Source organism: Typopeltis vanoorti, chromosome 10 (genome assembly GCF_054136105.1).
Source record: "Typopeltis vanoorti isolate ZY-2024b chromosome 10, IOZ_Tvanoo_1.0, whole genome shotgun sequence".
Lineage (NCBI taxonomy): Eukaryota > Metazoa > Arthropoda > Arachnida > Uropygi > Thelyphonidae > Typopeltis > Typopeltis vanoorti.
Genome location: NC_143558.1, coordinates 1,805,744 through 1,949,922, shown reverse-complemented (window position 1 = coordinate 1,949,922; position 144,179 = coordinate 1,805,744). Strand labels below are relative to the sequence as shown.

Below are 144,179 nucleotides of genomic sequence, written 5' to 3'. Positions count from 1 at the left end.
CCCCCCTCCACGTGAGAACATAAACCCTCTTCCTTGGTTGTTTATCAAAGTCCCTTCCACACTGTTTTTCTTCATTCTTCCGCTCTTTTCCCATCTTTTGTTCTTTGACCAAAAACGCTTACAAAAAGAAAAAGAAAAAACTTTACGTTAGCGCCATCTGGTTGCCAAAACAGAACACGACGGTTCACTACAATTGATGGATGACCCGGTGACGATGGGTGGCTGACATTGACCTTTCTTGTGAACACTTGTTATCCCTTTGATGTGCGGCCAAGCAGCATCGCTACAAATAAATTTGTCTCCGCGAAGCAGGCGATGCCTGCTGAGATGTTTTTACCTCCGCGTTCCAAAATAGTCCGCCCCACTTTTCAATCTCTGAATAATTTTCTCATTTCTTTCCGCTGCATTGCAGGTGCGAGGCTCCGCAAAGGACGTGTGTGAACACGGGCGGAGGGTCGTTAGGGAAATGAAGCGAACGCCGATATCTGCTAATTAACAGCTTCCGTCTGGAACGTCACCGGACTAATTGACGAGGACCAAGCCAGTCCACAGAGGTTAAGGGACGGAAAGATCCCCGCATTTACTGACAACCCACTAATGAGAAGAACCGCAAGATGTCGCTGACAGCTCCACATCAGCGATGTGGCGACGTGTGATATTGCACAAAGGAAATCACGTCAGGATGAAATGAGGCCATTAAGGTTTAATAGCTTACAGCAAAAGGATTGAAAGAATGCGAAGAGCGAATTCGGGTCGAACTTGAACCCACCTTTACTGAAGGTTAATGCAAAGGGAAGTCCTTCGAGCAGTTCGTGTTTTAATAATACGAAAAATGTCTCAGAGTCAGTAAAAAAAAAAAAAAAAGATTTTCCTCTACAAATTTAATTTATATTTATTTAGTCATTTAATTACAAATTTAATTAATAAGAGCGAGACAATTAATCCTTTACGAGTGCAGCGTGATTAACATTTTTGTTTTTTTAATCTTCTTTCTATTAAACACATCTTCGACTGATATTCGCATCGAAATAGAATTTCTTTTATAACTTAAGGCTAACTCGATTCCAGAAATTTCTTTAACCTTTGCACTAAAGCGGAAATCACTCGATCCAGCTCCGCATGCAACTAGCAGGAAGAACGCAGCGATCTCATTGGCTTTGTTGGCTCGGAGAGGTATTTAAAAACAAGAAGACACTGCAAATCACTGGTCCACACAATTTCAGCTTTTAAAATTAAAAATAAATAAAAATACTGTTTGCAGATTATTTCTTTACCCGATTTCGAACTGTGTTGCTAAATCGGGCCATGAAAAGGGTTTGGGAGCTTTCATCATTAGAGGAAGGTCTAACATTTAAACAAATACACGATGAAGAATCCTCTACTGATAATCAACACCATCAATTCATCAATGATCCAGTCCGTGGTAACTTCATCCAAAGATGAGCCGATCTCCTTCCGTCGTTCTTCTCCTGCACTGATGACCATCTTAAATACAAAATGCATTCGGAAAGATCTCGGGAGATTTGAACGAAAACAGTCTTCCAGTTCCCATGAAATCGCAAATTATCCTCCACATGTTGAGCCAGAAATAAAAACCCATCCTCCGTAGTCTTCAGAATCTTTCACGTTCGCTTGCTTTGTGCTCCAGGGGATGGGAGCAAGTCCGCATTCCGCCAATTTCAAAGAAAATGCCGCAGAGCGTATCATCCAACTGTGTTCCAATTTTCTTCTTCTTCTTCTCTCAGTTCTCCCGAAAAGGAGAGAAACAATCGCTCATACGACATCACTCAATAACAACAGGGATTCTACCACTCTCTCTCTCTCTCTCTCTCTCTCTCTCTCTCTCTCTCTCTCTCTCTCTCTCTCCCCGATCCCTCATCACCCGCGTTCAGAGGTGAGCCATAAAACAGTTTCCAGGAAATCTTGTGATTGCTCCTGAAATTACGCGATAATTCATCGGGTGTGGCGCTGAGGTTTATTAACGAAGATACCAATTTACCCTCCGGTATCCACCCTTCGAACTCATTCGGATGTTTGCAATCCCGAATGCCGGGGATTCCTTTCTTTATTCCATTAAGGATTCAGTTCCTCGGGGCTCCATGCTTTCAGCCACGCAATTCCTTCTGCACACAAACAACAGGACTTCTCCCGTAGTATAATGACACTACCGCAGTTATGCTGTTGACAACCCCTCCTCCATTCGTCATCTCCATTTCACAAACTTGTAGACCCATTCGAAAAATCCAGGCTCCAAAATCTTTAAGACAACGAGTCTGTTCATCTCCTTTCCATTCTGTCCTCTTACGAGTTCTTTCTTTCACCTCGTATGTTACCCCCCCCCCCCAAAAAAAAAAGGATACGAAGATCTCGTTTCCTCTCCCTTTCCATTTCGTTACACTCAAGCCATAAGGGAAGATTCCATCGCACTTCTTAAGATGATTTAGCATGTTCATCAATACCCATGCCAAGGATTATCTAGGAAAAAATACAACACTCCTGAGCCTCCTCCTGCCCTACAAAAAGTTGATATCCTCTGCCACTGAAGACATGTGGATGAATTCTAACATTTCTTCACGTATATTATTATTATTATTATTTTCGTGACACCTCCAAGGAGTCCGAAGACTCTTCACGAGAGGACACCTACTGCAAAACTCTCTGTCTCCACCTCTACACCGAACCTCATGTAATGATCTATCAGCGCCATCTACTGCCCATCACCACCACCACCACAGCTAGTATTTTTTTTTTTTTTGTCTGTAAATTGCGTGTGTTCTGAAAGGCCGATTTGTCTGTACGCGGAATGAAAAACACGAGTTTCCGGGAGAAAAACCTTGCTACCACTGTATGAGATCGGCTAACTCATTCGATGGAAAAGTCCATATAAAGATTCCTCCCGTCATGACGAGACTTGAACTTAGGCCTTTTCCAACCGAAGGGCGCAACGTACCGTCGTTCTTCCAGTTGCGCTACGGAGGCGCTTTATATGAACCAATGGACGAAATAGCTCCTAAAATTGATTGATTGGCACTGTCCACAGGACATAACCTCTTTAATACATGTCCTGTGTGTGTGTGTGTGTGTGTGTGTGTGTGTGTGTGTGTGTGTGTGTGTGTGTGTGTGTGTGTGTGTGTGTGTGTGTGTGTGTGTGTGTGTGTGTGTGTGTGTGTGTGTGTGTGTGTGTGTGTTTGCGCGCGTGTGTGCGTGTCTCACAGAGTATCTACAATCACTTTTCCAACTTCCTCTTTCTGTCTTTTGCCTTTTCTTTCGATGTTTTCGCGACTGTTCTTCGGATTTTATTATTCTTTCCTTCCTGTTTCTCCTCTGAGCGTAAAAAAACACGAGCACTTGTTGATCAGAATCAACACACACACACACACACACACACACACACACACACACACACACACACACACACACACACACACACACACACACACACACACACACACACACACACACACACACACACACACACAGTTCCGTTTCAAGCTTACCCAAAACATCAAATTCTCATCTTTCTCTTTCATTCCATGCTACAGAAGAGATCCAAATTTATTTCTCAATCCACTTCGGACATTCAGTAAGAAGCGTGAAGCTCAATCCCAGGAATTCAAACGAACGCTGTCTTTCACCCAAAGACTTTTACAAGCATCCATGACTACGGTGGGAATAAATCGACGACATGTGAGTTTGAGAAATTTGTCCGCTTCGTTAAACTCTTCGTGAAATTAGTTAAAATGGACGCATTTTCGGTAATAATGTTTCAAAATGTTACCAGTTGCCGTAAGCCGTCTTGCTGAAGCAGAAATGTAAGCGGATTGAAATGTTAAGTGAATGCCTGAAATGAAGCGTAACGAAAATGAGCCCATCCAGTCAACGCCAAGTGTTCAGGCATTCTGCGAATTAGTTTAAAGCGCTGCCACCAGGGGACACACCTTCAGAACATAACAGAAACGAGAGCGCTTTTTTTTTCTTTCCTAAAAGTAAAATTTCGTGGCTCATTTTGTGTGCAAACCATCTAATTGCCAAATTTAATCTGTTTTCTATCTTTCTTTAGTGCGTGTTTCTTTTTTTAGTGAAATTTCAGTAAATTAATCTTTTTAAAACACGTGATAAGCCTCAGCTGATTAACAAGATATTTTGTGTTTGCCTTCCTTCCTGCAATTTAGCCCCCGGAAACAATTAATTTTTTCCTCGCCGCTGATTGGCTAAAACCATCGAATAATTCTTCACGATGCTCGCGCAAACTGAACGCCTTCGTGCATCAAATTTGACGCAGAAAACAAAATCTTTTTCTTTCTTTTTTTCCCCGCAACTTGAGTATGATAATGTTTAAAATGATTTATAGATGGGGTGGGGCGGGGGATGAAACAGAGTTAGTACTTGAGAAGTATCCTTCTTCATTCTCTTCATTCCAAATCTCCGTAAATGTTTTTTAAGGCGAAATATTTTGCACGAAAATGAAACAAAAAAATTCTTGTGGATGAATTAGAAGATGATATTGCATTGAAATCAAGAATTAAGGGTTTAAAGCGAAGCGGTGTACACACCAAAATATTTCCAAGTTTACGAATTTAGATCAGTTTTACAATTGAAATAATAATGTAAGATATATTTTGAATAATATGATTTCGTTACCTTTACTAGAAAGTTTTAAAATATTATTCAATATATAATTGGTATAAAATATTTTAGGTATTTTATAAATTATTTCCAAGAATTCTAAAATCTGAAATAGACCTTTAATAGCTTCCTATCCATACCCTACTATTGCATTGTAACAACAGCTAATGGATGGCAATGTTGTAGCCAATGAAGTTCTAACTGAGGCTCGGCTATTGCTGTTACCCTCCTGCCATGATCAGAGCTTTAATAGCTCAACAATAGCCCTACACTGTCCACAGATAACGGGGAAGATAAAAAGCATTCTTGCTTCGCCCTTTTAAGCCAGTCCTTATAAGGATAAGGCCTACAACCGAATACAAGCATACAAATGTTTCGTAAAATCATCCCTTGGCGCAATTCTACCAAATATCTGTATGCCTGTATTCGGTTGTAGGCCTTGTGGATAAACAGCTTTCTAAGCTGTTCATCCACAAGGCCTACAACATAAGCATAAGCAACAAAATCCTCCTTTTCAAATCGGTAATCAGACCGCAACTAACTTACGCCTCTCCAACCTGGGGTCACACGACTAAAAGCAACATCAACAGACTTCAGATAATACAGAATAAATGCCTAAGAATGGCATTTAATGCCCCATGGTTCATCACAAACATCCACTTACATCAAGAAGCCAATCTTCCAGATATTAAGACCTGCATGACAAGCATTTCGGAGAAATTCTTCACAATCACGGATAATCACCCAAATCAGCTAGTTCGACAAGCAGCGGACTACAAGCCCTCAGGTCGTTTCAAGTATAAAAAACCGAAATCCTCCATGGCAAGAGAAAGCTGATACAGGCTCAATGCTCATCTTCATCGATTCTGAGAAGGCACGTATGGCATCAAGGCCTTCTTTATAAATTCATTAAATTTAACTTGCCAATCAAGTTAACAAAAATAATCCACTCATACCTGAAAGACAGATATATGAAAATCAAATCAACGAAACAGTATCACCCAGACGCAAGGTCTTGGCAGGCGTACCTCAGGGCTCTCTTCTGGCCCATTTTCTGTTCTCAATCTACTTAGCAGACATCCCTCTGAATCCGAGAACAATATTCACTGCATTATATGCAGATAATACTGCATTAACGCGAGATCTCTGAGCCCAAAACTGCCAACTAGAAGACTTCAAAGCAGTATACATATACTAGAAAAATGGCTAGTAGACTGAAGGATCCAAGTAAACCCTCAAAAGAGCTCAGCCATACTGTTTTCTAGAAAGAAAATCCATAGCATGGAAGACATTCATGTTTTGGGAGTTAAGATTCCGTGGCAGGCTGAAGTCAAATATCTTAGAGTGACACTTGATAAAAAAAAAAACTTCAATTCAGCAATCATGTAAGACACATAGCTCAGAAGACGTTCAAAGTAATTGCACAGCTCTATCCTGTGATCAACAGAAAAAGCAAACTAGATACACAAACAAAGTTAATAATTTGCAAGATGGTAATAAGACCGGTCATCACTTACGCATCCCCCGCATGGAGCCACACCGCGAATACAAACATTCAAAAACTACAGAGATTACAGAACACGTGTCTGAGGATGATTCTGTTCCCCTTGGTTTATTAAAAACTCCCAGATCCATAGAGAACTCAACATTCCTTATCTCCTCTCTTCTCCTAGATCTTGTTGAAAAGTTCTTTACCAAGACAAGTAACCAGCCAAACACGTTGATCAAGGAAGCTTGGGAATTAATAAAGCGGAAAGCTAAAAATATAAAAGGCCCAAATCAATCTTATGTGCAGCTAAACACAGCTAATTTCACTGTCCTCACTGGCCGAACTTATAGCTCATAAACCCTCCATTCAAAGTTCTTCCTTTACAGTCAAAAGGGAATATGAAAAGCATTTTTGATTCACCCAACTCGCCAGAAACGTTATTCGTTCGTTATTCGTATGCTTGGTGATTGAGGAGATGAGTTTCGCATGGACTTTTCACGAGATCAGACTTGTTCTTTTAGATTGAGCCTGATTAGATTTCATTCAAGGTTTTTCGGGAATCTCACGTTGCACTGGCGCTAACACAGTTTGATTCCTACTGTCTCCCCCTCTGCATGAAAAATGCATGAGGTCTGACGGCTGTGTTGGCCCCACCCGAAATGAGGACCAGGGGTGGATTTATGGTTTTTAGGGAGATAAACTTTCATCCTGTGGCCAAGTGAATTCTCGACACTCCCTTCCCCTTTAATTAGGGTATTTTAACCATGACAATTGACAATTGACATTTATGTCTTTAGGGGGTGAAGCAAAATGCTTTTCATATTCCCCGCTATCTGTTGTGGTTACAGTGAGGGTAAACTTTATGAGCAGTTTGCTCGCCCTGAAAGGGCATGGAGATTATGCATCACTAAAGGAGGCTAATATAGTTTTTGGTCTTCTAGATTTGAATATGTCCGCTGCCTCATATGCTGCAGCTTGCTGAACCAAATCGTTGGGGTGTGCGGACGTCTTTAGGAAAAACGTGGATGCTAAGGATTGTAGAAAAGAGAAAATATAGGGAATATTTGTATCTCTATGAAGTTGATTGTTTCTAACATACCACGGGGAGTTCAGAATCATTCTCAAGCACTTGTTCTGCACTCGCTGTATTTTGATAATGTTAGCATTAGAGGTGTGGCTCCAGGCTGGAGAGGCATGCTACTGGCCAGAACGTATATATCCGCCCAAGTTACTATGGATGCGAAGTGCATATTAAAATTAATATCCGTGATATTACATTGAAATATGTGATGGATACGAAGCGTATAAGGATGCGCATAATGGCTGGTAAGGTGGTTACACTGAAGTATTGATTTGCTGGTAGACAAATGTGTCTACCAGCAAAACTTCCGAAGATCTTACGATCTTCAAGAGTTTTGTCAGTAGAACCTCTAAAATCTACAGGATTATCTGCAGACAATGGAATATTCTCCAACAATATACAGTGAACAAAAATGGAAAACTTAAAAACATCAAGGACACCATTCAAAATCTAAACAGAAATCTGACACTTGATGTTCTTAAATTTACCTTGAAGAAATTTGAGGCAAAATATCCCGGCTTCCTGAATATCTACACTCAAATCAATGACACAGAAGAAGGGGTTGTGGACACTGAGGAGGACTTCACACCTGCCCCACCACCACCAAAGACTCCCCGACAATTGTTCTCAAGAGGAACAATCAAACAAAAAGAGAAGAACATGTGAAGATCATATGGAAGAGGATGTAGCAGCACATGATACCCAAGACAGAAAAGAAAAGGTCCCTCCAGTTATCCTCCGAGACAAAGAGAAGTGGACCTCAGTCTCAAGGTCCCTGGGAGAACAAACCATCAACTTCACCAGGGCAAGAAATACTGTTGAGGGTGTAAAGATTCATCCTGCTACTGTTTCAGATTATCGTAAGATGACGAAAATTGCCCTTCAATACCTTCTCACCAGCAAGCGTGAAAAATCTTAAAGTGGTGTTTAGATGGATTGCTGATGGGTTCACGGACAATTCATCAAGGGGACAATTTATAACGAAGAAAATTCATCACAGAGAAAATTCATCGCGAGAACTATTGATCGCTGAAAAAATTCGCTGAAAATGTTATGCGCTAGAAAACTGAAACGAACTGCATTGATACCGACATATAAAAAGTAAATGCAGTGCAAGATAAATCTGTATCTTATGTCTGTAGAAGCGTTATGTTCTCAAGGTCGGTTTGCCTGCTTGCGAGAGGAAAAATCCCATATAAACTGGGGAGAAAAACCCTGCAGTCCTCGCCCAAGACCGTCTAACTCGGCTATATCTGAGAAAGATCCTCAGCTCCGCATGTCAGCGACGAGAATCGAACCCAGGACACTCCTTTCCCCAGGCATATTAGTCCGCGCGGTTAGCCGAGTGAAGCAACCAACCACTCGGCTAACCGCGTGGACTAATTACATAAACACATAATAAAATTATATTTTGTGAAATTTATCTTGCACTGCATTTACTATTCATATATCAGTATCAATGCAATAGCATTTCAATTTTCTAGCGAATTACATTTCCAGCGAACTTTTTCAGATATCAATAGTTCGCGCGATGAATTTTTCTATGATGCTTTTTCCCCACGATGAATTTCCCCCCTTATTCGCTCCAGAGTAGAACAATTATTTATACCCATCTCCCAGTTCCTTTGCCTTTTCCCCCTTTCCACCTTGTCTCCAGCACACATAAAATGTCCAACTTCCTCTTCATGTCTGCCACCTCTCTTCCCCTTCCAGTCATGCTTCCAACATTCAACGTTCCCACTCGCAACATTCTCTCCACTTGCTGGGCTCGCTTCTTTAACCGCAACCGCCCTTGATGCGGTAGCCTTCGTCCACTTCTCGCATCTATAGGGCGATGTGGCTGCGCGTCGCTTAAGGGGTACGCCCTAGCCCTTGTATCACTTTCTTTTCGACTCATTTAATCATATCTAGAGCTGGCAGTGAAGTTTTATGACCGGATGCCCTTCCTGACGTCAACCCTCGCCATTTATCCAGACTTGGAACCGGCACCTATTGGGGCTAGCTTGCCCCCTTCAGTGGCTGCAATAGGCGAAATGACATAGCAAGATGGGAAAGATTCACCCCTCGAATACTCTAATAGCATTGGCGGTAAGGAGCAAGAAGGGAAGAAAGAAGCAAGGAAGGAAGAGGGGAACCCCGTCTACAGATAATATAACAGATGTTTATTACATGAAGTAAGGCATGATCCAGCATCGGGTACCTCGGGTTTGCCATGCCCGTAATATATGCATGGGGTGAAATGAATATGTGATATTCCTTAATGAAATAATAATTAATGAAATGGTATTTATAAATGAACGAAACATTAAAGTTTTGAATATCATCAGAGAGTTTATGAGAGGAAAAAAAAACTCACGGCATAGGAATTCTTCTGCTTGCATTAATAAAAGACCTGCCCAGGAACTAGGCCTTAAGAAGATGGCGGATGTATTACTAATTCGGCGGTGTTAAAAAAAAATCATGCATGCGATTTAGGGGCTTAAACCTTCAACTCTAAAATCCAGTTTTAAAGGTTCCTCGTGTGTGTGTGTGTGTGTGTGTGTGTGTGTGTGTGTGTGTGTGTGTGTGTGTGTGTGTGTGTGTGTGTGTGTGTGTGTGTGTGTGTGTGTGTTCTTTAGGTTTAAGTTTTTTAGTGGACAAACAAACCTGGATGTTATATTTTTATCATAATTACAAAACGTAATTCAGTTGTTGCTCTTGTTTTCGTTCACTCAAGTATTTTAGGCGCTCTTAGAGGGGACCGCACTCCAAATGCGAGAACAGTATTCAATGCGTGTCCAAATTTGCATAAAGTGGATTGATGTTAAGAGGTAAAGTGCAGAAAACCGAATTTTTCGGATGTTGAGGAGTCGATATTCGGAACATAATTAGCGGAGAAAAACTGAATGTTAGCGTTGTCCCATGAAGAAAAATCTTGTCTTGAGCTTTGTAAGCAAATGAGACTCGAAGAAAATAGTTCTCGTTTATTTGTTATTTATTTATTATATCGCGATAAATAAGACAAAATTTAGTTTTACCAGTTTTACATGAAGTTAGTTAACTATGACGTCAGGAACACGTTAGCGATCAGAATTAATGGTGGTTGGACTTTATATCAGAAAGGTTGGTGATTTGCGCATGCAAGCCGAGTTAACTAAAAAACAGGAGTGTAATGCGTCGTCCTCAGCGTAGATGGGATAAGCAAACACCTCAAATCTTTGTTATATAAAGTGTAAGCAGAGAGCCTTGTAAATCTCCAATGTCAGTTAAAAAGTTAGAAGATAAAGATTCATCCATCCAGGATCAGAAGCGGCAACAGTTGCAAACTTCAGAAGACAGACCATATGATGGGCACTCACTTAATTATATTTTCTGCCCAACACAATTAAATGCCTGAAAGATATCAAAAGATATCTTTTGTTCCCAACTTTTGATGACGCAACCATTTCCGTGGCATTTGTCCAAGGCGGATGACATAGTCAAGAAGAACTCTGTTCATCGAAGCCGACTGAATCCATATTCGCAACTCTTTGTTACTTCGGAATCTTTCAGATAGCAAAAATAAAATGTTTAGAACGAAGTCTTCTTCATTCGGAATCATGTTGGTATTCAGTTTGGAGAAATTCTTCCGATCTCTTCCTGGAGAACAATTCAAGAAGATCCTGAATTCTTGTTGGGAATGATGGAACAATTCAACGAGTTTGTCGATGCAAAAATTTGAACACAACTAATAAACTTCCAGAAAATTAGGTTTTTGTGTGGACGATGCAACAGCACCATTTGAATGCCAAAGAGGAGGAAGGAATGTCGGACAAAAGTTACGGAGAATGATTTGGAGGTGGATGACTAAAGATAGATGAGCTTCAGAGTAAAATATAAAAAGAGATCGATTTTATAAATAGGAGAATCATAAAAGATATAAAGTAATGTTTATGCACGTTTAGTTAAATGCTTTTTTTAGATAAACAAACACATTTATGTTAGTACAGACCACAACATCCACCATATTTTCTTGAGTATCACAGGACTTTCTCCTTTTCTGCCCACTCTTTGCCTATACATTAATAACCTTTTCTCTATTCTCAAATTCCATTCACAAATTAGCTGACGATAGCACACTCCATTCCTGTTTTTCATTCGACACACTTGCAATGCTCGAATCAATCAAATCCCTAAACATTTTTCACAGCTAACATCTCAAATACCAATTTTCATGCCCCTTTTCTATTGGATGTTCTTTCTAATGTTCTTCTGACGTGTGCGAAAAGCCCTCCTAGAAATGCTTCCTGAGAAAAGAGGGAAGAGTCTGCTTCAAGGATGATCCTTCTCTCACAGACGTTCTCTTTCTTGGTGAATCCTTTTCTACGGAGTATCACTGAACCACCATTCCCTCTCCAGATTACAAGAAACCACACCAGACGTTGCCAATAGCCATTCTTACCCAGTTCAGCTTCCATCTTAAGGAACTAACTTCTCATCGTCCCCTCTTTTTTTTTTATTCCGTCTCCCTCGGATGTTTGGAACAGCCATCCTCACCCGTGTTCCCAAGAAAATATAAACTTCCGCTCTTCAGAAGCACGTCAGTGAATGACTTGGAAAAAATCATTCGTTGACTTTTTTCAAGAAAAAAAAATCGATAAATCTAAAATTATATGAAATAATATCTAAATCTAAACCTCACTACGAAATCAATCAATAGTTTTTTTCTAAAATGACCGATTTTTATTTGCAGTTTTTTAACTTGGTTTCCGAATTTAATTTCATTTGAAGTTTATCTGATCCAATTATTATTATTATTATTATTAAATAAATAAATCCTCAGTTTATTCCAAAAGAGAGTGAGTGAAACACTTTTTGAAAGGAAGGGGGGGGGGGGGGAGGAAATGAATCTCCCTTCAGCTGTCACCAAAAGATGAGCTCATCGTGGCTTGCGATCCTTTTAAAAACAATGGGTAACCATTGACTGTCACTACTCTAAGATGTCTCGGGTTGAAATCATGCATGAAACGTCGCTAATTTAAGACAAACATTTCTGCGATGTACAAAAAACTCGTTAACCTGCATGGCAGGTCTAATCTACAGTACGGAAGACCTTCCGCACTACAGATTAGATTTTTAAATTTGTTTTTAAATTTTAGATTGATTTTTAAATTTATTTAATCCATCGTCGTGCACTCGTTTAATATGGTTGGACTTTTTTAAAATACCTCGAAAGTAGTAAGTGTAACTTTCATAAGAGGCTTAATTGCATTTCTTTTGTTTCTTTTTTTTTTCTATTTAAAGAATGTCGCGATAATCTTCGAAGCTTAGCGATCGAATGGGTTCTTTTCGGGCTTACAGAATTGTCCCCTGAAATCAGCATCGCGCACCTTTATTCGGGAGTGAATCCCGCAAAGTAGACAGCAATGCACAGTTCTGCATGTTTTCCATTCAGCTTGACTAACCAGCTTAGGAGTTGTTTGGGGATTAATTTATTGCGTAAAGAAAAAGATGATTTACGCCTGAAAATATCTTCAGGACTGAGGCAAGGTGGTGCGTCTGTTGGCAACTCGTAACAAAGGTGGACCAAGCTCTCATCACTCCTTGTCTCAGTATCTCCCATAATGCAAAGCACATCTCCTTGCGGACATGTATAATGCTATGCATTAAGAGAAGGGCCACTACCCAGACCAGTTTCTACCTTTATTGAGGTGTCGTCAGTGGGAGCCAGGCCCATAAGTGGAGTTACCAGGCAGAAGCAATAGGAGAGGTCATATTTACCTATAGGAGTTGCCATCCGGTGTACCACCTTATGATTAAATTATTCTGGATTTAGAGAAAGATGTTGGAAGTTTATTTTGCACTTGGTAAATTTATTATAGTCTAAGCAAGTGACTACTGACGAGACCTCAATGAAGGTCGAAACCGGTCTGGGTAGTGGCCCTTCCTTTAATGCGTAGTATTACACATTTCCGCAAGGAGATGTGCTTTGCATTATGGGAGATACTGAGATAGGAGTGATGTGAAGTTAATCGACTTTTGCCACGAGTTGCCTCAGTCCTGAAGATATTTTCAGGCGCAAACTTTGTTTGCTTCCACTTGGATAAAGGACTAAACTAAATTTATTATAGTCTAACCAAGTGAAAAATAAACGTCCAAGAAAAAGATGAAGCACCCTGCTAGTGATGATCGACGTGCCTATTTTTAGAGGAAGAGCTATAAAATAATCGGAAATCTTTTAGAAGGATTCTGTTTGCTATCAGTGGTCCTACAGACACTTAAGCGCCCACGACCTTTCCAAATATTCTTGGACTTCGCAAACGTAACTCGAGGATAAGGTGGTTAGCCCTGTCCCTCCCAGTGTGTCCCATGTCTGTAGATGCGTGTGTGTTCACGAGGCCGGTTTGCCTGCTTGCCGGATGAAAAACCGCAGATAAACGGGCGGAACAAACCCTGCTGTCCACGCCCAAGACCGGCTAACTTGGCTATGGCTGAGGAAAATCCTTAAGCTCCTCACGTCTCCGACAAGAATCGAACCAGGACACTCCTTTCTCAGGTATATGGTTGCGAACGCAGCCACTCGGCTAACCGCGCGGACTTTTAGAAGGATGCGGCATCTAAATAAAAAAAAATCCATAATATTAACTTGGTGAGGCGTCTTGGAAAGAATGAAAGATGATTTTCTCTGGAAACAGTTGTATAAATACTGAAACAATTATGTTGTTCTATCTATCTTCTCTACTTCTTATCTCTCTCTCTCTCTCTCTCTCATCTTCAAGTCCGTCGCAACTTCTTCGATTTATAACTTGCTTTTCTTTAGTACCTTTTGAGAAAGTTAACACTGCATGCATCCCAAAGGTGAGTGAACCACACAGAAACCGAAGCTCCCGCATCTCACAATCCATCCGAAGCCCCTTCGGTGAGCAGAATATTCTGCTTTTAAACTATTTTGTATTTAGTCCAGCGCCAGAGATCACGAGTGGAGTTTTGTTTTTCAATTTTTATATTATAATTTGGCCAATACATTTAACAGAAGTGATGTGACGCTTGTTGAATTCATATGAGCATGGATGTCTGGTTAATTGAGTTCCCCAGCTTTCGATAAGTGTGGGTTTGGTTTCCCACTCTTGGCCGAGGGATGATTCAGTTTTGAGACTTCTTTCTTCCATGCGAAGAGCGAACACTACCTTAGTTTATCAGCACGTTCTTCTTGTGTCTGAATGTTGGATTCATTGAGAAGCTTTTATTTGTGAACCCACTGAAACATCTAAAGATCTTTACCGCAAAGAAAGCAGTGCACAGAAGTAGGTAGGAAAGCTGTGTGGGCAGAAGAAAGACGTCTCCGTAGCTAAGGCGGCGTAGACGTACATTGGCCTCTTAGTCTGAAATGCGGTAATTCAATGCAACAAGTTAATGACTTGTGTTCTGAAGACTGGATCTTATCGGGATCTTAAGGAGAAAAGCATATTATCACCTTGTCCTTCGTAATAATCGAAAGTGGCATAAAATGTCCATCTGTTCTCTTCAGAACATCGCTACCAACCAGTAAAGAACTGATTCCCTAAATTCTTAGTGGAGACGGTGGGCATTAAAGTTAGTGAAATATGAAATTCCAAACCTGGAAGGACAAGGCTTTGCAGAAGGTGTTTCGTGTTCAAGATTTGCTTTACTCTAATCTTTTATCTTAACAATGTTGCGTGAGTAATCTTTATAATCTTCGCTTATTTATAATGTAATGAACTCCATTTATAGTTTAACTCGCGTTTCTTCCTCTTTTTTTTTATTTTTTTAAATATATCAGGTTCGTTATGTAAGCTCTTCTACACAGTTACGAAGATCTTAGTTTGAATAACGTTTAGGGCACGAATACGTCTTATCTCTTTTCATCTGAAGGCAAATTAGCCGGTCTCGTGCAAATGTGGCAGAAATTTTCATCCTGGAACAAGCGAACCCGTCAAGCAGTTTAAGTGACGTGCATTTACGGTGATGACCTCATTTCTTCGGTTGTTTCCGCCGTAATTGATTCCAGGTAACTCAATCCGAACTATTAAATATGCGAACAAAGAACATATTCAATATTTGAAACTCAAATCCATGACAGTTTATTCTTTTTTTTTTTTTTTATCTAAATCGAATAGAAGTAATTAACCTATTTTCTTACCATTAGCGACAAAATAATTCTGCATGTCAAGCTTCGGCAGTTGATATCATTAGCATTTTGCAAGCAACCTTCCCTGCACATGCATTATCATAAAAATTCTTTCTTTCTCTTATTTTGCTTTCGTTGTTCTCATTCTTCGTACACGTTTGTATTCCTGATCCACACATGAATCTACTTCTTAAATCCTTCCCATCCTTCCTGTTGTCTTCGTGCACGACTTCGTGCACGACTTCGTGCACTCTCTTCTTACCTCCAGCGTGTTCTCCGCATGTTACGATCTGCAGTCTCTCCGTGGGATCTTCTCTTCCATCTTCTTACGTTAATGTTCCTCCTAAGCTTCCTCTGAGTTGCTGGATGGCCCGAGGCTAAGCGAATCGCATGGGGGGTGAAGACAGACCTCTTGCTGTGTTATTTGCTTTCCTCGGTCGAAAACATTGTGTCGTGTTCGTGACGTTCCAAGTAAAACGGTCACGTACGATGGCAGACGAATATCAGAGGATTGTCCACCTCGGTGATTGTCCGAAGGAATGTGTAAGAAGTGGTCGAAAGGAAGAGTTTGCAGTAACATCACATCGACATTTTACAGTACGTCAATCTTATCCCCTTTTCATCAGCCATCTCGCTGAAGTTTTAGTTGTCACACAAAAGAAAGTAAACTTGGAATAATCTCAATAAAGAAATACTTCAATATTCTCTAAGGTTTCTCCTAATGCAGCCTAGTTTGCCACGTTGTTGTTGTTTTTATAAGTGGTTTCTGTGTGAAATTGAATGTGCGATATCCGAACACGATTAATTAGGATGTGCAGTTGGCTTTCCGTGTTTATTGAAGGCTTTCACGTTCTTACAACATTTTTAATGTCGGTTCTTTATCTTCCTTTTTATTTTCAATCTTTCAGTCCCATTAGAAGGGAATGCGTTCTTGTCAGTTTGTTCTTAGATAAATAGGAAGTTAATTTCAGTAATATTAACTTATTAGATTTACTCGTCTTTTGCGGATTGGTTACGCAATGGCAGCCTCCATTTCCACCACGCTTTGCGGTTGTTTCGTATCGATACAAGTAGGGATTCAGAGAATTTCCAATCACGCTTTTCCTTTAAGTAGAATGTTGACCACCAATTCGGAAGCAAATATGCTCTCTTCATACCCAAAATGACTAGCAAAGTACAAGCAATTTTACAGTTTTTATAGACCGAACTTTTCTTGTTGAATATCCCACTGTATTTGTTGTCGACTGCCTTTTACTCCTCCCGCCCCCCAACACACACACACACACTGAGTCTGTGACATCCATAACATGGACGTGCTACCAAAACCCACATTCTTCCCATTAGTTCCGCCAACATTCGGTAAGCAAGTACTGTAGCGAGTCCGGACAGTTCATCGCGAAGAAAATTCATTGCTGGAAATTTAATTGTGGGGAAAATTCATCGCGGAAATATGTGAAAAAAAAAAATTTTTTTTTTAATGTACGTATAAAGTTATTCTTTCTTACTACAGGCTCTGTAGATGGAATATTAATTGTTACAGAACTGGGATAGGATGGTGAGGGAGAAAGAGCACCACATTTAAGAATATTTAGGGAGAATAATTATATCCAACTAATATCGCGGCAATCTTAAGATGCAGCTTTTAGCCTAGTGCAGTGCTTTCCAAACTTTTCATGTTGGTGACACACTTTTTAACAAACATAATTTCGCGGCACAGTAATTCAGTCTGATGCGCCTCTCATGGGTCACATGGCCAGATCAGATGCTTTTACAATTATATTTTGCATAACTTTTAGAAGATTTATTTAAAAATCTCTTCCTGTACATCCGATACCGGGTTAATAAAAATTCACTATTTATAGTAAGTGATTAATCACTTACTCCTTTTAAAACAGATCCCATCATTACTATAACAAGCAACTCCTTTTGATATTTGATAAGATCAAATATCATATAACTCCTTTAAAGGTTGCGTGATATAGTTAGACTATACCCTTGTCTTGAGGGCACGACACTCTATTAGCAAACCAGAGGTTAAACTTGTTTCACAACACACCCTATCTCATGAAAACCTTTCATTTTTATTAAAAATATATAATGCAGTGTGATCGAATAAAAAACACATCAAGTGAGCTGAAATGATTCTCTCTACTTAATTTTTCAATGTATTTAATATAGGGAAGACAGACTTTCGTAGCTCGGTTGTTGAGTTTTTTTCGATCATACTGTGTTTTTATATATAATAAAATATACAAAATAAAAATATATAATCTATTTATATTTATTTCGAAGATTAATGGCATTGTTATAAGAAATAGAAAGAAAAGAAAGAAATATATAATAATAGAATTTTAATGAGATATATGAGCTTCATGCGATGAACACAACTTTTCAATATTTGGTGGAATAGTAGAAAAAGACACTCGCATTTCGTCATCAAGCATTCTTAAGCTTCCACGTTTCAATGTCTTCAAGTTTGCCATCGTTGAAAAGGATACTTCACACATGTGTGTAGTGGAAAACTGCAAAAGAATTTTTAATGCTTTTCTACCTGTGTTTGGATGCATTTTTGAAACACGAATTCAAAAGTTGTCTAAATCACCCTCTTCGTAAATCATTAACAGACTTCGATCGTGTTTTATTTCCGCTAAGTCTTCTTCTTCAATAAGTGACAAGTTAATCGTTGCAGTTGAAAAAAAAAATGGATTTCTGATCCAATCATAGGCTTGTATTTCAATATTTGGGAAGTAGTGATGAATTTTCTCTCCGAGCATTGTTAAATGGTCAACAGTTAGCGAGCTGACATCACATTTTAGTTCGCAGTCTGCAGTTTTGGAAAACATTTCCAAATTTCCTTCTTTCACTTTCCTTTTCCAAATTTCTATCTTGTCTCTCATAGCACAAATTTTATCCACCCCTGTTAAGATATTTTCCCCTTTTCCTTGCATACTGGTGTTTATTTTATCCAAATATGTCAGCAAGATATGCCAATTTTGTGCACCATAATTTGTTTTGAATTCGATCACAGAATTCATTTTGTTGATTTTCCTCAAAACGTTTAAGCATCGTTTCCCTCAATTCATATACACGACAAAGCACTCGACTCTTGACAGCCAACGAACTTCTGAGTGTAGTATAAGTTTTTTAAATTTTGCCCCCATATCTTCACAAATAATCTTGATTTAGAGGTCTACTTTTAATGTAATTGACCATTTGAACAACTTCGTCCACAACCTTTTTTAATTCATTACCAGTGGACCATTTACCAGTCATCGCGACTAGTGCTTCGCGATGTATAAAGCAATGAGTAATTATACTACTTTCATTCTTTCTTTGCTAAAGCTGTGAAACCTTTTGTTGAACCAACCATTGAAGGAGCGCCATCTGTGCATATTCCGACACAATTAAACCATACCAAATTATTTTCCTTCATGAAGCAATCTACTGTTTTAAATATTGTATATCTTCGCCTCTAGTTTTCATTGGAAGTTCTAGACAACGCAAGAATTGCCCACTAATTCTGTTAGATCATTCATGTTATGTTAGTTACTCAATAATTATGAATGAAACGTATAAAAACGAGTAATTTCGTTAACCCACTGATATCTGTTGATTCATCTAACTGTAATGTAAAAATCATATTATCGTCTTGAAAAATATCTTTTATTTGCAGCTTAATGTCAACAGACATGTCTTGAATATGTCTTTCAATCGTGTAATCCGCCAAAGGGATTTTATTAACTTCTATCTCAAATTCGCGCCCAAACATTGTTCGAACAATAGCGCAGCAAGATTCCTTTATAGTGATTTCGGCAATAGTGTGTTGCTCGCTCCTTGTTTTTGGCAATTATTTGAGCAACCAAGTAACTTGCCTTTTGAGCTTTCTCTGATGTCTTCATTCTCTTGGTGAACGATGTAGACCGCTTCTTCTACTGGCTTTTCTGACAAATGACTGAGGTAAAATGGCGCTTTAATTTGTTTGGTGCCATAGTTTCATTTGCAAGTATCACCCCACAAACTAAACACTGGTGACAAGGATGGTTTTCATTACCAGAAAATGTGAACCCCAATTTCATATAATCTTTATTGTATAAACGAGGAGTGGAAAATTTCCCTTTACTCATCTTCCGTATTAATGCAGACCGTTCAACAGTTGATTCTTGCGTAGTTTCCTCTATAATCGATGCATTTTGATCATCACAAACGTCACCTTCAGCTTTTCTTTTATTAATTAGAAACTAATCCATTTTACGGGTAATTCAACACCAATTGGATAAATAAAACTGTGCGAATTTATTGTAAAGCTTTAACAGTAACTAAACATAAAATAAAAGCACCAGCGCTTCGTTTATTCACGTTGCAGCTAGAATAAACATCAATAATAACATTTGTATGAATAAGTGGGGCGCTTTATTTTTATTGGTCGAACGATCATAAAACCGAGCGACTACTACGTGATTAAACCACAGGGGTGAATTCGGCTGCAGTTTTTCTCCGTTATTTATAGAACTATTCTTAAAGGTTAAAAATAATTAAAAGATAGCTTGTATGTATAATTTTGAAAGTGAAATTTAAATTCTAGAACGTAGAACATCTTGCTATTACATTCTAATTAAAGTAAAGTATTTTGGGGACTCCTTAGTGCGGCTCTGCACAATTTAGCTTCTGTTTACATTTACTGTAAACACTCATACTTGAATGAACTATAGAAAACCCCAGCGAAAACGAAACCGATGGTGATGGTTGCATTCAAGTCGGTATAGACTCAAGGAGGAGGTTCCGAGCAGTCGACCAAATATCTTCTTTAACGGCGCTAACTAAAAGTCGTGCCGGTGCTTTACGAAATGGATTCCGCTGTGGAAATTTTCAGCGGTTATTCTGTTTAACGCTTTATGTTCGCGCGACACACCTTCGCACTGCAGCCGACACACTAACGTGTCGCGACACACAGTTTGGAAAGCTCTGGCCAAATGATTACTGTCTAGTAACCACAAAGGATTATTAAAGATCTCCGATTTCTGACAACAATCAGCAGTTGTAATAATCGAGACTTACCTTTTAGGGGGCAAAAGAGCACCGTAAACGATGTTTACATGAAAAGATAAAATGAAATCCACTAGTGAAAATTAAGATGATTTGAACTGTTTGTTATCCGCTGAAACACTTTAAGACGTGTTGTGCACCTCGAAGGCATGAATGTCGTGATGTTCTGTTTTTATTTTATTCCTTCAAAATTGTACCATTAGCCACTTGGAAGGAGCAAGTATTATTCTGTTGTTATTAAAGCAACTTAAAAATTCCAGTTCCTCTTAAAGAGGAACTGGAATCACTACAATCAGGCATCTCTCAATCTATCAATATTTGTAGTCCTGAAAAGGACTGTTTTGATGATCATGAAAATGAACACTTTTTCTTTCATGTTATTCAAAACTGAGCAGTACGCGAACAAAAAAATCATGTGGACCCCTGAAACAAAAAGGTGAATGCACAGGCACAAAGTTATCGAAATAAAAACTTATGGGCAGGTCCTCTTAAGTGATCAAGAGTTTCGCTGTTATAGTTTGGAAGGGGGGGGGGGCATCAAAGACGAAATACAGTTTTAATTCTATTATGAAAATTTTCACGCATGCACTCATACATGTTTCGAATGATAAACTGTAGGGAAAGTATCGCTACTTCAAAATTGCCAAATAATATCGAAATTAGCAGACAATATGTACATAACAGTTAACTTCATAACTGCCGTTTATTTCGATTTGTAGGGAGTGTTTGGGGGAAACCAAGAAAGTTGAAGTGCAAAGAACTACAGATTACGTGTATGATTATCTATAAGGTAATATCGTTAAAGAGCGAACCTTCACGCAATCTGTGAACTCATTTTCTAAGATTATGAATAAAAAATAAAGAAAACAATTTGTAACAGATGGAGGTTGTTTATTTTAAGATTCGGATTTTTATGAATTTATAAAATGATTGTTTGACAGAAATAATTATCTTGCATCAAGTTCTGGGAGAATAAAATGTGTTGACGACTTGATTAGCAAAAAAAAAAAAAGATAGTGCCATTGTTCTCCAGAGGGATACGATCTTAAGTGAAGATATATGAAAGGATCTCTTATTTGCACTGGCATTAAAATCTATAATTATACGATAAGACAAGTAGCAAAAATAAATGTAACTTGTAGGTGATTAATTTAGATTCCAGTTAATGAGCGAACGGTAATCAACTGCGTTTTTCTGGCAATAGGTAACTGAACGTAGCTACGTACGCGAGGTAATCTGGTTAAGTGTTCTCGTGAGCGTGAAGGATTATCGCACCTTCTAATGGATATGACAGTCGCTTGATATCCATGTTTTTTCAACAGGTGGTCTGACTCGTATCCAGGATTTGCTGGACGTATATAGACGTCCTGGCTGGTTGGGATTTTTTCGCGGTCGAAAAAATTGCAGCTTTGGTCGCGTGTGTATCCGAGAGATAATATTCATTACTAGTATGCAGAAATGCGATAAAACTTAAAGAAAAACACCTTTACATAACAACGTCTTAAACCAAACTGACTTCAGTTTTCTACCGAATAACGCTTTCAGCGAATTTTTTCTGCGATGATTTTTACTGCAATGAATTTTACCCCGCGATGATTTTTCCTCTCGATGAGTTTTCCTACGGTGAATTTTCCTGTGAATGAATTTTCCCCGCGATCAATTTTCCCCCGATAAATTGTCCGTGAACCGTACTATAGTACTCTTACAAGAATTTCTTAGAGGTGTTCATTTATGCTTCAAGTCTGAACCCGATTAGAAATCCAACCTGAAATATGAAGGTCAGAAATAATCAAAGAATTTACTTTTCAACAATTCTATTTAAAAATTACTTGGGGAATATTTAAAAATGCTACAAATTTCAAATATACTTCGAATTTTAGCTTAATTTTTCTTCTGATTGGTCTTTCTTTCTTTCTTTCTTTTTTCTTTTTTTTTTTTTTGTGATCGCAGAAGATTGTCAATATTATTATCCTGTACAACTAAGTATACGAGTGTGTCAATACTAATATTTGTGTCATTTATTTTAGTTATATTTGACTTAATTTGTGAATATATATGTAAATCTGTAATTTTATTATAAGCATAATTATTATTATTATTATTATTATTCCTGATACCTCCAAGGAGTCCGAAGACTCATCGCGGGAGGACATCTTCAACTGTCTCTACACCTTACCTCTACTACGAATCAACGCCATCTACCGCCCACCTCCAACACCACCGCAACTAGTAATTTTTGTCTGTAAATTGCGTGTGTTCTGAAGGGCCGATTTGTATGTATGCGGGATGAAAAACCCGAGTTTCCGGGAGAAAAAACCCTGCTACCTCCGTATGAGATCGGCTAACTCACCATCGATTGAAATCGACCAGATAAAGATTCCTCCCGTCGCGACGAGAATCGAACTTAGACCTATTCCAATCGAAGGGCGCAATGTACCGTCGTTCTTCCAATTGCGCTACGGAGGCGCTTAAAATTATAATAAAACAATCTGCGATTTTCTCTTATTTATTTTTAAAGTTAATTTTACGGGGTTTTTACTCGCCGCTAGAGAGCACTACTGTCATCCGAACTGTATGGAATTCTGCAAATCGTTTAGTAATATTGACATTTCAAGCAATGAAAAAACACAAAACATGTTTGGCCACGAAGCAGATGGAATTGGAGATCGATTTCATGTCTGAATGCAGTTTTTCCGATCGAATTGAAACAATTTTTTTCAAGCTTGAAAAGTCAGGGCATCAATAGCAAACAAGAAGATGAAACTGGAGAACATATCGAAAATCCAGCGTTTTATGTACGGTTCATTTTGTCTTCAGTGACTGAATGAAGTTGATATACTTGAGCAAAATGGGAAAGAATCGTATTCGAAGCAGTAGTTTTTCACTGTTTTGTCACTCTTTTGGAACGGAAGTACTTCTTTACAAGAAAAGCTAATCGCTGCAATAAATTCCTGGAGAAAAGAGGCAATTAGTGGGGGTCCGCTAAAACTGATTTCTTGCATTTCGGGAAAAAGGCTTTTTAACTTTGAGCAAAGAATTAATCGCGACTTCTCTGTCTTCTGCTAAAATCTTTCAGTAATTTTAAGTGAAGTCGCTTAGCGCTGCTGTTACTATGGAAACGCATGGTTCGGCGCCGTGAATAGTCGTTTAGTTTGGCTTTTACCCTGAGAAAATAAAAGAAAATCCAGCAAAGCGAAAAGATCACCCAATCAGGTGAAAATAATAAAATAAAATAAATAAAATAAGAAGGTATTTTTAGAGAAATAACAGCAGCAAAAAAAGTCAGCGCTACTAACGGAATAAACGAGCAACTGAATTATGCTACTTAAAAGAGATGAATGCGTATAACTAGAAAATCCTTCGCACTTCTTAAAATTCCGTTTTAATAGAGAATAAATTAATTCGAAGAAAACCTGGAAATGGAGTATTTATTCATCTTAACTGAAATTTTATCAAGGATAAAGAAAAAAAAGGAAATAAAAATTTCTTTCCGGCAGGGGAAAACTTAGGAACAGTCTAGACTAGTGGTTCCCAAAGTGGGCGGTACCCCTCCCTGGTGGGCAGTTTGATTACTTAAGAGGGCGCTAAGAGGAAAGCAGGCAGCAGGGAGGCGCTGAAGGTGTGCTGCAAAATGCTGAAATGTGCAATAATTAATTGCAGCTGTTTTTTTATTATTATTATTATTATTATTATTATTATTATTTCCAAGACATTTTTCGTTGTTTTCCAAGACATGTACTGTTTCCAAGACATTTTTCGAGTTTTTGTTGGTAATTTCTGAAGTGGTCCTTTTTTACCTTAATAGTATTGAGTGCGTTATAATGTATTTTCCCATATTCTTATTTATTGAACAAAAATGTGAAGCGTTTAGCTATGTAAGTGTTGCGTCACAGCTTGGCAAATTATAGGTTCTGTTATATTGTGAGGATATAAAGATAAAGATTATTATTTATAAAAACTGCTTTCAAATATGTATGTACACTTATTTCTGCATGTTCCAGAATAGAAATGGCAGATGCGTCAAAGAAGAAATGTAGGCAGTATAGCTTTGAATACCTACAATATGGATGCATACCAGCACCAACAAATTATTATTATTATATATATATATATATATTTGTGTGTATGTGTGTGTGTCATTACGCACTAATTTCCGTAAAAATAAATATCGCGTCCCCTTATACGAAAAGCTGGATTTGTCTAGACCAGTGGTTCCCAAACTTTTTCGGGCCACCGCCCCCTCGAATCCATAAACCCAGCAGCTGCCAATGTGCCAATTTGTGAAAGGGTCTTCTCTAATGAGACCATGAAGCCTTCCAGAATAATTGAACATTTGAAGAAGGTACAGCCTGTCAAGACAAGTAGATCAAGGATTTACTTTCGTTGGAAGTTCCAGATTAGATAATAAATCCATTTTCCGATACTGAGGTAGTGGGAGCCATGGAGGAAGAACTAATTGAGCTGCAAAATGACTTTGAGCTGATGCCAAAATTTAAGAAATTTTATGAAGAGTTTTGGTTGTAGAAAGAGATCTCTGCTCTTTCTGCAAAGGGATTTCAGAATAGAGAAACTACAAGAGTTTCAGTGAAATTACAAAAGTTTCATTCCGAATATAGAAACTATAAAAGTTTCGGCGGATCCAAGGGTAAGCAAACCTTTCCATGACAGGAGCAACTCGTAGTAAAGATGGAGAAAGCTCTGATCACTATTCTTAGTATTTCCCATAATATAAAACACATCTCCTAGTGGACATGTATGATGTTATGCATGTCCACTAGGAGATGTCTTTTACATTGTGGGAAATACTAAGGATAGTGATCAGAGCTTACTCCTCTTTTACTACGAGTTGCCCCTGTCATGAAAGGTTTGCTTACCCTTGGATCCGCCGAAACTTTTATAGTTTCTATATTCGGCACGAAACTCTTGTAGTTTCTCTATTCGGCTTTGAAATAATGTTGGATTCAATATCCACTTAATTTGAATAAGACTCCAGATAACTCAACGTGGAGATTTAAGACTACTGCTAAGTTATATTAAACCAGGCATGGGAAAACTATGTTTCCATGAAGCCCATCCATCGCATTAAGGATTTTCAAAACATTTAAGTCAATTGCTGCTACTGAATAGCCTTATAATACAATATTTTATTAGATTTTAATGTAAAGTTGCTATTAAAGTTAAATGTTGTTGTTTTTTTGGATTTAAAACAAATTTAAATTATAAATTAATATTTGTTTTTAAAATGTTATTACCGTTCCTTGTGGGTTGTGTGAATCGCTTTTCTGAATGTAGGGTGGGTTCAGGTAAGACACGGTGGCACTGACGATGAGTTTATGGATTCGAGGGGGCGGTGGCCCGAAAACGTTTGGGAACCACTGGTCTAGACAAATCCAGCTTTGCGTATAAGAGGACGTGATATTTATTTTTACGGAAATTAGTGCGTTATGACACACACGCGCGCACACACACACACATACACACAAATATATATATATATATATATATATATATATATATATATTATATATATATATATATATATATATATATATATATATATATATATATATATATATATATATATATATATATATATATATATATATATATATATATATATATATATATATATATATATATATATATATATAGAGAGAGAGAGAGAGAGAGAGAGAGAGAGAGAGAGAGAGAGATTTGGAACCGACAACTAGAAAAAACAATTAACTTTATTCAAAACGCAACATCTAGCGCTGTTATATGCTTTTCTGGAGTCATCCATCCATCTCATTGATGGTCTATCCTTTCCTCTTTTTCAATGAACTTCATGTTTATTACTGTTGTGAGAAGTCCTCCATTCATCCTTTCTATGTGTCCAAAGTATTTCAACTTTCCTCTGTCAATATCCTTAAGGAGCCTTAAACTTCTACTGATCTTTTCTAACGCCAATTCATTTGTGTGCCTTTCAGTATATGATATCCTCAACAGCCTTCTGTAGCACCACATCTCAAAAGCAGCTATTCTTTTCTTGTCTGACTTCTTTAGGTTCCAAGTCGCACATCCATAAGCCGCTGTTGGAAAACCAACTGCATTCAAAATCCTCAACTTCGTTCCCATGGAGATAGATCCATATTTTCCAGATTTCAGACAAGTCTTGGACTGTTGTTTTAGCCATTCCTAATCTTCTTCTTCTTCTGACGTCTTCTGAACAGCAATTCTTCACATTAGTAATGGATCCCAGGTACTCAAACTTGCTGACTTCCTCAATTCTTTCTCCATTAAGGTACACTTGTTTCTCAAGAGTTCTTCTTTGTATTTCCTTCGAGAACCATAATCTTTGTCCGCTTTTCAACGCTTTTCATAACGTTTATTCCGATATATATTTAAATAAATGAGGCAATTCCAGTTCTTAAAGCATAAATATATGCTACGTTACTCCGGAAACCAACATGTTGCATTGCATGGAAACCAAACTTTTCAGCCAATGATGAAATGCACCGTCTGAAATTATGCGATAAGAAACACAAACTTCAAATCGCTCAAGTCTGTTCTCATTTCGTAGCATAATCCTAACGAGGTTCGTCTCTTTAGCATTTTGATGGGAATGCTTGTAGTACCTTCCCCCTGGATTCGAACAAAAGATGAAAGGGGAATGTAACGGATGCCAGGCGAAGGGATTGTAACAAGATGGATGGCCTACATTTGAATGGATTTGGTGTGCGGAGACTGGAAAAAGTGTTGCTGAATGAAGTGAAATCGGATGTGCAGAACCAAGAAAACTAGAACTACCAAAAGGGGGGAGGGGGAGTGGATATGCGGACATCAGTGAGACAGTTGAGTGTAAGAATGTATATAATGTATCCGAGCCAGTACTAAGGACAAGTAATCGGAATGGGATAGTTAGAATAACGCATCAAAATAGGGGTGGGACAAAGGGACCCCTGCATTTCATGTATACTAATGCCAGGAGTATTAGGAACAAGAAGGAAGAATTTTTAGCCTTAGTTGGCTCTTTCAGGCCACAGATTATTGGCGTTAGTGAAACATGGCTGACGGAAGATGATATAGTTAGTGGGATAGAATGTGTAGGTTATAATGTGTTTAGGAGGGACAGAGAGAATAAAAGGGGGGGGGGGGTTATTGATGATAGCCGATGAACTGCAGCCAAACAGAATTGAAGTTATATTGCAGGATAGTGAAAAGAGCTCATTTGAGGCTATTTGGTGTGAGAGACTGGCGGAACAAAATATACAGTTGAGTGCTGCTATAGACCAGGAGAGGGAATAGATGGTGGAGATAGCATGCATAAACAAATTAATGAAATGAGTGGAAGGAGGGTAATTATTATGGGGGATTTCAACTATGGTAACATTGATTGGAAGGAGGAGAGGACACATGTGAGGAAGGAACTAGATTTTATTCAATTATTAAGGGATAACTATCTGAGACAGCATGCAATAGAAAATACTAGGGGTTTGAGAGAGTGCTTGACTTGGTAATAGCATCTGAGAATTTGACTGTAATGAATATGACCATATTGCCACCTATTGGTGAGAGTGATCATAAGGTCTTGACATGGGAGGTGGCTAAAGGTGTGGAATTTTCGATTAAGACAGGGTACATGCGGAATTACCGTGCTGGCAAGTATGACAAGCTTAGGAGATTGCTTGGTTCAGTGCCATGGCATGTAAAACTGCAAGGGCTGGATGTCGATAGAGCATGGGAAGTGGTCAAGGAGCATTTACAGGAGGTTATGGCTGATTGTATACTTAGGGTCCGAATAGTAAAACAATTAGGGGTTAAATGGATGAATAACGCCATTAAGCTTGAGCTGCAAAAAAAAGAAACAACTGTGGAGGGAATTTAAGGAAAGGGGTGACCTGCAGGCACACGAACGGTATAAAGCGCAGACCAGAAGGGAAACGAGTGTGGTAAAAAAAAAAAAAAGTAAAAGCTGATTACGAAAGAAAATTGGCCATGCAAGCTAAAGAGAATCCCAAACAGTTCTTTCACTATGCTGCAAGCAAAACAAAAACTGTACACGGCAGATTGATTTTAAGGAATGCCGATGGTAAGGAGGTCACTGAATCAGTCGATATAGTGGAGTTACTGAGCGAGCACTTTGCAAGAATATATCATCCAGGTGGTGACACTGAAAGAATGAAGGAACCATTAGTTTATATGGGAATTGTGATGAATGAAGTGGAGGTGAATAGTCTATTACAGAACCTTAATGTGAATACATCTGTGGGATTGGATGGTATATCGGCACGGGTCTTACGTGAAGCGGCTAAAGAATTATCAGTGCCCTTGACCATGTTGTTTAATCTGAGTCTCGGGTCTGGTTTAGTCCCAAAGGTGTGGAAAGAGGGGGAAATAGTTCCACTGCATAAAGGAAGTTCCAAGACTGCTGTTGCAAATTACTGACCGATCAGCATATCAGGAGTCGTTGTCAAGGTCTCGGAGAAAGTAGTCAAGGGACAAATACAGGAATAGATTGATGAAAATGAGATACTGTATGGGGGACAACATGGCTTTGTGAAGGGTAGATCATGCCTCAGTAAATTGCTCAAGTTTTATAACACAGTGACGACTGAACTGGATAAGGGTGATGGGTTTACAGTGATACTACTGGACCTTGCCAAGGCCTTTGACAGGATACCACATGGAATTGTAATCCGTAAACTGCAACATATGGGAATGGATATAGGGTTGGTGAGATGGATAGGAGGGTGGTTGATGGAGAGATATCAGAGAGTAGTTTATTCAAGAGTAGAGTCCAAAGGACGGCCTGTGACTAGTGGTGTGCCGCAGAGTTCTGTTCTTGGACCACTGCTGTTTAATTTGTACATTAACGATATAGGGAAGGATCTAAGGGAAACAGTTCATTTGTTCGCTGATGATGCAAAGTTGGGTAGGGCAATAGTGAATGCAGAAGATGTCAAAATCTTGCAGGATGATTTGGATAGATTGGAGTTCTGGGCTAAGGAGAATGGATGTCAATTTAATGTGACAAAATGTAAGGTTATGCATTTTGGGGTGAAAAGATTAGCAGCAGTATACCACATTGGCGGAACTGTACTCCAAGAGATTGATGAGGCCAGGGACTTGGGAGTGTTGTGGATAGGGATATGAAGTTTAGGGGGCGCATTGCAAACGTGGCTAAATCAGCTCATCAACTCACTTGATTGTTGAAAAATACCTTAACGAGCAGAGACAAGCAAGTTATTGTACCTCTGTACCGAGCCTTGATAAGACCTCATCTCGACTGCTGTGCCCAGATTTGGTCACCTAGGTCTCTTCTTGATGGGGAGCAGGTGGAGGGGATCCAGAGGCGAGTGACCAAGATGATAGCAGGTCTATGGTATGAACATTATGAGAGCAGGTTGAAGAATTGTGGGTTGCAGAAATTAGTTGATAGGCAGAAAGGGGAGATATGATTGAGACATTCAAATTGCTAAAGGTTTTCTATAGGATTTCAGAGGATATTTTTGAGATCAGGACTGGTGGTGGGAGAACTAAGGGACATCTATGGAAGCTGGGCAAGAGTGTGGTTAGCAAGGGTGTTCGAGCTGGGTTCTTTACTTTTAGAGTGGTGATTGAGTGGAATTAGCTGCCAGTGTCTGTTGTGGGTGCCATGCCTGTGAATGAGTTCAAGGCAAGGTATGATGGATACTGTGTGAATGTCGAATAGTTGTGTGGACATGATGTTAAGAGCCTCCCTCCATGAGTCTAAAGACTCCCTGGAGTCGCCCGTAATAATAATAATAATAATAATAATAATAATAATAATAATAATAATAATAATAATAATTCCTTATCCCACTGAGTACTTGTTAAAGTCGTACAACACTTGAAACGTTAAAATTGAGCACCCATTAAAGGTTATTCTTGGTTTTTCGTACGTTATTATACTGTGGGCCCCCGTTTGACAGGCCCTTCACTTTCAGACAAGACTCGGCAGATGCTGCTGTATGACTCAGAGGAAGACCAATCTGAAGCAGCAACTATCATTCGTGGAGCTCACTTTTGTTTACTCGGCCAATGCCGTAATTCATCAAGCAATACAACACGAATGCACTTTTTTTTTTTACTGTTGTGTTGATGATGGATTCACTGCAATTTCAGTGATTTCTTCATCAACAAGAAGCAACTACATGGAACTTCTTGCGTCAACTGCTAAAGAAAATTAAGCAGATTGCCATATTTTATGGTGTATCTGAACATTTGCGAAGATAACTTTCTCATTAAGATTTTTTTTCCCGGTTCTACGAAGTAGAGCCTCCCCACCACGCATTGGCCTCTCCTAGTTTATGTTAAACTAGGAAAGCTACTGGACCTCTGGCTTATTCTATGTTTGGCCACTGCTGAAAATCTTTAGCTTTTTTTTGTCGCCATAGTCATAAAAATGGCACCACGTACTATTTTCATTGATGTTTTACTTCAAATACATTTTCTTATTTTTTTTTTGGTTCAAGATATGTTGATTAAAAATATCAGCTAACATTCCAAAAAAAATTCACGTCTCTCGCTTATGCATCACAATATTTAAAATTGCGAAGTATAACGAAGATGCTTTGTTACTCGTGTGCTCACCAATCGAACCCAAGTAACTTTGTGAACATTAATGTGCAACGAAATGCGGTAAGTAGCATATTCTGGTACTTTGGGAAATTCTACAACTGGGTGTCGTAACACTATGAAAAAAAAAGTTTTTGCTCACATGTATTCATTGAATGCGACAATGATTAAAAAATAATACCCCGAAAATGAAAATAAAAGCTAATGATGTTTGCGAAATTTCAAACTCCATAAGCTCGATTATAATGGTTGATGGTTTAGATCATATAAAGCGCGGCCTTGATTGACTTCTCTTCATAAGATGAAGAGAATTCAATTTCTGATTTCTTATACGAAGTATGATTTCGGAACTTCTTTCGCTTTATTCTTTAATTGGAACGAGTTTTGTTTCACATAAAAATCCACACGTTGAAATTTATGTCGTATTTTTGCACCACCTTTGAATATTATTGCAACGGCAGACGATAAATGCATTTGCTTCTACTATAAATTTGTATGTACAGAGGTTTTTATCAATAATTTATTCAGTAATGTTATTGTTAAAATTAATATAATTTATATTACAGTTTATTAAAGAATAGTCATGTGAAAAAAAAATATGAAAAACACGTGTCACGGAGAGGAATTAAAACAAACAAACATAAAAAAATTCAGGCAGCTCATTGCAAAATCTTCAGGGAATTCTCTTTAGCATATGGCATACGACTTTCACAGCAAAGCTCTCCTACAGCTTGCTCCTACTTGATGCAAATAGGCCACTTTTCCCTTTTATGTCACTCCGAGTATGTGATGAACAGTTTTTGTGAATAGGTGAAAGAGAAAAGATCAATTTTCTTTCACCTATTTTCGCTTCTTTACTTACAATGACCTCACTTCGAATCCCGTCTAGGAGGCGAAACTTAGTCGATCTCTGACATTGACAAGCGGGTTTTTGGTCCCATAAACTCCCGAAAATCGACCGTATGACCCACACTATTTTCAGACAGCAAAAACATCGTGTTAGGATTCGGGACCACGAGATGGCAGCACTTCTCAGCTGCCTCTCTTCACCAGAGACTATTTAAAATGTGTGTGATAGTCTTGGGCAGCTATCTCTGATTGGCTACCGATGCAGATTGAACTACCCCTTCAGTCTCCAAAAGTTAGATAGGGCTAAAATGGCCTGGCCTACCCCCCCCCATACGGGAATAAAAGGCGTTAGCTGATTTTTCTTTTTTTTTTCAGTCATGTGAAGACTTAAAAATATAGAGGATAACTTATGAGGTGACAAAATGCACACAGTTGAAGCTTAGAAATGGAAGGGCGAAAACTTAAAACTGAATCCGATATGATAAAGGTGACAGAAAACTGAAGATAAAGATATTTTCGAGAGAGAGAGAGAGAGAGACAATCATTTCGATTTAAATTCGGTCGGTGTAAAATAGCTTTATCCCACTGGATACTATGGGTAGTGTTAATACTGTGTTATTTTGGACAAACAGGCCGTTCTGTGGAAAAAAGAATTAAAGAACATCAATATTATATTGATTACAACAAACCTCAGAAGTCTGGTCTAGCACAACACAGTGTTAACACTACCCATAATATCCAGTGGGATAAAGCCATTCTCCTCCATAGATGCAAGTTCAAATGTGAACGCCTCTTTAAAGAAAGTTGTGAAGCTTTTTTTACACCGACCGAATTTAAATCGAAATGATTGTCTCTCTCTCTCTCTCTCTCTCTCTCAAAGATCTGGGAGACTTTTATTTTATACAATCATTAAAAAAAACAATTATCTTAAATATTAATTATTTATTAATTTCTTTCATTTTCTAGCTCGCGACAACACTGCATTTTAATAGGTGATCCACCGAATGTTTGTTACTTGTATTGCATTCCTATCTGTTTGTAACACTGAAGATGTACTATTGGTTTTAGTGTGAAATATCTGTACCGTATTTATTAATTAAGAGTTATTACGGTGGACCTACGCGTTCTATAATAATTATGCATATGACAAAGGTGCCAAGAGAAAAGCATTCGAACCGCTGCAGTTCTGCAGTGTGGATGAGGTATTATATCGTGCAAGGTATTTCAGTTTCAAGTCAGCAGTTAGAATTGAGGGTGGTACAGAAAGATGGTGAAATGTAAATTCAGTATTACGACAAGGGCACCCCGACTTTTATGTATAATGTAGATAGATCGCATTATGAAGGATGGCGTGCCGTTAAACTGATATCGAAATTGGAGACGCGAAGCTCTTTACTTCATGCAGGTTACTCTTAAATAAGTCCAGTTCAAGTTTTTAGGATTCCTTAACTTAATTGAATTAATTACGCGACAAATAATTGGAACAAAAATCAGCAAATCTTGAAAACTATGAAAACATCATCCGCTCCCTGAGCGGAGAACATAAAAATAAATAAATAAATAAATAAATAAATAAATGTATATGGATTATGAAAAATTACTCAAATAGAGGGAAACAAGAGACCGCTGAAACCAATATCACTTATGGATCTAAGGGTTGGGTTAGAAATAAAACACTTGACCAAAAAATACGAATTTGTGAGTTCTTGGGGGGGGGGGGGTTAGAAAGTGAACAAATGGCATCAATGGGAGTAACATCATGAAAATGAAGATATTAGGAAAGAACATGTCATGTTAACATGCAGAAATATGTGAGCAGCGCTAATCTAATCTAATAAAAGTTTTTTTTTTTGTCGTTTCCTAATTTGGCCTGCACCACGTGCAACTGACAGCAAAACACACCATCCAATCCTATTGGGACAGGCCAAATTAGGAAACGACAAAAAAAAACTTTTATTTTGTGGATAGTGAAGAAGTGATAGTAATTACTTCTTTTCAGTTGCGATCGAATAGGCCATGTGTCAAAGGGCTAAATAGTTTCTGGACAATAATCGCCCTAAATTGTTAATAAATATTTTATTTATTTTTTATTTGGTATACTCAACTATACCTGACCTGTTTTCTTGGAACTTTAACAGTGATTCCTCCGCTCGGCTGCGACCGAGACATGTGGAAATATGCTATGCACGTGCTCTTTTCACCCATTCTTGCGTTCATATTTTGAATATTGTAACCAATTCTTTTGCTCTCCCTGAATGGTGCTCATGCTGTACTGTGTGAAATATATGAGTTGTAAATAAATTGTAATTGTCTTTACATGTGGTAAACCGTATTTTAAATGCTTTTTCTTTCTTTCTTGAGGTCCTTCAAACTAAATACAATATGTTGCTATATATTGCCACCAATTACTCTTTTTGACGTTACTTAAGCCAGAAGGAATCTGGATTTGGCTTCAGAATTAATCAGATTACATATCAGGATGACTTTACTGTACAGATACAATTATCTGCATCTCAGTGCAGTTTTGATTTCAGCAAAGCAGGTTATTTTATTTTGAAAGTTCATCTGCTGCAAGGCCTCTCACTACCTATGATTAGTATGTAGATAAGTTCTGGCCTGTCTTGTGGCAAACATTTTCATCAAGTGAATTAATGAAAATGTTTGCAATGACTTCACAGGAAAATATCAGAGGAAAAGAGAAAGAAGTTCTTCAGTATGCAAAAAGTATTAGAGTGCCTGCTTTGATATAGCAAGTAGGTTTAATGTTCAAACTCTGGCAAAGTGGATGAAGAAATATCTGTTGTTCATCACCATAGAATGATTCTAAAATTATGGATATTGTTCTGAATCATAAAAAAATGGTTTACCATTTATCTGTTTTGGTGTGCAGTAAAAGGAAAATATGATGTAATAATAATACACTAATGCCTTTTATTCCCCTTATAGAGAACATACAACACGAGACCTTTTAACCCTATCTAGCTTTTGAATACTGAGTGGGCAGTTCAATCGCCACCGGTAGCCAATCAGAGATAACTGGCCTATGTCTATCACTAATTATAGGCGGTTACTGATGAAGAGACGGGCAAGCAAATGCTGCTATCTCTTGGTTCCTAACCCCAATAGAATATGTTACTGTCTGAATTTATGTGGGGTCTACGGTCTATTTTCGTAACAGATCTTTATTATTATTATTGTTAGATAAAAGATGTTTACTTTTATTCTAACCACATCCAAGAATACCATTTCTAGATGTTTTCTTCAACTGCCTTCATTCTAATTTTGAAATAGAAATTACATTGATCTTTATTATTCTCATTAGGTCAGCTACCCAAATAAATGTCTATCGCAGGAATATGCCATTCTTCAATATTTTATTATTTGGTCTACACGAAGCAATGAAAGAATTGCGTTGTATCATTTGTACAATTATTTCCTTGAATTGCTAAATCACATTTAATGTACATTCAAATTTAAGAGCTTTTTCGAGGTCCGTGGTGCTTTAGAGACATCGTCTCTAAAGCTCGTCTCTATTACATACCTGTAATAGAAATAAGAATTCAAATAAATAGTATTGAATTTAACTCGTTACAATTTGCAGATGACGTGGCAGTTATTGCTAATGTAAAAACAAACTGAAATCCACCCTGATAAAGATGGCAGAAATTTTCACACAGTGAAAACCTTTATTATTATTATTACATATGGACAACTCCACAGAGTGCGTAGCCCCATTGAGAGAGGCCTTAAACATTATATCAAGCACCGTTCAATATTCTCGCGATATCTACCATACTTCGCTTTGAAATCATTCACAGTCATGGCATCCACAACAGACTCTGGCGACTATACACTTCATTCACCAATCTTTAAAGAAAAAATTTAGTCCTCATACCCTTGCTAATCACTCTCTTGCTCAATTTCCAAGGATTTCCCTTTGTTCTCCCACCAGCACTATTCTGAAAAATTTCCTCTGTATTAATCCTGTAAAACACTTCAATAATTTATATGTGAGATCATGTCACCTCTTTTCTGCCTTCAAATTTCTGAAACCTAAAAATCTTCAACATATCCTCATAAGGTACATTCCATAAACCTACTACCATTTTACTCACTTGCCTCTGGATCGTCTCCATCTCCTCCTTGTCCAGAAGAAACCTAGGTGACCTTCGCACAGTAGTCAAGATGGGGTTTATTAAGGCCCCATAAAGAGGTATAATATCCTGCTTATTTCTGCTAGTCAAGTGTTCCTCAATAACCAAAGAATTCAATGAGATGTTGTGCCCAGTTTTGCGATATACCTTCTTAACTTCAACAATTTCCTGCAGTACCGCCATCATTATAGTACATAGCTAATATTTTCGCATTAAACTCCATCACCTTAGACGTTACCACAAAATAAATCTGATATCCATTCTTTTTGGCCAGCACATGCTAGTCTATTTAAATCGTCCTACCAAATTTTAACACCATCTGCACTGACTATTGTTCTACCAAACTTTGCATTATCCGCAAACAACAATAGTTTCTCTTGATTTTCTATATCTTGACGTACAAATTAAACACAGTACCCCAAGAACAGAGTCCTAAAGCTCGACACTGGTCAAAAGCCGTCAAATGGGCTCCATTCCTGAATAAACCACTGTCTGATGCCTCTCCATCAACCATGCTCTTATCCACTTCACCAACTTTATATCCATCCCATTCTTCTTCAGCTTCATTCCCATTCAAGTGGGGTCGCTGCAGCTTATCAACCTCCTCCATTCAGTTCTGTTCAAGGCCATTTTCTCCTCTATTCCTAGGTCCTGGAGGTCCCTCCCTCTCAAGCTGTCCAGCCAGTGTTGTCTTGGTTTCTCCTTACTTCTTTTGCCTGGAGGCTTCATATACAATTCTCTCCTTCCCACATAACGTTTGTCTCGCTGCATAACATGAACAAACCACCTAAACTTTGTTTCTCAAATCTTCCCAAATACTTGGGTTACTTTCGTTGTTCCCGTGATGAAAGAGTTTTTGATTTTGTCCGATATGGTTACACGAGTTTCAAGTTTCGGCATTCTCAATTCAGCTATGTAATTTCTCTTCTCCCATTTTCTGGTCATCTGCCAGGTCTCACTGCTATACATTAGTGCAAGTCTTACTACAGTATTACAGAACTTTCCTTTCAACTTGATAGACACTTTTGTATCACACAAGATACCTGAAAGCTTTTTACAGTTTATCCACCCTGATTTGATCCACCTATTTCATGTTGAGTCCAGGTATCCATTACTTTGAACACATGAACCTGGACAATTGTGCCTTGCAATGTTATAATCTCTGCTGCTTCACTGCAACACATACTCTGTCTTATTTCTACTGATCCTCAAACCACTGTCTTCCAAAGCTTTCCTCCATTGTGCAGGTCTTTCTTCTGCTTTCTTCGCAGACTGTGCAAATCACCACATCGTAAGCAGATATCGTCCAGGGTGATTACATTCTTACTGTCTCCGTCAACACATCTAAGAGCATGACAAATAAGAAGGGGTTTAAAACTGACTCTTGAAGAACCCCGACTTCTTTACTGGGAATGCCTCAGTGGTTCCTGCTCCACATCTCACCCTTGTTTTAATACTGTCATACATGTCTTGTACAAGATGTACATACTTTTCTGGAGTCATTTTATTCCTTATGCTTCCCCATTTATCTTTCTTGGGACTCTATCAAAGGCCTTTTCCAAATCAATGCAGACAAAAGAGGTTCTCGTTACTCTCCCGGTACCTTTTCATGAGCTGTCTTAGAACAAAGATAGCATCAATTGTTCCCTGACTGGACATAAACCCAAATTGCTCTTTGCTAATTAACACCAAGTCTTGCAATATCTTCTGAACTACACTTTCCCATACCTTTCCCATACTATCAGTGTGACTCATAAGATTATTTCCTCGGTAGTTGCTACAGGACTAGATATCTCCTTTGTTCTCATATACTAGAAGCAGTATACTGAGAAGATGCCAGTATACCCTGGCATCTTCTCAGTTTCAAAAATTCTGTTAATGGCATCCATGAATAGAGTTATGGCCAATTCACATAGACATTTCCATATTTCTATGGAGATGTTTTCTGGTCCAACTGCATTCCTGTTTTTCATCTTTCTCAGTGCTTCTTCCACTTCCATTCTTGTTATGTCCAGAATTGGCCCCAAGACCAGTTCCTCCATCCTTTTGTATATCCCTATTTATTTCATTCATTAATTTCTCAAAATACTCTTTACACTTATCTGACACATCCATTTCTTCACTTCGCTGATCATCCTGGCTTTGTGTGTGTGTGTATATAAAGATACAAAGAAATTTTATACTTGGTTTTAATCCTTTTCCAAAGTAAGCAAAACAAAGTTTTGCCCGAGAAATATATGCACGTCTAAGTTATTTGTATATAGAGGCTAATGACTTCATATCACTTGCCTTAGTATGTATCCCATAGTGCAAAACTCCCACTGAAGAGACCTCAATAAAGTTCGAAACCGTTTTGGGTAGTGGCCCTTCCCATTATGCATTGGATTACACATGCCTGAAAGGGGAGTGTGCTTTGCATTATGGGATACATACTAAGGATATGAAGTCATTATTCTCTATATAGAAGAAGCTCAGACTTGGATATATTTCATGTGCAAAACTTTGTTTTGCTTACTTGGGAAAAGGATTAGGACCAATTATATAACATTTTTGGTAACTTTAATGTATATTACACCAGTAGAATGAGATGCACTAGTGACCAGATCAAGATCAAGATAAGATAAGGAATCGTGACGTGATTGGTTGATGACGTCATGGGTATGTAATGTTTGGAATTTCCCTGTGGGCATATGTGTCAATGGCTTCAGTTTTTGGTTCGCGTATGGAATTATGGGTGATGGTAGATAAGGATTCGTGTTGTGATTGGTGGGACACTCTGAACCAGATGAAGATCAAGATAAGATAAGGGATCGTGTGGTGGGTGGGTGTTGTTATCAGATGTAGATAAGTGATGTCATTTGTTATTTGTAAATAAATGACGTCATTTGTTAGTTGTAAATAAGCGACGTTATTGTTTTGAATGGAAAAGGGAGTATATTAGTGGATAAGGAATTGTGTTCTAATTGGTGGGACACTTCTGACCAGATCAAGATCAAGATAAGATAAGGATCGTGACGTGAATGTTTGTTATTATGAGATGAAGATCAGTGACGTCATTTATTAGTTGTAAATAAGTGACGTTATTGTTTTGAATGGAAAGGGAGATATATTAGTGTATAAGGAATCGTGTCGTGATTGGTGGGACACTTCTGACCAGATCAAGAACAAGATAAGATAAGGAATCGTGATGATAATGTTTGTTGTTATAGAGTATAGAATGTTTGGAATTTCGCTGGGGCCCTCGTCTGTCGGGGACATCACATGGTGTGTTTGGTGATATTTAGAGATAAGAATCGTGACGTTATGTGTTTGGAAATTTCTGGGGAACACATATCTCTCTGTGACATGGTATTTTGGTTTGGCTATGGAATTGTGGGCAATTGTTTTGAGATAAGATATCTTGGAATTTCCCAGGGTGACAGACATATGTCATTGTCGTCATGTACTAATCTCCAATACATTATGGGTATTTCTTTCTTTCCTTTTAAAGGTGGGAATTCTTAGAGTAGAGTAGAGTTGTGATGGCGTCCGTGTTTAGATTTTCTGAATAATTTAATTATATATACTAATGTCACTCAAACATACATATTATTAACAGACTGACATGGGGGCAACGGCATTTTGATCTGGCGATAAGTCAAATCCATAGAGAACGTTTCCCTTTACGTATTCTTCATAAGAAATATCATTACCACAGTCTCTATTCCATTTACCTAGTGATGTGAACAGTGATATGTAACATCTGCTGTAATGCCTTTCTTTGAAGTTCGGAGTCAAAGGTTGTGAGGGATACTGAATACTGTCAGCTGTCACCACAAGAAAATTCAGATTGAAATGATGAAAATTAAATGGATTTCTGTTGAAAGTGCCATTAAATCCATCACTAGCGACCAGTCCAATAATTAATCTAGATGGTATTTCACCTACATACAGATTGTCTCGTGTGGCATCTGACATACCCTTGGGAATCGAAAAATAAGACACTTGCACACGATTGATGGGATATATCATGTTTGACTTGTCTAACACAGACAGGTAAGCCAGTTGAATCTTTGAATTTATTTTGACTTTGTGGACAAAACGTGTAGCCTCTTCAATTTGCACTTTAGCCTTAGAATCAGCATTTGCCGTCAGTAAACAAAATTTGGGAGAACTTCGAACCATACAAACACGAACAGTAACGTTGTTGATCGAGTACCTGTCTTGATGCATGATATCAGCATGTAGTCGCCCAAGCATCTCGACACCTTTCGATTGGTTAATTCGATGTTGTCGTCTACGCATCCCACATTCACTTTTGGTAAACGTATCACTAACATTAGCCACATCATCTTTAACAAATAGTTCATTTGTCAGTTGACTGTTTTTAGCATCTCTGTCATAATTTAGTAGGTTTTCAATATAAGCCCTATAAGGATACGTGTCTGATGCCACATTCACTAGTTTATCTTGGAGAAAAAAGTCAATTTGACTGAACAGGGAATGGAAAAAATTATTCACAACACCAACTCAAGAATCTTCGATAGGTTTATTATCATTGTCAGTGATGTGCACACGAACACGTAGGTATGATTTCCCCAAATCCAAGTATTCTTCAGATGTAGCTGGTATGCAAAATTCCACAGGACCTCCACTGTCAGTACTGGATATTGGTTGGTAGGTGACATAAGAAGTTCTTTCCACACACATGTTGACACGAGGGTGGGAAAAAAGATCTAACTCTGACATCATATCCCCAGCAAAAGATGTCATCTCGCTTGCATTTTTTAGTATTCGTTTTTTTCTTCTTGCTTCCTTGACCTCTCTGAAGTAATCAACTCTGAGCTTTTCAGCAATGGTTTTCCCAGCTTCTGATGCTCTGTTTATAAAGGCTCGACATACAGGTATTCCTTCCAATACATCTCCTATCATATGCTGACCGGCTTTTAAGGCTTGACGACCGACAAATTGAGCTGCAGGTTTTAAAAGTTGACTTAGAAAGGAGAAGGCACTTCTGAAAATGCTACCTAATCCGTACCCACGCTGTATTGGGGGGCCCGTAAACATTTGAGCCCCACCTGCCTGCAATGTGTAATATCTGAGATAATCAGTCATCCTTCACTTGTCGGAACTGTAATTTAACTATTGTCTTGCCACCACGAAAGTGGAACAACTCGCTGCTGTCAGAACGAATTTCAATGCTAATTGACTGAAATGTTTGTTTTCGTAACGGATAATAATCAGGTTGAGCAAAAACGAAGGAACACTTAGTGCTGCACTGAACAACTCGTAACAATGGTGCACATGTATCACCAACTATCTGTTCTTGGATTAAATCAGAATAAACAAATATGCGGCTACACCCCTCTTTATATCAATTGGATATTTCCCTGTGATTGTATCTTTCAGTTTAACACCAATCTGATTAAAACCCAGTAGAAGGCCAAAACCCGAGGGCTCCTTGGGAAACAATAGATTGTAATCTTTTGGGACTGTCAGAGAAATAGTGTTGTTTGGGTTCTTTTTTCCAGTAATCACAGAACTCGCATCAAACACTGCTTGAAGAAGTTCAGAGGGTGAATTATAACTGCCATGGGGAATCTTGTACACTTTGTAAAATCCTTCTTTAGACTTTTCGAAAACTTTATTTCCTGTGATGTTGTTGATGTCGATATTGTTGACTCCTCCTCCAATTGCACGTATCATATGAAACTCATCGTACAGGACTCGATGTTATTAAATTCTCCCGGAAGATGAATTTCGGCAAGAGCAACTTCCCATTTACCTTTAATTCTGATCTCGTGTGGTAATTTCACTTGAAATTTCGTTTGCGTGTTTGTAGGAAACATTTTCATACTGGCATTACTGGGAAGGGTAAGTAAAACATCTTCGCTACGAACCCAAGAATTATACGATGAGGGATAACCGAGCCACTTAACAAAATACTGAAGCTTTCCTTTCTGTTTGCAGTGCTTAAGTACTTGTTCGATTAGATATACGTCTTCCGGAAGTTCATTGGGTATATTAGCCTTTTGCAGTTGAGGTTCATAGAAAGTTCCCTCCACTATCTCTCCGTCCTGACTGCGAACTCTATATACTACAGGGTTTCTATTAATAACCTGAGCAATAGTGAACAATTCTCGTGTCCAGTTACCCCAATACCCTTTTCTAAATTTGTGGGTATCATCACTTAAAACCACACTATCACCTACTTGAAATTTTGGTTTGGTAGTCTCCTCTTGGGTTCCGTACAAATATTTCCAAACACGATCCTCGTTTTGAAGGTTAACTTGCGAAGGAGCCATAACGATAATACGGTGTGGTGTGAGGTTATAAGTATGTACAAGGGTCGGCAAAACTTTCGTATAAATTTTACTTTTAGTATACATCATCCATTTGTAGATCTTTGTTTTCAATGTTCTGATAAATCTTTCTGCAATGGGTGCTTTCATTTCACTCCTGGTCGTGTAGAAATGAATATTATGTTTTTTAAAGATTGTACGAACTTTCTTGTTGCAAACTATCTGCCAAATCACACTGAAAAGTGTATAAAAGTGTCAGGACTTTGATTTGATTGTGTTTAAACTTTCTTCTAATGGGTTTATGTCTCACATAAGTAGGTTGTGTTGCTAACCAACGTTTCACGGTTTCATGTGACAAATTTGTATGTATCTGTAAACCTTTGATACTTCCAAAACTAACTACTGTTAAAATTATAGTAATCTGCTAACTTTTCCATTACATTCAATGATTTTTTTCTTTGCAGGTGAAAATCAAGAACTATTGCAAAAGTGCCAGATACTTGCTTTTATAGCAGTACTGGTAATATTAGTGACAGCTGAAATTGCCATAATCATCTGGGAAGCAGTATCAAAATCAGGCAATCAAACTTGCCTCATCAAAGAAATGTTACGCCAAGAAAAACACTATTTGCATTGGTGATATATGTAAATTCCTATTTCTGCATATTGCAATGTAAATAATATCTGAGAAATAAATATGTAAACTTAAAAGAACAAACAGTGTCTTTGATGTGTTATGTATGTTTAAGTAAGAATACTTTTGAAATCACCGTGAAATCACACACGATTTGTTTATTAATTAATTTATTTATTGAACTTTAAGATATTAATTTTAGACAAATCAAAATATTCGGATGTGGCGTTTGCCAACCACGGCGCTTGGCCGCACGAAGGAAGGCTGGGTTTCGAGTCTAGTCGGCGACTAGAGGAAATTTTTCTAAGCCTTTTTTCGACCGGTTCCCGAGTTAGTCGATCTCTGGCACGGGCAAGCAGGTTTTTTTTCCTCCCGGAAACTAGGGTTTTTCGTCCTGTAAACTCAAGAAAATCGACCGTAGAACCCGCATTATTTCAGACATTAAATATATTGTGTTAGGGTTAGGGACCACGAGATGGCGGCACATTTGAGCCGTCTCTCTTCACTGAGTACCGCTTAATTAGTGATAGCCTTGGGCCATCTATCTCTGATTGGTACCAGTGGAGATTGAATTGCCCACTCAGTCTCCAAAAGTTAGATAGGGCTAAATGGCCTCGCCTACTCCCCGTATACGGGAATAAAAAGGCGTTAGCTGAGCTGATTAGCAAAATATTCGGATGAATTATGAATAAAATATGAACTTGATTAGAATATGAATATAGAGGAAAATACAGATGAGGTATGGAAAAAAAAATTATGTGTGTTTGAGTGACACCAGTATAATTAAATTATTCAGAAAAACTCGAAACACGACCGCCACCACGACTTTCTCTAAGAATTCCCACCCATTAACAGGAAAGAAATATCCCAAAAATGTATTGGAAAATTAGTACAGTCACTCTATAGAAGAAGAAAAAACATGACGAAAATGACATATGTCTGTCACCCTGGGAAATTCCAAGATATCTTATCTCAAAAACATTGCCCACAATTCCATATCCATACCAAAATACCATGTCACAGAGAGACATATGTTCCCCAGAAATTTCCAAACACATAACGTCACGATTCTTATCTCTAAATATCACCAAACACACCACGTGATGTCCCCGACAAACGTGGGCCCCAGCGAAATTCCAAACATTCTAAACCTTATAACAACAAACATTAACGTCACGATTCCTTATCTTATCTTGATCTTGATCTGGTCAGAAGTGTCCCACCAATTACAACACGATTCCTTATACACTAATATATCTCCCTTTCCATTGAAAACAATAATGTCACTTATTTATAACTAACAAATGACGTCACTGATCTTCATCTCATAACAACAAACATTCACGTCACGATTCCTTATCTTATCTTGATCTTGATCTGGTCAGTAGTGTCCCACCAATCACGACACGATTCTTTATACACTAATATATCTCCCTTTTCCATTCAAAACAATAACATCACTTATTTACAACTAACAAATGACGTCACTTATCTACATCTCAACAACAAACATTCACGTCACGATTTCGTATCTTATCTTGATCTTAATCTGGTCAGAAGTGTCCACCAATCACGACACGATTCCTTATCTCTAATATAACTTTTCCATTCAAAACAATAACGTCGCTTATTTACAACTAACAAATGACGTCATTTATTTACAAATAACAAATGACGTCACATATCTACATCTGATAACAACACCCACCCACCACACGATGCCTTATCTTATCTTGATCTTCATCTGGTTCAGAGTGTCCCACCAATCACAACACGAATCCTTATCTACCATCACCCATAATTCCATACGCGAACCAAAATACAAGAACTGAAGCCATTGACACATATGCCCACAGGGAAATTCCAAACATTACATACCCATGACGTCACACACAATGACGTCATCAACCAATCACATCACGATTCCTTATCTTCTCTGATCTGGGCACTAGTGCATCTCATTCTACTTACACCCAAGGTAAGAAACTTTATATATATATATATATATGAAAAAATGAATTTGAGTGACTATAATACCGAGAATAAAAAGAATAAACTTTAATGCTAAGATATTAGTTTCGTTGAACAAAATTCAACTTCTTTAGGTATCAAAGACAAATAATTATGTGAAATAATAGAGACATAATAAAATGACATCAACAGAACTAATATAAAAGACCAAAGTACAGTTTAAAACAGGAATGCGTGCTGGAATTCCAATTAAAGTTGACTACATCAGAGAGTTGTCACGAGAGCGCCAGTATTGGACAGTGGCAATGTGTGCGTCAGAAAGATTGTAGCTAAGGCTGTTGTTTATATGGGATATAAACAACATATAAACAACAGCCTTAGCTACAATCTTTTTGACGCACACATTGCCACTGTCCAATACTGGCGCTCTCGTGACAACTCTCTGATGTAGTCAACTTTAATTGGAATTCCAGCACGCATTCCTGTTTTAAACTGTACTTTGGTCTTTTATATTAGTTCTGTTGATGTCATTATATTAGTTCTGTTGATGTTGATGATGTTGATATTATGTCTCTGTTATTTTTTACATAATTCTTTGTCTTTAATACCTGAAGAAGTTGAATTTTGTTCAACGAAACTAGTAGTATCTCAGCATTAAACTTTCTTCTTTTTATTCTAGGTATTATATTCATTCAAACTAATATTTTCATAGCATTACCTACCGAGTAGATATGTACGCCAATATATATAATTATATATATATATATATATATATGTGTGTGTGTGTATATATATATATACACACACACACATATATATATATACATATATATATATATGTTAAAGATACCAAGTGATTTTAAACCTGGTTTTTACTCCATTTCCCAAGTAAGCAAACAGACAAATAAATCAAGTTTGCGCCTGCATGTAATGCAAGTCTAACTGACCAGTAAAGTAGTACAAGTCTAGGCAATTCGTGTAAAGTTGGAATAAGCTCTGATCACTATTCTTAATATTTACTCTTAATGCAAAGCCCATCTCCTTGAGGAGATGTATGATGCTATGTATTAAGGGTAAATATTAAGATTAGTGATCAGAGCTTATTCCAACTTTACCACGAGTTGCCCAGACTTGTACTACTTTACTGGTCAGTTAGACTTGCAATACTTGCAGGCGCAAACTTGACTTATTTGTCTCTATTTGCTTACTTGGGAAATGGAGTAAAAACTAGGTTTAAAATAACTTGGTGTCTTTAACATATATTATACCCAAGGTAAAAAACTTTCTTTCATATATATATATATATATATATATATATATATATATATATATATATATATATATATATATATATATATATATATATATATATATATATATATATATATATATATATATATACAGGGTGTTCGGGATAAATTTGACAGTTTCGTAAGGAAAAAGAAAATCTTCTTTGTATCTATTAAATTTAATGAATTGACAAAAAAACATTACAGGCAGAGTTAATTACAATACTATCAACAAGATTTACTCAAAATAACCACCATTAGCATCGATCACAGCTTCAATTCTGCTTCGGAACCTCGAACAAGCTGATGCTACAGTCTCCCTGGGAAGGGCCGCAAAAACTGTTTTAATTTTATCCATTAACTGGGCTTTTGTATTACTGGAAGTGCGATTGGTGTCTTTTTCAACTGCGCCGCATACAAAATAATCCATGGGGTTAAGGTCTGGGGAGTTTGGAGGCCAAACATTTGGACTGGTGAAGTCGTAGAAATTTTCAGACAACCATTTTTGACTTTTCCCAGAGGTGTGGCAAGGGGCCGAATCCTGCTGCCATACATACGGCCTACCGTTGGCTACCCTTGTTATCCAGGGCTTGACTACAGTTAGCAACTCCACGAACAAAGCCCGAATTCCAATGCCAGGGTTCTTCAACACCTGTTCCTGCAGATTTGCGAGGAATTCTGCTGTACGAACGCAATCAGATCGTCTGCTAGGGATCTTTCTTCTTGCTACATCCTCGTAGTCACCATTGCAAGTCTCTAGTTCATGCCTGATTGTTTTTACTGTATTCAGGGAGCATTGGGCAGCAGTCGTAATATCCTTATTTTGATGGCGGGCACGAATCATCATGATACAAGTTATTCTCTTCCATGATTCAGGTGGGTTCCAGCTATCCATCCTTTCTGACATCTTGTATATGAATGAAGAAGGGTCCAAACTTTTAAATGAAGAGAAGTGTGTGTTAATACATGTAACTTACGGAAAAATATAATTAATTATAAATATGTCAAATTTATCCCGAACACCCTGTATATATATATTTTTTTTTAGAATTAATTTTTACTCGGTTGTAATATTATTCAAAAAACTTTCATCATGACTGTTACCGAGAGATAAAAAGATGACATGGTTTATTTAAAAAGATACTACTAGTTAACAAGTTTTGTTGAATAGATCAACATCTTCAGGTATCACAATCAAAGAAATATATACAGGGTGTTCGGGATAAATTTGACATATTTATAATTAATTATATTTTTCCGTAAGTTACATGTATTAACACACACTTCTCTTCATTTAAAAGTTTGGACCCTTCTTCATTCATATACAAGATGTCAGAAAGGATGGATAGCTGGAACCCACCTGAATCATGGAAGAGAATAACTTGTATCATGATGATTCGTGCCCGCCATCAAAATAAGGATATTACGACTGCTGCCCAATGCTCCCTGAATACAGTAAAAACAATCAGGAATGAACTAGAGACTTGCAATGGTGACTACGAGGATGTAGCAAGAAGAAAGATCCCTAGCAGACGATCTGATTGCGTTCGTACAGCAGAATTCCTCGCAAATCTGCAGGAACAGGTGTTGAAGAACCCTGGCATTGGAATTCGGGCTTTGTTCGTGGAGTTGCTAACTGTAGTCAAGCCCTGGATAACAAGGGTAGCCAATGGTAGGCCGTATGTATGGCAGCAGGATTCGGCCCCTTGCCACACCTCTGGGAAAAGTCAAAAATGGTTGTCTGAAAATTTCTACGACTTCACCAGTCCAAATGTTTGGCCTCCAAACTCCCCAGACCTTAACCCCATGGATTATTTTGTATGGGGCGCAGTTGAAAAAGACACCAATCGCACTTCCAGTAATACAAAAGCCCAGTTAATGGATAAAATTAAAACAGTTTTTGCGGCCCTTCCCAGGGAGACTGTAGCATCAGCTTGTTCGAGGTTCCGAAGCAGAATTGAAGCTGTGATCGATGCTAATGGTGGTTATTTTGAGTAAATCTTGTTGATAGTATTGTAATTAACTCTGCCTGTAATGTTTTTTTGTCAATTCATTAAATTTAATAGATACAAAGAAGATTTTCTTTTTCCTTACGAAACTGTCAAATTTATCCCGAACACCCTGTAAAGAATTACAGAGACTTAAAATTGTAATAACGGAACAAGCACAAAAAGATAGTAGCGTGTTTGAAAACAAAATTCGAGCTTGATTTCCAAACAAATGTATACTACGCGCTGTCGCGAGTGCGCTAATACTGAACAGAAGCAACGTGTGCGTCAGAGAGAAAGTTCAATACTTAGTAAACCTAAAGAGAAACATCTTCATACTCAGTTTCCGAGTATACAAGATTTTATGTGATTGTGGAAAGCTATACTATGGCCAGACTGCTAAATTCATCCTCCTAAGTTTGGAAGAACACCGTAGAGATATCTCCTATAACAGGACTGGAGCCAGCGCTCTCTCTAGCCACGCTCTCTTTTCAGTTAACTCAGACGAAGGACGCCAACACATTGTGAACTGGACTCAAACTTCTAACATCCATGTGTGCTATGATGAGCTCGAAAGAAAGATGGTGGAATCTACAGAAATTTCTCTAGATTCTTCTCATATCAACAACAGGCTAAGTTTCAATCTCTCTGACGCACACGTTGCCTCTGTTCAGTATTGGAGCACTCGCGACAGCGCGTAGTATATGTTTGTTTAGAACTCAAGCTCGCATTTTGTTTTCAAACACGCTACTGTCTTTTTGTGCTTGTTCTGTTATTACAATTTTAAGTCTCTCTAATTCTTTATATATTTCTTTGATTGTGATACCTGAAGATGTTGATCTATTCAACGAAACTTGTTAACTAGAGATAAAAAGATGACTATGTCATCTTTTTATCTCTATGTCTCTATATCTCTCTATGTCTCTATGTCTCGATATCTCTATATCTCTATACATTTGTTTGGAAATCAAATAAAAATATAAAAAGATGACTATGTCATCTTTTTATATCTCGGTAACAGTCATTAAAGTTTTTTGAATATATATATTGAATATATATATATATATATAGAAAGTTTTTTAACTTGGGTATACTATGTTAAAGATACCAAGCAATTTTATACGTTAGGTTTTAGTCCTTTTTCCCAAGTAAGCAAACAGACAAGTAAGTCAAGTTTGCGCCTGAACATAGTTCAAGTCTGAAGAAAATCGTGGTAACGGTGGAGGAATCTCTGATCACTTCAACCTTGGCATTTTTTGGGTGTGGCTATCACTGACGAGATATCAATAAAGGTCGAAACCGGTCTGGGTAGTGGCCCTTGCCTTTAATGCATAGCATCATACATCTCCTCAAGGAGATGTGCTTTGCATTAGGGGTAAATACTAAGAATAGTGATCAGAACTTACTCCATCTTTACCACGAGTTGCCTCAGACTTGAAATATGTTCAGGCGCAAACTTGACTTACTTGTCAGGTTTGTTTACTTGGGTAAAGGATTAAAACCTAGCTTATAAAATTGCTTTATATCATTAACATATATATATCTTTATTTTTCCACTCTATTGTCTTGCTCCTGAGGGCCCTTTGGCACCTTATTCAATATCGAGACTTTCATACAGGTTAGGCTTCAGCTTTAGATCTTGCTACCGCTCTCTTAGCCTTTTTCTTTGCTTCTCTATATTTTATTCTGCTATTCTCTCTTATCACCTACTCCGTCCCACTTCTGCTTGGCCATATCGTTTTCACTAATACACTTTTTGTACCTCATCATTCCACTACCAGGTTTCCTTGCCCAACTTAATATTTCCTGTTGTCTGGCCCAACACCTCTTTCTCAATATTATGGATGTTTTCCATTTTGTTTTCCCATTTTCTAACTCACATTGGTTCATTGTTAGCAGTCAATGCTTTTACGTTCTTGATGAACTCTTCCTTAAGATAATTTTCTCCTCGCTTTCACCATTTTGTTTTGATGGTCCCTTTCACTTGCTTCCGTTTTACTCCTTTCATTTCCTTTGGCAGTATAGACGCCTGTGATCCTCTGTCACTGCCTCCATTTATATTACTTTACAATCATTTACTGTCACATATTCTCTTCTGCAAAGCATACAGTCCACCTGGAAGTGCCTTCCCCACTGCTGTATGCATACTCGCGGTTTGGCGGTTTGCAATAGAAGGTGTTTAATACAGCAAGATTCCCTGCCATTGCAAAACCAGCAGTCATATCATCTTCACTCTTCCTTTAGCCGCCTGTATATCTTCCTTGTATTGTCTTTCTACATTCGTTACTTTCACCAACATGGCCATTCAGGTCACCTCAGACAAAGATCTCTTCCTTACTGTGTAATGTGCTTAATATACATTCTAGATCTCTCCAGAAATTTTATTTTTCATCTTCACAACGAGCTTGAGGTGCATATAAGTTCACTGAAGTCAGAATTTCACCACCAAGGTCTATATGCTCTGCAATTATTCTATCTGATATTCTATTCACTTCTAAAACATCTCTAAGTTCCTCATTGAGCACAATTTCCTTTCCGTTCGTTGTCTGTAAAATAAAATAACTTGGATCGTTCTCCAATCTCTCATGCTGTTTCTCCTTTCCATTGTGTTTCTTGCAAGCACAATATCGCCAGACTTCCACACTTCATCAAATCTAGAACCTCTCGGATCCTTCCATTGAGGGAACCCACATTCAGGGTTCTTATTCTGATATGCAAAGTCCTTTTAACATTGGCTTTTCTGTTCTTCTCTGAGCTACCTTCTTTATCACAATCACTACGGATATGGTAGCCCTTTCCCCATTCTTGGTGAGGACCAGACGAAACTCAGATGCATCACTTATGGGGCACATCCTAGTTCTATCCACTTCCTTGAGGTTTGTCTGCATTCAAATGATCTGGCAGTTAGTGACATGACTTTGCTGACGCTAACCTTACAGAAATTCAACCTACTGGTTGAGGCAAATACCTGGGAGAGACTCCCCTACATGAGGCGAAAAGAAATAGTAAATAGGAAAGATTCATCCCTAACCCTCGAATACTTTAATAGCATGGGGAAGGAGCATGAATAAAAGGGGAAAAGGAGGAAAGAAGGGTAGGGACCCTCTACAAATAGTCTACAGTATTAGAATACCAGTATACAATATCTATTTTGATTACAATTCGTGCAGTATCCTGTCAAGCCCTCTCCAAAATTCAGAGATATCATGGAAAACCCATTACCTTGATCCACCTCAGCTGTCACTGCATTATAAAGGGTGAATGATTTACTGAAGAATAACTTGTCCTGCACAAAATCATGTTTACCACCCCACATATAGTATCCCATTTCTCTCTACCCATTCCTGTAATTGTTCAAATGGTTGGTAATTTGCTACCTCAGTCTCGGCGCCTCCTTTATAGAAAGGAGCTATGAGTATTTTCTCCCCTTCCTGCTCTTGAGACCAATCCAGAGCCGAGACTTAAACAATGTGGTCAAAAACAGTGCCGATTCCCTAGCACATTCTCATAAAACTCAGGCTGGTACAACCATACATTCCCATAGCTGCATTCACATTAAGCTTCCGTAACATCTCATGCATTTACAGTTAATCTACTTATATTTCCATATAAGTTTGTTATTGCAAGATCTCCACCTAGATAATATATTCTTGCAAAGTGTTCACTTAGCAATTCAATTATTTGTCAACTGCAGTTACCTCTCTACCATTAGCATTAATTGAAATTATTCTTCCGCAATAATTCTTCCTTTTATAATAAACTTTACTAATTACATACGAAGCATATCCCATGAAAATGAACTTGGTAATAAATAAAGAGCTGATATAACAGATAACTAACTTCCTTTAAATATCTTTGCAGTTATCAGGGAAAATGGAAGAAGCTAATCAGAAATAAAAACAAAAATAAGTTTGACCAAAAAGCAATTCTACAATAGAAGAAACGTTATTACTAATAAAGGGCTCACCATTCATCTAAAAGTAAAAGGACTGGAGAAAATTTACATCTGTGGAGCACATCATTACGTGGTTATTAGGCTTGGACTTTAACAAAACAAGAAACCAAAAAGTTAGAGTCGTTTGAACTTTGATGTTTGAGAAGAATTATGAGAATTAGTTGGATAGAAAGAAAGACTAGTAAAGTTTTAAACCCAATGTGGGTTAGAAGAACAGTTAGGGATAAACAACATCAGTAAGAGAAGAGCAAAAGCCTAACTAGACACCACCTGAAGTATGGACACTGCTTACAGAAAAAATGGGAGGGACTGTGGAACGAAATAGACCAAGAGGCAAAACAAGAATTTCCTATATAAATAATAATAATAATAATTTGAGCTAAGAAGAATGAAGATATAAATATTACGACACAGGAAAGGCTGTTATGGCGTACTGCTAGCACTAACCAATCTTCTGATTGACGATCCCGAGAAGAAAGCATGTATTAAATATGGTTGGCCTGGTTGGCCGAGTGATTAGCATATCCGCTCTCCACCCAAACGGCTGCCGGTTCGAATCCCACCGTTTGTGATTGTCTGTGAAAATACTAGTGCTGGTGGGATAGATGACGTTGGCGTAGATGATGATGGTAGTTGCTGTTCGTTGTAGTTGGTGGATTGAGTGGTGGAGAAAGAGAGCTGTAGAGTAAGTGCCCTTCCTCTATGAGTCCCTAGACTCCTTGGAGGTGTCCCCTAATAATAATAATAATAATAATAATAATAATAATAATAATAATAATAATAATAATAATAATAATAATAATAATAATAATAATAATAAATATATCGTTATTATTATTTAGGACCTCTATGGAGACATGAGAATAATTGTCGGAATCCTAACTTAAACAACACAAGGTATAACATTTCTTAAACCCATTCACTGTTTATGTTCTCACCACCCTATCAGGCACTGTATTCAGTGGTCCAACCACCCTCCATGCAAAAAAAGCTACTCATCACCCTTTTACTCACCAGTTCTATTCATAACTTCCTGAGATCTTACCTTGTCCTTGTTCCTTTCTCCTGTTCTATCCTATGAAAGAATTCCCAAGTGTCAACTCTGTAACTACTTCTCAACAGTTTAAATGTCTCAATCATGTCATCTCTCCTTCTCTCTACCAAACTGTGTCCAAATGCTCTCAGCCTATCCTCATATTTAACATTGTACAGTCCTGATATCGTTTTTGTTATCTGCCTTTGTACCCTCTCCAAGGTGAATTTATCCCCTTCATATCCCAGCGACCAAATCTGAGTGCAGTAATCGAGATATAACGTAACGTATAACTTTACTGGCAGGATGGGTGAAGCAAAATTGCGTTTCTTGTTCCCCTTTATCTGTGTAGTGATTCAATGGATGAGATATTATTGAGCTTTCTGCTCGCCCTCTTGGGGTTTGAAGTTAGCTATGTTCAGTTTGTAGTAGAATTGATTTTGGTCTTTTATATTTGCAGTGTATTGCTTCACTGTAGTTGTTAGCTTGCTTAATCAGTGTATTTGAGTGCAGGGTTGCTTTAGAAAAGAATTTTTCAGCTAAATCATGGTGATAAGAAGGGATATAAGGGATGCTTACTTCTCGATGGATCTGGGAATTTCTTATGTACCATGGAGCATCCAGGATCATTCTTATCCACTTATTCTGGATTCTTTGTAGTTTCTGTATGTTCGTTTTTGAGGTATGACTCCATGCTGGAGAAGCGTAGGTGATAACTGGGCGAATTACAGTTTTGTATAGTGTTAGCTTGTTTGGTAGATCTAATTTGCTTTTGCGGTTGATCAGGGGGTAGAGTTGTGCAATTACTTTGGATGTATTCACTCCTGTTAATTTGATGTGGTTGCTAAATAGTTTGTTATCTAGTTTCACTGCGAGATATGTGACTTCTTTCTCTCATGGGATATCTTTCTCCCTTGACTCCGTTGAGCTGAATTTCATGCTGGTGACTTTTCGTCTGGAGAATAGTATAGCCGAGCTTTTTAGGGAATTTACCGGATCCTACAGTCTGTTAGAAGTTTCTAGTGCGCTGATACTGCCTTGCAGCCTTCTAATTGCCATTTAAGGGCTGAGAGATCGTGATACTATCGCAGTGTCATCCGCATATAGTGCTGTGACGATGTTTCTCGGGTTTGGGGAGATATCAGCTGCATAGATCGAGAACAGTAGAGGTGCTAAGAGAGAGCCCTGTGGCACACTTGCACGGACCTTGTGTCTAGTTGATATTGTTCCGTTTAGTTTGATTTGCATGTGTCTGTCACTTAGGTATGCTTTAATTAGTTTAACTATTTTTATTGGAAACTTTAATTTTATCAATTTGTAGAGAAGACCCTGATGCCATACCTTATCAAAGGTCTTTGCTATATCCATGAAGACCGCAGCTGTGTGGGGATTCCATTTAAAGCCTCCTGCTATCTATTCCACCAATCGGTGTATTTATTGTACTGTGGAGTGTTCTTTGCGGAATCCGAATTGCTCGTCTGTGATAATTCCGAGCTTATCAGTGATCGCTTGTAGCCTGGTGAGGATAACCTTTTCGATGACTTTTCCAAGACTTGATAGGAGCCTGATGGGTCTGTAGCTTTCTGAAAGTTGAGGGTTCTTGCCTGGCTTTTTTATAGGTATGATATCTGCTGTTTTCCAAGTTGTCGGGAAGTGCTGAAATCTGATGATTGCATTTGTGTTGTTAACAATGTGTATTATTGCTTTTCTTGCTAGCAACTTCAATATTCTGTTAGTGATGTCATCTTGCCTGAAGCCTTTTTGTTGTTTAATTGTGAAATGATTTTAGTTATTTCCCCTGGGGTAGTGGGAGAGATGGGTTCTGAGTTATCATTGAGATGACTTCATGCTCTCCTGACCTAGTGATGAATTTTGTAGATGAAGTTAATGCTTAGGTTTTTGTACGACGGGCTGCACTGCTCCTCCAGGTTGTCTATAAAAGGGCTTCTGCCTTTTCCTGGTTTGTGTGTACTATTCCCTTTTTTGGTTTGTATAGGAGATAAGGGTTGACGTTTGGTGCATAGGTTTTTTAGGAGTTTCCATATGGAGTGATCTTCTGAGTTGATTGTGGCTAATTTGGTTTCCCATTTTTGGTTTCTGTGGTTTTGTAGAGCTTCTCTGACTTTTCTGTTGTGATTGTTTAGTGTTCTTTTGTCCTGTGGGGCTCTAGTGTTGTGATATCTCTTTCTTGCTTTGTTCTTAGTTCTAATCAGTAATCGCGATATGGTCTGATCAGCGCTTTATATAGTGTCATTTTTGCTGCAATCCTCTGGGTTATCTTCACCACTTTTGCGATATTTCTCCTAAGTTTCCATCAGTCATCACCTCTGAAATCTATAAAATTACCTCTAGAACATCATGTATGTTAATTATTCTATTCTTGAGAGTTTATAATTCTTATGTTAATTATTGCACACTGCTGATTATTATCATCGGTACCTTTTCTTAGATTTTAGGGCACAATAATTAGAATACTACCTATCTGAAGGATTTATTTATTAATTAATTTATTATTATTATTATTCTTTTATTTTATTTTATTTTATTTTATTTTATTTTATTTTTTATGTGGAAATTAAAATCTTTATTTGGTTAGTTGGCGCTGCAAAAAATGTACGAAGATTGTAAACAAACATCGCATTTCGCTGCTGAAATTTGCATGCCTTTATTCGGTTATGTTAGTTTGCATTTTTTTTTTTTTTTGTGTATATGGATAAACTTGTGGTTGTTTATAATATAATATAATTATATTTTGCAATTTCTGCTGAAATTTCGCAAGTATTACGAAATATGGTATATTCGTCGTAACATATTCTTTGTGGATGTAGGAGTGGTGCTTTATTACTGTTTTGCAGCATTTATTTTCGTCCTTTCAAGTCCTTAAATTCATGGATTACCGTGAATTATAAATGAGAAATATGAAAAAATAATTCATTTCTTTGTATATGTAGCGTTTCAGTTTAGACATCGATTTCACAAAATGAGGCCATTAAAATGATTTTATCACCACGTTTGTTGTACAACAAGAGTGAACCATGTGTTTTGGCTTTATCTCTTTATCTTTTTTTTTTTTTCGTAATCACTTGAATTTCGTAAACTCATCACATTGTTATGTAAGTGTATCGGCGATATATGTTTATCATCAGCGATGTTTCAAACTTTTATTACGTGCGTGTACTTTGGCAAATCATTAGGATTTTGAACTTTGCAATAGGTCTTCAGTTGAATACTATGGTTAGAGTTACGGTTATTGGAGGAGGAGCTTTGGGTGTTAAAATTATAGGTAAGCACTGATCTGTGTTATTTTTATTTAACTTCAACCTAACTTGCTAGCGAATGATTCATCGCAATCATATTTTGTAACTGTATAATTGTTTTATGTTGTCTTGTTACCTTTATTTATTTGGAATTGTGATTTAATTAGTTGAAACTAGGAAGCCAGTATATTGTGACCTTTTAATGGTGTCTTCTCTGTCTGGTTTGTTTTGCAAGGTGAAAAAAAAAACATCCCTGTATGAGACAAACTAACTCATCTTCAGTTGAAAAGCCTCTATAATAATAATCTCATATCCTGGATGAAATTTGAACCCAGGCCAATTTCAATCGACCTACTTGTATTACAAACTAACAGACTTTTAAGATTTTTTTATTCATCCATGAGCTATAGATACTAACTGGATTTCTCCTCCTCTCCTAAATATTTATCGGGGTGCTTAAGGGTCAAAGCTGTATAACTGAGAGGAGACCTCCACATAGCCTTTAAAGGAATGCGGAGAACTGACCAGGGCTCCTCACCTTCTCGTGGTGCACCCTGTTGGGTATCTACCTGGATACTGAACGAACGAGGATGGGCTGGCAATTTGGGATTTAGCCGACCAAATTGTATTCTTATTGGCTTAAACCAATATAGAAAAAGATGGGTTAAACAAGGCCCCCGTTGTTTTCGCCAGGGAACCAGGGCGAACAGAGAAAAGTCAGCTACTGGAACAAATCTGAAAGCACACCCCAACTCAACATCACCAGAGTTAAAGATCGGTACTATCAACATAAGAAACCTGAATGGCAAAGAAATGGAGCTAGCTGAAGAATTAGATAAGTACCAGATCAACATAATATGGGTGACTGAAACAAAAAAGACAAAAACTGGAGAGATCTTTCTGAGCAATAAATACAAAATGTTATACTCAGGAAATGACAATCAAGGAAAAGAAGGAGTAGCCATAGTATTCAACACAAAATATGTGGCGAATCTTCTTGAATGGCAGGCAGTCTCAAGTAGAGTGATGTGGGCAAATATCAGAATGGAGAATTGGACAATGAGACTTATTTGTGCCTATGGTCCAACAGAAGGTTCTAAGGTAGAAGCGGAGGAATTTTTTGATGCTTTCGAAAAAGCAACTGACACAATGAAAAAGGAAAAGTTGGTCCTTGTTGGGGATCTAAATAGCAGAGTAGAAAATGATTGTCTGACATACAAAAATATTTTGGGAAAATTTGGAGAAAAGAGCAAAGCTAATAATAATGGCAAATATCTGTTGGATTTCTGCTCAGGACATAGACTGGTTATTACTAACACAATGTTCCAACATAAAAATATGCATAAATTCATATGTAGAGAAGAGGTAAGGAATAAGAAAAGTGTCACTGACTATGTTATTGTTGATAGTGATGTTTTCTCCCTGGTGCAGGACACCAGAGTGTACAGAGGATTTGAAATTGGAAGTGATCACTATTTAGTCTTGAGCAGGATAAAATTGAATTTCATATTGAAAATAATAACATGTAAGAAAGTTTTAAGGTGAATAAAAGTTGAGCTCCCAGATGTGAACTGTAGACTAAAATACACAAAGATTATTGAAGAAAAAATGAAAGAGTTTGAGAACAGGAACCAAACCTTGGAGATTCAATGGCAAGCCTTGAAGAAAACCCTGATTGATTCAGCCAGAGAGGTATGTGGTGAGGTTGTCTGCAAGGAGAGAAAAATAAGAACTCCATGGTGGACACAGGAAGTTAAAGAGGCAGTGAAGGAAAAGAAGAAAGCATATCAAAAGTTCCTGGCAAATAAGTGAGCTTTTGCTCTTAGAGAATACAGAGAAAAATGTAAGAAAGTAAAACTAGCTAAACAGAAGTCATGGGAGGACTTTGGCCAAAACATAGAAATTAAATATCAAGAAGGTGATAAGATATTCTGGAGGTTGTTGAAGAAGCTTAGGAAAGAGTGCTGTAAAAGGAGTTAGAGATGATATAAGTGACATGAAAACAAGAGAAAAAGATATCCTTGAAGTATGGAGTAATTACTTCGAAAAATTGCTAAATGAAACAAGCAGTGATAGCACAGTGGTAAAAAACACTCGACAGGCATACAGTCAGGAATACATATCCATACTTGAAGCCATCAAAGGCTTGAAATGTGGAAAAAAGCAGCAGGAGTTGATAATATTCGACCAGAAATGCTGAAATATGGTGGTATAAAAGTCTTACAGTGGCTGCACTGCATAGTTCAGAAATCTTGGACAGAGGGATGAATTCCCGATGATTGGAGTAGAGCTCTAATAGTACCCATATATAAAAAGGGAAATAAAGCTGAATGTGAAAATTACAGAGGTATTTCCCTACTGAGTGTTCCTGGTAAGATCTATGCAAGCATACTTGAGAAACTTTTGAGAAGAACTGTTGAAGAAAAGCTTGGTGAAGAACGAGCTGGATTCAGGCCAAATAGAGGCTGTCAGGATCAGATTTTCACTTTACAACAAATAGTTGAGAAAGCATGGGAATATAACAAAGATCTGTATTTAAGTTTTGTCGATTTGGAAAAGGCATATGACAAGGTGCCAAGAGAGAAGCTATTCAATATGCTACTGTTATATTTATATGGTGTCAATGGGGCATTATATCAAGCAATACTTAGTCTTTATTTGAGTTGTAAGTCATCAGTTAGAATTGAAGGAAGTAGAGGAAGATGGTTTAATGTTAAATCCGGCGTGAGACAAGGATGTACATTATTCCCTCTATTATTCATTATCTATATTGATCACATTATGAAGGAAAGTTGTTGGGCTTTTTATCTTTACTAAGGAAAGTTGTATTAAACATATTACCAGAATTGGAGATATTAATGTCAGCTCTTTGTGCAGGCGATGTTATAATTCTAAATAAATCCACTACAAGTTTGCAAGATTCCCTGACTAAATTGAATAACTGTTGTAATAGATATGGTATGAAGGTCAGCAATAAAAAGACAAAGACAATGAAAATAAGTAGAATTGTTGAAAATGTCAACTGCATTGTGAACGGGGAACCTGTGGAACAAGTAAAACATTTCGACTACTTAGGCACGATTTTTAGTGAAGATGGTAAATTAAATATGGAAGTAGACAACAGAATCAACAAAGCTGGTATGGTAGGCAGTCAGTTGAATAAATTCATATGGAATAAGAGAGAAATTAGTCCGAACACTAAATTAGCTGTATATAAGACAGTGTTCAAACCAATTTTAATTTATGGTTCTGAGAGCTGGGTCAGAAGTAAAACAGTTGACCAAAGACTAGAGACCGCAGATATGAGAGTCCTGAGAAAGATTAGAGCTGTGAACAGATGGCATCAATGGCAATATCATATTAAAAGTGATGATATTTGGAAAGAACTTGACATTGTCAGCATCCAGGAATGCGTTAGCAGAGCTAATCTCAGGTGGTATGGGCATTTAAACAGAATGGGCAAGGAAGGATTAGCAAAACCAGTGTTCTCTGCTAGGTTGGCAGGAAAACGACCCAGAGGAAGACCAAGATATAGGTGGATTGATACGGTACAAAATGCCTTAGACAATAGAAATATAAGATCTGATAATGTTGGAGTCTTGACAAGTAATGGACTGATTTGGAGAAAAATTGTAGATAGGAAGTTAGTAATGATGTAAATTTTATTATTATCATTATTATTTTGACACCTCCAGGGAGTCCACAGACTCATCGAGGGAGAGTGTGCCGACAGCATCGAACGATTGGCCCCCTTCCAACTACTAACCGCGCTCAAACTTACTTAACTGAGCCATTAGTAGCAGAGGCTCTACCAAGTACTATCATATCCTGTACACCCCTTGAGGGTACATGTCAGGAATTTGATAATGATGATCTTGTTTTGAAATATAACATTGACTGCATAAGGAATTATAAATAAGGAAAACTGAAGATTTTATGATTATAGTTTCTTCAAAATTCCTCATCACTTTTTTTTTAAAGATTTTTGACATTTCTATTTGTATAATCATGTTTTCAGTTTTTATATATATGCATAAAGCTTCCCATAAAATTATTCAGAAGAACCTCAAAAGCTGATGTTCTACAAAGATAATCAATTTTGAAAACCAGCAGAAAACATATGGGACAAGGCATTGGGAGTTATTTCTAAGACAGAGCATATATTGAATTATAAGGCTGGTGGTTATAATAAACTGAGAAGGCAGTGTGATGAAGGAATTATCAGTGCATTGGAAGTAGTCAAGGGAAGTTTAAAGGAAACGGTATCTGACTGCATTCCCAGAGTTATGCACTTTAAAGCTGGAGTGGCATATAAAAAAAATATTGTGGATCTGATATTGTGAAGTGATGATGGTGTTCAGGATCATTTGAAAGTGTGAAAAACCATGTTGATAAAACCAAATCGAATTAAGAAATGATGTTAGTTGAACAGGCCATAGGAAACCAGGGAATTTTATCATTGTGGATTAAGAAAAAGAAAGTAAGGAAGATATGCTGAAAAATATCCTTGGTGAATGCAGATGGAAGGAAAGTTATGGATCCATAGAAATAATTGAGTTTTTAAGTATACACTATGTAGAAGGGGAAAGTGGATGAAATTATACAGTGTATGAACTGGAGGTGTTAAAAGTGTTACACAAGCTTGATTTGAATACATTCAGTGGTGAACTGTATACCTTTGTGTTGTTTATTCAGGTGGCTAAGGAATGTGTCTAAAGTTTGGTGGCCATAGGACCAGATAAATAATCAGTGGGCATAAACCAGACATTTTTGGTTTTAAAATAATCTAGAACATGTTGCTCAAAACCAAAACGAGGGGATAGTGGTGAGTCCGTGCTGTACCATCTTTTTTTGTAGGCAAAAGAGTATTTTGCAATATATTCCTGTAAACTTGTTCCAAGTACCCACCACAAAAACTAGTTGTCATCAATACACAAAAAGTAAATCTATAAAGATATGATCCAGTGAGCAAGCACATAAAAATTATCAGCAATATTTTCTTAAGAAATGGCTACAGCAAAAATGCTATCAATAAAATTCTTTGCATAATTGTACCTTTTTAAAAACTAATTACAATAAAATTGAGCCTCCATAGCTCAGTCATTATAGACGAAGTCCTTTGGTCGGAAAGTCCTGGGTTCAATTCCCATCAGTGACATGAGGACCTTTATCTGGTCTCTTTCGATGAAAGGTGAGTTAGCCGGTCTCATATGGAGGTCGGGATTTTTTTCACCCAGAAACTCGGGTTTTTTGTCTCTCAGAACAGGCGAACCGGCCCTGTGAACACATAGAATGGTTACTGTTGCAAGAATAAGAAACCTCAACACCGTAAAAGGAGAAGAGGAGGATTAAGAAAGAAAGAACAATAAAACTGTAGTCATTCCATAGATTAAAGAGATGCTGAATAAAATAAACAGAACGCTACACAAATACAACCTTAATGCGAGCTTTAAACTTCCTGCAAAATTAAAGAACTTATTCAACTCCTCCAAGGATTCCCTTCCTCTTCCTGGCCCACCCTGGAGTGTGCCTTCAGTGCACCTATAACATGCCTTATATAGATGAAACTAAAAAAAAAAAAAAAAACACTACATTAAATTTAACAACTATGGTAAATCTGGTCTTTCTCATCGTGTCCTGGATAGATACGCTACAGAGAAATGACTGGAAAGGCATCTGTTCATGTAAACTCTTCTCAGTACCCAGCACAAAAAACTTGATGTCATTATATTATATCATACACATTATATCATAAGAAAAAATGAGCAACGTTTAAAGAAGCCTATGAAATTCTAATGATGGTATAAAAATATCAAGAATATAAATGGCATACATTTGATCCACATCACCTTTTGTTTAACAGATCATAATAATTAGGGCTGTGGTATTCCAGCATCTTAGCCATAATTTTGTTATTAACAAACCTCAGTCCTTATTTTAAATGCTTATTACACTACCACTATTGCTGTATCATTAATGGGTAATAAGAATTTGATCTTTGGCCATGTAAAACATGATTTAGCTTTTATATAGGTGTTTTCACTAGAGGTTACGCTGGTATAGTAACTGTTGACCAAATTAATGTTACTTACTGTTACTTGGGCATACTGTTTGAATTGTTATGTAACTCTTTCCCTCTCTGGGAGCCTGTGTAGCTCAGTAGAAGTGGCGTTTGCACTCTACAGTGCTTGACCGCACGAAGAAAGGATTTGGTGGTTCAAATCTAGTCGCCGACTAGAGGAAATTTTTCTAAGCCTTTTTTTGGCCGGTTCCCGAGTTAGTCGATCTCTGGTGCAAGCTAGCGGGTTTTTCTCCCGTAAACTCAAGAAAATCAACCGTAGAACCCACACTATTTTCAGACATTAAAAATATTGTGTTAGGGTTAGAAACCACGAGATGGCGGCACTAGCTTGCCGCCTTCTTCACTGCATACCGATGAATCAGTGATAGCCTTGGGCCAGCTATCTCTCTGATTGGCTACCAGTGGAGATTGAACTGCCCACTCAGTCTCCAAAAGTTAGATAGGGTAAACGGCCCTGCCTACTCCCTATACGGGAACAACATAGGCGTTAGCTGATTTTTTTTTTTTTTTTACTCTCTCTCTCTCTCTCTCTGTGCATGTATATATGGAAGAAATACCATGTATACAAGGACGTTGTCTGTTATGAAATTTATAAGCAGCAGGCCAGAAGAATCACAACTGTTGTGTAGAAATCTTAGTCTGAGTATGACTCAGCAAAAGACAATCCCAAAGAATTCTTTTGATATGCTGAAAATAAAGAATGAATATGAAAGAATAACTCGACTTAATGCAGATGGTAGGAGGGTGACAGATGCAGAAGTTCAACTAGTGAGTGCCCATTAGTAACTCAGGTGTATGAGTAGGTGGTATTAGAGCTGTCGCACAAACTGAATAAGAATTCAGCAATAGGGAATGATGAGATATCAGCACAGATGTTAAAAAAGTGTTCAGCTGAACTGACCATTCCTTTGACCAGGCTATATAATTTGAATCACAGAACAGGGAAGATTCCACAGGATTGGAAAGAATGTATGGTATTCCCATTACGCATGGTTGGTGCAAAGACTGATATATCCAACTATCAATCAATCAGTAATTCAGGAGAACAGTCTTTATGGGATGTTCTTTCAAGAAGATTGACAAATGACAAAACTGTGAATAAGTATGAACTCAGTTCTGTATTCCATTTATTAGTATGACTACACTGTGAGAAGTGAAAGTGATGAGGAAAATAGGATAATGGATAGGGATTTAAATTTTGTGGTAAGCTAGCTACCTTGGCAAGAATGGATGGTAGTGGATATCAGTAGCAATTATAAGAATGTTAACAAGTAGAAGGGATGATTATATTACTGTCTAAAATGATGACCAGGCCATATTAGACTATTATGCACAGTTTTAGTTGCCTGAAAAGTGAGATGGCATGGGGAGAGGAAAAGAAATGTGGCATGCAGGTATTCAGAGGCAAGTAACTAAGGTAGTATTATGATGCTTATAGTTGAGGGAACATAAATCAGAGTCCAAGTTGCACAAAGGATGCAATGAACTGGGAAATAAGGAGTAAGTTTTTTACACAGGGAATGGTGATTGAATGAAATATTCAGAATGGTAGAGTCATTCTAGTTTTCACATAGATATGAAATAATATGATTAATAAATGGTGCAGGCATGAAAAATTAACTTTAATATATATACAGAATGTTTCAAATTAAAGTACTCCTATTTGGAGCAATCTGTAAAGAGAGAGAGAGAGAACCAGTAGACAAAATAACCTCAAATATTCTCAAGAATATCATCCAGATCTCCTTGATGGCTACCTTAATGAGATCATGGGGAAGAGATTTTAACAATAAAAAAAAAATGTAGTTCAAAAAATGACTAGGGGAAATGTGGTACTGTGAGCAGGAAAAATTACATTAATATGAACCAAGTGGTGTATGATTATGAAATGACTCAGAGTCAATGACAAATGAAGTTATTCAATATTTATTTCAACCAGAGCATCTTCCATCAACACAATGGTATTGATGTAAGATGGAGCACCTCCCCACACAAGATGTGAAGGCAACAATTATTGCATCAACATTTCACAGAGGGATAGAGTAATCAATTGCTCATTTTCTATGAAATGGCCATTTCATTCACCAGACATTAACCCTTATGACTTAGGATTACCTCAAAAGCATGGTGTATTGGGACAAAATTTTTCATCTGGCAGATTCAAAAGACAAAATAGCACATCATGTGCAAAACCTTTCAACATATCATTTGCTTTCTGCTGTACAAAATGCTGTATAACCGCATTAGCTGTTAGTCCTGCACAAAGGCTTATGCACGTTGAACATCACCTGGTATTGTTTGTTGATCATCTGGATCTCCTTGACAGCTTCTTGCAGTATGTCAGCTCTGTGTGATGTGTTTTTGTATCACGTTATTTTATGAAATGAACAAAATAAACGTAATCAAATAGCTTCATTTGTCATTGACTTTGGACCATTTCACAATTGCATACCATTCAGTTCTCATTAATGTAATATTTTCCTACTCACAGTGCCATGTTTCCCCTATCAGTCATTTTTTGAACTGATTTGTTCATTGTCAAAATCTCTTCCCCATGATTTGGGTAGGGTACCCACCAATTTTGTGGATATTTCATCTACTTTTTGCTGGGTTGGGGGGGGGGGGTCATACACAATAATAATTTATGTAAAATATGCAGATAAGAATAAAGAAAATAAGAGTTGAAATACAATGAAAAAAAAAAAAATATATATATATATATATATTGAATATTCATTTTTATCCCAAATATATGATATTCATTTTACTCCCAACTGCCTCTCCCTAGTATGCAAATTTATAGAAACTGTGAGGAGAAATGTAATAATTTCTTGCATGTGTTTTTGCCATGCTACTTGTTCATGTGGATTTTCTGCATTTGAAAAATAAACATGTAATATTATAATTTTCAAATGGCATTTCCTTTATTCTCATATATATTTGTGTGCGTGCATGCATGTGAAGGCACTTTACATGTACTTTATTTATAACATTGTACTGTATTCCTTTTTTGATGAGTATTACTTTTTTCATTACAGGTGAACTTGCTTATCATGGTCATGAGGTCCGAGTCTATGATAAAAGTCCAGAAGCATTAGATCGTGTTCAGCTTCGTTTAAATGAAGATAAAAAAGCTCTCCGAGAGGATGGCATCCTATCACACAATAATTTTGTGGTGAGTTTCACAAACATAAATGAAATAGTTTAGTGTAAAATCTACATATGTATAAAGCAAAGTCTGTTTTCAATGTTTGCTTATAACTCTAGAATGAATTGACTGATTTTGATGATCTCTTCATCAATAGATAGAGGATGTTCCAAAGATAATTTATGTGCATTTTCATTGATGTACACCTTAAATTATGGAGCAGTAATTATTATTATTTTTTTTTACCTCCTTCCATGTCCTGTACTGCAGTTTAACAATATCTGGCCACTATATTTCAGATATTGTTAAATATTATTGCTAGATATTGCGATATCTTTCATTATTACCTGTGGCCAGATATTGTTACATTTTTTAGATATTAATAAATTCTAAAAAAGGGGATTGCCACACTCTCACATATATTGATTTGGCTTCAAGATAAAGTCAGGAGTCGTGAAATCAATTCCTTTATAAGCACTGAAATACCTTCTCCTCAATGTGACAAAGAACTGTTCGATATCATAGATATCGAACAGTTCTTTTTAATTAAAGGCTTATTAATCCAAATTTGCCATTCATGAAGTCAAGAACGTACACAAAGAAATATCCAAGATCATTTATCAATGAAACTCAAACGGGTGAGGATGGATATCCATGATATTGTCAACATGCTCCTTCAGATGGTGGCCGAATTGCTACCATACATAATAGCCAAGAAACCTTTGAAATTGATGATCACCATATAGCCTTATAATCCAGTTTTGTCGCGACCTATAATGCACAAATAAATGTTGAAATTTGCATTTCCATGAAATCCATCAAACATGTATGTAAGTATATCAACAAGCGTTAGACCAAGCTACATTTTATTTGCAAAATGAACATAGCAAAGTAGATCTATACCAAACCAGATGATACATCGGTACCTCTGAAGCCATTTGGCAGATTTTATCTTTTGATATTCATGAGAACCATCCAACCATAGTTCATCTCACAGTTCATTTTGAAAATGGTCAAAGAGTACACTTCACAGAAAGTAACACACTCAGCATAGTGGAGTCACCAAGGGACACAATATGTAGGTACCTATAATGAGGTACCTACATACTACATGGCATCAAAACAAATTTCCACGAAGACTGGGTGCCAACATGGCAGGTTATCCTGATGTCAAAAGAGTGATGCTCTAGGTCTTGTTCATAATGCACATCCCAATAATGCTGAATTCTTTTATTTATGAATGTTCTTGATATGTGTGTGTGAAAGGACCAAAATCATTCGGCGACCTAAGAACAGTAAATGGTGTAGTACATCCAACATACTGGGATTCATGTAATACTTTGAATTTCATAGAAGATGATTCGCACGGTCCAAATGTCTTGGCGATGCAATAACTTCAAGCTCACCATCACCTTTGCATCTTTTGTTCGTTGTAATGTTGGTTCACTGCAACATGACTGACCGTCTATTGCTATGGTCAACTTACAAAAATCATTTTTCAGAAGATACCTTACAACAAGAACATTCTAGTCTCAGCATTGCTGAGACTTGAATCAATTGTTAAGTCAATAAGTGACAAAAATATAAAAATGTTAATCCTTTCGGTCTTCTGATACCGAACATTCCTTTGCCTCTGAATACAGATTTAATCTGGGAAATCTCATTCATATAATTTCAATGAACTTCAGTATTTATTAAGTCAGCATGAACAAAACTTCAGATCAAGCTGAAGTTTTTCACAATGTTTTAACAAGCTATGAAAATCAATCAGGGAAAACTATTTTTCTTGGATGCTTCAGGTAGTACTGGGAAAATATTTATACTAAATTGTTATGAGCTAAGTTGAGAAGCGAAGGTAAAATTGCTGTGGCATCCTTAGGTATAACAGCTACTCTGTTGCAAGGTGGTTAAACTGCTCATTCTCCTTTCAAAGTACCACTTACAAATGTGACTAATGATACATCTATGGACAATATATTAAAACAAAGTAATTTATCAAAATTGTTACAGAAGGTTTCTATGATTGTTTGGGATGATTGACCATTCTAACGTCCAATTAGAATGGTTAATCAAAATTTCAATTTCTATTCTTAACATTAACAATTAAAATTTCTGATCTTGACAATAATGGTGGCACAAAAATCCCAAGAATTTGGATGGCATGCATTCAGTCCACTTACTTCTTCAAGTTTTCCAGCGAACACTGATTTTAGGACTTGAAGCAATTTCAGCATTATTTCAGGCCTTTATTGGCCACCATCCATGCTGTTTTAATTTATTAGTTACTCATACAAATATACATATTTGTATGAGTAACTTTGTGTAAACATGTTGCTCTGTAGCTTAATTTATTTTTGTAACCAAATAGATAATAACAATAACAGGACTGTAGCATTGATGTAGTAAGATTTTTTTTTTTTTCACCAGAGGTCAGATCAATAGTTTTAATGGTTGACCAAATCAGTGTAACTTTAGCATAACATATATATATATATATGTGTGTGTATACTCCTGACGATGACCTCAAAGTGAAAGTCAAAACATCGAGTGATTATTTTGGTTTATATTAAACTGTTTACAGTTTAATATAAACCAAAATAATCACTCGATTATTTTGGTTTATATTAAACTTCCTTCTTTTCTGTCTCTCAACCAATCGCTACATGTCTTAATCAGTAGGTTGTTATGTGGGATGCTGCCAAAGGCTTTTCAGAAATCTAAATAAATTACATCATTGATTGGTCTATTTCCTAGTGATTTGATCATAGAAAAGCACACTTGTTGTAACTGATCTTTCCTTAATAAAATCATGGTATGCAGTGCCTTATGAGCAGCTTCCGTGAATAATATCCTGGATATTATTTCCCATTTAGTTTTCTGTTATGTTGCATAGATAGTCTACAAATGCAGTAGGAGAATCTAGGATTATAAGATTTAAGTTTTTTTTAATAATTTTAGGCAATAATTTTACGCAATCTTGTTTATCTCTATATATTAGTAATTAGTGATATATCTATTTAATTTTTCTTTTTTGTATACAATATAATTGCATATGTTTAGGTAATTAATTCTTGTTTAAATTTAAAAATAGCTAGGTTTCACCCTCTGAACAGAAGTGAAACAGCTTTTTTTTTTCCATAACTTGAACAAGTTATGAAATTATGAATTAAAGTAAAATACTTTATATCATAGGGGGGAGTGTATTTCATAGGAAGATTAGAAGAAGCTGTGAAAGGTTCAGATTTCATCTTTGAAGTAGTGAGTGAAGACTTATCTTTGAAACAGGATCTTTTTGAATGTAAGTTTTATTAACTTTTTAAGAGTATAGCAACACCAGAAAATTTCATTATTTTCTGTGAAATAAAAATCACCATTTATATGATCATGTGCAAGGTGGGGGGGGGGTCTGGAGAGTTCTGATAAACACCTAGAACAAAAGTATTAAAGCAATTGATAACCACAAGAAAGAACATACTAGTAACAGAGTTATGAAGGTAACTTATGTTCTTTCTTGTAGTTACATCAGTTGTTTTAATATCATTTTTGTTCTAGTTGTTTATAAGAACGTTCCAGACCCTTCCCTCTTAAATAATAAGCACTAATGGGCTCCTCCATTATTTTAGAAAAAATCAAAGTGAGAGAAATTTGAAATAAGTTGTATAATGTTCAAAGCCGAGAGGAAACCTCTACATACTCTGTAAGTAATGTTCACTCTACACCTTCTCATTATGCACTGTTTTATTTGATATATGAAACAAAATGAAAGAGGGAGAGATATATTGCAACGAATTGACATGTCAGTTTGGGTGCACCCCTCCCCACTTAAACAACAAGCCCCACTGCTTTCTTCAGGGAGCCAAGGTGAATAGTGAAAAGTCAGCTATCAATGGAACTCGCAGAAGAATTAGAGAAGCATGATGTCAACATAACTAGCTTTACTGAAACATTTGAGAAACTGCTGAATAATAATTATAGATGCTATTTTTGAGCAATAATAATCAAGGAAAAGAAGGAGTAGCCTTAATATTCACTGCTAAACTTGAAGATAAACTTCTTGAATCCAGGCAGTTACAAATTAGAGTGATTGGCAGATTTCGAAAAGTGAAATTTCACAAAATTTTCGAGCACAGGAAAAAAGCTAATTCTTGTTGTAGATCTAAAAATAGCAGAGTAGAAAATGAATATCAGATATATAGAAATGTTATGATAAACCTTTTAAGTGCAAAGCAAATAATAATGGTATGTGCATGCTGGATTTCTGTTCTGGACAATCCAAGTCATTACTGATGTCATGTTCATAGTTTAGGATAGAAAGAGTATACAAGGGATTTGAAATAGGAAGTGTTCCCCCATATAGTTTTGAGCAGGATAAAAGTGATTATCATAGTGAGAAGAAAAATATTATTATCGAATGCATCCAGGGAGACAAGGACTCACTGAGAGAGACCATACATCATTGACAATTAGCTCCATACCTTTCCTTAAATTTATTCACACTAGACGCACCTATCACTTCAGTAAGAAAACTGTTTTGCTCGTATACTGTAAGCGAGAGGAAAAAATCTAGCTCTCGCTCCTCTCTTAAATACACACAAACTCAACTTTCACAAACTCAACCTTCTATGTAACGAAAAATTCTAGCAATTGGTATAACATCCCTTACAGAAGTTCATAGACCTAAACATAAAAATATATAATAGACATAAAAAAAATTAACTTTTTAAAGTTGAACAGTTAAACTTAACTGTTTAACTTTAAAAAGTTAGTTAAGTTAAACTTAACTGTTTAACTGCAACAGTTAAACAGTTAAGTGTTTAACTGTTGCAGTCCACATACTCTCAGTCTGTCCTTATGTTCTACATTCAGTAATCATGATACCATCTTTGTAACTCTCCTTTTCATTCTCTCTACTTCTTCATCCTCTTGGAATACAAGAGACAAAATCTGCTCAAAGTAGTCGATGGAGTTGTATTGAAGTCTAGTAAAGAGAGAAAACAATTTCCTTAAGTTTATATCAATGTTCATTTCAGCATTGCAGTTATCCTGTGAGTTGTATTTGCAATTTTTGCTTATGTGACCTTTGAACTTCAGCTTCATATTTATGATAACTCCACGATCCATCATCACTTTCTCCACTCATAATCCCACTAATATAACATCCCATTAGAAATCTCAAAACAGATCAGATTGCAAGACTTGGTCACTCTGCTGTCAACTGGGATGCACCATCACTCCAAACAGGACTAAAGGAAAAGTAAACCTTAATAGTATTGCAAAAATCTTAGCACAGAAAGCTAAATCCAGAATTCCTACAGACACCAAAAAGAGATCCATCATCTTTATAAAAAGGTTTTCTTATGTCCTTCATCTATAGTAAACTTCAATCCAGTACTATAGATGAAATTGATGCAGGACCCAAAGTAACTGAACCAGGTAATGCTCCTGGCATTGATGGCATCCTACCAGACTATCTAACTCACCTTGGCCCAAGAACAAAATCCTGGCTATCTAATTTCTTTTCCACTATAATAAATGATGACTGCTTCCAAAACTTTAGCATGGATCCAAGATAATGGTAGCCCTACCAAAACCCAATAAGTCAACAGATAACCCTAATAACTACTGCCCTATAACATTACTCTGCACTTCTTACAAACTTGTTAAAAGATTATCCTCTAGAATGTCTCCAAAAAATAGGTCATCTTATCAAGACACTAAAATTACTAGAACAAATGCTATCCAATAGGAAATAACAGTTCATCTCAATTCACAAAAAAAATCAGAACTTTTATCCTACAGGTTGGATTTCCACAAGGGTCTGTCCTCACTCCAACTTTATTCAACCTGGACACAAGCAATATCCCTCCAACAACTGGTCAAAAGTTTATTATTATCCCACAATGCAAAGCACATCTCCTTATGGACATGTATATATGTAATGCTATGCATTATGGGAAGGGTCACTACCCAGACTGGTTTCGACCTTTATTTAGGTCTCATCAGTGGGAGCCAGACCCAGATGTGATACCAAAGTTGAAGTAATGCACAAGTCATATTTCCTTTTCGAATAGCCAAAAGGTATCACACCTTTTTATTAAAATACTCTGTGTTGGATTCTGAATGAGGAGAGTTGGAAATTATTAATAATTCATTCAGAGTCCAACATAATCTGCCATTCCCTAAGCCAAATTTGCTCATCAGACTAATAATCTCTTGTTAATAGTATACTATTCATATGATTTCTTTCAAGTTATGTATGTTAATATTTATTTGTTCATTTATTATTTTTATATGAAGTACAGTTGTAAAAACTATGTATTAAATGTCGTTTATTATTATGAGATTAATATTACTAAAACAGAGATAAAAACTGTAAAATATGTAATCTTTTTATGTTATTAGTAAAATGTAATGTATCCAAGAAATTCTTCAAAATAAGACTTGATTGGTTGCTGTAAGAAAATAAATTATTTTTAGCCAGTGCCTTAACGTGGGTTACTGTACTGTATGCAAGAAGCCAGTTCGGTATCAATGAAACTAGTTAGAACCAGATTTTGGCAGGAAAGGAGAGTAGGGTGTCATGAGTAGTACATGAAAAAGAAGTAACATAGTTCAAAGCAAGGAGAGAAATAACCTGGAGTTGAACGAAGTAGGAAAGACTGGGAACCGCTCTGTATTTTGACTTATTTTTCTTCGAGCTCTTATTCTTTTATAAATTTCTATCGCCTCGCAGTAGGATAGCATTGGATGAAAGGATAATAAGAATTAGTAAGAAATTACGAGCAAGAAGATAAATTCTCCCGAGTTAACTAATCAGTTACTGAAACCCAGGATTCTATAATATTTGTGTACTCTCAAAATGAAAGTATTCAAGAGCCAAGGAGTGTGTCTAGGATTCTCGATAATGAGGAAGCTATACTGTTTATACCGATAAGGATATCTTTTCTATGTCTCATGTGAAGTAGCGAAGCTTGTTTCTGGAGAACTTGATATAGTTCTTATTGCTGAAATTAACAGTCAAAATTGAATGTGTGATACAGTGAAACATTTCCTTGTAAACGTAATATATGAAGTATCTCTGGATTAATAGTTCATATTTAAATGTGTGATATAGTGAAGCCTGTTATGTGAGAATGCAATATAAAATTGAGACTGAACTTTCTGAGAACTGTTGTGTTATATTGATAAACTTTAAGGTTGCTGAATGGATGGCTGATGATTTGTGATTGTTCTGAATAGTTAAACTGAATCAGTATTCAAAGTGTATTGAACGATAGCTTTGTTTAGAGTGAAATTGTGTAAATTTGGAATCTTGATAATAAGAAGAGTGGAATATGTACGCATAAATTCTAATCGTAATTGATATACTTGGCTGAGTTAATTACTAATGTCTTAATGAGAACTCATTCATTCTTAATTGTATTATCCTTACTAGAAATCCTTCTTTTAATGTAAATTTATGTGTTAAAGCATTAAATATTTTTATTTGAGTTGAATCTTGTTTGCCTGATTTTTTCATTGCACAGCTCATTAAAATAGTTTGAATCTTAGCGGGAACCCTATATATAATAAAGAGAATTTCGGCCTGAATTAAGTTGATAACTATATGGTGCTAACTGCTGGTTGATTTCACAACTTTGCTTATGCGAATTAGAACATAGAGTGGTGCAGTTAAAAATAAATTTACTCTGTGTTCAAATGTGGAGTCAGTCAACTGCTAGAATATACAACGGAGTAGAATGTAGGATCCAACATCTGAATTAGAGATAGTTGTTGGAAGTTTTTCCACTAGGTTATACTATAAATTAAAGACTGGGATGCATGTGTATGTATCTGTATATTAGCTTTGTATCCTTTAGCAGTTTGGTGTGTGGTAATGTTTAATAAACCTTCATGACAATTTATGATTATGAAATTTTTTTTAAAAAAAATTACCTAATAAATTTTTTTTTATTAGCGTTATAAGCATCGTTTTTTGATTTATATCCTTAGAGATGTTCCAGATATTAGTTATGCCAGTGTACATTTTCTATTTTATGAGTAGTTTATAATTAACTTTCTTTCAGATCGATCTGTGATTTAGCTTGTATTTCATAAATAAAGCATTTGCATTTTTAAATTTTAGGGATTTCTCACTGCTGCCGAAGTGATGCTATTATTGCTACAAGCACAATGCGACTTCAGGTGGATGAAATAAGTGAACGTGCAGCACACAAACAGGTAATTATTATTATACATCTTTATCTTATTCTTCTTCTTTATGTGCTATTTCCTAATGGAGTTCAGCGACCATCTTTGTAAATTTACTTCTGTCTTTATTGGCTCTGATTAAGGGCTCTGTTTTCAGTTTAGTCTAGTTTTTATATTGTCTAGCCATGGTATTTTTCTTCTTCCAGGGTTTTTTGTTTACATTGATCTTACCTTCTAGTATCTTATTATTATATATTATTATCTTATTTTTTATTATTGGTATCTTATTCTAAGGTGTATAATTTATCATACTGCATCATACATTCATCTATTCATTCATTCCTTGTACACTGACCACCTTCTCCAGTAATATATTCTACTTATTCATTTATTGCTCTTTAAGCAAATTACTGTATTCTCCTGCTGTTGCACTTCCTTTTTCTCTTGCTATTTGGCATATAAAAGGAAAAATTACAATAAAAGGATAACCATAATCAGTTCTAATTCTAGTGAGCTGACAGAAGCAGACAAAATAGTTGAGGTACCGAGTGACCACTTTTGCAAGGATGAAACTGATGTGAGAATAGATCGGGGTGCAATCCTAAACAGTTTGTGGAAAAACCTGATCCTCTCTCTAAATCAATCTGAACTACAGCTAGCCAGTAATCACATTACACATTTACAACAAACACGCATGCGTGATAATGAATAAAAACAATAAGTCCTCTCTGTCACGAGAACGTGTAACCTTAGCTACTAGTTGGTTTATGTTTTTTTATGTTCCTTTCAATTTGCATTTACTAGTTTTTATGTCTTTCCATAAATGCCTTGAAAAAGCAGGCAGGTTGCTGGGCAAAACAGGTAGGCTATAATGTAAGTTTGTTTGTAAATGGTCAGTATTAAATAAGTTTGTATTTTAATTTTGTGAGAATAGATCATTGCAGAATAGGTACATTAGTTGTAATAGTTCTTTAAAATTTGAGACAGAAAAGAAAATTATGTGAAAATTAATTTAATTACATAAAATTTTCACCTTAGCACTGAAGGTATCATCAGTACAAAGACAATGGTACACAATTAAATACAAATACACTTGGTATTTGCATTTAACTGCAATTCCTCTACGTCTGCTATTTCACATTCTAATTTAAGATTTTTTGTAAGTTTAACTATTTTTTCTGTAATCACTTCCAGTTCCTCTCCTTTTTCAAATCCTTCAAATGTATTCGCATAACATTTTGGACACTTTTTCCAGATTCCCAACATACAATTCTTTGTTACACATTCCCATGCAGTCGAAATATTCTTGAAACACTGAAGAATGTTGTACTGCTTCCAAAAGTCTCGCAAAGATAAATCAGCATCAGAATCTATCGCTTCAGTGGCTTGTACAAATCTCGTTCTGAGATAGTGAGCCTTGAATGCTGAAATAGCACCCTGATCCATGGGTTGAGCGAGAGCAGTTGTGGCCAGGGGCATTGTCCATAATCAATAAAATCTTGAAAGGGATACCTCTCTCTGCACAATATTCACGAACCTGGAGAATAAAGCAGTTCATGAACCAGTCTTCGAACAATGCTTGAGTCATCCAAGCTTTAGGGTTTGAACGGTAGTAAACGGGCAATGGGTGCTTGTTGATGTGCTTAAATGCACGAGGGTTTTCTGTACAATAAATGAGAAAAGGCTTCAGCTTAAAACCCGCAGCATTCCCACCAAGCAACAAAGTCAACCGATCCTTAAAAGCTTTGAATCCTGGCATCCTTTTTGCTTCTTAGTGTATGTACTTACGATTAGGCATGCATTTCCATTGCAAGCTGGTTTTCATCTACGTTAAATATTTGTTCCGGTAGATAACCTTCTTCTTTGATTAAAGAGTCGAAACTATCAACAAATTTTTGGGCTTCATCTTCATCTGCACTTCCTGCTTATCCTATGACACATACATAATGCAAAGCAAATCTTTTTTTAAAACGCTGAAACCATCCACTACTATCCTGAAAATCTTCTGCGCAATCATCTCCGGTGCATGATTTAAACTCTGAAACAGACTTCTAGCCTTCGCTTGCACTGTGCAAAGGCTCATGGGTGAATTTTTCTGTATTAAAACTTCCATCCACATTACAATTTCTCCATTTCATGGATACGTCCCTGTCCTTGTTTGGTTAAAATTGTAGACTTCATAGGTGGGGAACCTTTCACAGCTTCCCGAATTCTTTCTTTGTCCTTAAGTATCGTCAATACCGAGGAATGTGATAACTTCAAGTCATGTGCTATTGTATTCACTTTCTTTTCGCCTTCATATTTCTGGATATTTTTCATTTTACACTCTAAATCAATAGCTTTCCTTGACTTCTTAGCTGGCATATCTGTAGATAAAGGCATTTTCCTTTTACTAGACATATTATGGGTAGTATTTCAGTAGAATTTTAATTAATACACCACACGCAACAGATGCTTGAAAGCGACTGAGTGTATGTGAGAGATAGTTATCGTATGCGGGTTATCGTACGATAACTATCATATCCCATAGTTATTGTACATGCAGCTGCCTGATTTATTATTAATTTATTCATTAATTTATTTTATTTCATTTTTTTTTTTGTGGACGTAAGTGTGGATGGTTGTAAGTCGCATAGGTCATAAGTCGACGACCAGGTGTAATAAAAATATTTTAAAAAATGTAATCAGAGTGTAAGCAACAAATGGTCAGTAGACTTCAAATTAATTAATTAAAAACATTATATATACATATATAATAAGAAAATAATAAGGTCAAAGCTGTATAACTGAGAGGAGACCTCCACATAGCCTTTAAAGGAATGTGGAGAACCGACCAGGGCTTCTGACCTAATGTCCAATCCTCACCTTCTCGTGGTGCACCCTGTTGGTTATCTACTTGGATACTGAACAAACGAGAATGGGCTGGCAATTTGGGATTTAGCAAATCAAATTGTATTCTTATTGGTTAAACCAAAATAAAAAAACGATGGTACGACATGACAAAATTTCATGCAGGCTGGGTTGTTGCCCGGTTAAACAAGGCCCCCCCGTTGTTTTCGCCAGGGCGAACAGCGAAAAGTCAGCTACTGGAACAAATCTGAAAACAAACCCTAACTCAACATCACCAGAGTTAAAGATCGGTACTATTAACATAAGAAGCCTGAACGGCAAAGAAATGATGCTACCTGAGGAATTAGATAAGTACCAGATCGACATAATAGGGGTGACTGAAATAAAAAAGACAAAATCTGGTGAGATCTTTCTGAGCAATAAATACAAAATGTTATATTCAGGCAATGACAATCAAGGAAAAGAAGGAATAGCCATAGTATTCAACACAAAATACGAGGCTAATCTTTTTGAATGGCAGTCAGTCTCAAGTAGAGTAATGTTGGCAAATATGAGAATGGGGAACTGGACAATGAGACTTATTTGTGCCTATGGTTCCACAGATGGTTCTACTAAGGTAGAAGTGGAGGAATTTTTTGAGGCTTTAGAAAAAGCAACTGACACAATGAAAAATGAAAAGTTGGTCCTTGTTGGGGATTTAAATAGCAGAGTAGGAAATGATTGTCAGACATACAAAAATATTTTGGGAAAATTTGGAGAAAAGAACAAAGCTAATAATAATGGCAAATATTTGTTGGATTTCTGCTCAGGACATAGACTGGTTATTACTAACACCATGTTCCAACATAAAAATGTGCACAAATTCACATGGAGAGAACAGCCAAGGAATTAGAAAAGTCTCATTGACTATGTTATTGTTGATAGTGATGTTTTCTCCCTGGTGCAGGACACCAGAGTGTACAGAGGATTTGAAATTGGAAGTGATCACTATTTAGTCTTGAGCAGGATAAAATTGAATTTCATACTGAAAAGAATAACGTGTAAGAAAGTTTTAAAGCAAATAAAAGTTGAACAGCTCTCAGATGTGAACTGTAGACTAAAATACACAAAGCTTATTCATGAAAAAATGAAAGAGTTTGAGAACAGGAATCAAACCTTGGAGATTCAGTGGCAAACTCTGAAGAAAACATTGATTGATTCTGCCAGAGAGGCATGTGGTAAGGTTGTCTGCAAGGATAAAAAAATCTCAGAACTGCTTGGTGGACACAGGAAATTAAAGAGGCAGTGAAGGAAAAAAAGAAAGCTCACTTTCAATTGAAGGTGAGTTAGCCGATCTCATACGGAGGTAGCAGGGTTTTTTCTCCCGGAAACTCGGGTTTTTCATCCCGCATGCATACAGACAAATCGGCCCTTCAGAACACACGCAATTTACAGACAAAAAATACTAGTTGTGGTAGTGGTGAAGGTGGGGCGGTAGATGGCGTTGATGGAGATGATTCGTAGTGGATGTTCGGTGTAGTGGTTTAGGCAGTTGTAGGTGTCCTCCTGCGATGAGTCTTCGGACTCCATGGAGGTGTCACGAATAATAATAATAATAATAAAATGCAAGAATGCTAAACACTGTGTAAAATAGCTAAACAAAAGTGATGGGAGGACTTTGGCAAGAATATAGAAAATAAATATCAAGAAGGTGGGAAAATATTCTGGAGGTTGTTGAAGAAGCTTAGGAATGGAGGAAAGAGTGCTGTAAAAGGAGTTAGAGATGATAAAGGTGATATGAAAACGGGAGAAAAAGATATCCTTGAAGTATTGAGTAATTACTTTGAAAAACTGCTAAATGAAACAAGCAGTGATGACAGCACAGTGGTAAAATAACACTGACCAGGCATGCAGTCAGGAATACATATCCATACTTGAAATAGAAAAATCCATCAAAGGCTTGAAATGTGGAAAGGCAGCAGGAGTAGATGATATTCGACCAGAAATGCTGAAGTATGGTGATATAAGAGTCTTACAGTGGCTGCACTGCATATTTCAGAAAGCCTGGACAGAGAGACGAATTCCCGATGATTGGAGTAGGGCTCTCATAGTACCCATATATAAAAAGGGAAATAAAACTGAATTTGAGAATTACAGAGGTATTTCCCTACTGAGTGTTCCTGGCAAGAACTATGCAAGTATACTTGAGAAACAGTTGAGAAGAATTGTGGAAGAAAAGCTTGGTGAAGAACAAGCTGGATTCAGGCCAAATAGAGGCTGTCAGGATCAGATCTTCACTTTACGACAAATGGTCGAGAAAGCATGAGAATATAACAGAGATCTGTATTTAAGTTTTGTCGATATGGAAAAGGCATAACAAGGTGCCAAGAGAGAAGCTATTCAATACGCTACAGTTATATGGTATCAATGGGGTATTATATCAAGCAATACTTAGTCTTTATTTGGGTTGTAAGTCAGAAGTTAGAATTGAAGGAAGTACAGGAAGATGGTTTAATGTTAAATCTGGTGTGAGACAAGGATGTACATTATCCCCTCTGTTATTCATTATCTATATGGATCACATTATGAAGGAAAGTGATATTAAACATGATATCAAAATTGGAGATGTTAATGTCAGCTCTTTGCTTTATGTGGATGATGTTATACTTCTAAATAAATCCGCTACAAGTCTGCAAGATTCTCTGACTAAATTGAATAGCTGTTGTAATAGATATGGTGTGAAGGTCAGCAATAAAAAAACAAAGACAATGAAAATAGGCAGAATCATTGAAAATGTCAACTATGTTGTGAATGGAGAACCTGTGGAACAAGTAAAACATTTCAGCTACTTAGGCATGATTTTTACTGAAGATGGTAAATTAAATATAGAAATAGACAACAGAATCAGCAAAGCTGGTATGGTGGGAAGTCAATTGAATAAATTCATATGGAATAAGAGAGAAATTGGTCATAACACTAAATTAGCTGTTTACAAGACAGTGTTCAAACCAATTTTAACTTAAGGATCTGAGAGATGGGTCAGAAGTGAAACACTTGACCAAAGACTAGAGACTGCAGATATAAGAATCCTGAGAAAGATTAGAGGCGTGAACAGATGGCATCAATGGCAATATCATATTAAAAACAAGGATATTAGGAAAGAACTTGACATTGTCAACATCCAGGAATTTGTTAGCAGAGCTAATCTCAGGTGGTATGGTCACTTAAACAGAATGGGTGAAGAAAGATTAGCAAAACAAGTGTTCTCTGCTAGATTGACAGCAAAATGACCCAGAGAAAGACCAAGATATAGGTGGATTGATACGGTACAAAGTGCCTTAGACGATAGAATTATAAGATCTGATAATGTTGGAGTCTTGACAAGTAACAGACTGATTTGGAGGAAAATTGTAGATAGGAAGTTAGTAATGATGTAATTTTTTTCATGCAGTACTATCATTTCCTGTACACCCCTTGAGGGTACATGGCAGGAATTTGATGATGATGATGATTATAAATTAGGAATTTACAGAAGATTGATACAATAAAATTTCCATAAAAAGGATAACTGAAAACCATGAAATCTGTTTAAATATGGATGATGTAGAAAGTTATGACAACTCTCTTTCTATAAGCATTCCACAAGGAATCTACTCTTATGCAGGAGCATGGTTTTTTCCAAAGTGCTCTATGTTTATTCCAGATGCCATATTCAGTTAAGCCAGATTGATCAGGTTCGTGGTACTGGATATAACATTAATGTTCTTTATGGTGGACGGTAACGAATATAAGTACTGATATAGTAAATGATTTGAGGAGAAATATTCAGTTGTTGCAAAAGGATCAAAGCTGTAGAATTGAGAGGAGACCTCCACATAGGTTTTAAAGGAATGTGGAGAACCGACCAGGGCTTCTGACCTAATGTGCAATCCTCACCTTCTTGTGGTGCACCCTTTTGGGTATCTACCTGGATACTGAACGAATGAGGATGGGTTAGCAATTTGAGATTTAGCCAACCAAATTGTAGTCTTATTGGCTTAAACCAATATACAAAATGATGGTGCAACACAGCAAAATTTCATGCCGGCTCGGCGTCACCGAGTTAAACAAGGATCCCATTGTTTTTGCTAAGGAACCATGGTGAACACCGAACAGCCAGCTACTGGAACAAATCTGAAAGCACACTCCAACTCAATATCACCAGAGTTAAATATCGGTACTATCAACATAAGAAGCCTGAATGGCAAAGAAATGGAGCTAACTGAGGAATTAGATAAGTACCAGATCGACATAATAGGGGTGACTGAAACAAAAAAAAAAAAAAAACTGGTGAGATCTTTCTGAGCAATAAATACAAAATGTTATATTCAAGCAATGCCAGTCAAGGAAAAGAAATAGTAGCCATAGTATTCAGCACAAAATATGAGGTGAATCTTCTTGAATGGCAGGCAGTCTCAAGTAGAGTGATGTGGGCAAATATCAGAATGGGGAATTGGACAATGAGACTTATTTGTGCCTGTGGTCCCACAGAATGATCTACTAAGGCAGAAGTGGAGTAATTTTTTGATGCTTTAGAGAAAGCAATTGACACAGTGAAGAAAGAAAAGTTGGTCCTTGTTGGGGATCTAAATAGCAGAGTAGGATGTGATTATCAGACATGCAAAAATATTTTTGAAAAATTTGGAGAAAAGAGCCAAGCTAATAATAATGGCAAATACCTGTTGGATTTCTGCTCAGGACATGGACTTGTTATTAATAACACCGTCTTCCAACATAAAAATGTGCACAAATTCACATGGAGAGAACAGCCAAGGAATTAGAAAAGTCTCATTGACTATGTTATTGTTGATAGTGATGTTTTCTCCCTGGTGCAGGACACCAGAGTGTACAGAGGATTTGAAATTGGAAGTGATCACTATTTAGTCTTGAGCAGGATAAAATTGAATTTCATACTGAAAAGAATAACATGTAAGAAAGTTTTAAAGCAAATAAAAGTTGAGCAGCTCTCAGATGTGAACCGTAGACTAAAATACACAAAGATTATTGAAGAAAAAATGAAAGAGTTTGAGAACAGGAACCAAACCTTGGACATTCAGTGGCAAGTTTTGAAGAAAACGCTGATTGATTCAGCCAGAGAGGCATGTGGTGAGGTTATTTGCAAGGATAGAAAAATGAGAACTCCATGGTGGACACAGGAAGATAAAGAGGCAATGAAGGAAAAGAAGAAAGCATATCAAAAGTTGTTGGCAAATAACTCAGGTTGTGCCCTTAGAGAATACAGAGACAAATGTAAGAAAGCTAAACACTGTGTAAAACTCGCTAAACAAAAGTCATGGGTGGACTTTGGCATGAACATAGAAAATAAATATCAAGCAGGTAGTAATATATTTTGCAGGTTGTTGAAGAAGCTTAGAAATGGAGTTAGAGATGATAAAGTTGGCATGAAAACAGGAGAAAAAGATATTCTTGAACTATGGAGTAATTACTTCGAAAAATTGCTAAATGAAACAAGCACTGATAGCACAGTGGTAAAAACACTCAACAGGCATACATTCAGGAATACATATCCATACTTGAAGTAGAAAGAGCCATCATAGGGCTTGAAATGTGGAAAGGCAGCAGGAGTAGATAATATTAGACCAGAAATGCTGAAGTATGGTGGTATAAAAGTCTTACAGTGGCTGCACTGCATAGTTTAGAAGGCGTTGACAGAGAGACAAATTCCCGATGATTGGAGTAGAGCTCTCATAGTACCCATATATAAATTATAGAGGTATTTCCCTACTGAGTGTTCCTGGCAAGATCTATGCAAGTATACTTGAGAAACAGTTGAGAAGAATTGTGAAAGAAAAGCTTGGTGAAGAACAAGCTGGATTAAGACCAAATAGAGGCTGTCAGGATCAGATTTTCACTTTATGACAAATAGTTGAGAAAGCATGGTAATATAACAAAGATCTGTATTTAAGTTTTGTCGATCTGGAAAAGGCATACGACAAAGTGCCAGGAGAAGAGCTATTCAATATGCTACAGTTATATGGTGTCAATGGGGCATTATATCAAGCAATACTTAGTCTTTATTTGAGTTGCAAGTCAGCAGGTAGAATTGAAGTACTTTTACTTTTATATTAGTACTTTTCCATTGATTATTCTTATGTTGATGGTTTCTGTCTTGAATTCTGCTGAGTTTGTTCCAGTTGCTGACTTTTCACAGTTTCCCTGGTTCCCTGATGAAAACAGGTTAATTTTTTCCAACACAGTAACTATTAATGCTAAAAACAAATAGACACAGTTCTGAGTTTTTGCAGTTCTCACAGACACCAAATAAAATACATTAAGAATGCACAAGGAAGATATGATTCACACTTTTAGCAAATAACTAGAGGGGATTTTGTGATCTCTATATTTGCATTACTCTCCTTCCTAATAAGAATTTTTTTTTCCTCTGAAAGGAGATCATCTCCTTTCAGAGGAATGATATGAATAAATGAAATTACTCAACATTCTGTATCGTAATGATTTAAGAAATTAGTTATTGATTGAATGAAGTACTGATTAACTTTGGGGGATCTCTTTATTTATAGAGGTGTCTTGGAGTACGCTTTTTGTTTCCTGTCTATTGCATTTCTGAAGTTGAAGTAGTTCCTGGGAAAATGACTTCAGTTTCTACCCTAGAAAAAGGTAAGTTGACAGTTTTTTTAAAAATAATAAATGATTTTATTACAAAACTTTCAGAGAAATAAAAAAAAAGTTGTTTGCTTTGTTTCTGTAGTTATGGCTATTATAAAAATATGGCATTCTTCAATATTTCTGCTGTTAATTTTTTCTCTAATTTTCTTAAATAACATATAAGAGCTCAGATATTTTTTCATTTAATTTTGTTTTTAATTAATGTTTCAATCTAATTTTCACTAGATTTTCTGAATTGTAATTAAACTAGCAGTCATTGCTTCACTTTGATCAGTATGGTGTATTGTACTTTTTATTTTATGCTACTAAACTCATGAAAGGTTGTAATCCTGTAGTACATTGATGTGATTGCTCTAAAGATTTTTTCTTTGTATTTTTATTATTTTTTACATAGTCTGGAAAACTTACTCTAGAAACCAAACATGTAACTTTTTCAAGCTGTTTTCATCTTCCAGTAAGCTGACCAGTGAAATTTGATTGTCACCTGAAGATAATCACAAACATCCATTCGTATAATAGAATTAGTTGATTGGAGAGCAGATATGTTAATGACTTGGCCAATTAGGCTAGTATTACCTCTTAATAATCTGGAAATACTTTTGACAAAAAATCCATGATATATTGAGTGTTTGTGCAAGCTCCTGATAAGATAAGTATTATTTTGAGTTATCGTTGATAAAATTTCTTAATGTTGCATAGTTTTGTTTGCCTTGCGTATTTTAGTGCATTTGTTTGTTTGTTTGTTTTTGGTGTGTTATAACCTATAATTTGATAAAACACGTTGCAAATAAGTATGGCACTTGTACGAAGGAAAATGGAAGCCAGTAATGATGGTTCGCCATCTTTATCAAAGACCGGTAGTATAAAAGAAATGAGTCAGTGTACTAGCTGTGAAATGTACGCTTTGCGGAGTGCGGTCGGAGTGTGGTTAGAAGATAATAAAGGATTGAATGTGTGTAGAAAATGTAGGGAGAATGAGGAATTGAAATGTATTTCGGATCGTGAATGTGATATTTTTGTCAAACTTCAGAATGAAGAAAATAGGGATATGACAAGAAACGGCAAGGTTGTACATGAGAATTGTGAGAGTGTGAATATAGAAAGTGTGAATGATAGTATTAATGATTTCTTAGAGAATAAAAAAGATGAGATAGATTGAGTGAGATTGCGTTGTTGAATGGTGCGATAGAAAGGGCAAAACAGCAGCTAGAGTGCATGAACAAAAGTCGACTGAATGAACCAACCAATAATAAAAGGTATGACAGGAAAAATAGACGTATGAATGTGAACATGAACAAAATGAAGGATAGAGTGCTGTATGGAGACTCGTTAGTACGAGGTGTGTTAGTAGAGGATTTGACAAAATCGTACCAACCTGGTGCGACCATAAAGGATGTGACAGTCTATTAGAGAGCAAAAGAAAAGGGAGAAAGAAATGATTGTTGTGGCAGGTACGAATGATTTGAAAGGAGATAAAATGGAAATGATAGAAGACCTGAATGAATTGTTTGAGGTAGCAAAAGAAAAGAGTGAGAGAGTTAGAATGATTAACCACGGTATGACAGTGAAATGTTTAAAAGGAGGGCCATAATTGCGAATGACTTTATGCGTGGGTTATGTATGATGAGTGGTGTGGAATTTGTGGACGTGTGGAGTGAGTTTGATGGGCGAAAGGATCTATATAAGATGGATGGCTTGCATTTGAATGGTTATGGTGTAAGAAGACTTGAGAAAGTGTTGTGCTGAATGTAGTGGATGTGCCAATTCATGGAAACTAGATTTGTTAAGGGGGGGGAGTAGATATACAGTCCTTAGGGAGGCAGTTGAATGTAAGAATGAATATAATATGCCAGAGCAAATAAGGACAACAAATCAGAGTGGGATAGTTAATATAAGGCATCAAGGTAGGGTTGGGGCTAATGGGGGTCTTAAATTCATGTACACTAATACTAGGAGTATTAGAAACAAGAAGGAAGAGTTTTTGACCATGGTTGGCACTTCCAGACCACAGGTTATAGGTATTAGTGAGACATGGCTGACTGTAGATGATATAGCTAGTGGGATTGAATGTGATCGGTATAGTGTGTTCAGGAATGACAGAGAGAATAAAATGGGGGGAGGAGTATTGTTGATGATAGCTGATGAGCTACAGCCAAGGAGAATAGAAGATGAATTGCAGGATAGAAAAAAGAGCACATTTTAGGCCATTTGGTGTGAGATTGTGGCTAGCAGAACTAAATATACAATTGGGTGCTGCTATAGACCAGGTGATGGAAAAGATGGTGGTGACAATATGCACAAGCAAATAGAAGAAATGAGTGGAAGGAGGGTGATTATTATGGGAGATTTCAACTATGGTCGCATTGATTGGAGTGAGGAGAGGACACACGGGAGGAAGGAATTGGATTTTATGCGGTTATTAAGGGATAACTATCTGCGACAGCATGTAATGGAAAATACTAGGGATTAGAGAGTGCTTGACCTAGTAATTACATCTGAGGATTTGGCTGTAACAAATATGACCATATTGCCACCAATTGGTGAGTGTGATCATAGGGTCTTGACTTGGGAGGTGGCTAAAGGTGTAGAATTTTCAATTAAGACAGGGTACATGTGGAATTATCGGGCTGGAAAGTATGACAAACTTAGGAGTTTGATTGGTTCAGTGCCATGGCATGTACAACTGCAAGGACTAGAAGTTGATAGTGCATGGGAGGTAGTTAAGAAGTGCTTGCATGAAGCAATGGCTGACTGTATACCTAGAGTCCGAATAATAAATCAAGTAGGGGTTAAATGGATGAATAACACCATTAAGCTTGAGCTGCAAAAAAATAAACAAGTATGGAGGGAATTTAAGGAGAAAGGTGACTGGCAGGCACATGAACGGTATAAAGCGCAGGCCAGAAGGGTGACGAGTGTGGTAAGGAAAGCAAAAAAGGATTACGAAAGAACATTGGCCATGCAGGCTAAAGAGAATCCTAAACAGGTTTTTAGATATGTAGCAAGTAAAAGGAAAAACGTACATGGCAGAATGATTTTAAAGAATGTCGATGGTAGGGAGGTAACTGAATAACTTGATATAGTTGAGTTACTGAGTGAGCACTTTGCAAGAATATATCATCCAGGTGGTGACATTGCAGAAACGAATAAACCAGTAGATTATACGGGAATTGTCGTGAATGAAGTGGAGGTGAGTAGTCTATTGCATAACCTCAATGTCAATACATCTTTGGGATTGGATGGTATACCAGCTCGTGTTGTACGAGAAGCAGCTAAAGAATTGTCAGTACCCTTGACCATTTGGTTTAATTTGAGTCTCGGGTCTGGGTTAGTCCCGAGCGGGTGGAAAGAGGGGAAAATAGTTCTACTGCATAGAGGTGGTTCCAAGACTGCTGTTATAAATTACCGACCGATTAGCATATCAGGAATCATTGTCAAGGTCTTAGAGAAATTAGTCAAGAAAAGAATACAGGATTGGATAGATGAAAATGGGATATTGTATGGGGGACAACATGGTTTTGTGAAGGGTAGATCATGCCTCAGTAACTTGCTCACGTTTTATAACACAGTGACGGCTGAACTGGATAGGGGTAATGGGTTTACAGTGATACTACTGGACCTTGCCAAGGCCTTTGATAGGATACCACATGGAACCCTAATCAGTAAACTGGAGCAGATGGGGATAGATATAGGGTTGGTGAGATGGATAGGAGGGTGGTTGAAGGAGAGATACCAGAGAGTGGTTTATTCAGGAGTGGAGTCTAAAAGACGTCTTGTGACTAGTGGAGTGCTGCAGGGCTCTGTTCTTGGACCACTGCTTTTCAATTTGTTCATCAGTGATATTGGAAAGGATTTGAGAGGAAGTGTTCACTTGTTTGCTGATGATGCAAAGTTGGGTAGAGCAATTGTGAGTGCACAGGATGTCAAAATTTTACAGGATGATTTGGATAGTTTGGAGGACTGGGCTAGGAAAAATGGATGTCAATTTAATGTGGCAAAGTGTAAGGTTATGCACTTTGGGGTGAAAAGAATAGCAGCAGTATATCGCATTGGTGGAACCGTACTCCAGGAGATTGATGAGGCCACGGATTTGGGAGTGTTGATGGATAGGGAGTTGAAGTTTTGGGGGCACATTGCAAAAGTGACAAAAACAGCTCACCAATTGCTTCTGAAAAATACCTTAACATGCAGAGACAAATAAGTTGTTGTTCCTCTGTATCGAGCCTTGATAAGACCCCATCTAAACTTCTGTGCCCAGTTATGTGCACCAGGGTTTCTTCGTGATGGGGAGAAAGTGGAGAGGGTCCAGAAACGAGTGACCAAGATGATAGCAGGTCTGTGGAATGAACATTATGAGAATAGGTTGAGGATTTTTGGGTTGCAGAAATTGGACGATAGGCGAAGGAGCAGTGATATGATTGAGACATTCAAATTACTGAAGGGTTTTTATAAGATTGATCCAGAAAATATGACTGGTGGTGGTAGGACTAGGGGCCATGCATGGAAGCTGGGCAAGAGCGTGGTTGACAAGGCTGTTAGAGCTAGGTTTTTTACTTGGAGAGTGGTGAATGAGTGGAATAAGCTTCCAGAGTCTGTTGTGGGTGTTATGACCGTGAATGAGTTCAAGGCAAGGTATGATAGATACTGTGTGAATGTTGAATAGTTGTTCTTGACATGATGTTAGGGCCTCCCTCGAAGAGTCTGTTGACTCCTTGGAGTTTCCCGGAACAATAATAATAATAATAATATATATTGTCATCATCTGTATAAAACAAAACAAAAAAAAAACCATAAAAATTTCAAAATATCATAATCATTAGAGTACAGGACACTGTGATAGTACTATATAGTTAAGTGTTAAATTATTACTAGCTTACCATCAACAATATTTTCAAATGTATCTTACATGAGTCACTATAAATCTCATCATAGTTACACTGTGATCAGCATTCATTATTAAAAAATTATGAAAACACTATTGTTTTATAGTAAAACCTCATAGTGAAACTTTATAGTAAAACTTAAGTTTAATATAAACCAAAATAATTACTTGATGTTTTCAGCCTTCATATCATAATCATCATCTGGAGTATGCACATATACAAAGAAACATGCTATGTTACAATCTACATGTTATGCTAAAGTCACAGTAATTTGGTCAACCATTAAAACTACTTGCCTGACCTCTAATTAAAAAAAAAAATAAAAAATTTATTACATCAAAACTGGAGTTCAGTTTTTACTATTATCTGTTTGGTTACAAATCATTAAAAGATATATTAAGCTTGAGAGAGCAACATGACCACCTGCGGGATATGCTGGGTTCTCTGACATGGTATCAGTTATTGGATGGGAAGGATATTGACAGTGCGTGGGAAGTGTGTAAAAAAATACTTAAATGATGCGATATCAGAATATGTCTCTAGAGTTTGAAGAATAAATAGAGTAGGAGTGTAATGGATATGTTATCTAATTAAGCAAGAGATTCATAAGAAAAAGATGATGTGGAAGGAATATCGTGTGCATAAGAATGATGTCAGTTATGATACTTATAAGCAGCAGGCCAAACGAGTCACAAATGTTGTACAGAAAGCTAAGTCCTAGTATGAAAAGAAACTGGCTCTGCAAGTTAAAGACAACTCAAAAGAATTCTATCGTTATGCTGCAAGTAAAAGAAAGAATAAATTTGAAAGAATAACTACTGAATGCAATGGTATGCAGAAGTGATTGTCCGTCTAATGTGCAGCCATTTTGCTAAAAGCTATCAACCTGGTATATGCAACATTGAACTCGCTTCTACCTCTTCACTGCATTAAAAAACTCATATGGATAAGGAGGAAGTACTAGAATTGTTGCACAAACTGAATAAGAATTCTGCAATAGAAACTGATGGGATATTAGCATGGATGCTAAAAGAGTAAGAACTAAAAGAACTGAATATTCCTTTCACGAGGCTATATAATTTAAGTCTCAGAACAGGGAATATTCCACAGGAGTGGAAAGGGTATATGGTAATCCCATTGCACAAGGTCGTGCAAAGACCGATGTATCCAACATTGACCAATTAGTATCTCAGAAGTGGCGGTAAAGATTTTGGAAAAGTTGGTTAGGGTTTGCATTCAGAAATGGATTGACAGAGAATCTCTAATTTGCAATGAACAGCATTGGTTTATTAAAGGAAGTTAATGTTTCAGCAAATTGCTCACATTCTGATTTGCTAAGGCTTTTTGACAGATAACAGCATGAAATGCTGTTGCATAAATTGGAGAATATTGAATTATAAACTATTGTCATGGATAACAGGATGGCTGACTGACAGATATCAAAAAAGTTGTATATGGGAGGGGAACTCCATGGTGGACACAGGACGTTAAAGAGGCAGGGAAGGAAAAGAAGAAAGCATATCAAAAGTTCCTGGCAAATAAGTCAGTTTTTGCTCTTAGAGAACACAGAGACAAATGTAAGAAAGCGAAACATTGTGTAAAACTAGCTAAACAAAAGTCATGGCAGGACTTTGGCAAGAACATAGAAAATAAATATCGAGAAGATGGTAAGATATTCTGGAGGTTGTTGAAGAAGCTTAGAAATGGAGGAAAGAGTGCTGTAAAAGGAGTTTGAGATGATAAAGGTGATGTGAAAACAGGAGAAAAAGATATCCTTGAAGTATTGAGTAATTACTTTGAAAAATTGCTAAATGAAACAAGCAGTGAGAGCACAGTGGTAAAAAACACTCAACAGGCATAGTCAGGAATACATATCCATACTTGAAGTAGAAAAAGCCATCAAAGGCTTGAAATGTGAAAAGGCAGCAGGAGTAGATAATATTCGACCAGAAATGCTGAAGTATGGTGGTATAAAAGTCTTACAGTGGCTGCACTGCATAGTTCAGAGCTGTGTCAGAAGTAAAACACTTGACCAAAGACTAGAGACCACAGATATGAGAGTCCTGAGAAAGATTAGAGGCATGAACAGGTGGCATCAATGGCAATATCATATTAAAAACGAGGATATTAGGAAAGAACTTGATATTGTCAGCATCCAGGAATGCGTTAGCAGAGTTAATCTCAGGTGGTATGGTCACTTAAACAGAATGGGTTTTAAAAGAGGTAAACCGTGAGGAGACATATCGATACAAAATAAATAATGGAAAAAACTCACGTAGAAAGATTATTTATTAGTATAATTTTCGCGTGACATTGTCAGCATCCAGGAATGCATTAGCAGAGCTAATCTCAGATGGTATGGTCACTTAAATAGAATGGGAGAGGAAAGATTAGCAAAACAAGTGTTCTCTGCCAGGTTGGCAGGAAAACGACCCAGAGGAAGACCAAGATATAGGTGGATTGATACGGTACAAAGTGCCTTAGATGATAGAAATATAAGATCTGATAATGTTGGAGTCTTGACAAGTAACAGACTGATTTGGAGGAAAATTGTAGATAGGAAGTTAGTAATGATGTAATTTTTTCATGTAGTACTGTCATATCCTGTACACCCCTTGAGGGTACATGGCAGGAATTTGATGATGATGATGATGATAATTTTCGCCTGTGTGTCACAGGCATCCTCAGTACATTAAGCTCAAAATTAAACACTAACTGACAATTCCAAAAAGCGCCACCTTAGTATCTGGTGTAAGATAACTAAAAAGGTCAATAACTTTCCTAAAAAAACAAAAAAAAAAAAAAAAAAAAATTAATACAATAAAAAGTTAGGAAAGATTAGCTGATTTGTAAAGTACTATCTCCCATAAAGGGGACAGATGTAAGCCGTCGGATCTGTTTAAGTTAGGAGAATGAAGTAGTTTCACGTTTCTTTATAAAGGCGTTCCATGAGAAACTGACTTTTGTGAAGAACTCTTGTCTTTCTCCAGTGAACTCTGTGTCTAGTGAAGATGGCATGTTCAGAAAGTCCAGACTTTTCAGGTTTAAAGTATTCAATATAAGATTGGTGTTCTTCTTGCCGAATAGAGGCAGATCTTCCCGTTTGTCCGAAATAAGATAATCCACAAGAGCACGGAATCTGGTAGACACATGGATGATTAAGATGTGGAAGCTTGTCCTTAGGAGAAGTGAGAAAGGTGGAGATTTTTCTAAACGGTCGAAAGGCAACAAAAATATTCAGTGGTTTTAAAACTTTTGCTATACGTTCACTGATGCCTTGTACATATAATATAAAATTGTAGATAGGAAGTTAGTAATGATGTAAATTTTTCATGTAGTACTATCATATCCTGTTCACCCCTTGAGGGTACATGTCAAGAAAATTATACTAATAAATAATCTTTCTACGTGAGTTTTTTCCGTTATTTATTGTGTACCGTTAAACAGAATGGGCAAGGAAAGATTAGCAAAACAAGTGTTCTCTGCCAGGTTGGCAGGAATACGACCCAGAGGAAGACCAAGATATAGGCGGATGGATACAGTACAAAGTGCCTTCATCATCATCATCATCATCATCATCATCAAATTCCTGCCATGTACCCTCAAGGGGTGTACAGGATATGACAGTACTACATGAAAAAATTACATCATTACTAACTTCCTATCTACAATTTTCCTCCAAATCAGTCTATTACTTGTCAAGACTCCAACATTATCAGATCTTATATTTCTATCGTCTAAGGCACTTTGTACCGTATCAATCCACCTATATCTTGGTCTTCCTCTGGGTCGTTTTCCTGCCAACCTGGCAGAGAACACTTGTTTTGCTAATCTTTCCTCTCCCATTCTATTTAAGTGACCATACCATCTGAGATTAGCTCTGCTAACGCATTCCTGGATGCTGACAATGTCAAGTTCTTTCCTAATATCCTCATTTTTAATATAATATTGCCATTGATGCCATCTGTTCACGCCTCTAATCTTTCTCAGGACTCTCATATCTGCGGTCTCTAGTCTTTGGTCAAGTGTTTTACTTCTGACCCAGCTCTCAGATCCATAAGTTAAAATTGGTTTGAACACAGTCTTGTATACAGCTAATTTAGTGTTCCGACTAATTTCTTTCTTATTCCATATGAATTTATTCAATTGACTTCCCACGATACCAGCTTTGCTGATTCTGTTGTCTATTTCTATATTTAGTTTACCATCTTCAGTAAAAATTGTGCCTAAGTAGCTGAAATGTTTTACTTGTTCCACAGGTTCTCCATTCACAACACAGTTGACATTTTCAATGATTCTGCCTATTTTCATTGTCTTTGTCTTTTTATTGCTGACCTTCATACCATATCTATTACAACAGCTATTCAATTTAGTCAGAGAATCTTGCAGACTTGTAGCGGATTTATTTAGAAGTATAACATCATCCGCATAAAGCAAAGAGCTGACATTAACATCTCCAATTTTGATATCAGGTTTAATACCACATTCCTTCATAATGTGATCCATATAGATAATGAATAACAGAGGGGATAATGTACATCCTTGTCTCACACCAGATTTAACATTAAACCATCTTCCTGTACTTCCTTCAATTCTAACTGCTGACTTACAACTCAAATAAAGACTAAGTATTGCTTGATATAATGCCCCATTGACACCATATAACTGCAGCGTATTGAATAGATTCTCTCTTGGCACCTTGTCATATGCCTTTTCCAAATCGACAAAACTTAAATACAGATCTTTGTTATATTACCATGCTTTCTCAACTATTTGTCGTAAAGTGAAGATCTGATCCTGACAGCCTCTATTTGGCCTGAATCCAGCTTGTTCTTCACCAAGCTTTTCTTCCACAATTCTTCTCAACCGTTTCTCAAGTATACTTGCATAGATCTTGCCAGGAACACTCAGTAGGGAAATATCTCAGTAGGGAAATATCTCTTCGAGGGAACTCGAAGAGTCAACAGACTCTTCGAGTTCCCTCGAAGAGTCTGTTGACTCCTTGGAGTTTCCCGGAACAATAATAATAATAATAATATATATTGTCATCATCTGTATAAAACAAAACAAAAAAAAAACCATAAAAATTTCAAAATATCATAATCATTAGAGTACAGGACACTGTGATAGTACTATATAGTTAAGTGTTAAATTATTACTAGCTTACCATCAACAATATTTTCAAATGTATCTTACATGAGTCACTATAAATCTCATCATAGTTACACTGTGATCAGCATTCATTATTAAAAAATTATGAAAACACTATTGTTTTATAGTAAAACCTCATAGTGAAACTTTATAGTAAAACTTAAGTTTAATATAAACCAAAATAATTACTTGATGTTTTCAGCCTTCATATCATAATCATCATCTGGAGTATGCACATATACAAAGAAACATGCTATGTTACAATCTACATGTTATGCTAAAGTCACAGTAATTTGGTCAACCATTAAAACTACTTGCCTGACCTCTAATTAAAAAAAAAAATAAAAAATTTATTACATCAAAACTGGAGTTCAGTTTTTACTATTATCTGTTTGGTTACAAATCATTAAAAGATATATTAAGCTTGAGAGAGCAACATGACCACCTGCGGGATATGCTGGGTTCTCTGACATGGTATCAGTTATTGGATGGGAAGGATATTGACAGTGCGTGGGAAGTGTGTAAAAAAATACTTAAATGATGCGATATCAGAATATGTCTCTAGAGTTTGAAGAATAAATAGAGTAGGAGTGTAATGGATATGTTATCTAATTAAGCAAGAGATTCATAAGAAAAAGATGATGTGGAAGGAATATCGTGTGCATAAGAATGATGTCAGTTATGATACTTATAAGCAGCAGGCCAAACGAGTCACAAATGTTGTACAGAAAGCTAAGTCCTAGTATGAAAAGAAACTGGCTCTGCAAGTTAAAGACAACTCAAAAGAATTCTATCGTTATGCTGCAAGTAAAAGAAAGAATAAATTTGAAAGAATAACTACTGAATGCAATGGTATGCAGAAGTGATTGTCCGTCTAATGTGCAGCCATTTTGCTAAAAGCTATCAACCTGGTATATGCAACATTGAACTCGCTTCTACCTCTTCACTGCATTAAAAAACTCATGTGGATAAGGAGGAAGTACTAGAATTGTTGCACAAACTGAATAAGAATTCTGCAATAGAAACTGATGGGATATTAGCATGGATGCTAAAAGAGTAAGAACTAAAAGAACTGAATATTCCTTTCACGAGGCTATATAATTTAAGTCTCAGAACAGGGAATATTCCACAGGAGTGGAAAGGGTATATGGTAATCCCATTGCACAAGGTCGTGCAAAGACCGATGTATCCAACATTGACCAATTAGTATCTCAGAAGTGGCGGTAAAGATTTTGGAAAAGTTGGTTAGGGTTTGCATTCAGAAATGGATTGACAGAGAATCTCTAATTTGCAATGAACAGCATTGGTTTATTAAAGGAAGTTAATGTTTCAGCAAATTGCTCACATTCTGATTTGCTAAGGCTTTTTGACAGATAACAGCATGAAATGCTGTTGCATAAATTGGAGAATATTGAATTATAAACTATTGTCATGGATAACAGGATGGCTGACTGACAGATATCAAAAAAGTTGTATATGGGAGGGGAACTCCATGGTGGACACAGGACGTTAAAGAGGCAGGGAAGGAAAAGAAGAAAGCATATCAAAAGTTCCTGGCAAATAAGTCAGTTTTTGCTCTTAGAGAACACAGAGACAAATGTAAGAAAGCGAAACATTGTGTAAAACTAGCTAAACAAAAGTCATGGCAGGACTTTGGCAAGAACATAGAAAATAAATATCGAGAAGATGGTAAGATATTCTGGAGGTTGTTGAAGAAGCTTAGAAATGGAGGAAAGAGTGCTGTAAAAGGAGTTTGAGATGATAAAGGTGATGTGAAAACAGGAGAAAAAGATATCCTTGAAGTATTGAGTAATTACTTTGAAAAATTGCTAAATGAAACAAGCAGTGAGAGCACAGTGGTAAAAAACACTCAACAGGCATAGTCAGGAATACATATCCATACTTGAAGTAGAAAAAGCCATCAAAGGCTTGAAATGTGAAAAGGCAGCAGGAGTAGATAATATTCGACCAGAAATGCTGAAGTATGGTGGTATAAAAGTCTTACAGTGGCTGCACTGCATAGTTCAGAGCTGTGTCAGAAGTAAAACACTTGACCAAAGACTAGAGACCACAGATATGAGAGTCCTGAGAAAGATTAGAGGCATGAACAGGTGGCATCAATGGCAATATCATATTAAAAACGAGGATATTAGGAAAGAACTTGATATTGTCAGCATCCAGGAATGCGTTAGCAGAGTTAATCTCAGGTGGTATGGTCACTTAAACAGAATGGGTTTTAAAAGAGGTAAACCGTGAGGAGACATATCGATACAAAATAAATAATGGAAAAAACTCACGTAGAAAGATTATTTATTAGTATAATTTTCGCGTGACATTGTCAGCATCCAGGAATGCATTAGCAGAGCTAATCTCAGATGGTATGGTCACTTAAATAGAATGGGAGAGGAAAGATTAGCAAAACAAGTGTTCTCTGCCAGGTTGGCAGGAAAACGACCCAGAGGAAGACCAAGATATAGGTGGATTGATACGGTACAAAGTGCCTTAGATGATAGAAATATAAGATCTGATAATGTTGGAGTCTTGACAAGTAACAGACTGATTTGGAGGAAAATTGTAGATAGGAAGTTAGTAATGATGTAATTTTTTCATGTAGTACTGTCATATCCTGTACACCCCTTGAGGGTACATGGCAGGAATTTGATGATGATGATGATGATAATTTTCGCCTGTGTGTCACAGGCATCCTCAGTACATTAAGCTCAAAATTAAACACTAACTGACAATTCCAAAAAGCGCCACCTTAGTATCTGGTGTAAGATAACTAAAAAGGTCAATAACTTTCCTAAAAAAACAAAAAAAAAAAAAAAAAAAATTAATACAATAAAAAGTTAGGAAAGATTAGCTGATTTGTAAAGTACTATCTCCCATAAAGGGGACAGATGTAAGCCGTCGGATCTGTTTAAGTTAGGAGAATGAAGTAGTTTCACGTTTCTTTATAAAGGCGTTCCATGAGAAACTGACTTTTGTGAAGAACTCTTGTCTTTCTCCAGTGAACTCTGTGTCTAGTGAAGATGGCATGTTCAGAAAGTCCAGACTTTTCAGGTTTAAAGTATTCAATATAAGATTGGTGTTCTTCTTGCCGAATAGAGGCAGATCTTCCCGTTTGTCCGAAATAAGATAATCCACAAGAGCACGGAATCTGGTAGACACATGGATGATTAAGATGTGGAAGCTTGTCCTTAGGAGAAGTGAGAAAGGTGGAGATTTTTCTAAACGGTCGAAAGGCAACAAAAATATTCAGTGGTTTTAAAACTTTTGCTATACGTTCACTGATGCCTTGTACATATAATATAAAATTGTAGATAGGAAGTTAGTAATGATGTAAATTTTTCATGTAGTACTATCATATCCTGTTCACCCCTTGAGGGTACATGTCAAGAAAATTATACTAATAAATAATCTTTCTACGTGAGTTTTTTCCGTTATTTATTGTGTACCGTTAAACAGAATGGGCAAGGAAAGATTAGCAAAACAAGTGTTCTCTGCCAGGTTGGCAGGAATACGACCCAGAGGAAGACCAAGATATAGGCGGATGGATACAGTACAAAGTGCCTTCATCATCATCATCATCATCATCATCAAATTCCTGCCATGTACCCTCAAGGGGTGTACAGGATATGACAGTACTACATGAAAAAATTACATCATTACTAACTTCCTATCTACAATTTTCCTCCAAATCAGTCTATTACTTGTCAAGACTCCAACATTATCAGATCTTATATTTCTATCGTCTAAGGCACTTTGTACCGTATCAATCCACCTATATCTTGGTCTTCCTCTGGGTCGTTTTCCTGCCAACCTGGCAGAGAACACTTGTTTTGCTAATCTTTCCTCTCCCATTCTATTTAAGTGACCATACCATCTGAGATTAGCTCTGCTAACGCATTCCTGGATGCTGACAATGTCAAGTTCTTTCCTAATATCCTCATTTTTAATATGATATTGCCATTGATGCCATCTGTTCACGCCACTAATCTTTCTCAGGACTCTCATATCTGCGGTCTCTAGTCTTTGGTCAAGTGTTTTACTTCTGACCCAGCTCTCAGATCCATAAGTTAAAATTGGTTTGAACACAGTCTTGTATACAGCTAATTTAGTGTTCCGACTAATTTCTTTCTTATTCCATATGAATTTATTCAATTGACTTCCCACGATACCAGCTTTGCTGATTCTGTTGTCTATTTCTATATTTAGTTTACCATCTTCAGTAAAAATTGTGCCTAAGTAGCTGAAATGTTTTACTTGTTCCACAGGTTCTCCATTCACAACACAGTTGACATTTTCAATGATTCTGCCTATTTTCATTGTCTTTGTCTTTTTATTGCTGACCTTCATACCATATCTATTACAACAGCTATTCAATTTAGTCAGAGAATCTTGCAGACTTGTAGCGGATTTATTTAGAAGTATAACATCATCCGCATAAAGCAAAGAGCTGACATTAACATCTCCAATTTTGATATCAGGTTTAATACCACATTCCTTCATAATGTGATCCATATAGATAATGAATAACAGAGGGGATAATGTACATCCTTGTCTCACACCAGATTTAACATTAAACCATCTTCCTGTACTTCCTTCAATTCTAACTGCTGACTTACAACTCAAATAAAGACTAAGTATTGCTTGATATAATGCCCCATTGACACCATATAACTGCAGCGTATTGAATAGATTCTCTCTTGGCACCTTGTCATATGCCTTTTCCAAATCGACAAAACTTAAATACAGATCTTTGTTATATTACCATGCTTTCTCAACTATTTGTCGTAAAGTGAAGATCTGATCCTGACAGCCTCTATTTGGCCTGAATCCAGCTTGTTCTTCACCAAGCTTTTCTTCCACAATTCTTCTCAACCGTTTCTCAAGTATACTTGCATAGATCTTGCCAGGAACACTCAGTAGGGAAATATCTCTGTAATTCTCACATTCAGTTTTATTTCCCTTTTTATATATGGGTACTATGAGAGCTCTACTCCAATCATCGGGAATTCGTCCCTCTGTCCAGGCTTTCTGAACTATGCAGTGCAACCACTGTAAGACTCTTATACCACCATACTTCAGCATTTCTGGTCGAATATCATCTACTCCTGCTGCCTTTCCACAATTCAAGCCTTTGATGGCTTTTTCTACTTCAAGTATAGATATGTATTCCTGACTGCATGCCTGGTCAGTGTTTTTTATCACTGTGCTGTCATCACTGCTTGTTTCATTTAACAGTTTTTCAAAGTGATTACTCCATACTTCAAGGATATCTTTTTCTCCTGTTTTCATTTCACCTTTATCATCTCTAATTCCTTTTACAGCACTCTTTCCTCCATTCCTAAGCTTCTTCAACAACCTCCAGAATATTTTGCCACCTTCTTGATATTTATTTTCTATATTCTTGCCAAAGTCCTCCCATGACTTTTGTTTAGCTAGTTTTACACACTGTTTAGCTTTCTTACATTTGTCTCTGTATTCTGTAAGAGTAAAAGCTGACTTATTTGCCAGGAACTTTTGATATGCTTTCTTCTTTTCCTTCACTGCCTCTTTAACTTCCTGTGTCCACCAGGGAGTTCTGATTTTTTTATCTTTGCACACAACCTCACCACATGCCTCTCTGGCAGAATCAATCAATGTTTCCTTCAGAGTTTGCCACTGAATCTCCAAGGTTTGATTCCTGTTCTCAAACTCTTTCATTTTCTTTTCAATAATATTTCTGTATTTTAGTCTACAGTTTACATCTGAGAGCTGCTCAACTTTTATTCGCTTTAAAACTTTCTTACATGTTATTCTTTTCAATATGAAATTCAATTTTATCCTGCTCAAGACTAAATAGTGATCACTTCCAATTTCAAATCCTCTGTACACTCTGGTGTCCTGCACCAGGGAGAAAACATCACTATCAACAATAACATAGTCAATGAGACTTTTCTTATTCCTAGCCTCTTCTCTCCATGTGAATTTGTGCACATTTTTATGTTGGAACATGGTGTTAGTAATAACCAGTCCATGTCCTGAGCAGAAATCCAACAGATATTTGCCATTATTATTAGCTTTGCTCTTTTCTCCAAATTTTCCCAAAATATTTTTGTATGTCTCCCAATCATTTCCTACTCTACTATTTAGATCCCCAACAAGGACCAACTTTTCCTTTTTCATTGTGTCAGTTGCTTTTTCTAAAGCCTCAAAAAATTCCTCCACTTCTACCTTAGTAGAACCTTCTGTGGGACCATAGGCACAAATAAGTCTCATTGTCCAGTTCCCCATTCTCATATTTGCCCACATTACTCTACTTGAGACTGACTGCCATTCAAGAAGATTAGCCTCGTATTTTGTGTTGAATACTATGGCTACTCCTTCTTTTCCTTGATTGTTATTGCCTGAATATAACATTTTGTATTTATTGCTCAGAAAGATCTCACCAGTTTTGGTCTTTTTTGTTTCAGTCACCCCTATTATGTCGATCTGGTACAAAGTGCCTTAGACGATAGAAATATAAGATCTGATAATGTTGGAGTCTTGTCAAGTAATGGACTGATTTGGAGGAAAATTGTAGGTAGGAAGTTAGTAATGATGTAAATTTTTCATGTAGTACTATCATATCCTGTACACCCCTTGAGGGTACATGTCAAGAATTTGATGATGATGTCTATGGGAGGGGGGGGGGTAATCTGCAAGATTTAAGGTAAGCAGTGGTGTGTGCCTCTATTAGTGTGTGCATTGTTATTCATTCAGCACATTAATGACATTGGTAAGGATTTGACACGTAGCATACAGCTATTTGCTGATGATGCAAAGATAAGTAGAGTAATCAGGAGTGCTACTGATATGCAGTACTTACAGAATGATTTGAATAGGCTGGAATTGTGGGCATGTGAAAATGGCTGTCATTTCAATGTTAATAAATGCAAAGTCATACACTTTGGTGTGATTAAATATACAATGTCATATTATATTGGTGGTATTTTGGTTTAAACTAATAAGAATAAAATTTGGTCGGCTAAATCCCAAATTGCCAGCGTATCCTCGTTCGTTCAGTATCCAGGTAGATGCCCAACAGGGTGCACCACGAGAAGGTGGGGATTGGCCATTAGGTCAGAAGCCCTGGTCGGTTCTCCACATTACTTTAAAGGATATGTGGAGGTATCCTCTCAGTTATACAGCTTTGATCCTTAAGCACCCCTGCAATTATCTTTCGAGTTGTATTTGCAGTCTTTTATACAAGAGAGAGAGAGAGAGAGTGTTAAAATGATATCAGGATTGTGGAATACTGATTATGAACACAGATTGAGAATTTGTGCACTGCAGACACTAGCAAACAGGAGAAAGAGGAGTGATATGATTGAAACTTACAGATTTCTGAAAAAGTCATACAGGATTTCAGATGATGGTTTTTTCCATTTTATGGAGGATGTTGAAAGGACACATGGGCATCCATGGAAGTTGAGAATGAATGCTGTCAAGGAAGGGAGTTAGGGTTAGATATTTCTCTCATAGAGGAGTGCATGATTGAAATTAATTGCCATTTTATGTTGTGTGTGCAAGTAGCATGAATGAATTCAAGAACAGGTATGACAGCTGTTGTGAGTAGTATGGCCTCCCTCGAGTTCCTGACTCCCTTGAAGTCTCTCTTAATAACATACTGGCCAATTTATACATGCTTATTACCACCCTTAATAATTTCTGCAAGTAATAATATGAGCTCTTATTGGTCACCATCTATACTGTTTTGTTCTAATTTATGTAAGTAATTATGTGAGCATGTTGCTCTCTAGCTTAATATATCTCTTGATATATTAGGATATAATATTGCCACGAAAAGCAAGTGATTAAATCTTTGCATGATAATCCGTATCAGGGATCTGATCAAGGACTTACCACAGATGGAGCCGCACCATTTTCTTTGTTTCTTTTATTTTTAAAATAATTTTTTCTTCATACGATCCTCTGCATCATTGCTATAATCTTATGAGATGACTTTACAACCTGTGCAAACTTAATCCTTAATTATTCATTATATGAAGAGCCAAAGGCTTCAATTCGGCGACTAGTTACGTCGCCGAATTGAAGCCTTTGGCTCTTCATATAATTTATTAGGACACCTTGGCAATACTCATAGAAGGGATGCAAGTTCTGTTCGCTACAAACTTGGTATTATTAACTAGGTCTACCTACTCACTGATGAGACCTCAATAAAGGTTGAAACCGGTCTGGATAGTGACCCTCTCTCATAATGTAGAACAGAAATACAGCTCCTAGGAGCTAAGTTCACATTATGAGTTAATATCAGGAATAGTGATCGGAGCTTGCTCCACCTTTACCATGAGTTGCCTCGGTGTTGCACTCCCTATAGGGTCAGTTGTAACACTATCCAGGTATTTGCTTACGCTTGGAATTGCCGAACTTTATATAGTTTCTATATTCGGCATGAAACTCTTTGAGTTTCTTATTCGGCATGAAACTCTTTGAGTTTCTTATTCGGCTAAGAAACAATATGGGATGTAATATCCCTTAATTTCTAAACTTAATCCCTAAATTTCAGGTCCCTGTCCACTACCATTTCCAATCTATTCAAATCTAGCTGTAAGGCACAACATTTGTTTGACTACTCGTCATTCCCCCAATTTTGCATCATCTGCAAACAGCTGCATATATCCAATTAACCCCCCAACCGGCCACGACTTCTATAGACGTTCAGCTAAATCTGGATACGAAGCTCTAACAACCATTGAATAACATGGATAAGAAGTGCAATTTGGTGTCACTGTTTCATCCACATCAGCCGGTAGGGAGGTTAAACATATCTCCAGTATTATTAATATACAAGATAAACAACATCTCCAAAACAGATCTCTGCAGCTCACCACTAGTGACTTTCCAGGATACCATTTCCCCATGCACAGTTTGCAGATACTTATCTAGTAGATCACCTGTTCAATTCACTAATCTAGTATCTAATCAAATTCATTTCAATTTGAAATACTGAAATATAACTGATATATACTCATCATCTGATTCCTTTTAGAGTGTTATTTATTCCATTTGTTAGCTTTTTGTAGTAGTTTTCAAAACATTTACCCCCACACACAATATTTATTTTCTGTAAGTCTTCTCATTAATTTTATTTAGTTGCTTTTATTTATAATTAAATTTCGTACATTTCTTTCAGTGTTCTAGAAAGACGAGCTTTTCTAAGATCTTTTGATTGATTTTTTTTAGAACTGTCTTTAACTTCTTCAGTCTGTCATAAAGTTCTGATTTTTCTCTCTTTACAGAGAGAAAAATCAGAACTTTATTTTGCCACATGGTTTCTGAGTTAAATCTTTGTTTTCCGCAGTGTTTTTCTATTGGGTCTCTTTGTTTGGTTCTAGTTTTAAACTGTTTTTTTTTTTTTTTTTTTTTTTTCCTCTAAGAATATTTGTATTTGAGTGTACAGTTCACATTTGAGAGCTGCTCAACTTTATTTTAAAAACTAAGTGATGATCAATTTTATTTTAAAATCCCTATATCTTCTTCTGAAAACCAATATAAATATATCTATGTAACATAATCAATTACTTTTCATGTTTATTGTATGGTATGTCCTCTGTGTCCTGAATACCCTTAACATGGTGTCTATGTCCTCAGTAGAAATTCAGAAAGTATTCATTGACTTTACTCTTTATTTTTTTTTTTTACAAGTTTTTCCATAACATTTTTGTTTATTTGGATTATATTTCTTATTACACTATCTAGATTACTGAAATGTGTGCATTTGTCAGGTATTTTGGTTGACAAAGACTGCAGTGATTGCTATCTTGCCATGAGAAATTGTTGAAGGTCACAGTGTAAGAAAAACAATTAAAGTTCGTGTAATCTGCATCTCAGAGTCTTATTAGGTAACATTAATGTTTTCTTTCCAGTTCCTGTTTTTAACAAAGAGATGCTAGATGTTTAGAATTATCCTATAGAAAATTTTATCTACCCAGATAGTTGCCATTTATTTCCATAAGATTTCAGAATTTTTAAAACTCACTTTATTATAAGTTTATGAAAGTTACATTTTCCAAAATTTGCCCTGCTTATTGAAGGTCAGGAATGTCTTGGAAAAAAAAAAAAGTTCCACGTTTAGCCTCAAAAACAGAGCTTCTAAATTATCTAACTCTTATCCTTCCCGTGGTACTAATGTGCTGTAACTTTCTTTTTTGAAAGAGAGCGACATTATAAAAACTATGATGTAGTTTTTCATATTGCTTATCCAACTACAGAATTAAAAATATGAAACAAATCAATGTTGCCTATTTCATAATGATAATACTAGAAACTACTGTGGTAGAAATTGTACATATGCTTTACATGTTTGATAAGACATTTTTCTCAAAATTGCCATAAAATCAAAAATACACAATCTACTATCTGTTGATAAAAAATTATTAAATATGGTTTTTAAATATGATAACCATCAACATCATTACCGAAATCCTGATATGTATCCTGAAGGTACAGGATACTATGATAACACCACATAATAATCTTACGTTATTACTAACTTCCTATTTGTAATTTTCTTCCAATTAGCCTGTTATCTGTCAGACTTGTATATTGTTATATCTTATACTAGATCTTCTAAGATCTAGTATAAGATACAATGCTTCCCACACTTCTGGATGCCAGGGCCCCCTTCGGAAAAATTAAAATATTTCATGCCCCCCCCCCTCGAAAAATAATCGTAATATAGACATATATTATTATAATATTTATTGTATTTATATTCTATACAAAACATACACAGTGAATATTGCAAAAATCACATGCAAATATTACATTTTTAGTATTTTACATGGCACATTATATTTTTATATAGATAGATTTATTGTACATTTGTAGTACAAGCACACGACACGTAAAATGATTAGTAATAAAGAAAGAATTAAAAACATAAAAGAAGTTTAATAACAATTTAATGTGATGGATGTGTTTCAATACTGCTACACAAAAAGTCGATATGAGGTGAAATATTTGAAATTGCAATTCTTAGATTTCTCCTTTGAAATGAAACTTATATGAATAAGCATATATTTACTAATATTCATTAAGCTCCGAAATATGCAGGAAGCAAAATTTGTGAACCCCCACCAATGTGCGATTTTTTCCCATTAAAATATAAAAAATAACAAAAAGAAATAATAAATAAAAATTAAATATGTTTCTTTTAAGATAAAAATCTACTTATTCTTGAAACATTTAAATTTTTTTTTCATTATTTCACGGCCCCCCTCAACGAAACCTACGGCCCCCAAGGGGGCTGTGGCCCACAGTTTGGGAAGAGCTGTTCTAAGACACTTCTAAAAGCTCTGATGATTCACTTAGATCTTGGTCTTTATTTTTCTCTCAAACACCCATTTTGATAACCTTTCCTCTCCTATTCTGTTTAAGTGAAGATGACTGAGACTAGCTCTACTCACACATTCTAATAATATCAAGTTCTTTCCTAATTCTTTTTAAATATAATTCTGCCATTGATGCCATATATTAATTATAGTAAATTTTCTCAGAACTCTTATGTCTGTGGTCCTCAGTCATTGATCAACTATTTTATTTCTAACCAGCTCTCAGATTCATAAGTTAAAATTAATATAAAAACTTACTGAGCTGCTTTAGTATCTTGACTAGTTGACATGGTAAGGCACCTGCTGAAATTTATTCAGCTGGCTCCCTACCATACCAGCTAGTTGCAGAAAATTTGTTTACAGTAGTTATTCAATTTATTTAAGTAACCCTGCAGTCTTGTAGTGAATTTATTTAAGCAGATAATGTCATGTGCATACAGTAAAGACACAAGATTAACGTGGTACAATTTTGAGATCAAGTGTTATGTGATTTCTCTTCATAATGTGATCCATATAAATGATGAATAAGAGTGGAGTGAGTGCACATCTTTGTCTCATATCTGATTTTACATTGGACCATCTTCCTGTCTATCTTTATTACTTACCACTGACTTAAAACTCAAATATAGATTAAGTATTTTTGTAGTAATCTGTTTATTTTGTCTGATGTCCCTTTAATGTAGGGAATGGTTATAGTTTTATTGTAGTCTGGTTTGTCTTTGTTTTTTATTGAGGTCTTGTGGAGAATTTTGTTAATAGTGTTTTGGCTGTATCAATTTTTTTGAAAAGTATTGCTGATCACTTTAAATTCGTCTTTCAGTGTCTGTTCACTGGAGCAGATCTTCAGAGTCCTTTTTTTAGGGTATTCATGACACCTAGTTTTTGTGTTGGGTGGTGGTAGGAGTTTATGTATATATATTGGCCAGTATGTGTCAGTTTCCAGTAAACAGTGAAGGAAAGATTGCCCGAATGGAGACGTGTGACAAGTGTGTCTAGAAACGGCAGTGTGTTATGTTTTTCAATCTCAATTGTGAACTGTATACGTTTGTGTTGCTTGTTTAGGTGCTAAGGAATGTGTCTAGTGGCTGGTCTCATGGCTGCCATCATCACTCATTAAGATTATCATCCCATAGTCATTCTTCCTCATTACCTGCCACATAATGAAAGAACTCTTTTGGCCTCCTTGTGACTAGTTTCTTCTCATTATTTGATTTTGACTTCCTTACTATACTGGTCATCTTTCTCTTTATATAGCCTCCACAACATTTTCTTTTTTTGCAGCTTAATAATACTACTCATCTCTTAATTCCCACCTGAATTAATCCTCCCGATCTTGGATATACAATCTGATATTGACTCCTCCAGTGCCCATTAACTGTTTATCTCCCATGCACCATTAACATTCTTTCCTTGCAGGTTTTTGTGCCATGGCACAGATTTAATCTTCTTCCTGTCATCATCACTTGCCTTGTAGTTCCAAAAATACCCCATGTTTATAATATTCCTCATGTTTTGCAACTTCCCAAGTCAAGACTATGGTCACTCTCCCCAATTGAAGCATCATGTCCATCTTGGTTATGGATAGCTCTTCTGATCCTATGACTAGATCCAATACTCTCATACCCCTAGTTCCCCTCCATCACATGCAGCCTCAAGTAATTATCTTTCAGTAGTCTGTCATAATAAATACTCAGCATACACTCATTTGTACAATTTTCTGATTCATGTCTTCCACATCATCCCTAACCCCCCCCCCCCCCAGCCTATAGCAGCAACCAACTGTGCATTTTGTCTTATTGGTCTCAGTGTCACACCAGACTGCTTCATAAAAACAGCCACTCTCCCACCTGTCTTCTGTTCTTTTTGGCTGCAGTTCATCTGCTATCATCAGCATTACCCCTTCCTGATGCAAATACTAAACTCTTCACATTTTATCCCTGTAAGTGCATTATCTGTTGTTAGCCAAGTGTCACTAATATCTGTAACTTTTTGTGAGGTTGCACTAACCAATGCCAAAAACTTTCCTTTTGTTCCTGATACTTCTGGCATTAGCATATAGAAACTGTAGCATTCTTTTAGGTTCTTTACTTCCTCAATTGACTAACCTATTTGCTATTATTGCTTGAGAGACTAGATTCTGCATTCGTTGATCATTCTCATATTCACTCACCTCATGAATGCCTTCACGCACACGCACACACCTGATCCACCCTAATTACTTAAGTTTTCCTGACTTTGCACTTCAGCACTTTTGGTGAACAAACCTCTCTCTCTCTCTCTGGACACCTAACATCATAACCGTTTAAGTGCTATCTGTCAGCATTATACAAATCCTTCTCTCTGTTAAACTCAGACCATAGGTCCACAAATCCTACGTTATTCACTCTTCACACAGCCTGTATTGATTCGTTTGCTATCAGTACACTCCTTCTCGGTTCGCCTCTATCTTAGCATGGTGAGTGAGAATAGACTGAGGTTATTTTCTGAGGAGATTGAGTCCCATACAGACAGTAATGAAATAAAAATTTTTTTTTTTCAAAATCAAAGCACTCTCTAATAGCTTCAAGGCAAAACTATAACTTAGAAGATAAAGATAGGTACACCATAACCAAAGAAAAATAAAGTTTAGATATGGGAAGAATACTATGAGTATCTATACAAAAAAAATTCAGATATGTTAGATCAGGGCTATCCAATGTTAGATGATCCGAAGGCTGCATTAAAAAAAAAAAAATTTTTTTGAGGGCCACATCACAATGCTTATCTAGTAATTTGGTGAGCAGGAGTGACATTACCTCGATCGCTGAACAAATGAACAACACTAATTGTGCACTAAATCGCACACTCACGTTCCCTGGAGCATGTGCGTTGGGAAAAAAAACAGTGTAAGAACACTTCTTTGACACATCTAATATTTGAAAAACATGTGGGTATATAGTGATGTAAAAACACCAAATAAAATTATCAACATCGAGATTATCAATTAGTGATAGAATTAAAATATCTAATACACATTTGATTCAAATTGTTATTTTATTTTTCAGCTCGTGAAAATCAAAATCCACAGGTGGGACTGATGCGGCCCACAGGCAGTGCTTTGGACAGCCCTGTATTAGATAATAAATGCTAATTATTATTATTAACATCTGACATCCATGGAGTCAGAGACTCATCGTGGGAGGTTCACTTGCTATGCTACCAATTACATATTTGGCTTAATCCTTTACCCAAGTGTAAGCAAACAAAGTTTGCCCCTGAAATATTTTCAGGACTGTGGCAACTCATGGTAAAGGTGGTATAAGTTCTGATCTCTTGCCGTAGTATCTCCCATAATGCAAAGCACATCTCCTTGCGGACATGTATCATGCTATGCATTAAGGGAAGGGCCACTACCCAGACTTGTTTTGACCTTTATTGAGGTCTCTTCAGTGGGAGCTAAACCCAGAGGTGGTGATACTTATAGTGATCAGAACTTATACCACCTTTACCACGAGTTGCCCCAGTACTGAAAATATTTCAGGCGCAAACTTTGTTTGCTTACCCTTGGGTAAAGGATTAAGTCAAATATGTGATTGGTAGAATAGCCAAAAAAACTTCCATCAACTATCTCTAATCCAGAGAATTTTAATAATAAGGTGTTGACACCTTTTGGCAATTAGTATATGGTGATATGACTTTTGCATTACTTCCACCTTAGCATCACCACCTCTGCGTCTAGCTCCCACTGACGAGATCTCAATAAAGGTCGAAACCAGTCTCGGTGGTTACCCTTCCCTTAATGCATAGCATCGTACATGTCCGCCAGGAGATGTGCTTTGCATTATGGGAGATACTAAAGCCAGTAATCAGAACTTATACCATCTTTACCAAGAGTTTTTTATTATTATTATTATTCAGGCCTCTATGGAGTCCAAAGACTCATCGTGGGAGATCCTTCCTAAGAAACATAAAGTCTATCAAGACTGATTGAGGGAGGTCCCTCCTAGGAAACACAAAGTCTATCATACCACTCCTTAAACTCATTGACCGTTCTCGCTGTCACCACTCTATCAGGCAATGAATTCCATGGTTCAATTACCCTCCATGCAAAGAAACCACTCCTCACCTCTTGCTCACAGTTTCCTTTCGTAACTTCCAGGTTTGGCCCTTTGTCATCACTCCTTCCCACTGTTCAGCCAAGCGAAAGAATTCCCCAGTGTCAACCCTATAATAACTACCTCTCGACAGTTAAAAATTCTCAATTATATCACCTCTCCTTCTATCCACCAAACTGCAGTCCACATTCCCTCAGCAGATCCTCATAATTAACATTGTACAGTCCTGAAACCATCTTTGTTATCCACCTTTGTACCCTTTCCACGGTTAATTTATCCCCTTCAAATCCTGGGAACCAAATCTGAGAACAATAGTCTAAGTGTGGTCTGATCAGAGTCTTATACAACGGAATGATAACCCTTTTATCTCTGCAGGTCAGTGTCATTCTCATTATTGCAGCAATGTTACCTTCACCACCTTTGCAATATGTCCCCTGAATTTCAGATTTCTATCAATCATCAACCCCAGATCTCTTGACCCATTCCTGAAATTATTTCAGGAAAACTTTGTTTGCTTACACTTGAGTAAAAGATTAAGCCAAATATGTAATTCAATGACCTCTAGTTCTACTCCTCTCTTCCATTCTACGAAAATTCTCTTCCATGCCAACCTCTTAACAACACCTGACTAACATATATACCCTCTGTCCAAAAAAGAAACCAAACTTTTCAAAAATAGAAGAAACTAGTGGTGCTACCTTTTGTATCTTTTTGTTGTCAAAAGTGGCACCCTTCATTAGTGTTGTGTCAACTGTTTATGACATTTGTTTCATTAGAGGCAGAGTTATAGTGCCAAGAGTGACCGTGTGTTTTGACGGCCGGTCGGAAAATGACTTTCAAACAGAGAACTGCGATTGACTTTTGTGTTAAACTTGGTAAAAGTTTTACTGAAATGCTTCAAAAAAGCATACGGTTATGAATGCTTATCCCATACTCATGTTTACAAGTGGTTTAAGCGATTTCAAAATGATCGTGAGATGCTTGAGGACGACGAAAAGCCGGGCTGTCAAAAAACTGAAGTGAGCAAAGTTAACATCCAAAAAGTGCATGATTTCATCAAAGAAAACCCAAAGTCGTCCGGGAGATTGATTGAAGATGAATTAGGGATTCCAAAATCAACTGTTTTGACAACATTTTGACTGAGAGTTTGGGCCTTCGTAAATTGAATTCGCGATTTGTTCCCCACAAGTTGACCGATGACCAAAAAATGTATCGAACACTGCAAGGACCGCATTAAAACTGCTCGTAAGGACTCAAACTTCCTCGAAACGATCGTTACTGGTGACGAAATGTGGTGTTTTGGGTATCAGCCTGAAACAAAGCGCCAGAGTGCTGAGTGGAAACCACCAGAAGAGGGTCATCCGGAAAAAAGTCAATTAGAGAAGTCAAAAGTAAAGAGAATGCTGATTTGTTTCTATGATTCCAAGGGCAATATCTACAAAGAATTCATTCTGCCTGGCCAAACGATCAATGGTGAGTTTTATCTTGAAGTTTTGAATCAATTGATATCGAGAATTCGTTGCGTACATGCATGAATATTGTGATGCAGGCAGCTGTCACTTTTGCTTGATAATGCATCATCTCATTGTTTGAACATTATGAGACAGTTTTTGAGCAAAAACCAAGTTTATGTGTTTGGATTACTTGCCGTATTCACCTGATTTAGCACCCCGTGACTTCTTTTTCTTCCCCAACTTCATTTGCTGATGAAAGGAAAGTGATACGACACCATTAAAAACGTTCAAGTGGCAGTAACCACGACCCTCAACAGTATCCCAAAAACTGATATAAAAAACTCATTTAACGAATTAATTGACCATGCCAAACGCTGTATCGAAGCTGAAGGAGAGTATATTGATTGAAAGAAATTATTTGAATAATTATAATTGGCCTATGTTTTATTTTCTATCAAAAGTTCGGTTTCTTTTTGGACAGAGGGTGTATGTCTCAATCATCCCCCTCCTCCTCCTATTCACAAGGCTTTCAGATACCTATCTGACAGCCAGTCATTGATCCAACTCAGAAGTCTATTATCGTTGAAACAGAAGTCCCATCTGTTTCAATTTATTTAACAGTTTGTTGTGTGGCAGTCTATCAAAAACTTTTGCAAAATCCAACTACACCCGCTGTATACGCATCTCCCCTGTCCAGGGTATTTGTCACCTTGTTGTAGTACATAAGTAAGTTAGTAAAACACGATCTCCCTTTAACCATGCTACCAGCCAAAACGTCTATAGACGTCAAGGTTTTCATGGATGAGAAGTGCATATTAAAATTGTAATACCATTGATATTACATTGATACATATGATGGATACGAAGTGTATGAGGATGTGTATTTGATCCATAATGGCCAGTAAGGTGGTTAACAAACTCATGCTGATAACCACAGAATACTGCAGTGGTTAAGCATGTGGGAATCCTACTTTTTACCAGTCTCTTTGGTACCTTCAGCACAACTTCAGATATACAGATTGGCCTATAATTTGTAGCCACAGCCTTATCACTGCTTTATGCAGTGAAACAATTTTACCTTCTTTCCAGTCCCTTGGAACTTGTGCTGTTGTAAGACTTATTGAACAAGCATACCAATACTACTGCCAATTCCCTGGAACATTCCCTTAAGATGCATGGTGATGTCATCAAATCCTATTGACTTATTTACATCAGGGTTATTTCCACAAATACCTCCTGCTCACTCACAATTAAGCCATCCTCTCCTAATGTTCTCTACACTTAAGTTCCTCATGTTCCACCCTGATCATGAAATACCCTTATAAATTGACCACTGAATACCTCAACAATGTCTCGTTCAGCAGTTTTCATTCTAATGTTTTCATCCATTTACATCATCTTACCATAATCATTCTTCCTTCTGCTTGCCAATATCTAAAAAAAACTAGGGGGTTTTTTTTAGATTTTTTTTTTCACTTGATTTGCCAATTTCTGCTCATACTGCACTTTTGTTTTCCTTACTGACTGAGTCACTATCCTGGCTTGTTCTTTATGCTCTTCATGTAATTGATTATTACCATTATTCATCTTGTACTGTCTCCAAAGTAACTTCTTCCAGATTACTCCAAAGTAACTTCTTCTAGATTACTCCAAAGTAACTTCTTCCAGATAGCTTCTCATTCATTCATTTTATACCTTTCTTTTGTCTTTTCATTCAGTCTTTTGTCCTTCAGAATACATTCACACATTGATACCATTATGTATTTCTTTGTCAGTTCCTAAGCAGCATTTATTTCCTTACCACTCAACTCCTCATTCCATGTTATATATCCAACTGTCTCCTAAGGTTGTCCTAATCACCAGCCTTGTGCTTCCACATATATGCTTTCCTCACAGAAATCTGCATATGGCTAGCCACAATCCAGTTGATCACTTCATGATCACTCTCACCAACTGGAGGAAAGTATGAAACCCCACTCACAATTACAATCTATGATGAAATGGTCAGATCTAAAACTCTCGGTCCTCACGTGCCCTCCTTTACGTGGCACCTGAGATAGTTTTCTCTCAAGAATTCTAGAAATTCATTTTCCTTATTCCCAAATGCTATCTCTTCATTCCAATCTATAATTAAATCATAATTATAATTATAATCATAATTAAAATCACCCACAATAATCACTCTTTCCTTGTTCACTAACCAAAGTTGCTTATACATTTCTTCATCACTGTTCCTCATCCTCACATTCCCTAGCCCATAGCAACATCCAAGTAAATATCTCTTCCTGTCAGTCTCCATCTCACAACACATTGCCTGAAATCCTTTGCTAGAATTTCCCTCTTTCGTGTCTATGTTATGAGGACATAATTCCCTTGCTCTCATCAGCAGCACTCCCTCTCCCTGTTTGTCCTTTCTATTCTCGTGAAAAATACTGTATACTTCCATTTCTGTTCCCATTAGGATATCATCTTCATTCAACCATGCTTCAATTATTCCAACAATTTTGGGATGAATAAACTCAATCAGCGAAACCATTTAATCTCTCTTATTTCTGATACTTCTGGCATTTGTTAGCAAACATAGCAGTTCATTTTTAGGTCTATAACCAGTCCTATACAAACCACTTGTTGGTTATGATTTCCTCACCACACCTGTCCTTGCTTAATCACCTTTATCACTGCTTAACTCATATATCTGCTCAGTCTCAACTTCTCCACTCACATCACAGTATACTCCATTTCCATACTCAAATTCCCTGCCACTTTCAACATCCACTCTTCATTTCCCTGTTGCTCTTGCATTCACTTTCTCCAGTGTACTTACTCCAAAGCCATTCAAATGCAACCCATCATGCCTGTATAATTTCATTCTTCCTTCATACACATGCCATACATATCCACAGGCTATACTCCCTTCTCCTCACACAGCTAACACTAACCAAACTGCAATAAGAATTGACAACATGTATATCATATGGGTTCTGTTCACTAAAATGAGTAAGGTAAGGTTGTATACTTTCTCCTGGACTTTTCGATGTCTAATGTGAGGAAATCATTAAGAGATCCCTGGATAACTGGAATGAGGCGTATTGATTGGTAGCTCAAGAATCAATAACTTAGGATATGCTGATGATGTAGTACTAATAACAGAAAATGAAAAGGACACGAACTCCTTTAAAGAACCGAATGGCATAGTTTGACATATGGACTCATGATCAATATCATAAAACAATGTGATGATCCTAGATAGGAATCATAATGGAAATACTCAGGCCTGCCTACTAACGTAGATAAAGTTGATCAGTTTATCTGTGTAGGAATTATTATCTCTGCCGAAAGGAGTCATATGGAAAAAGCAAGAAGACTCGAGTACAGTGAGATCTATCAACACAGCAGTCAGATTGGTCATATCATTAGTTTTTTCAGTGGTTCTTCTCCCAGAGTCTTGGACAGTGAATGAGGCAATTAAGATCAATGCTTTTGAAATGTGGGCTTGGAGAAGGATGCTTCAAGTTCCTTGGAGAGAGAGTTGAAAACCAACCTGAGCATCAGAGATCAGTAAAATCCTGGAATGAGTCTCTGCAACATAGTGGAAAGAAGTATCCTCAGATAATTTGGACTCATATCAAGAAGAAAGGAAGAGAGAACATTGAAAAACTTTTCATGCACATCAAGATGCCAGAAACTAGAGGAAGAGGCTTGTCCCATTTGAGATAGCTAGATCAAATTCTGACTCTTACTTACCAATGTTGGAGGATGCATTTAGAATGACAGAGGACATAGACAAATAGAGGACTAATACATTGAATTGCAAGTCCTCAGCCATGGGGAGATTGACAGAGAGAGATTCCTTTCGTGACTTTATATAAGATGCAGATTCCGATTTATTATTATTATTATTTTTAATGTAATTCCCATCCATGAAAGTTTTAAACCTGGAGTACATTAGGGCTGGAGTGGGGGGAGCTAAGGATGTTTTTTTTAAATTACTTTTTATTCTATCTAGATTTTTATATTTTTAGTTATTTTTTATGGGATCCCTATTTTGAATAGGAATTTGAGACTGCGTTGCATAAGAAGCAATAGAGTCTGAATAGATAAGGGTGGAAATATGTTATTATAGTGAAGGAGTTGGTTAATATTTTAGCCCATCTACTTAAAGAGATAAGCAGAATGAAAGAGCTTATTTAACACAAGGGATAGTAAATATTTAGAGCAACATATACATGAACATACTAGAAGAGATAGGATCTTGGATTTCATAATAACATCACAAGAATTACTGGTTAACCATATTAATTATAATTCATCTTTAAGAGTGATCATTTGACCTTGGATAGAGGAATTTAAGAAGAATGCAAGGGGGAAAAGCTAGAGATTGAATTTCCAAAAAAGTTGACTTTGCAGTCATGAATTATGATAAGAAGATTAAAAAGCATTGAATCCTTTCCTTTGTTACGTCGTTGTTTTTCTATATTTTTACTACTATTATTTCTCTTGTGCCTACTAAGAACATCTCTAAACTAATTCTCTGTTGCCTGTTCCCCTTTTCGGACTCTGACGATATTTATTTCTTTCAGCTGTGCCAGTCAGAGCCTAAGGACAGAAAATTCTTGTCCTAAGAAGGTTCCCAGAATTTAAGTGTTAGAACCTTGTTAAAGGAATTAAGTAGCTTTAGAAATCTTAGCATACAGTCATGGCCAAAATACTCTTAACTCCCCTTATATTCCCCTAATGCATAGGTCCATAATTTTCTGAGTGGTAAAATCAGTCTCATGCTCAGACAAACTCAGGCTTACATAGAAAACATATTTATTAAATGGCTAAAGAGATTACAATTAAGTTTAACATGTCAAAGGCAAATCATTACTAAATCATTAGTTAAGCAAATAAGAAATATTCAAACTGACAAGTATGCTTTCACCAATACACCAATACTCTGGTCTTGCTGACCACGTGCTGGATACCTGCCATAGAATACGGTGGAAGAATGCCATTATAATACACCAGAGTAAATACAAATATGAAAGGCTTTTCGTGGAATCAGCTTCAGCCCTAAGAAACAATCCAAACCTCAACAAATTTGGCTGCATGAGACTGCCTCAAATTTGGGAAACCTACATAAGAAGACCTTCAGCCCAATCGCCCAAGAATACCAACATTGCCCACTAGGGGGGCACCATTAGGACTTTAGGAGAAATAATAGCTTCCTGCTTCTTCCTCACTTACTGCTTGTTGTGCCTGCGTGCACGTCTTCTTAAGTTTCTTGAAAATGGTAACATGACATTGCCGAAATATTGAAGTATATTAAAATTTGTTTTAATGTATATCCTAGTTGACGTTGTAATTTCCTTAAATCATTTAGTAAAAAATGCATAACCAACGTCTAAGCCTTTCCACGAGAATGACAAGTATACTATTCACATTCCATGGGTGAATTAGGTTCACACATAGCACAAAATATAAGATCAATTTTTAAACTAAACTTTCTGTCATTCTGACCCCTTTACATTAAATTAGGAACTGCACAATCTTAAGTTCTCAGACTACCAGTCCAACACAGTCACTAAATCACTGAGCACAAAGTTACTTTAAAGTTCTTTTTCTTCCTAGTCAGAATCTTGTTCCTTCTTTCCTCTAAAGTTAATTATTACATAGGTAAGAAAGTTTCAGTACTTTACCACCTTAATGTGAAGATGTCGTGGTTCTTTCGTGGGGATATCTTTCTGCTACGATAGATTGCCGCCATGTGGAAGTCACATGTTCGTTATGAAATGGCCACTTTTCTTTGCTGGACACTGACTCATCTCATGGGTGTCACTAGCTCGATCACCATCAAAAGGAATCCTTTGCTGTCTCACTTCGGCAAAAGCTTTACCGATGGCCCAGTTTGGAGAACTGCCTCATCTCGCATGTAGCGTTGTTCGACTTGCGTTAGTCAGCAATGGGGAAAAGGTTGCAGCCCGTCGTCATCAAGCTTCCTTCCGGTCATCAGCATCGCTGGTCCACACAAGAAAACAGGATCAGAAAAAATGGGGGGTTTAAACATGCGTGAACTCGTATTTATCCTCTGTCACAGCGCCCTCTTTCCGCATTCGAATTTTATTCACGGCGCCTTCCTATTCGCTCTTACGAAGTGGCATCATACCTCTCTCCTCGATGAGTGCTCTTTTCGTGGAACGCGAATTCCGTTCGCTTTCTATGAACGGCTTCGTCTCGTGGTTTACGTCATCGATGGTGGTCAGCAAGCAACCTTTGGACTCTTGTTAGCACTCAGATACACGTTTTTGTATAGAGCATAAATAAACATTAACATTTTAAACAATATATTTATGTTTAGACATACAATCTTTCTTCTATTTTTACTTCTTACTAAGGTAAAAATGTGACATGTTCTCTCATATATGCTATTAGCAAAGTAAGCACAAGTATTTTATTACTTATTATTATGTTCTTGTTAAATCTTGAATGAATGATTCTTTTGTTGAAAGAGTCCTCATTCAAGATCTAACACCTTTATAGCTGCACAATGATCAGCATTCATTTTTTTTTTTTAAATTATGGAAATAACTAACTAGTTTTACTGTAATACAACTATTGTGTTATAGTTAAACTTCAGTTTAATATAAACCAAAGTTTTACTATAACATAGAAGTTGTTTCCATATTTTTTTTTTTTTTTAAATCTAAGAAGCATTGGCTTTGAGCTGTTAATTAATGCACAGCACACTTCCTTTCAGATGTCTATATTACTATGCATTATGAAAGAGTCGCTATTCCAATTTTGACCTTTATTGAGGTCTTATCAGTGTGAGAAAGTACTGAAAACTAAATCAGTGCAGAAGTAGTCATATTATCCATGTACAAGTAGTAAAATAGTGTCACCATATTAATTATTAAAATTTTCCAGATTTGAAATATTTGTAGAAAGTTTTTCTGCTTAGTTCTCAAAGAAATCTGTGTGAGAAAAAGTTATGGAAAGAATATCCTATCTAGTCCTCCATTTTTGTGTTAGGCTCAATAGCCTGTCATTGATAATGAAATGTTAGTTAAACTATTATTATTACATAGGTATCTCCATGAAGTCAGAAGACTCGTCTCAGGAGATGTACACCAATCATTATTCACACAGTACCTATCATACCCCTCTTAATCTCATTCACTGTTAGGATACTCACAACTACTACTTCCTGGTAATTCATTTGAGTCATTCACTACTCCAAGTAAAAAAAAAAAAAAAAAAAAAAAAAAAGTGTAGTTCACATACCCTTACTTATTTACCATACTCTTACAAAATTTCCAGAGGGCACCTCTAGTTCTCTCCTTTCTTGTTATATATTGAAAATTTTCTTTTACATGAGCGTTATATAACTCCTTCAGTAACTTATAAGTTTCTACTGTGCTCCCTCTTTCTGTTTTTCAACTTGTTAACTCCCATGTTTTGTCTGTTATTATGTTATTAGTAATTCATGGAAAGTTAATTAACGAAATATTTATGTATAATTTTTGTTTACTGGTTGGTTAGGATGTTTCAGATTTGTACCCATTGATTTCAAAAACTATCGTGTATTTCAAGTATAAAAAAATTAAAATATCAATATGTTGTTATTCTTTTTGTCTCTCTAAGGAGATCTGACAGTTATTCTCTGTAGAATTGCAATTAGCAAAGAATTTTTAATATTCTTCTAACTTTTAAGTGCTTATTAATTATAGTGGATAACTATATGGCCATTCTAAGAATTACATAATGTCAGATCAAAGAAAAAAAAAATTCAGATTTGTATCCCATTAATTTCAGTCTTTCTTCTTTTCTTTCACTTTCTGACCCTCGCAGTTAAATTCATCTTTGAAGGATAATATCAAACACTGTACAGAATTGAATATAGCATTTATCTAAAAGTTCTATAGTTTCACTTTATTTATTTACTAGGGGGTCCACCCCCTGATACCAACCCCCCGAGTTCCAGACTGGTAGGCCGGTTCTCCTTGAATTCTGATGACTCGAAAAGGAGGTCCCCTTCGCACCTATGTTGCCCAACCCTCCTAAGTTGCGGACTGGTAGGCTGGTTCTCCTTGAATTCTGATGACTCGAATTTTGAAAACTCGAAAGGGGTCCCCGGCACCTATGGCGCCCAAATCCCCCAAGTTGTGGACTGGAAGGCCCGTTTTCCTTGAATTCTGATGATTCCAATTTTGAAGACTTGACACTCAGGGTTGCCCCTGAGTTTCAAAACGTTTCAAATAACTTGACAAAAAACGTTACAATAAAAGGCTTATCATTTTATATTATAGAGTAGATTGATATTGTTTTTACTTCATTCATTCAGTCTTACTTCTCAAATTGCTTAGAATATAATAAAAGTTAAAGATCTCACTTGACTATTATAGTTGCATATATCTTCTACGAGCAAGCAAGTTGTATTAAAAACATCTTCCTTCATTTGTTGGAGTAGGTATGAAGAATAATCCCTTTGACAATAGGAGTGCAACAGTGCACTCTACATAAAACTATGATTTATAAAATTAAAATGCTGTTACAATATAACAGTTATTGTTTTGGTTGAAAAAGGCTTATACAGGTAATCCTCATATAATGCAAATGTTATGTTCCATAGAAATGCTGCTTTATATAAATCGTGTTATGCTAGACTAAGATCATATAGAAAAAGTAGGGTTATGTTCCGAAATCTTTTTTTTTTAATTATTTTATTTTATTTATTTTTTATAAACAATGACATATCCAACAAAAAAATATTTTTATTAATTCAGGTAAGAAATACATAGTATAAAATTATAAAAATTACAAATTGTGCATAAACTTCATTGCACATAGTGCATGAATGTTTAGGCAAAATAAAATAAAGTGCATATTTTAATCGTCATCACTGGCTTCAAAAATAACATTTCGCAGATGTTTTTTATTTACGAGTGACCGGAACTCTTCATCACTTGAAATCTCTTGGACATCATTTCTATAATTCTCATTGCATACTTCAGCTGGTTTAGTTATCAAGAAGTCAATAATAAGACCTTGCGTACCACTATGGTGAATTTTTTATTGCAGCATAGTGGTAAGCAAGGTCATATATAAGTTCATAATATGGAGCTAAAGAAATATCCCATTGTCTCGTGAATTTTCCGAAGCGCTCCATTGAGGGATCATTATCAATAAAATAACTTCCTAATTTTCTTGCCAAATCCAATCCTTCTGCTAATTTCTTTAAACTGAATTCTTTAACGGATTTATCACAATCAGAATCTTCAGCAGAACTTTCCCCACCATTTGATTCGACATCATCTATTAATTGTACCAGTTCCTTCTCATTTAAATCCGTTTCCCCATCAGTTAATTCACTAATTTCATTTTCAACCATATCGCAAAAGCCCTCTTCACCAGAAATGTGTGTGACGTTTATTATATGACTTGACTCGGCATCCAGGAGTTATGAAATTTTGTTCCAGAATGGCTTTAGGCCATATTTTTTCCCCAGCAAGCATTCAGTGTAGAGGGTTAATTCTTTAATGGACAGAAAAATAATTTTCACACAATTCAATATTAAAAACTCTTTCCACACTTGAGGCAGTGTCATGTTTGGATTAGATTCAATTTTTTTCCAAAATTAATTGGAATGTTCGACGAATATAATATGACTTAAATGTTGATATTATTCCTTGGTCGAGTGTTGAATAAGTGAAGAAGTATTAGGCGGTAAAAACGTTTTTAATATTCGGATGGCATAAATTTGTTGGGTGGCCTGGTGCATTATCTAAAATTAATAGAATTTTGAAGTCGATATTCTTTTTCTTTGTGTAACTTTCTAAATGCTAGCTGTAACATGTCTTTTTGTTGTCCCTCCAATAAACAGGTAGGGATGAATTGTCAAACCCTTTCATAGCAGAGGATTTGAGGATTGGTTTTTGTCATGTAATCACCTGATGCATTACTACAAAACAGTAAAGTAATTCTGTCTTTGGAAACTTTGAATCCAGGAGCTGATCTTTCAATTTTCGAAATACAGGTGCGTTTTGGCATTTTTTTCCAATATAACCTGGATTCATCTGCATTGAACACCTGGTCTGCACTATAACCTCCTCCTTCAATGATTTTTAAAAGTTCTGGTATTTCCGGGCAGCTTCAACGTCTGCTGATGCTGATTCTCCCTGGATTTTAAGATTATACAAAGAAAACTGCTTTTTAAAGTTTTCGAACCAACCCTTACTGGCACAAAATCCATGCTGAGAGCTTTCTACTGAAGAATTTTGATCAAGTTCTTTTAAATGTTTATAAACTTTGAGAGCTTTTTGTTTAATAAGATTTCCTTCCAAAAGAATTTTCTTTTGAGTGCAATCTTCTATCCAAATCATTAGCGATTTTTCCATTAGAATATCGCGTACATGAGCAACGTGCTTTGCACTTACTGTTGACCAAGCAACAAACACTTTCTTGGATTTTATGTTCATTTTGTTTGGGTGTTCGGATTGTTGATTCATTTAAATTCCAAGTCCTTGCAACAACTACTGGTTTTTCTCCATTTTCCAACCGATCCAAAATTTTAATTTTTCTTCGAGAGAAATGAATTTTCTTTTCAATGTTGTTTTTCCCTTTTCTTGCAGTTTTAGTGGCTATTACTATAAAAAATAAATTTTTTACATGAAAAAAGCATTACATATTAATTATGTAACTCACCAGAAAATAAAGTGCTCAGTTTGAGATTAGCACACTTATGATTTTTAATGCGCTTTCCTGGCAGAAAACTATTCGTTTTTGAAGACAATTTTCAATAATAAACACTTGATATGATAAACAACTGACGTACATGTGTGCTAAAGGATATTTCCACTAATATAAATTTTTATAACTACATGCGCGATAATAAAGGTATACGATAAACACATACACAAAAATGTGCATGCATGCTAAAGAGTATTTCCCTTAATATAAATTCGCTGCTTATAACTACATGAGCGATACAGGTAGACACAAAATTAATTAAGATAAAATTTCATTTTTAAGTCACGTGGTGAAAAATTTATGCAAAGATAAAGGGTTACTACAGTTTGTAGACCATGTTATATCGAAACTGCATTGTATAAGGGTTACTACAATTTGTGGGCCACATTATACTAGGGTTACCTGTAAGATGAAACAGATAATAACAGAATATTTTGTGTGTATACATATCGGAAAATGATATTCTTAAATAATCACCTTGATAAACTGGTAATTAATCAAGTGTAGTTTTGAAAATTTCATCGCATTAAATATCACTAATATAAAAATATAAAATATCTGTGAATTATGTTATCTATCATACTGAGGTCATTCATTAATTCATAGATAGATAGTAATTATTTTTATTTTATTTTATTCACTGCAGTTCGTACATTTTTGGAACGAATGGGCAAAACAGGATTTTTTAGATCAGGAAGTGAACCATTGGTGTTGACAGAACAGCAGAGGGAAGAAAAAAAAGCAGGTAAGCAGTTATTATTTAAATAAATTATAACACTGGAATAAACGCACATAAAATATTATTTTATTAGTATATTTTCACCTAAGTATCAAAGGCATCTTCAGTACATGTAAAAAGCTAATCGAACAATAACTGACAATTTCAAAAGGTGCCACCTAAGTAGCTAATGTAAGATAACTAAAAAAAAAACAGATCATTAAATTTCCTAACTTGTTAAAATATATATTTATATATACGCAAGGTGTGGCTATTAAATAACAAGACAAGATGCGCTGCGAAGCATGTGCTCATAGCAGTGGGATGCACTTGCGCCATGAATGACCTTGAAGGTTCTAGAAGCAGTTGAGATAATCATTGTTTGCTGTCACTCATAGTTAGTCTGTAGACAGTTATAAAAGAAACGCATGTGAAGTCGCTTTGCTGGAAAACAAATTTGCAATGACATCATGGAATGGCTGACAGCAGAACCAGACTTGCAGGAGAAGATCATCACATGTGATGAGACGTGGATTTTCCGGTATGATCCAGAAACAAAGAGATAATCGAGGCACTAGAAAACTCCCACCTCACCGAGAAAGAAAAAAGCAAGAATGAACAAGTCAAAATTGAACACAATGCTGATCTTTTTTTTTATATCAGTGCCATGGCAATGGTTGAATGGGTATGCCAGAGGGTCAGACAGTTAACAAACATTATTACCTTCAGGTTCTGGCCAAGCTGAGAGAACGCGTGAGGAAGAAGAGACCCTGATCTGTGGAAGAATAACACTCGACTTCTCCATCAAGAATTCGAGTGTTATTCTTCCACAGCTTCCACAGTGTTATTATATGCTCCAGCCCATAGTGCACCATCTGTAAAGCAGTATCTGGCTGATAAGAAGATCCCAGTGTTGGACCATCCACCTTAATTGCCAGACTTAGCAAAGTACTCTGTCTAATGTTGATAGCATTCTCTGCAAATCCAGACCGTTTGGGCTCAAAGTGTTTTGAATATTCAATGGTCTGCATGTATCCTCTTTGTGGGAGAAAGTATTTTATAAATCAGCTAATCTTTTCTAATTTTATTTTATTTAATTGTGTGTGTATATATAATTTTTTTTCTTTTTTTTTTCTTTTTTTTTTTCTAATAAGTTAAGAAATTTAATGACCTTTTTTTAGTTATTTTACATTAGCTACTTGGGTGATGCCTTTTGGAATTGTCAGATTTTGGAATTAAAGAAAAATTGGTCAATTGGTAGAGCCTCTGCTACTAATAGCTTAAGCAAGTTTGAGTGCGGTTAGTAGTTGGACGGAGATCAATCATTCGATGCTGTTGGCACACTCTCCCTCGATGAGTCTTAGGACTCCCTGGAGGTGTCACATAATAATAATAATATGCTACATTATTTTTTTTTTAGTGGTGGCTGATTTTGATTGAATAAATAAATAAAAACGAAAGGATAACTTTTTGTTTTGTTATTATCTGAGAACTCAAGGGAGTCAAGGACTCATCGAGGGAGGCTGTATATTACTCAACCCAGCTATCATACCTCCCCTTAAATTCATTCACACTAGATGCACTCACTCCCCCTAAGGGCAAATTATTCCACTCACTCACTGCTCTCTGGGAGAAAAACCTAGCACTTACCCCTTTCTTGACTGTGAACAAACTTAACTTCCATGGATGCCCCTGCGTTCTCTCCCCGCCTTCCATATAACAAAAAATTTCATCATTTGAAATGCTATAACACCCATTCAAAAGTTTATAGACCTGTATCATATCACCCCTCTTTCTCCTGTTAACCAGAGTCTGCAATCCACATATTCGCAATCTATCCTCATAATCTAAATCCCATAATCCAGATATAATCTTTGTAACTCTTCTTTGTACCCTTTCCACAGCTTCTTTATTCCCTTGGAACCTGGGAGACCAAATCTGTGCACAGTAATCCAGGTGTGGTCTTATCAAAGCCTTATAAAGGGCAAAATTACTTCCTTATCCTAACATGTCAAGATTCGCTTCAACATAGCAATTATCCTCTGAGTTGTATTTGCAACTTTTGCTATGTGACCTTTGAACTTTAAATTCTTATCCACCAATGCACCAAGATCTCTTGCCTCTTCAGTTTCTTGTAGCATACTCCTGCTAATATAATATGCCGCTGGAACTCTAATCACGCCAAAGTGCTTAACTTTACACTTACTAACATTAAACTGACAGCTGTTTTCGTTTGCCCAGATTTCCAGTCTATTCAAATCATTTTGTAATTGCTGAATATCAGTAGCATCCCTGATTGCCCTGCCTATCTTCGCATCATCAGCAAACAATTGCAAATCTGATGATAGACCCTGCTTGATGTCATTAATGTATAGATTGAACAATAATGGCCCAAGTACTGAACCCTGAGGTACACCACTGATTACCTTAAATCTGGCAGATTCACACCCACTGTATACCACTTTTTGATATCTCTCTGTCAGCCATCCCTTGATCCAAGTCAATAGATTATATTCCAATCCCATATTCTCCAGTTTATCAACAGCCAGTCATGTGGTATCCTATCAAATGTCTTAGAAAAATCCAACATTATCATAGCGTATCCATTCCCTTTATCCAACTCGGCCGTAACATTGTTATAAAATATGAGCAAATTGCTAAAAAATGACCTTCCTTTAGTAAACCCATACTGTTCCCTGCAGAGAATAGAATGCTTGTCTACCCATTTCTGTATACGAGTTCTTTACAACTTCTCTAAAATCTTCACTATCATACCAGAGATACTAATAGGTCAGTAGTTAGACACATCAGTTTTTGCACCACCCTTGTATAATGGATCTATCATACATTCCTTCCATTGCACAAGGTTGGTGCAAAAATTGATGTGTCTAACTACTAACATACAAATGTGTGAAAGGCCTAGCCAATTAGCTGAACATTCCTTTAGCCAACAGGCTGATATTCCATCTGTCCCTATTGACAAATTCTTATCCAGGTTATGCAAAAGCTCTTCAACCTCATTTTCATGAACCTCTAATTCTTCGTCCAACACAATAGTAGCACTGCATTCACCATGCTACATATACCTGGTTGATATATCTTAGCAAAGTGAGCACTCATTAACTGAACTCCCTAGCTTCCGACACTCGTGCACCATCTGCATTCAATAAAGCTATTCTTCCGCATTCATTCTTTCTTTTGCTTGCAGCATAACGATAAAATTCTTTTGGATTACCTTTAGCTTGCATGGTCAATTTTTTTTCATACTCCATTTTAGCTTTTCTCACAATACTCGTTATTTTTCTGGCCTGAGCTTTATATTTTTCATAACTCCTCTCACTCTTATTCTCACGATATTCTTTCCACATCATCTTCTTCTTGTGGATCTCTTGCTTAATAAGGCTGCACATCCGTTTCACTCCCAATCTATTTATTCTTCGAACACTAGGAATATTATTATTATTATTATTGTTCCGGGAAACTCCAAGGAGTCGACAGACTCATCGAGGGAGGCCCTAACATCATATCTGGAACAACTATTCAACATTCACACAATATCTATCATATCTTGCCTTGAACTCATTCACGGTCGTAGCACCCACAACAGACTCTGGAAGCCTATTCCACTCATTCACCACTCTCCAAGTAAAAAACCTAGCTCTAACACCCTTGTCAACCACGCTCTTGCCCAGCTTCCATGCATGGCCCCTAGTCCTCGAACCACCAGTCATATTTTCAAAAATATCTTCTGGATCAATCTTATAAAAACCCTTCAGTAATTTGAATGTCTCAATCATATCACCCCTCCTTCGCCTATCGTCCAATTTCTGCAACCCACAAATCCTCAACCTGTTCTCATAAGGTTCATTCCACAGACCTGCTATCATCTTGGTCACTCGTGTCTGGATCCTCTCCACTTCCTCCCCATCACGAAGAAACCATGGTGCCCATAACTGGGCACAGAAGTCCAGATGGCGTCTTATCAAGGCTCGATACAGAGGAACAACAACTTGCTTCTCTCTGCATGTTAAAGTATTTTTCATAAGCCAAGTGATTTGGTGAGCTGTTTTAGTTACTTTTGCAATGTGCCCCCTAAACTTCAACTCCCTATCCACCAGCACTCCCAAATCCCTGGCCTCATCAATCTCCTGGAGTATGGTTCCACCTATGCGATATACTGCTGCTATTCTTTTCACCCCAAAGTGCATAAACTTACACTTTGCCACATTAAACTGACATCCATTTTTCCTAGCCCAGTCCTCCAAACTATCCAAATCATCCTGTAAAATTTTGACATCCTGTGCACTCACAATTGCTCTACCCAACTTTGCATCATCAGCAAACAAGTGAACAATTCCTCTCAAATCCTTTCCAATATCATTGATGAATAAATTGAAAAGCAGTGGTCCAAGAATAGAGCCCTGCAGCACTCCACTAGTCACAAGACATCTTTTTGACTCCACTCCTGAATAAACCACTCTCTGGTATCTCTCCTTCAACCACCCTCCTATCCATCTTACCAACCCTATATCTATCCCCATCTGCTCCAGTTTACTGATTAGGGTTCCATGTGGTATCCTGTCAAAGGCCTTGGCAAGGTCGAGTAGTATCACTGTAAACCCATTACCCCTATCCAGTTCAGCCGTCACTGTGTTATAAAACATGAGCAAGTTACTGAGGCATGATCTACCCTTCACAAAACCATGTTGTCCCCCATACAATATCCCATTTTCATCTATCCAATCCTGTATTCTTTTATTGACTAATTTCTCTAAGACCTTGACAATGATTCCTGATATGCTAATCGGTCGGTAATTTACAACAGCAGTCTTGGAACCACCTTTATGCAGTGGAACTATTTTCCCCTCCTTCCACCTGCTCGGGACTAACCCAGACCCGAGACTCAAACAAAATGGTCAAGGGTACTGACAATTCTTTAGCTGCTTCTCGTACTACACGAGCTGGTATACCATCCAATCCCACAGATGTATTGACATTGAGGTTATGCAATAGACTACTCACCTCCACTTCATTCACCACAATTCCCGTATAATCTACTGGTTTATTCGTTTCTGCAATGTCACCACCTGGATGATATATTCTTGCAAAGTGCTCACTCAGTAACTCAGCTATCTCAACTGATTCAGTTACCTCCCTACTATCGGCATTCTTTAAAATCATTCTGCCATGTACATTTTTCCTTTTACTTGCTACATATCTAAAAAACTGTTTAGGATTCTCTTTAGCCTGCATGGCCAATGTTCTTTCGTAATCCTTTTTTGCTTTTCTTACTACACTCGTCACCCTTCTGGCCTGCGCTTTATACCGTTCATGTGCCTTCCGGTCACCTTTCTCCTTAAATTCCTTCCATACTTGTTTCTTTTTTTTGCAGCTCAAGCTTAATGGTGTTATTCATCCATTTAACCCTACTTGATTTATTATTCGAACTCTAGGTATACAGTCAGCCATTACTTCATGCAAGCACTTCTTAACTACCTCCCATGCACTATCAACTTCTAGTCCTTGCAGTTGTACATGCCATGGCACTGAGCCAATCAAACTCCTAAGCTTGTCATACTTTCCAGCCCGATAATTCCACATGTACCCTGTCTTAATTGAAAATTCTACACCTTTAGCCACCTCCCAAGTCAAGACCCTATGATCACTCTCACCAATTGGTGGCAATGTGGTCATATTTGTTACAGCCAAATCCTCAGATGTAATTACTAGGTCAAGCCCTCTCTGACCCCTAGTATTTTCCATTACATGCTGTCGCAGATAGTTATCCCTTAATAACCGCATAAAATCCAATTCCTTCCTCCCGTGTGTCCTCTCCTCACTCCAATCAATGCGACCATAGTTGAAATCTCCCATAATAATCACCTTCCTGCCACTCATTTCTTCTATTTGCTTGTGCATATTGTCACCACCATCTTTTCCATCACCTGGTCTATAGCAGCACCCAATTGTATATTTTGTTCTGCTAGCCACAATCTCACACCAAATGACCTCAAATGTGCTCTTTTCTCTATCCTGCAATTCAACTTCTATTCTCCTTGGCTGTAGCTCATCAGCTATCATCAACAATACTCCTTCCCCCATTTTATTCTCTCTGTCATTCCTGAACACACTATACCGATCACATTCAATCCCACTAGCTATATCATCTACAGTCAGCCATGTTTCACTAATACCAATAACCTGTGGTCTGGAAGTGCCAACCATGGCCAAAAACTCTTCCTTCTTGTTCCTAATACTCCTAGTATTAGTGTACATGAATTTAAGACCCCCATTAGCCCCAACCCTACCTTGATGCCTTATATTAACTATTCCAGTCTGGTTTGTTGTCCTTATTTGCTCTAGCATATTATATTCATTCTTACATTCAACTGCCTCCCTAAGGACTGTATATCTACTCCCCCCCCCCTTAACGAATCTAGTTTCCCTGAATTTGCACATCCACTACATTCAGCAACACTTTCTCAAGTCTTCTTACACCATAACCATTCAAATGCAAGCCATCCATCTTATATAGATCCTTTCGTCCATCAAACTCACTCCACACGTCCACAAATTCCACACCACTCGTCATACATAACCCACGCATAAAGTCATTCACAATTATGGCCCTCCTTTTAAACATTTCACTGTCATACCTTGGCAAAAGACTAATCATTCTAACTCTCTCACTCTTCTTTTGCTACCTCAAACAATTCATTCAGGTCTTCTATCATTTCCATTTTATCTCCTTTCAAATCATTCGTACCTGCCACAACAACCATTTCTTTCACCGTTTCCTTTTGCTCTCTAATAGACTCAGTTACATCCTTTATGGTCGCACCAGGTTGGTACGATTTTGTCAAGTCCTCTACTAACACACCTCGTACTAACGAGTCTCCATACAGCACTCTATCCTTCATTTTGTTCATGTTCACATTCATACGCCTATTTTTCCTGTCATACCTTTTATTATTGGTTGGTTCATTCAGTCGACTTTTGTTCATGCACTCTAGCTGCTGTTTTTCCCTTTCTATCGCACCATTCAACAATGCGATCTCATTCAATGCATCTATCTCATCTTTTTTATTCTCTGAGAAACCATTAATACTATCATTCACACTTTCTACATTCACACTCTCATAATTCTCATGTACAACCTTGCCGTTTCTTGTCATATCGCTTCATTCTTCATTCTGAAGTTTGACAAAAATATCACACTCACGATCCGAAATACACTTCATTTCATCATTCTCCCTACATTTTCTACACACATTCAATCCTTTATTATCATCTATCCACACTCCGACCACACTCCGTAAAGCGTACATTTCACAGCTAGTATACTGACTCATTTCTTTTATACTTCTGTTCTTTGATAACGATGGTGAACCATCATTACTGGTCGCCATTTTCCTTCGTACAGGTGCCATAATTATTGCAACGTGTTTTATCAAATAATAAGTTATACACACCAAAAACACACAAATAGACGCACTAAAATACGCAAGGCTAACAAAACTACGCAATATTAACTAATTTTATCAACAATAACTGAAAATAATACTTATCTTATCGGGAGCTTGCACGAACACTACACACTACGATATAACCTCCAAAACTGGGAATATATTGAGATACCGCCTCGTTCAAGCACTTTTGCAATGATTCCCAAGCATTGCTGATATTTTTGCCATTCAGTAACTGATACCATGGGACCAAAGATAGTATTCTTTTAAGTTGATCATAATATCCAGCTTTGTAGTTCAGCATGTAGTCTCTTTTAATCGGAGCTTCAATAGAAGTAGATACTTCCCAAGAAAGAACAGCATGATCACTCACCAGTTGGTGATAAAATAGCCATATTCTTGACAGAGATCCCTTCTGATGCTATGAGCAAATCCAACACTCTTTGACCTCGAGTTCCTTCTTTCACATGCTGCTTGAGAGAGTTGTCTCGCAACAATTCAATAAATTCCTGTTCTTTCTTATCACGAGACTTCTCTTCTACCCAATCAGTGTTTGGAAAATTAAAGTCACCCATAATGATCATTTGCTTGGTACCCATAAGGCTAAATTGGCAATGCATTTCTTCGTCCCCTACAACTTAGCCACCAGGTCTGTAGCAACACCCTACCATATATTTCATTCTGTTAACCTCCACTTCGCCAGATAGACCCAAACTCATCGCTACATGGGACATTGTTACCATCATTGTTTTCTTGTATTTCTACGCTAACTGGACCTAAGTCATCTGATGTGATTAGTAGCACTCCTCCTCCTATCTCTTCTGTCCTTCCTAAAAATAGTATATCTATTACACTCGATCCCACTTACCATATCTAATTCTGATAGCCAGGTTTCACTAATGTCAACAATCTTAGGCCACATCATGTTCAATAAAGCAACAAACTCAAGTGCTATTAATATGACTATTCTTATAATTAGATATGCAATCTATTTGGTCCACACGGTTTTGTCTAGTGGCTGTGCGCTTTGCAACCATATGCCTGGGGAAGCAGTGTCCTAGGTTCGATTCCCATCGGTGAAGTGAGAATCTGAAGGATCTTCCTCAGCCATAGCCAAGTTAGCCGGTCTTGGGCATGGACAGTAGGGGTTTTTCATCCCGCAAAGCAGGCAAACCAGCCTTAAGAACTCAACACTGCGAACATAGGATACACCAGGGCATAGGGCTGACCACCTTATCCTGTGAACGGTTTGAGGTCTGATGATTAATAAACCTCGACACTATAAGATAAAAGAGGGGAAAATGAGATGAGATCTATTTCGTCTTGTTCTAGAATTTTCTCTTTTCACTCCCAAGACATACTTAAAATATCCGAACTCAAAGCGTATTTTTCCAATCCTTCACCACATACATAACGATGTTTCAAAGGCATTCATATCTTTATGACGTTTGTATACTATAGTTGAACTTTCACACACATTTTTCCCATTCCTCCCTTGATGATCTAGTTTCCCTGACTCTCTGCATTGGGTCTCATACCAAGAAGTAATTTCTACAGGTTTCTGATGCCAAATGAATTCAAGTGCAGGCCATCATTCTTATACAAATCTTTTCTGCCATCAAACACACCCCACATGTCTAAAAACTCGCATCCATATCTTCTGCATAGCCTGTTCGTGAAATCATTTGCTATCGTCGCCCTCCTCCTTAACTCAGTACTATTATATTTGGATAATAATTCTTCAATTTTTACTCTTTCACATTTCGTTCTCGTTTCTTCCAACAGACCTTTCATATCTTCTCTCATACTATGTTTGTACCACTTAAATTATTAGTACCTAACTTATATGTTTTAATCATACCTCTTCCTATTCACAAGACTTTGAAGTTTACATTCTCTCAACCTGTCCTCATACTCCACATTCCAAAGACCACTGACTACCTTTGAGAATCTTCTCTAGACCCTTTTTAACATGCCCTTGTCACCATAAAAACCTGGTGACCAAATATGTGTACAAATATCCATATGGGGCCTGATTAAAGCCTTATTCAGTGGCATCATAACGTCACTATTTTTGCATCTCAGGGTCTTCTACATCATTGCCATTATCTGATGTGATGTCGGCACAACTTGTGCAATGTAGTCCCTGAATTTCAGATCCTTGTCCACTATCACTCCTAGATCTCTCATCTCCTCTGCTTCCTTTAAAGTTTACCCACCAAGTGCATACTTTGCATTCCATTGTTGCTTATCAAATCTCAAAACTTCATACTTTGCAACTTTCAGTTGACAGTTCCGCTTACCTGCCCATTCATGCACTCTATTCAATTCTTCCTGTAAGGCCATAACATCCACTTGATTCTGCATGCTCTCCCCAATTTTGCATCATCTGCAAAAAGCTGCATATCACTAGTTAAACCCATCCCAATATCATTAACAACAATGATATTGAGATGGGTTTAACTCAATATCATTAACAAATTGAACAACAATGGTCCCAAAACTGAAAAGATAGAAAAGATCTTCAAGAACCAGCAAACTGCAGAACTGGAAATTTCTGATAAAAACAGAAAACTATAATTAACACAACAGATATTTGTATTATAAGACTATAGGTTTAATACATATATGTACAAATTTGTTGACTAGTTTTGCTAGCAAAACTGACTAGCTTTGTCAAGACTAAACGATGAAAAAAACTAATAAATGCAAAAAAAAACACAAAAAAAAAAAAAAACGAAGGAATGCAGTAACTGTTTACAACAGTTAGACAACGAAATTGGAAGGCACCGCGTGACATGGTATGCTTGAAGCGATATACCTCAGTCATTATTATAAATACGCGTTACATAGATTTTGGCATACTGCAGTTCCACTAAACTTAATGAGTTAATAAGATTTTTCCATATATCCTTTAATATTGCTCCTTGATTTCTATTAAGGTTGTTTCCTGTTCGTAGGACCACTGCAGCTTCTTTAAATATTCGACATCTGTAATCTTCCTCTATGTATGGCAGTGAGTTGTTATCCCAATCTATAGCGTGGTTTGAAGTTGAGAAGTGATGCACCAAACCTGAGGTGTCTGTTCTGTTATGATTAACATAACTTCAGTATGCGCTTGAAGATCAGAAGTCCTTCTGATGCATTACCATCAGGTTGCCATATAGTACACCCTATGGAACCATTTCATTGTGAACTCTCAAAAATATAGGTGGTTTAGTATCTCCAGGTATGTTTGGCATGCTTTTGAAGGATGTCACTAAGTCTGTGTGTGTGGGGTTGGGGGGATTTGAAGCTGTACCTTGCTCTGGAGACCAAGCATGGCATGAGCTACTTCAGACTTCCAATAAGAAGCTTGATGGTTTTCATTGAGTGATGGTCATCTACAACTGATGAGACTAGTTGGCATTTCCTCCAACTAGGAAGATATCCTTTTATAGCAAGAATACTCTGAATCCATGAGAACCTTTTAGTGGAAGCAGGCCACACCATAAGAAGGCAGGGTTGACAGTTGATGTTAAGACTGTGTATTGCACTTCACCTGCTCAATAATGGTCCTGTTCTTTCTTTCAGGATTATATGGGTCAGCATTCATTATAAATAATTATGGAAAGTTGCTACAATATCAAGGTCATCTGCAAGAATACATATATACTGGATCACAAGTCACTTTGGTATGCACTACAATGAGCTAAGTATAACTGCTTTGGTCAACTGCTAATAATCGACTAACCCCTGGTAAGGGAGGGGGAGAAAAATCATACATACATTGGCAAAACTACATCGGCAGTTACTAGTCCTGTTACTTTAAAGTTCTGGATGAAACACAGAACTTTAAAGTTCTGTTGTAGTTTTTATCATCATCATCAAATTCCTGCCATGTACCCTCAAGGGGTGTACAGGATATGATAGTACTACATGAAAAAATTACATGATTACTAACTTCCTATCTACAATTTTCCTCCAAATCAGTCTGTTACTTGTCAAGACTCCAACATTATCAGATCTTATATTTCTATCATCTAAGGCACTTTGTACCGTATCAATCCACCTATATCTTGGTCTTCCTCTGGGTCGTTTTCCTGCCAACCTGGCAGAGAACACTTGTTTTGCTAATCTTTCCTCTCCCATTCTATTTAAGTGACCATACCACCTGAGATTAGCTCTGCTAACGCATTCCTGGATGCTGACAATGTCAAAGTTTTTATCATTGTATAATTTTTTTTCCCTCACCAGAGGTTAGGAGTCGGTGGTTGACAGTGGCAGTTATATTTAGCCCATTGTAGTGTTTACTCACTATAATTACTCATAATAGTCCTGTTACAGGTGAAAAAAATTTGATAGCATAAGTCATGATTTTTTTATCCTTTTATATTGTATTGTTTTTTAATTAGCATATATTCGTCACCTTCATGAAGCCAAAGGATTAGGAAAACAAATAAGATTTGCTGTACCTGATCTTTCTAGCAGTGAGCTGCGAACAGTTTCATTAAGTGCAATTAAAGGTATGTATTTTTATTGTTTCTAAAAGTTTGCATTTTGATCTACTATGTTTTTATTTTTCAAATCTGTATTTTGGGACGCAATATTGGTAGTAAAAAATATCAGTAAAAATACCATGAAAAAAAGGATAAACGTTTTGTTCTGTTTAAATGGAAGCATAGTCCATGAAGTCCTTTATATTCAGACATGATATTTTTTACTGTTTACTACTAATATTTATGACAAATATGAAGGACTTTGTGTATGATGATCTTCAGTAGTTGGTTTCCTACAGTTTTGAGGCAACAAATCTGTATGGAGATGTCAGAATGAATGATTAAATTGGTAAATACATCATTTTTAATATCTAGAACACATTTTGTTGTTAAGATTATATTAAATTTCAGAATTGTATAATGGACTGTAAATTGGTAGCAAGAAGTGATGTAGTTTTTGTGATAAATCTAAAATCTTCTAAATCTGCTTTACAAATATACATGGTCTCAAATTCCCTGATGTTGCTATCTGTAGTTTTCAAATGCTACACTTATTCTTCCTACCAGAAACACACATTTTGTATTTCTTTAGTTTGTATATTTTATTTCTATCTTAAATTAATGAAGAATATGAAGTGCCCATGCTAATTATAGGATTGTGTTAATCAGTTCTGTATACTTGTTCTAATTCTGTGTACTACTTACTTTGGCTCATTCAATAGACTTTTAGCTTGGACAGATAAGTGGAGTTATAACTTAAATACTAAGAAGTGCAAGGTGTTGCATTTTGGAATGCAGAGTACTACATTAATGGAACTGTGCTTCAGGAAGTGGATGATAGTTGAGTAAACTGCAGCTTAGAGGGCACATTGCAAGTGTTGCAAAGATTGCACATCACATTTCTGCTAATGATAAGGAGTATACTAACATATGGGGATAAAGAGGTACTTGTGGCATGTATAAAGCACTGGTCAGACCACACTTGGAGTACTGTGCTCATATTTGGTGAGATATTTTTTTAGAGATGAGTGAGTAATATCTGGACTGTTGGCTAAGAAGAGATGTTAAAGAAATGTAAATTACAGTTTAGTGGATAGGAGGAAAAGAGTTGATATGATAAATATGTTGTCAGTTGAGTGAACCTTCCACAATAAGTTTGCTGCCTCTACAGAGGGTGTGATTATAATAATTACCCCTGGTTTGGTTGCAGTTTTCTGCACAGTTGATCGTCATTGATATTCATTATGGTGCACATTAATTAGTAGGATATTTAGGTAATGAGACTTGTTTAGAGTGTCAAAAAAAATTCTAAGGACTTTGTAAGTCAATATGTTCTTTTAAAGCATAGAGAAAAATGTAGAAAAGCTAAATTATATGTAAAAGTAAACAAAAATTCATGGTCAGATTTTGGAAAGAATATAGAAGATAATTATGAAAGTGGCAAGATGTTTCAGACTGCTTATAAAAGTTAGAAATGTAAAAAAGATTTTAGTATCATATGAATAAGAAAAGATAGGATGTTATTACTTTAAAAAAGTTATTCAATTGGGTAACAAGTATTACAGAAGCAGTAGGAAACAACTAAGCAAATTTCAGTAAGGAAAACAGTCAGCTTGAGGTAGAAAAGGGCCATCTGGAAACTTCTGAAATCATACTGTTGTTCAGAATGCTTGGTCACAAGGTCACCACAGAATTGTTGTTGAGCTGATACCAGTTTATGAAAAGTTTTAACAAATGGCAATTACAGTTGCCTTACTGAATGTTCCAGGCAAAATATTAAAGATGTGTATTAGCATACTTGAAAAAAAGACAAAAAAATTTATTGAAGCAAATAAATGGTGAAATACAAAGAATCATAAAGCTGGATTTAGGGCAGAGGTTGCCAAGGTCAAATTTTTACACACAACAAATAGTCGAGCAGTTTATGTATTTTAATAAAGATCCTTATTTAAACCATGTTGATTTTGAACAAATACTCCTAAGATACTAAGGGGAAATAACTGTTCTAAAGACTTAATCTGTATAGTATAAATGGAAGAACTTTATATACTGAGTAATAAATACATAATTTGCAAATTATCAAAATAAATAAACAAAACAAAGGATATTCATAGATAGTGTGATGCTAAATTGACAATATGGTAAGGTTGTATGCTGTTTGCATTGTAATATTCTGTATAATTCATAGACTATTATACTTAAGAAAAGGGGTATTAAGCCTGATATTCAAATATGAGAATGTGAAGAATGTTTATCAGGTCACACGTTTTTTGCACAATTTACTGAAGATGCAAATTAAATATGGAAATGAATAATAGAAATGAATGAATGAATCTAAAAATGAATAAGAACATGTTAGCAGTATATATACTTGACGTGTTAAAGCCAAAAGAAAAATATTAGAAAAGAACTTGATATTATTAATGTTTGTGAATGTGTAAGAGCTAATCTAGAACCAATCTAAGATGGTATGTTTACTTTATCAGGATGGAGATGAAAGACTTGTAAAATAAATGTTTAAAATAAAAATGACAAGAAAAAGATCCTGAGGGAGGAATGCTTTAGAAAATGACTGTAATTGTTTATGAAATCAGTCTCCCTAACAAATAAGACTAGTTGGGAACCAATTGTTGATCAAAAACTAATAATGAAATTTTAATTTTGTTAACTTGTCATACTGTCAGATGATCGTAAATTCCTAGTCAGAAAATGCTATGATTCTGTATTACTGCATCCACCTCAGTGTTTGGAGGATGCAGTACGTTTAACAAGTCTGGATTATTCTAGCGCATGGAAATTATAAGGCATGTCCAGAAAGTAAAGTCCGTTCAGAAATTAAAATTACCACTAAATAAGATAAGGGAGAGGAATTGACCATTTTACTTTCATTCCATTATCGTTTGTTGTGTTCTACAAATAATTTATAATAAGTGCTGTGATTAAAAAAAAGAAAAACATCATGCCAACTGCAAAGTTCGTGGGGTGATACAGTTTTTTTTTTTTTAAACAGAAAATACTAGTGCTGCAGAAATTCACTGATAACTGTGTAAGATTTGTGAGCCTAACATAATGAGTGACTGTAGGGTTAGGCAGTGGTGTTGTTTGCTTAAAGAAAGGTGCAACAGTGTTCACGATGAAGAGTGCAGTGGCTGGCCAAGTGCAGTGACAGATGATTTGGTGGAAACAGTGAACACAGAACTTCATGAGAATCACTGTCTGATAATTACAGAACTTAATTTGAGTTCCCGAAAGTTTCACGCGCAGTCATTCATGAATTTCTGTCAGAAAAGCTGGGGAATAAGAAATTGTGTTCCAGATGGGTTTCAAACATCCTGATCGATGTGCATAAACAGAAATGAGTGGAATCAGCTCAAAAAATTTTGGAGCATTACGAAAATGAAGGAGATGAACTTCTTTCTCACATTGTGGTGAAACATGGATTTTGTACATGTACGCAGAGTCAGAACAGCAATCAGTACAGTGGTGCCATTCTCCAAAAGCAAAAAAATTCAAACAGGCACTATCAACAACAAAATTTTGACTGCTGTCTTCTGAGACTGAAAAGCGATCTTGCATCTTGCTCATTGATTTTCTTCAGGTAGGAACCACAGTTAATTTTCATGTTCACTGTAAAGTGTAGGCCAGAAGCATTACAAGTATTGCATATAAAGCTAAATCAGAGTATGAAAAGACATTGGCTGTGCAAGCCAAAGGCAATCCAAAAGAATTATATCATTATGCTGCAAAAGAAAGAATGAATCTGGAAAATGACCTGAATGCAGATAGTACCCTTGTGTCAGAAGCTGATGAGATTGTTCAAATAATAAGTGCTCACTTTACTGAGATCTGTCAACCAGATGTACAGAGCATGGTGCACAGTCCTACCTACCACTACATTAGAAGAAGAGATAAGAGTTTCATAAGAATGAGGTTCAAGAGTTTTTGTGTAACCAGGATAAGAATTGGACAGATGGGATATCATCATTCATGCTAAAGGAATGTTCAGCCAAATTAACTAGGCTATTGACATGTTTGCTTAAAAACTTTCAACATCTATCTCTAATCCAGAGTATTTCAGTAGTAGGGTGTGACACCTTTTGACCACTTGTATATGGAAATATCACTTCTGCATTACTTCAACCTAGGTATCACTTCTGGGTCTGGCTCCCACTGATGAGTCCTCATTTAAGGTTGAAATCAGCCTGGGTAGTTGCCCTTCCCATATGCATAGCATTATTCTTGTCTGTAATGATATGTGCCATGCATTATGAGGTACTAAGGCAATTGATGTAACGTCATTAACCTTTATATACAAGTAGCCCAGTCATGAAGTTACTTCATGTACAGACTTTGGTTTGCTTACACTTGGATAAAGGATGAAACCAAGAATATAATTTCTAGGCATCTTTAATATATTATATAATATTACCAAGTGTAAAACTTTCAACTCCAGTAGCTAGATATTTCTCTCACAGAACAGGAATGAGTAGAACAGTTTGCTTGTTGAAGTGCTGAGTGCATCTAATGTGAACGAGTTTAAGAGAAGTCTTAAACTCATTCACACTAGATGAAGGAAGTTATGACAGCCTGATCTGACTATGTATGACCTCCTTTGGTGAGTTCTTGGTTTCCTGAAGCTCTTGAATGATAATATATGTATGTATTATATATATAGAATTTACATAATCCAAAAACCCTGCTCTAGGGACCAAACATCAGATTTTCTCAAACCACTTCAGGCTTTTGGCAAGCAGCACGGTGGTCTCACATTAGGTGATGAAATTCATCTTCCACCTAAGGACACTCATAAAAATCCATGTCTGTGGTGGGATTTGAAGCCACAGCCTATTTTTCTCTATTCACATAGCCACCCAGGCTGGCTATCAAAAAAAACCCTTTTCATAATTTAGAAGGTTGTGCAAATTTCTTATCATTGTGCTTTTCAAGAATGTTTGAGCGTGTCTTCATAAAATATCAAAATAATTTTTTTTTTTTTTTCCAGAAAATACTACACTGAGAGATAAGGACTGTGTTGTATGCATGGATGAGGAGAGAAACTGCGTTCTTCATCCTTGTCATCACCTCTGCACCTGTGCTACCTGTGGAAGAATGTTATTAAAAAGACAGGACTCTTGCCCAATTTGTCGAAAACATATATCGAGTGTTTTTCGAATATTCCATTCTTAAATTTTCTTCTTTATAAAATTTGTAGTTTTTTTTGCTCTATTTGATACAATGTAAGTATCTGCAAGACTGTTTTTTTTTTTTTTTTTTTTTTTTTTTTGTTTGTTTGTTTGGAAGTAATTTATGTTCAATAACGTTTGAAATGTGAGTAAACTTTAATAGTCAAGTAAATGTAATTTCTTTTCCACATGTGAATTATTGTGATTGCAAATTGTAAATTGTATGTGTGGAGGAAGAAATTCTCCAGCAACATTAGACAAAGAAAGGTTCAGAAAACTTATCTGTACAGTTATGCATTTGTCTCCTTCACTTTTAGAAATAATTTTCACAGGATTTTTTTTTTTTTTTCATCAGAGATGAAAACTTGATCAGAGAAAGAAAAGAGTAGCTATAGTCTTTAATACCAGCTATGAAGATATTATCTTGAATTGCAAGCTATTAAATTGTGATGTTCACAATTCACAATTTCCCATTATGATGTTGGAAAAACATCACAATGGGAAATTGAACAACAAGACATATTTGTGCCTAAGTTCCAGCAGAGAGCTCTGTTAATTTTTCAAATTATTAGAGAAGAAGCCATCTGACATTCCAGAAAAATGAAAAATTGTCCTTGTTTGAGATCTAAAAAGCAGAGTAGAAAATGAATACCAAATATATATAAATGTGTTGTGAAAGTTTGGAGACAAGAGCAAACTAATAAAAATCTAATAAAGAAAAATAAAATGTAGGGAAGTTTTAAATAGAATAAAAGTTGAGCAGTTTTCAGAAGTGAACTATAGACTTAAGTATACAAATATTATTAGAGAAAAAAATTATATTTTTAAAGAAAAAAAAATCAAACTTTGAAGACTCACTGGCAGAATTCAAAGAAAACATTGATTCAGCCAGGGTGACATGTGATTTTAATTTCTTTGCCCTTATGATAATATGATAATTCAAATATGATGTGCAGCATTTTCGATACAGAAAATCAAGTATTATATATAAAAACTACATTCATTTTACTAACCCTGTCACACCATGTTAAAACATAAAAATATGCACAACTTCACATGGAGAGAAGATGCAAGAAATAAGAAGTCTTGTTGACTATATTAATTTTGATAATGATATGATCAAAGACTGGAGATCAGATATGAGAGTTCTGAGAAAGATTACAGGAGTGCACAGCTGCCATTAATGGCAATATCATATTAAAAATGAGGATATTAGGAAAGAACTCGACATTGTTAGCATTTAGGAATGTATTATGAGAGCTAATCTCAGGTAGTATGGTCACTTGGGAGAGGAAAGGTCAGCAAATGAAAAGTGATTTTCTACCAGGATGGCAGAAAAAGATCCAGAGGAAGACCAAGTTCTAGGTGGATTGTTATGACAGTAAATGTCTTAGAAGAAAAAATTACACTGCTTGGAAAGAAGTCAATGGACACCCTCATGGGCAAGGTGCATTGTGCCATGTAACGAGTTATGTTTGTAGCTGGCATAAATTGCAGGAATGTTATGCTCCCAAGTCAGTGCAACTGTGTGGGTGAAATGGCTGCTAGAAGGGAACTGACAGAGTTTGAAAGAGGCATTGTGATAGGCCTGCAGGCTTATCTCTTTGGCAAATTCTTGACAAATTGGACCATCCCAGGTCAACAATAAGGAATACCGCAATGAGATGGAAGCACAAGGAGTCAACTGCCAGTGCTACCCACGGCAGATGACCCCACACTTACCAAACATGACCATAGAGTGCTATGAAGGATAATTTCATAGGCCAACACATTGGATTCAGAGTTCTGGGTATAAACTGGAACATGAATCTGCACAAAAACATTCAGAACCAAGACTCACAACATGGGTTTTCATGGTAGGACTGCAGTAGGCAAGCCCCACATTACACAAACCGACATGCAACATTGTCTTCAGTGGTGCAAAGAGCATGTATAGGGAGATGTTGAAGCTTGGAAAGCTGTGTTATGGAGCAACAAATCATGTTGTGATTTGTTGTGTGCTCTGTGGACATGAACGTCATCACAAATGACCGGCCTCCACAGAGCCCTGATCTCAACTTTATTGAACATCTGTGGGATGAACTGGAAGTTTGGGTGAGGTCAAGGGATATCTGCCCCACACAGCCGAGAACCTCATTACATGCCTACAGGAAGAATGGTCCAAAATTCCAATTGATCACTATTGTACACTTGTAGAGAGTATGCCCAGTAGGAATGCTGCAGTTGTCTCATCAAAAGGGAGATCCTACATCTTATTATGGTGAGTGCCATGGCTGTTTGTTTCTCACACTATGGTGCCTGTTGACTTCTTTTCAAACAGTGTATTAGATTTGATGATATTGAAGTCTTGACATATAACAAATTAATTTGGCGAAAAATTGTCAATAGGAAGTCAGTAACGATGTAACTTGTTCATGTAGTACTATCATAATATCCTGTACATACTCGACAGAAATTACATACTTCATGTGGCCCCATTGTGTGATCAAAATCTGATATCAGAAAACCATGAGATATATTTTACAATTATTACAAATCCACTTATTTAATTTTGTAAACTAAATACACCTGTGTATATATGTATGTGTATACATACATATATACACAGGTGTATTTAGTTTACAAAATTATATATACATAAAAGTTTACAAAATTATATATACATAATGATATATACATAAAAGTACTATGCTGAAAAAAATCTGTTCCAGTGTTATGTAAAGAGAAACGTTAAAATATAGATGGACTAATTATTAATGAATTATTTAATTTTAGTAATGGAAACTTTGTGAAAAGTGAAATATTTCACTGTACATATTGTATAACATCATCAGCATTAAGGGAAAAAGAATGCAAACATTCAAAAGTTACTGAATATATTAATAAGAGAATTCTGATGGCTTAATGCAACACAGCAGGTAAAAAATTCAATATTTAAATCCAATATTTTGCCTACAGTAACTGAGGCATTTTTAAGGATAATGATAACAAAGATATACAGAAGCAAAATTGAATAAGAACATCAAATTTCAAGCAAGTATTCAAATATTTTTATTTTCTATATGAACAGTTAAATTTAGCTAAATTTGTTGATTTAGGTAGCATATGACAACAGTTTTCCCCATCCAGATGTATTTAAATTAAATGTTTCCTATAGAACATGTTGAATCTGATTTCCAGAATATTCTTTTGAAGCCAAACTTTTTTAGAGTAACAGCTTTTCTCCATCTTACTCCATGTAAGGTTTCTAGCACATGGTCTGCCAATCCACTTTGTCCATAGTGATTCATAATTATATAATGTTGGCATTTTTCATTCCATTTAGCTGCAGATGTGCCATACTGCACATGATAAGGGCATATACATTGGTAGTCTACTCTGTATATTCCTGGTAATGATAATGGGTGGATTTCATCGTTTGGAGAGTGAATAAAGGAAGTTGTTAAAATATTAGTTTATACGATGTTTGTCATTTGTATTTGTTGAATTGTTTAAAATTTTTTGAAAGATATGTGAAATATTCGTTCTTTATTATAATTTAGATATTAAACTAGTTTCCATTCTCATCATGGCTGTGTAACTCATTCCAGTCTATAGATATTATTTCTGGAATTTCTTAACCACGCAGCATGAGCGAACATCAAAAACTTATACAGCAGACATATGTTGATTTCTTTGATGAGGAAATTTTGTAGAAGTGTGTGTGAGGGAGAGAGAAAGAGAAAGAAAGAGAGAGGTGGGAGGGGGTATGTTTTGAAATATGTTCTCTCAATATTATTAAGTGCCTCTTTCTCTCTTTTATTTGGTGCTATTACTTTTGATTGTTCATGTTAAGATCTAATATTGTAAATTGTATTTTAAGTTAAAATATATAAGATATCTCACTTAATGTTGCTCTTTTGTTTTTTGGTTTAAGTATCTTCAGCTAGAGGAGATCCGAGTTTTATTTTAACTGAAATAAAAAAAAAAGCCAAATATAGAATTATTATAATTCATTTCTAATATCATCATTATAAAATCATGATAAAGGATAACATATTTTGCCAATGTTACTTAAAGTATCGATTGCTGAACAATTAATTCTTGTAGATAAGCTTATATGTTGGTTATACATAGCTTTTAATTTTTCAGGAAATGACAACATATACTAGAATATTAATTAAAAACTTTGATCAATATCTTCCTATATTTCGGCAATGTTACATTGCCGAAATATAGGAATGTATCAGTCAAAGTTTTTAATTAATATTCTAGTGTACGTTGTCATTTCCTGAAAAATTAAAAGCTACTGAACAACTAAATGAGCAACACTTGTATAAGTTATGTGGTGTATGATACTGAATTAAATTCTACTGTAATGATAAATTGTATAACTATTGTTTCAATTTGGATGTTTATATTGGTTTTTAAAATCAAAATAGTTTTTTTTCATGAGATGAATGAACTGATTCTGAATCTATTAATTATCATTAGTAATCTTCTGAGGATCTGCTCATTTATCTGTGTAATATTACCCTGTACTTCCCCTTGAAAACATTTCCAAAAGAATTTTGGAAAAATAAAATATTTAGATTTAACAAGATTGAATATATAAAAAATAACAAAAAATTACTTTTTTTTTTTAATAACTTAGGCCAACTTTCACTGAAGTTATGTCAGTTATTTTCAGAGATTAAACTATTACACAAATAAACAAGAAAATGTAATATAACTGTTTGTACAGGATATGCATGAAACATTAACACCACCAGAATTGCACTTGAAAACAGATTCAGTGATGCTGACTTTTCATCAGTTGATGGTCATCAAATATTTTAAAATCATTCTTTCATTCTTTGATGTTTAATAGCTCTGCTGTTTAGTTCATTGTGTTTTATATGTACTTAACTTTTCTTTATCTAATAATTTTAGCATTATATTTCAAGAAATTAATTGGGTAACAATATCACCATGGCTATGTTGTTTATAAAAATATGAATGATGTCCAGAGAAACTTTGACTTAATTTGCATCTGTATACTTTTTTATCAAATACATTCTTTTAATGACCACACAATATCTTAATGCATTCAATTGATTATCTCTTAATAAAAAAAAAATTTTAAAAAACAAATTTATCTCATTCTTTATGGACCATGGTTCTTCAAACTGTCCTTTGAGATATACCACAAAAATTATGCTTTGAATTTGCTTGTGTAACTGCAAACACAGTTTAATGTTTTCACCATGTTGTCCTTTAGACAAGAAAATCTATTAATTATTCATTGTGATAACTGAACATGCAGCATATATTTACATGAGATGTGCATAATCATATTTATACACCCATTGTTTCATTTAATTCCCATTTGGAAGCATCTGACTTCATCA

The 144,179-nt window shown here is 36.5% G+C and overlaps 1 protein-coding gene across 1 annotated transcript; it reads left to right on the top strand.

Moving 5' to 3' along the window:
• Positions 1 to 55,711: 55,711 nt before the first annotated feature.
• LOC150102128 (uncharacterized) lies at positions 55,712 to 139,099 on the top strand. Its single transcript, XM_090398954.1, has 8 exons — positions 55,712 to 56,361; positions 65,456 to 65,592; positions 68,758 to 68,863; positions 73,691 to 73,785; positions 83,166 to 83,262; positions 121,612 to 121,710; positions 133,544 to 133,654; positions 138,630 to 139,099. Exons 1-8 carry the CDS (start codon positions 56,211 to 56,213, stop codon positions 138,812 to 138,814), a joined length of 981 nt encoding a protein of 326 aa, XP_090255080.1. The 5' UTR covers positions 55,712 to 56,210; the 3' UTR covers positions 138,815 to 139,099.
• Positions 139,100 to 144,179: the final 5,080 nt, after the last annotated feature.

What these genes read in the sequence shown, in the direction of transcription:
- LOC150102128 (XM_090398954.1), top strand. Translation starts at nt 56,211, where the DNA reads ATGTTTATCATCAGCGATGTTTCAAACTTTTATTACGTGCGTGTACTT. An exon ending in TTTGGGTGTTAAAATTATAG is followed by an intron (nt 56,362 to 65,455) that starts GTAAGCACTGAT and finishes TTTTCATTACAG; the next exon opens with GTGAACTTGCTTATCATGGT. An exon ending in TTCATTAAGTGCAATTAAAG is followed by an intron (nt 133,655 to 138,629) that starts GTATGTATTTTT and finishes TTTTTTTTCCAG; the next exon opens with AAAATACTACACTGAGAGAT.